This window comes from Budorcas taxicolor, chromosome 2 (assembly GCF_023091745.1).
Source record: "Budorcas taxicolor isolate Tak-1 chromosome 2, Takin1.1, whole genome shotgun sequence".
NCBI lineage: Eukaryota > Metazoa > Chordata > Mammalia > Artiodactyla > Bovidae > Budorcas > Budorcas taxicolor.
The window spans coordinates 11,630,915-11,775,093 of record NC_068911.1 but is presented as its reverse complement, the minus strand read 5'-3'; the positions used below and the strand labels follow the sequence as shown (position 1 = coordinate 11,775,093).

The following is a 144,179-nucleotide window of genomic DNA, read 5'->3' as shown; positions in this document are numbered from 1 at the left end:
AACTGGGGATTAGGAAACCTGGTTGCAACCCATCTCTGCCGTGGACTTGCTGTGGCTTATGCAAGTTACTTACACCCTTCACCTCGCCTGCCCTTTTAATGACATCAAAGACTCTGAATCTTACACAGGACATTGGAGAGATCAAAGTGCCGAAGTCAGTGTCTATCACTTTGTGAGTCTCAGGCCATACCAACTCCCAAGCTCCCCCTCCTCCCAAACGCTGTGATCTTGGCAAGTCTCCCTAACCTCTCTGAGCCTTGATTGACATTTTTTTTTTCCTTCCCCCAGAGCTAGAGGAGATCTAGTGGTAGGGCATGTGATTCAATGACTTGCCAGGAAGTCCCCCTCCTCCCTCCATCCCATGTGAGAAGCAGAAACTAAATAAATCAAATCTCCAGCCTGGAAGGCCATTTCATATTGGTCAGATCAATAGGAACTCCATTTTCCTCGAGACATCGCCAGCAAGCATCACTGGTGGCTACTGACAGCCGAGTGTGCTGGCAGCTGTGGCCCGCTCACCTCGCCTGCCTGTCACCCGTAATGATGGCAGACCCCCAAAGGGGGCAGGGTGTGCCATCAAACGCCTGACAGCTTTAGGGGAGGGGGCCTCCCGCTCATGGGCAACCACAATCTAATCGGCTCCTGCTTCAACAAATTATCTCTTAAGTGGTGGCGTGAAGAGAGCTGTGTTAATCTACAAAATCATAAACCTTCCTCGCAGTGTGATGCTAAGATCCAGACAGATACTAATCTCCAGCTGTACTGTCAGTTATGGTTTTGACACCAACACTTTGAATTGCCAACAGAAAATCGTATTTGACATTCAATTCCAATCATGCAGAGTCTTTCATTGAAAGTGCTGTCAGTTTACCTTTATTTGGGAGAAGGGGAGACAATATACTTATGTCTTCTGGTAATTTTTTTTCCTAGTAGGAGGTGGTGGGGGAGTGGAGAGGAGAAAGGAAGAAAAAAAAATCAGATTTCAAATAATGTACCAATTGAAGAAGTACTTTAATCCTTGTGTCAGCCTGATGCTGAATCTACTCCCACATGCCTTTGGTTTTTACAGTCTCAAATTTGCTGCCTTCCAACAAATCTCAATCATTTTACACAGATTAGGCATTAATTCAGGTCAGATCAGGATTAATTAGTCAGTAGAAGCCAGCCAGTGGCATCAATGTGCCAACAAGCGTTTTAAAATAATCTGTTCTGATTTTGAATCGTTATTTTCCGAAGGGGGAGGGGAGCCCTGGAGCATTATTGCAATCAGTAGATTGCAGAATTCCGACAGAACTAGAAAGGAGGGAAAATGTCAGTTTAAATCTCACCTGCCACTGAAATGCCACCTTTCTTAAATTGAGTCCTGGGTGGTGGAGAGATGCAAAAGGGCTGGACAAAGACGCTGTATTTAGAGGTCAAGAGAACATGCCTTGAAGGCTGAGGTTCTGAAACTCAAGAGTGCTTGGGAATCACCTGGAGGGCTTGTTACAGGACAAATGGTGGGACTTCCCTGGAGGTCCAGTGGTTAAGACTCGGCACTTTCAGTGCAGGGGGCATAGGTTCAATCCCTGGTTGGGGAATTAAGATCCTGCATGCCACTAGGAGTGGCCAAAAAAAAAAAAAAAAAAAAAAAACCAAACCAGGACAGATGGCTCTTAGGTACCACCCCCAGAGTTTCTGATTCAGTGAGTTGGAGTGAGGCCTGAAAATGTGCAGTTTTAATAAACTGTCTGGTGATACTGATATTGCTGGCTCTGGATCACACTTTGAGAATCACTGCTTCAAAATTCATATAGCCTTCAGACAGGGCCGGATGGAGGCTGGGGAGACACTGACCCCCAAAAAGGACAGAAAGGACATCAAAATTTTCAGGTATAACAGGTAGATCGAAAGTGTGACTCCACACCAGCCAATACTGGAGGACCAAGGGACCAATGATGTGATGTGGTTAAGCTTTTTCCCTTCTCTTGTTGCCTTCCTAACCCTTTGACTATTTTGGCAGAGAATAGAGACGAGGGAGTGGAACCAAAGGTCAAACTAAAGGTAACCTATTTGAAGCACTGAAGAGGAAATGCAAGGGGAATCTATTGTTTAGGATGACGTTTTCTCATTAGTGGGAGGTGCTCAGGTATAGGGGGCTTCCCCGGTGGTGGCTGTAGTGGTAAAGAACCCGGCCTGCCAATGTAGGGGATGCTAGAGATGTGGGTTCAATTCCTGGGTCAGTGCATGGCAACCCTCTCCAGTATTCTTGCCTGGGAAATCCCATGGACAGAGGAGCCTGGCAGGCTACAGTCTGTAGGATCACACAGAGTCAGGATCACGCAGTCAGACTTGAAGGAAGTGATGTAGCACGCACGCACCCGTCCCTTTTAGTATAAAAGGAGCCTGAATTCTAACTCAGGTAAGATGGTTCTTTGGGGATACAAGCCCACCATCTTCTCAGTTTGCTGGCTTTCTGAATAAAGTCATTATTTCTTGCCCCAACAACTTTTCTCTTATCATTAGCCTGTCGTGCAGCAAGAAGTAGCAGTTTGGACTCGGTAACATTAGTGTTGACTCCATTGTTGTTATTGAGCAGATAGCTTGAAAGGTCTCCTTGACCCGCAGGTGATTTTATTACCCCCACTTTGCATAGATCAGACACTCATCTTTCTGAATAGACTCTGCAAGGCCAGTTCGCTCTCTGAGCATTTGGGCTGGAGAAGGGAGGGAGAGATGATTAAAGATGGAGCGGGATAAAGAGAAGTCCTAAGGGGGAGAGAGAGGTGGGTGCTACCTTTTTTGTAGACCCTAGGTCCCCTGGGATGGCATCTAGCGCTGCTCAGGAGAGGAAGACCTAATCCTTGCAGTGGGAATTCCACTCAGAGATGCTACTGGGAAGAAATTCTACTTATATGAATGTGCCACTTAGGAGGCATTCTATTCCCATAGCAACATTGATAGAAGCAGGCAAAACTTGGTCTCCTTCAACTGGGCTTTGTGAGAAGTGTGTCTCTTGGCTTCTTGTTAGTAACTCTCCTGAGCTGAGTGAAACTCTCTAGCCCTTTGCATGTCAGCCACACAAGGGGTATGCCAGATCTCCATGGCTGGGGGCAGGGTTTCGCTCAGCAGCTATTGGCTGAGTGCCTCTTTTGGGTACTAATTGTTAGGACACACAGAAGAATAAGATGCAGACCTGTATGGTCCTTGCTCCAGAGGACTGTAAAGTCCAGTGGGGGATGTTTAATCTCACAATTGTTTTGCACCATGGGATGTGTTACAGCCGGATCAAATAAGATGACAGATGACAACTACTGATTCAGCAATAAATAATCAGATGGATTTTTATGATGAAGAGCTTGGCCTTGAAAGGAGAGACTAGCAGAAGCCTGGCAGGTCTCTGTCCTAGAGGAACCAGTGTCATAGGCAGTTTATCAAAACAGGGTCTGGTTGGCAGAGGCCAGGACACAGGTGCTGTCATGGTTAATTTTATATGTCAACTGGATAGGGCCAGGTCCATATTAAATATTATTTTTGGGTATGCCTATGAGATGGTTTCTGAATGAGATTAGCATTTGAATTGGTGGACTCAGTAAGATGGGTTGTTTCTTAACGTGGGTGAGCATCATCAATTCTTTGAGGGTCTGAACAGAACAACAAAAGTGGAGGAAGGAGGAGCTTGCTGCTTTGCTTCCTGCCTGCCTGCAAGTTGGGACTTCAGTCTCCTCCTGCTCTTGGACTGGGACTTACAATCGTCAGTGTTCCTGGTTCTCAGGACTTTGGACTCAGATTACAACTGCACCCCTGGCTTTCCTGGTTCTTCAGCTTATGGATGGCCAGCTGTGTGACTTAGCTTCCATAGCTACGGGAGCCAATTCCCATAATAAAACTTTTTACATGTTTATTTCCTATTGGTCCTGTTTCTCTGAAGAATTCCAATACAGGTGCCAATGGAGAAGAAGCTCACTTTTAAGAATGAGGCCATGGGACTTCCCTGATGGTCCAGTGGTTAAGACTTCGCCTTCTAGTGCAGAGGATGTGGGTTTGATCCCTGGTCGGGGAGCTAAGATCCTATATACCTTGAGGCCAAAAAACCAAAGCATAAAGCAGAAGCAATATTATAACAAATTCATTAAAACTTTTAAAATGCTTCACCTCGAAAAATCTTAAAACAAGGAAAAAGAATTAAGCCAATGATCAGAGCTGAGCTGCCTGCCATCTGAATGCTCATGGTATGGAAGTCAGGCTCTAAAGCCTCCCTAATTAAAGACAAAAGTGGCCCAGAGGTTTGGGAGGGGCTGAGCCTTTACCCGGGTCCAGGAGTCTCCAGTAGGCCTGGTTGGGCAAGGATCAGGACAGGCCCTTATTCTCATTGGCTGCATCCTGTTTGCAGGTGGCAGATGTACCAGACAAGATCTTGAAGACCCTGAACCAGTCTTTCCCAGAAGTGGTCTGTGTGGTACTGAAGGGAGAGTCTGGAGAAGAGAGATTCCACTGGGGCTGTGACCTTGAGCTGCAGGAGGACTCCACTGCTCTTCTGAAAAATCCAGCAATGAAAGAGGGGCCCTTCCTTGAATGCCTGCTGCCTCTTTTTCTTTTTTTCCATATTCCCTGCCATTTCTTGGGAGTGGAGAATGTGTAGGAAGTGTGTGTGTGTGTGTGTGTGCACACATGTGTACATACCTTTTGCCCATGCTTCCTGCTGGCCCACATCTAATACACTTCTTGTGGTGAGATGACCTCGAGGCAGTGGCAGCCACGGCGGCTGAGGCAACAGCAGGGACCGACATCCTCGAGAAACTCAGAAGATGTGTGAATTGTCCATTTCACACTGCTCTTTTAATGCCGACGCCCTCCCTGGTGATAATGAAACAGGAGGACAGGAATACTGTGTTTTCTCTTCCTGCAACTTTCTGGGGCAGCAGGGTGCTATACAGCTTGTGAAAACTCTAGTCACCACGTGAGAGCCACCTGACCACGGTGCCAGATGCTTCCTGGTCCTCAGGGGTGTTTGTTCACTGCATCTTTCACCATTTGAGAGTGAGCCTATGTCTGTCTCCAGCCTTAATTGGGGCGAGGGAGCCCAGCACAATGCCTTTCCTGAGATAGGCGTCCAGCAAATATTTATTAATGATCGTGATGGTGATAAGCGCAAAGATAATTGGAAATAGAGTGGTAGTAAGATTCCGTTGAGGCCTCCCCCTACCCCCAACCTCCGGATTTGAATGGGAAAAGTTATAGTAGTCTTTGGAGATTTTTTTCTTTATAGAGCATAACTGCCATCAAGGTCGATGTGTAATCTTGGGTCATTTTGCATCTTTGAAGTCTCTGGTTCCTCTACTTCCTGGAGTTATCATAAGAATCAAATAAGATCAAATGTGCTTAATAAAATTAATTCAATAAATATCAATGGTTATTATAATTTCATGACATAGTGGTTGTGGATTTAGACGTGGATCATATGATTAAGGGTGTGGATTCTGGGGCCAGACTGCCTGGGTTTGAACACTGACTCTGCGGCTTACATGACTTGTGATCTTGACCTATCTCTGTCTGTTTCCTTGTTTGTGAAATGCGGATACAGAATCTTATGACAATTGAGTAAATTAATTTTTGTAAAATGCTTGGAGTAGTTCTTGGCATGTGATAACTGCTGCCTAAGTGTTCATGTCATAAACACATGAAATTAGGTATTGTGCTATAAATATGTGGAGAAAATCTCCCGACAATGAGACAAACAGTAAAGTCCAACCTTTCCTAAAATTGCCCCTTTTGGATGAGTTCTGTTATTGGCCAACTTTACGCACACAACAAAAACCTCACGTCTCAGAGGCTTACAGAAACAAAAGTAATTTCTTGCTCACGTTTTAGGTGAGCTGCTGTGGGTCCATGGGTCTCTTCTCATAGCTCTGGGACCCAGATTTTGGAAGAGTAGTCCCAGTGTGGGACGTGCCCACACTTCACAGAAGGGAATAGCAAATAGCCTGAACAAAACTCTGCAATTACATTGGTAACCTCTGTTAGGGTGTGACGTGGTCAAGCCTGGGCAAGTCATGTGGCGGTGGACTTGAAGGCCACAGTTTCCTCTCTGGGAAGGATCTGGTGTGTAATTGTAAACAGTGTAGCTACCTATTGTGAGAGCCAAAGCCGTGAGGAGATATGGTACCAGCTTATGTGAGGAACACTTGAATGCATTTCCATGAGTTCATAGAGATACTTGTCCTTTTATTCTTCTTGTCTTGATACAGCTGATTGAATTGTTATCCTATAATTTATTTAACTTGTCCTCTGTTGGTGAACAGAATAGTCATGCTTTTACAAACAATGCTGAAATAAATAACCTGGGCCCAGGTCATTTTGCATGCGGCGCTCAACGCTGGATGTGAAGGACCAAAGATTTATGTTATGTTTTGTCAACTTGTTCTATCAGGGATTGGGAAGAACAGAATTAAAGCCTTCAGCCGCTGGCAGGTTTTTGTTTATTTTTTCTGTATGTCAAGATAATTTCTGCTTTAGGAATATTGCTGCTATATAATCAGGTATATAAATATTCATAACTGATATCTTAATTGTGAATTGTACCCTTCAGCATTATAAAATGCCCTTCTTTGTATCATTTAATGCTTTTTGGCCTCAATTCTGCTTTGCCTAATATTAATACCATAAACTCTGCTTTCTTTTTGTTTGCATTTGTGCCTGCTAAGCCTTGTCCAGTCTTTTATTTTCTAAAATCATTCCGTTTCACTCTGTCTCTTTACAACATAGAGTTTGGATTTTCTTAGGGCTCTGATCTGAAAAACTTTTAATAATGATGAAGGCTCATTTACATACTGATGTGTATGCTTGGGTTTAGTTTTTCATATGATTTTATGACTCTTTTTATAATTGCTTCTGTGATCATTTATAGAACCGTCTACTCTGTGATCTTTGCTGTGTGTGTGTGTGTGTGTGTGTGTGTGTGTGTGTGTGTGTGTGGTGTAGTTCTCCTGATATTTAGGAAAGCTGATAATTTTGTTCTAGTTGCTATCTTCATAAAATTAATTATAGCTTTATAAAATTCTCATAGTCCCTATTTATTCACATAGTATCAGATGGTTTCCTAATACGAACAGTTATAAACTTAATGTGTTTCCTGTTGTTTTGCCTTCCTCCCTTCTCCCTAGTTTCCCAAATTTCTTCAGTAACATTATTTTGCTTGCAGTTTACATTTGAACTGTCAGTGAAGCTTTAGTACTTCTCGTACACCTCAGTTACTTGATCTGTCTGCTTTTCTAAAAAAAAAATTATTTGTCTGCACTGGGTCTTAACTGCAGCATGCAGGATCTTTAATTGCAGCAGGCAGGATCTAGTTCCCTGACCAGGGACCGAACCCAAGTCCCCTGCATTGAGAATGTGGAGTCTTAGTCAGTGGACCACCAGAGAAGTCCCTGTCTGTCTAAATCTTTAAATAATATTCTCTGACTCTTACTGGTTACCAATGAGGTAAATGGCAGAATTACTGAGTCTCTTTCCTTTTTCTCTTCCCTTATCCATTAAAAAAAGTTTTTGTTGGTGTTTATTTCTAGGTGGTCAGGTTATATAACACATTCTCCTCCATCATCCAAACCTATATTTGTATTTCATCTTTTGCTCTAAGGTGCATATATTTAAGACTCACAGCTAATTCCTTTGCACTAGAACCCAAGGCATTTCTCACACTGCTGTGGTTTATCTTCTGGAAGTTGCCTCAAGAAGGGCTGTGGAATAATGTTCCTTGAGTTTTTGCAGATTTAGAACTGTTTGTTCACAGTCATTATTCTTGGAGGATCATTTGGATACATATAAAATTCTTGGCTCAGATGTTGAATCCTTGAGGACTTAGGCATCTCTCCAGTGTCTTGAAGTGTTGAATGTGGAGAAATCTGAAGTCAGCCTGATCTCTCTTGTAATTGAACTTTGAAATGCCGGATCAAAAGATTCTTTAGAGTTCAGCAACTTCGCCAGGCGATGTCTCAGTGTTGATTATTCTGGGTCCGTTTTCCTGAACACGATAGGCCCTTTCAACACGTAGAATCAAGCCTTTCATTTCAGGTTTGTTGAACTGTATTGTCAAGAATTTGTTTGCTTTCATTGTTCTGGTTCATTCGATTGCTTATATCTTAAGGGAGTCTAGTGCTGTCTTTGGCGTCTTGAATTTTCTCTCTCCAGTTCTGAAGCTCCTTGTCTCATTTTGTGTCCTTTTATTCACCTCTGTTTCCTTTGTTCTGTTTTCTTCGATGTCTGTTCTGCCTTTTGCAACTTCATGTTTTGCTTTCATTTCTGTGATGTTTATTTTATTTATTTCCACTTCTTTCCAAAGTTTGCCAGCTACATTTCATTGTGAAATTTTGAAATGAATAATTTTCTGCTTTTTGTCCCTAGTTTCCCTTTCTTTTTCTTTCTTTTTTTTGGCCGTGTTGTGCAGCTTGTGGGATCTTAGCTCCCCAGCCAGGAAATGAACCTGTACACTTGGCAATGAAAGCATGGGATCACCAGGGGATTCCCTCATATTTTTTTCTTATAGACTCCCTGCATTGGAGCTGAACTAGTTATCTATACTATTACTGTTGTTGTTATCTACCTATAACCTATACGATATATATGTTTTTAAACCTCATATCCAAATTCTTTTTTTTTAATTTTAAAAATTGAAGTATAGTTGATTGACAATCACAAGTTGATTTACAAGGGGATGACAGAGGATGAGATGGTTGGATGGCATAACCGACTCAATGGACATGAGTTTGAGTAAACTCTGGGAGTTGGTGATGGACAGGGAGGCCTGGCCTGCTGCAGTCCACGGGGTCGCAAAGAGTTGTGCACGACTGAGCAAATGAACTGAACTGAACTGATTTACAATGTTCTATTTGTTTCTGAGAGTGATTGAGATATAAATATATGTATAGATATACATTTTTTTTATTAGGGTTTATTATAGGATATTGAGCATAATTTTCTGTGCTATACAGTAGGAAAGAACCTTGTTTATCATTTTATATAGTGTGTATCTTCTACTTTTTGAGTTATAGTTTTCTAAGGACATATTCCCAGAAGTAGGATGGCTGGGTCATATGGAAACCCTATTTTCAGGTTTTTAATGAAACTCCATACTGTTTTCCATAGTGGTTTCACCAATTTACATTCCTACCAAGAATGTAGGAGAGTTCCCTTTTCTCCACACCCTTTCTAGCCTTTGTTATTTGTAGATGTTTTAAATGATGACCATTCTCATTGCATTATAGTTTTGATTTGCATTTTTATAATAACTAAAAATGTTGAAATCTTTTTATGTGCCTCTTGGCCATCTGTGTGTCTTCTTTAGAGAAATGTCTAGCTAGGCCTTCTGCCCATTTTTTTTTTTTTTTGGATTGAGTTGTTTGTTGTTTTGTTATTGAGTTTAGGAGCTGTTTGTATGTTTTGGAAATCAAGCCTTTGTCGGTTGCATGGTTTGTGAATATTCTCTCAGCCAGGTATATGATATTATATATATGATTACTTTTAATACTACTATTATTCTTATTCCAGCAATGAATAATGATAATAATACCACTGTTGCTGTTGTTCATAACAGAATGAGTTGGGTCTTCTGAACCAGCTCATTGCTGGGAGATCCTGTGTGGGGAAGGGCCCAGGAAGCCTCGGATCTTTCCTTTTCTGCTCCATGGAGATAAACAGCTGCTGTGATGTGGCTCAGCCTGTGATTCTCTGTGCACCCTGCCTCCTCCCTGCTACTGGGAACCAACAGGGCCCCACAGGTTGCAAGTCACCTGTTCTGTCTACTTAGTGCCTGTAACCATGAGATGAACCTTCACCTTCAGGCCATGTCATGTAAGGTGGCACTTTCTGAAATTTATCCCGCTGGACTTTCCTGCCTCCTTTATTGCTTCTACTCTTCACTTCCCCCAATTGAATCTCAGTCCAATCCCTCAGGGACCCCTTACATGTACTTTGGAATCCAGATTATATTTGTCTCCAAATACTGTGGACACCACAGTTTGTGTAGTTTATTCTTCTCTTTTTGCAAAAGCATGATTTCTAGGGGAAAAGGAGTAAAATGAGGAGAAGCCTACTCATTTATGTGGCTATATTCAGACCAGAAGTCTTGCTTCTGAAACCAACCTGAAATCCATGTACTATTGATATCCTTTTGTAGCCCCTTCCTGTGACCTAATTTAAAGCCTGGAGTGCTTGGTTGTAAGTAGAGAAAGTTGCTTTATGAAATAGTGTTTTCTCTCAGCAAGGGACAAAGAATACTGGGAACAGTGTTATTCTTCATGATGATGGTACTTTTAGTATCAACCGATTCTGGATTCCTCTCTCAGGATCGAGAAAAAATGTTTTCACAAAGTAACGATCATTTTTTCCTGCCAGCTCTCAGAGGGGTTGTCCTGTATATTGATTTCTGATCCAAAGTTAGAGAATGAGTTCTGGCACCTGCTGGTGACGTCAGAAGAGCTCTGGGTTCAGTACAAAGGGTGCACACATAAACAGCTGGTGGAAGTGTAAATTGGTACAAGATTTCTGAAGGGACTCTGGCAGTCTATATCAAGAGACTGAAAAAAAAAAATCATACCCTTTCACCCAGTAAGTCTATTTTTAGGAATTCAGCTTGATATAATCAGAGACTTAGAAATCAATGTCCCAAAATAATTACAAAAAGTTGGAAACTGCTTAAGTGTTCAAGGGTACTAGTTAAACTGTGGTGCATTCATATGGATGGAGTAGAAATCTTTCATTAAAATAATCTTTCTGTTAACGTTTCAGGGATGTGGGAAAATGTTTATGGCGCTATGTTAAGATAGGATGTAAAAATCTATAAACCATGAGATCTTAGTTATGTAAAATATGCAAAGAAAACAGCTAGAAAGAAATAAGCATTAATAATGATGATTTCTAGTTATGAGACTTAGTTTCAGGTGTAGGCTTAGAATTCTTTCAGTCCTTTCTGCAAACTTTCCCTCCTTTGCCCCTTGTGGTTGCCCTGTGGAATAGATTAGAGCAGTCAATATTCCATCTCATGGGAGAGATCAGTTAGCAAGCACTGTGTCCCCTGTTTGGTGGCTCTTCTGGTGCAGACAGAGCCAGCGTTCTCTAGTTCCACGCTTCGGTCTCTTCTTGCTGACTGGAGTGCATGACAACTTTAGCCTTCTCAGTGTTTCTCTTCTGACAACCATTTATTGCAAGACAACTCATTTATTTACTAGGGGTGATATTTCACCACCTGCTTCTCTTGGAGATTTTACCAGTATGTCACATTGCTTAAAACTAGACCTTCTATGTTTGACTTCTTCATTGAGATTTTATGGCTCTGGTGGGCTAGTCCCACCTAAAAAATATTGCAGCTCTTCTTATTGGCATTGAACTTTAGGGTCTCTGTCTCCAATTTATCTCAGGGTTGGAGCAGACCCAGAGCTGTTTTCTGAGAAAAATCTTGGCCCTATATGGGGCTACTCACTCAATTCACCTCAAGCTTGTATCCTGGTTGGGCTCCTTAATTTATAGGCAAAGATGTCAAACACGATCTTTGCTCCACTGGCTGTTAAAGGACAAAGATCAGCTCTTAATCAGCAGTACAGAGTGTCTGTCCTCCAGGTCCTTGTTGGAGGGCAAACCCCTGAATTCTTTGCTACCTAATTCATAACCAATACTCAGCAAAACTCTGTCTATCCTTTATTGCTACTTATCTATAATATCTTATTCTCCTTTTAGAATTAAACTTAAAATTTTAGTATATTCATTAATTCAGTCAACAGACAGGCGTAGAGCCTGACTAGGTATTAGGACTAGGTACCAGTCTGGGCATTGGGAATATAGCAGTGAACAAGACAAAGCTCCTACTCTCAAGGAATATATATCTTATTTGATAGAGACAGATAGACATTGAACAAATAAACAAGAAAGATATGGTATATCAGATGATGATAAATGATATAGAGAAAATTAAAGCAATTTAAAAGAAATAAAGTGAAAAGGGCTGTGTGTGTGTATATATGTGTGTGTGTGTGACAGAGAGTGTGTGTGTGTGTGTGTGTATCACACAATTTCATGTAAGTAAGTTTGGGAAATCTTCATAGTCATATAACATTTGGATAGAGACCTGAAAGAAGTAAAAGGGTGAGGCATTTACTTAGAAGAGCATTCTAGGAGGAGGGTATGGTGGACACTGAGGTCTTTAAACTTAAGTGGGCTTATCGTGTTTGGGCAACAATAAGTAGACCAATATGGCTGGAACAGAGAGAGGGGGAGGTGGAAAGAGTTGAAATCAAAGTAGTGCAGGAAAGGGTGCTGGGGTTAGGATAGGTGGCCTGTAGGTGTATTAGGCAGGGTTCTCCTGCCTGGTGACTATATATGTATGTGTGTGTGCTAAGTCACTTCAGTCGTGTCCGACTCTTTACAACCCCATAGACTGTAGCCTTCCAGGCTCCTCTCTCCATGGGATTCTCCAGGCAAGAATCCTGGAGTGGATTGCCATTCTGTTCTCCAGGGACTCTTCCCAACCCAGGGATTAAACGTGCATCTCCTGCGGTTCCTGAATTGCAGGTGGATTCTTTACTGCTGAGCCATTGGGGAAGCACCCATATATGTATAGTATGCTATTATATATAACATTATAAAATTAAGAGAAATATGAGGAATTGGCTCACACAATTATGGAGGCTGAGAAGTCCTATCACCTGGCCTCTGCAATCTGGAAACCCAGGAAAGCCCATGGTGCAGGCTTCCAGTCTGAAAGCCGGCAAGTTTGAGAGCCCCAAGAAGAGCTAGTGTTTCAGTTTGAGCCTGAAAGAGAAGACCAGTGACCCAGTTTACATCAGCCAAGCAGGAGGCATGCTCTCTTCCTCAGTGTTTTTCTTCCATTTGAGTCTTCAATTAACTGCATGAGTCCTATCCACATTAAGGAGGGCAGTCTGCTTTACTCAGTCTACAGATTTCAAAGTTAATCTCATCCAGAAACACACTCACAGACACAGCCAGAGTAGTGTTTGATCAAATGCCTGGGCACCCTGTGGCCCAGTTAACTTGACACATAAAATTAACCATCACTATTGGTGATAGAGGAGAAGGCAATGGCACCCCATTCCAGTATTCTTGCTGTGAAAATCCCATGGACAGAGGAGCCTGGTGGGCTGCAGTCCATGGGGTCCATGGGGTCACTGAGGGTTGGACACGACTGAGCGACTTCACTTTCACTTTTCACTTTCATGCATTGGAGAAGAAAATGGCAACCCACTCCAGTATTCTTGCCTAGAGAATCCCGGGGATGGGGGAGCCTGATGGGCTGCCGTCTACTGGGTCGCACAGAGTCGGACACAACTGAAGCGACTTAGCGGCAGCAGCATTGGTGATAGATGGTCTTCCCTGGTAACTCAGACGGTGAATCATCTGCCTACAATGCAGGAGACCAGGGTTCGATCCCTGGGTCAGGAAGATCCCCTGGAGAAGGAAATGGCAACCCACTCTAATATTCATGCCTGGAAAATCCCATGGACCGAGGAGCCTGGTGGACTACAATCCACAAAGAGTTGGACACGACTGAGCGACTTCACTTCACTTCATTGGTGATAGTGGGGGCAGTCCTGGCGGCTCAGCAGTAAAGAATCTGCCTGCAATGCAGGAGTCACAGGGGACGTGGGTTCGATCCCTGAGTCAGGAAGATCCCTTGGAGGAGGACATGGCTACCCACTCCAGTATTCTTGTCTGGAAAATCCCTATGGACAGAGGAGCCTGGTGGGCTACAGTCCATAAGTTTGCAAAGAGTCAGACACTGCTGAAGTGACTTAGCATGCATGCACACACATAGTGGTAGCAATTCTGGCTTTTGCTTGTAGAGAGATGGGGAGTCACTAGAGATGTTTGAACAGGAAACTGGCATGAGCTGACTTAAATTCTAGCAGGACCCCTGGCTGCTTTGTTAAGAACAGCCTGGGGCAGGCAGGAAAGGGAAGGGTAAGAGTGAAGGCAGAGAGAAGAGCTAGGAGGCAACTGAAACAGTCTAAAGGAGAAATGAGAGTGGATTGGACTAAAATGGTATTATGGACTAAATGGTGGAAATGTGAAAGGGCTGTTTCTAGATATATTTTTAAGATAGAGCTTCTGGGGACACACAGGACTTGTACTGCTGTGACAGCACCTTTCATTTTTGACTGAAATTATTTACTAGTGTGTCTCCTGAATTGGTTGCTATTTTATTAATCTTTGTGAAAATAGCAACATAGTAATCATGTCTAACATCTATTGAGCTGTACTCTGTGTTGGGGGCTGAACACATTTCATCTTTGATTCTCACATCAACCCTATGAACTTATTATTTTTTAAATTATTGTATTTATGTATTTATTTTCCACTGTGCTGGGTCTTGATTGCTGTGCATGGGCTTTCTCTAGTCGTGGTGAGTGGGGGCCACTCTCTAGTAGAGGTGCATGGGTTTCTCTTGCGGGTGGCTTCTCCTTTGTGGAGCATGGGATCTAGGGTGCATGGGCTTTAGTAGTTGTGGTGCACTGGCTTAGTTGCCCTGAGACATGTGGGATCTTTGCAGACCAGGGATCAAACTCTCGTCTCCTGTATTGGCAGGCGGACTCTTCACCACTGAACCACCCAGGGAAGCCCTGAACTTATTCACCCAATTTTATAGAGGGTTATCATCAAGTCTGAAAATATGGATACTATCATTTATCTCTGAACAAGTTCAACATGTCCTTGATGACATTTTGTATATGGATACACTATTATTTGTGTTCTAACAGGTTGAGGAGATCCTTGCTGCCATTATTTGTATTTGCCTTGGTCTCCTGACTTATGGACACCCAGTAAATGAGGTTTATAAACTTAGACAAGATCCCATGCCATTCTGTGCCTAGCACTGTGTGTAGTGCCTCTCAGGTATTAATAAGCAGTATTCGTCATCACAGATTTCTGAGGGCTTCCCAGGTGGCACTAGTGGTAAAAAACCCACCTCCCAATGCAGGAGACATAAGAGACGTAGGTTCCATCCCTGGGTTGGGAAGATCCCCTGGAGGAGGGCATGGCAACCCACTCCAGTGTTCGTGCCTGGAGAATTGCATGGATAGAGGAGCCTGATGGGCTACAGTCCAGAGGGTCACAAAGAGTTGGACATGACTGACGTGACTTAGCAGGCACACACGGAATGTGTGCCAAGCACATGAAGGTCTGGAGACACAGCATTTAAAAGACAGTCTGCGTTGCTTCACCCATGAACCTTGTGTTCTAGTGAAATGGCATACTTAGGAGTCAACGAGTAACCCATTTTGGTGTGAGTGGAGAAATAGAAAAAGGCCTCGGAGTGGTGAGTAGGCACAAGATAGATGAGAACCTCATAAACTCAGATGATGAGCTTTATTCAAACAGGAGGCAATGCCTCTAGTTAGGACAGACAATGAGACGGCTGGGTGTGACAAAGGGCTGTGTTTTCCCAGCTCATCTGCTATTTCTTCCCTTCATTCCCATTTTCCTATAGTGCAGTTACAGAAAAGTACTTCCCTGGTGGCACAGACGGTAAAGCATCTGTCTACAATGCAGGAGTTCAGTTCAGTTCAGTTGCTCAGTCGTGTCCGACTCTTTGCGACCCCATGAGTTGCAGCACGCCAGGCCTCCCTGTCCATCACCAACTCCCGGAGTTCACTCAGACTCACGTCCATCGAGTCCATGATGCCATCCAGCCATCTCATCCTCTGTCATCCCCTTCTCCTCCTGCCCCCAATCCCTCCCAGCATCAAAGTCCTTTCCAATGAGTCAATTCTTCGCATGAGGTGGCCAAAGTACTGGAGTTTCAGCTTTAGTATCATTCCTTCCAAAGAAATCCCAGGGCTGATCTCCTTCAGAATGGAGACCTGGGTTCAGTCCCTGAGTTGGGAAGATCCCGTGGAGAAGGAAATGGCAATCCACTTCAGTACTATTGCCTGGAAAATCCTATGGACAGAGGAGCCTGGTAGGCTACAGTCCATGGGGTCACAAAGAGTCGGACACAACTGAGCGACTTCACTTCACTTTACTGGCTGAACTAAGTCTTCCCTGGTGGCTCAGCAGTAAAGAATCTGCCAGTAATGCAGGAGACGCAGATTTAATCTCTGGGTTGGGAAGATCCCCTGAAGGAGGGTGTGGCAACCCCCTCTAGTACGCTTGCTTGGAGAATCCCATGAATGGAGGAGCCTGGCAGGCTACAGTCCATGGGGTCCAAAGAGTTGGACATGACTGAAGCAACTGAGCTTGCACTCACTCACCGGCTGGACTAAAATTCCTATCCCTTTTACTTGATGCTTGGCCAATAGGACATCTCCTCAGTGGGACCTCAAACCAAGTGACATCAGCAAGAGAAGTCGCCCCGAAGCTGGGAGAATACGTTGTCTCTGCCGCTGTCATTTAGAGGAGAGATTCACGGGCAAGCAGCTGTGGCTTGTGTCTGAGCATATGGCTAGGCCTGGTGTGGCCGAGATTTCACCCAGTGTCCTTAATGAGCCAGCAGCTGCTTCCGCCGCTGCCTCACTGGCCCTTCCCATCGATTGGCCTGCCCCGCTGCCTCCACGGCATTCTGTCCTACAGGCAGAGCAATGCTCTTTCTTCTCTCCGGCAGTTGGGGTGCAGGGTGTGGGGAGAACCAAGCACAGCTAGCCCCTTCTGATAGCCGATCAGCGGCCGGCACTGTGGTCCACCGTAGTAATGGGCCACACAGGAAGCACCCAGAGTGGTCAGCTCTCCTGGGAATCGCAGACAAACCACATGAGATCAAAACAGCCCTTATGCAGCAAGTTTGATTTCAGTATAAGTCTTGGTCAGCTGGCAGCATTTCCTATTTAGGGGAAGATCCAGGGTGTGGGTTGTGGTCAATGCCAGCATTATAAAGACCTGGGTTCTAAAGTTGGTTCTGCTATTGACAGCTAGATGCATTGGGCAAGTCCCTGAATGGCACTGAACTGTGGTTTGTCCTTGGCAACAGCAAGGACTCAGGGCAGATAATACCATCACCCCCACCACAGCTGCATTTTATTATGTTCACTATGTGCCAGGCACTGGCCCACGTGTTTTCCATGTACCAGCTGAGCCACCAGGGAAGCCCAAGAATACTGGAGTGGATAGCCTCTCCCTTCTCCGGGGGAACTTCCTGACCCAGGAATCAAACCCGGGTCTCCGGCATTCCAGGCAGATTCTTTATCATCTGAGTCACCAAGGAAGCCCAAGAATAATTGAGTGGGTAGCCTATCCCTTCTCCAGGGGATCTTCCTGACCCAGGAATTGAACGGGGTCTCCTGCATTGCAGGTGGATTCTTTACCAGCTGAGCTATCTGCTGTTGCTGCTAGGTCACTTCAGTCATGTCCGACTCTGTGTGACCACATAGATGGCAGCCCACCAGGCTCCCCCGTTCCTAGGATTCTCCAGGCAAGAACGCTGGAGTGGGTTGCCATTTCCTTCTCCAATGCATGAAAGTGAAAAGTGAAAGTGAAGTCGCTCAGTCGTGTCTGACTCTTGACCCCATGGACTGCAGCCTACCAGGCTCTCTGTCCATGGGATTTTCCAGGCAAGAGTACTGGAGTGGGGTGCCATTGCCTTCTCTGAGCCGAGCTACTGGGGCAGTCCTTTTCTGTGTATGAGATCCACAAATATTAATTCTATTTCAGTTTGCTCCCTCCCCCCATTTCAGAAGAATCCTTTCTTTCCTCCATGAAATTGTACATGGAACCCACGTTTAAAACAGAATGGCTTTGTTTGAAGCAGGAACAGGGGATAGGATTGCTACTCTTATTTTAATTGCCAAACTGTTTCCTTAAAAATTTTTTTTTAAATTTATTTTTGGCTGTGCTGGGTCTTCATTGCTTCATGCGGGCTCTCTCTAGGTGGGGTGAGCAGGGGTGAGCAGTTACTCCCTAACTGTGGTGCTCAGGCCTCTCATTGCAGTGGCTTTTCCTGCTGCTAGAGCACATGGGCTTCCGTACTTGTGGCGCTCAGGCTTAGTTGCCCTGTGGCACGTGAAATCTCCCCAGACCGGGGATTGAACCCGTGTCCCCTGCATTCGCAGGCGGATTCTTCAGCACTGCACTATCAGGTAAGTGCCAGGACTGCCACTCTTTACAGCCTTTTAATGTCATGTTTCTGCCAAGAATTACACCTGTAAGATGGCTGATGCCTGCGTGTTAGCGTCTGTGGCTGCCATAACATACATGTTATGGAAACCAGAAGTCCAGTCAGCTTCCCCACGGTGCTGGCAGGGCGAGTTCCTTCTGGGAGCTGTAGGGGAGAACCTGTTTTCTTGCCTTTTCTACTTCTCGAGTCCGCCTGCCTTTCTGGGCTCGTGGCCCTTGCTCACATCACTGTATCCTCTTGCTTCCATCCTCACATGTCTTATTCCTGTTCTCTCCTGGTCTCCGCCTTATGAGGACATTGGCGATTACATCCGACCCAGCTGCAGAAACCAGCTTAACCTCCCTAGTGCAGGTTCCTTAATTTAATCACATCTCGAAAGTCCCTTGTGCCTTGTAAAGTAGCATTCACAGCGTTTAGGGATTAATATCTTCGGGGGACTACTGTTTACTGTACCCCTTCCAAGTCTCTTCAGACCTGATAGCTCTTCCATACTCTCAGAACTGGGCACATGAGTCCTTCCAATAGTGTTCATTTATGTCGTTCAAATTTTTTTTTACAATTAAAAAAATTTTATTGGCGTATAGTTGCTTTACATTCACTTAGGTATTGATGGATCCTTTTCAGAGCTCCCCTCTACTTCCGGCCACCCTTTGCCTTCTATTTTGAGTGCCTCTCTAATGCGTGCAGTAAATTGGGTGGTGTTTGTTCTGAGGCTTAGCTGGGTGGAGCGTGAGGATGGTGGACGTGTGAGGGTCCTTGTGCTCCCCCTCAACCATGCCAGGGGTGTCTTTGATCACCACAGCAATGTCAATAACAATTATTTCCCCCTTCATGATTAGCTCCACTCAAGCTGAGTCTAAATGATATCAAAACAGCCAGTCAATTTGGTCAATTTACTCAGTCTGTCAATTTAGTAGAAAATAAAAAATCTATTAAATTAGTGGTTTGAGTGAATTGACAGTTTGTCTTACTGATTCAGTGGAGTCAGGAAGCCCTGTATGAGGCTCCGGAGATGAGAGACCCACCAGATGAATACTGTTAATTCTCCCAACCGGACATTCTATAATCATGGTGATGAAAATAATACCCTTGCTCCACATTTTCAGAGAAATAATAGCTTTTCCAAGAAAGCTCACAGTGATGATCTAATTTTGTTGTGCCAACATCTAAGATAGGATGGCTGAGGAAACTGAGGCAGGGAAGCTAACTAACAAATTTAAAGGGAAAGACAAATATTACATGATATCACTTATATGTGGACTCTAATACAAGTGAATTTATTTGCAAAACAGAAGCAGACTCCCAGACATAGAAAACAAATATATAGTTATCAGAGAGAAAGTCAGGGAGGAGGGATAAATTAGGCATATGGGATTAACAGATATACACCACTATATACAAAACAGATAAGCAACAAGATTTATTATGTAGCACAGGGAATTATGTTTAATATCTTGTAACAACCTATAATGGAAAGGAATATGTAAAAAGTATAATTGAATCCCTTTGCTTTACATCTGAAACTAGCAGAATGTTATAAACCAACTACAATTCCAGGCTTTGTCAATATATTACAACCAAATTCTTAATGCTAAGTTTAGCACCTTTTTATTTATTGGGTTTTTTTTTCAACCATAAAAAGTAAAGCCTTTTAATTGAAAAAAAATAAAAACTTTAAAGATTCACAGCAACAATGACAATAAACACACTCCTCTTAAGATATGCTGAGAACTGATTTAAGCACCTTCCATGTTTTAGCTTATATAATCCTCTCTACAAATCCATGAGGTAGATTATTATCCAGATTTTATAAGGAGTAAGTTAAATGTAGAGCTGGGATTTAAACTTGGGTTTCTTAATAACCTGCTTTTTTCTGTAGGTCAAGAGTTCTCAACCTTGGTTGTATATTACATTCTCAAGAGTCCATGAAAATATGAAAAGTTGTACGTATAAGGTTCTACACTGCAGCTCTAACTGTAAGAGCAAAAAAAAAAAAAAAAAAAAAGCTAGAAACAACCCAGAAAGCACTATGTCACATCCCATGCTAGAATATTATGTCCCCGTGAAAAGGAGCAAGGAAGAGCTCTATGCAGCATGAGGGACCAGTTTCCAGGATTCCATGATGAGAGCTAAGTGTGTGGTTTGCTACATTTATTTAAGAAAGGGAAGGACTATGTGTTTTCTGGTGAGAAATTCTACAGGTCGTTGTCCTGATTTCTTGATTAATAAGTTTTTGCACTGTGACAGAGAAAGAAAGAGCAGGCACTTGTAGATTAGAAGAAGTTTAGGAGATTGTCCATGGATTGTAACATAGAAACAACTGGGAAAAATGTAAACTGATTTGAGTAATCATATTGTTGATAGTAGTTATTTGAAGACTGTTGTGTGTGTTAAGGGATAAAACTAATAATTATTAACTGGGATACTGTTTTGTTTTTATTTTAATGGAAGAGGTTACACATGTAAAAGTCACTGAGGTCAATAAAAACCCTGTAATTCAGAATTTGAATTGAAATAGGGTATGTGGCTGAACCATACTGACTTGGTTTTCATCCCAGGCCCCCAGTCCCGCCTCTTGCCATTTCTGTATGACTGAGCATTAGTCTTCTTACAAGGTATGCAGCAAAGTCAGATAAGCTCCCTATCAGCCTTTACTCTGTCCTTCATCTGCTATGAAAACTGGAAAAATGACTTTGCTGATGCAGATGAGTTAATGGACATGAGACCCCAAGTAGGAAAAAAACTCTGGGTTCCCACTGGTCCAGACTTGCCTCTCAGTCAGATCTATTTTTAGATCTTTAAAATCCTCTGTACTTCCTTTTAAAAATGTTTATTGTAATTAATTAATTAATTTGGCTGCACTGAGTCTTAGTTGCCGCATGCAGGATCTTTAGTTGCGGCATGGGAACTCTTGGTTGCAGCATATGGGATCTAGTTCCCTGACCAGGGATCGAACCCGGACCCCCTGCATTGGGAGTGCTGAGTCTTAGCCACTAGACCACCAGGGAAGTCCCTCCCCTGTACCCCTAATGGATGCATGGAGTGTAGCCATCAGTACCTCTGCCTGATTCTTCCTGTATGTAAGTTACCCACAGTAAACTTCATAATCACATTTTGAGTCGCCTGCTTTGTTTTCCAGTCTCAAAGTTCTTTCTCCATTTAGAAGATATTATTCAATATCTCCTCCTCCCAAAAGCATGATATAAACTCTTCCCCCCCTCTTTAAACATATAATGTTTTCCAGTTTTGTCCATTGCAAAGGCCCAGAAACAAATCACCAACTCAGCAGCAATAAGCACCCTTAGCACCTTAGACTGTGGCCTCTAAATACTATTTTGCATAAAACCAAGCCAGGTCCTCTTAGAAAGATGGGTGATTCTAGCTGGGGACAAGAATGTACATATGGGCCTGAAGCATTTTGTCACAGGAGCTCAAGGAAGCTGTCAGTGATGACAAGGACCATCTCAGGAGGACACAGGAGAGAGATTAAATAGGTTTCCACTGACCAAAGGTTAATTTGAACAGAATTAGAATAACAAATTGAAGCACATTAAACAGGTTTATACTGTTGCTGTTGTTCAGTTGTTAAATCATATCCGATTCTTTGCGACCCCATGGACTGCAGTAGTCAGGCCCCCCTGTCCCTCAGCATCTTCCAGAGTTTGCCCAAGTTCACGTCTATTGAATCGGTGATGCCACCCAACCATCTCTTCCTCTGTTGCCCTCTTTTTCTTCTGCCTTCAATCTTTAATGTTTATATTATTGAGTTCTTAATGATACTCTAAAAATAACAATTATGAACCTCTCTCATGTTTGCTTGGTTAAGAGGAAGTATCAAGCATTTCTGCTGCTTTTCTTATATGACCTGTATCTCAGGTCTCATAGCTGACAAAAGGAAGTTTCTATTTATGGAAACATTCCAGCTGCTGAAAGAAGGAATCATAGATTTGGAAACCTAGGTTTAAGAAACCCTAATAAGTTAATGAATCGAGGTAATGATTAGTAGCAACTAACATCATGAAAAAGAGGCAACTAGATTTCATCTTTGATTGGAGTATTAAATTGTCGTTGTTCCGTTCCTCAGTTGTGTCTGACTCTTTATGACCCCATAGACTGCGGCATTCCAGGCTTCCCTGTCCTTCCTCATCTCCTGGAGTTTGCTCAAACTCATGTCCATTGAGTCAGTGATGCCATCCAACCATTTCATCCTGTGTCACCCCCTTCTCCTTCTGCCCTCAATCTTTCCTAGCATCTAGGTCTTTTCCAGTGTGTTGGCTCTTTGTATCAGGTAGCCAAAGTGTTGGAGCTTCAGCTTCAGAGTCAGTATTTCCAATGAATATTCAGGACTGACTGGTTTGATCTCCTCGCAGCCCAAGGGACTCTCAAGAGTCCTTGTCAGGTCCAGACTTCAAAATCTTCAATTTTTCGGTGCTCAGCTTTCTTTATGGTCCAAATCTCACATCCATACATGACTACTTGTGGAGTATACAATACCACCTATAAAATAGTGTTATCAAATAATTCAAACTGAATTTTATTAGGCCTCCATAATTTAACATAAATACAGGGACAGGAGAACATGTTAAACCCTGACATGGGGATTCAAAAGGCAAAATATGGACAGTGGGAAAGTCTACAGAACACTTGTCCTCATTTCTTCATTAAAAAGATAAATAATTTTCATAATAAAAAAGAATGAGATAGAGTAAGAACCTATAAATTAAAATAATTTTAGGAGCTACATCAACAAATTATAGCACCTAGACCTTATTTGCATTCTACCTGAAACAAATGCCTAAAAGTATATCAAACAGTGGGAGAAGTTAGATTTTGATGGAAGTTAGATTTGAGGAATTACTGTTATAAAGAGACCTTATTCTTATTTGGTATAATATAGTATCGTAGTTTTTCTTTTTGGCATGACTGAGTCTTTATTACTTGACAAAATAAGGTTATTTTAATCAAACTCTTCAAATTAATGGGACAAACACCATATGATAGTATTGAAGGAGGAGCAAGATTATTTTGTTTTTATTTTTTATTGAAGCATAGTTACTTTACAATGTTGTACAGCAAAGTGAATAAGTCATACGTATACTTACATCACCTCTGATGGCTCAGCAGGTAGAGAAGGCACCTGTAATGCAGGAGACAGGAGACTCGGGTTTGATCCCTGGGTCAGGAAGGTCGTCTGGAGAAAGAAATGGTAACCCACTTCTGTACTCTTGTCAGTATTCTTTAAATAATACAGTATTCTCCAGTATTCTTGGGCTTCCCAGGTGGCTTAGACAGTAAAGAATCTGCCTGCAATGCAGGAGACCCAGGTTTGATCCCTGGGTTAGGAAGATGCCCTGGAGAAGGGAATGGCTACCCACTCCAGTATTCTTGCCTGGAAAATCCCATGGACAGAGGAGCCTGGCGGGCTATAGTCCATGGAGTCAGAAAGAGTCAGACACGATTGAATGACTAACACTACGTCATCACAGATCATTAAGTAGAGTCTATAGCTATTTTTTTAAAAGGAGTCATTATCTTTCAGTTACATTCTAAAGTTGACGTCTGGGATTTGTTTCAAAATAATTGTATTTTGTGGGTGGGTGGGTGGCGGGGGTTGGGGCAGAGGTGAAACAGGACTGATCCCAAACTATTAATTACTGAAACTAGATGTGGCTCATGGGTGGTCAGCATAATGTCCATCCATGTTGTGTGTTCTTAAAGTTGTTTATGTAACAGTTACATAATTTATAGAGAAAGAATTCTTACTGAATTGCCTATGGTAGGGCTGGGGCTCAGTTTTGCTTTTGTTCCTATTTGAAAGCTCCCTATGTGGATTTAATGTGCAGCCCAAATTCCGGAACCTTCTTTAATTTTCTTGACCTCTCCCCAGTAGAGTTTTGAATGCAGTCCCCCTAGAGAGATGCTGTTCTTGGGGAATGACCCTTCCCATATGATTGATCTTATCTTTACAATTTTTTTTTCCAGCTTCCTCAGTGGCAGGATGTTAAGATCTATTTTTCTATTAGTTTTTCTAATTTCCCCAGCTGGTTTGAAACTTCAGGAAGTTAATAGGCATTTTCTGTTTGACTTATTTTGCCCTTGAGGCCTCTGAGAATGCCTGACAATAATGAGCTGACCCATTTTTAGGAACAGTGTGTAGTTCCTAAGATGTCCCTGTTTCTTTCAATCAAACAGGAGATGCCCATCTACTTTTTAAAATTATTTTTGGCCACTCGGCCTGTGGGATCTTAGTTCCCCAACCAAGGATGAAATCCATGCCCCTGCAGTGGAAGTGTGAAGTCTTAATCACTTGACCACTTGGGAATTCCCATAGAAATGCCCATTTTCATGGACACCTGCAGCAACTCAATTCATGTCAGTTTCAAAATGCTCACAGTTTCAACAAGTTAGCAATTTACGGAGGTGGCGGAGGGACATGTGAGCCATTCCCTAAAGGGGCTTCTACCCACGTATTTGAGTGTTTTGTTGGGTCGGGGAGAGCCACTGGGCAGATACTTCAAAGGAACCCATGGGGCTCGAGGGCAAGGACCTTCTGCACTGGAGCTGATGAACTTCCAGGAAGAGCATGGACTCACAGACCACCCATTAATCCCACGGACAGTGTCAAATGAGGACAGAACTTCCCTGGAGCTTCAGGAAGAACTTTGGGTCTATTCTCTGTGTCCAGAAACATGGGGTCAGTACAACCTGTGCAGCTGTCCTGGGTGGTTTAATGGCCTCTGTCACTTTATTGAAATTCCTAATAATTTTTTTTAACAGAGTCCCTTTGTTTTCATTTAGCTCTGGGCCCTGCAAATGATGGGGTGGTTGAGAGGAATGATTTTGGAAGTGACACTGTGAGCAGGGTCAAACCAGCTCTTGATCCAGGCCCCAAATGATCTTGTGCCTGATTTGGAGGGCTGTGTAGAATGAAAACTGCAAGAACTAGGAATGGAGACAGAGGCATGCCACGGTGAGCAGGAGATCAATACGAGTATTTTTAGTACTGGTGAAAGGACTTTTCCCCTTCACTGGGTCTCTTTTGAACTGATGCCAGCAGTGAGAACAGGGTTTCGAAGATTAGATGTCTTCAGTTTAGGAGATAAGTGTTCTTAGAGAAGCTAAGCCAGCCACCCAGGACTGCCTGGGGGAGGGCGACTTGTTAGGGAAGGAGCAGTGATAGTTCAGAGATTTTCTGCTCAGGACTCTGAGCCCTGAAGCTAGACCTCAAAACCAAATGGGCCAGCTTTGAGCCCACTCCCTCTTCCATTTCATCTCTCTCTCTCTCTCTTTTTCTGGTTGCACTATGTAGCTTGCAGGATACTAGTTTCCTGACCAGGGATCAAACCTGGGCCCATGGCAGTGAAAGTGCTCAGTGCTAACCACTGGACTGCTGTGGAATTCCGTTTTATTTATTTTTTCTCCTGTCCATTTCAGAATCCTGCTGTATAGGTAATCTGTCCACTAACTGGCTTGTTCACCAGACACAAACACATGTTTTTGTTGTTCAGTCACTCAGTTGTGTCCGACTCTTTGTGACCCCATGGACTGCAGCAGCACCAGGCTTCCCTGTCGTCCACCATCTCCTGGAGTTTGCTCAAACTCATGTCCATTGAGTCATCTCCTTCTCCACCTGCCCTCAGTCTTTCCCAGCATCAGGGTCTTTTCCAGCGAGTTGGCTCTTTGCATCAGGTGGCCAAAGTATGGAGCTTCAGCTTCAGCATCAGTCCTTCCAATGTATAGTCAGTGTTGATTTCCTGAATACATTTTTTTTGTGTATATATGTATACATATACATTGTTGTTGGTTGTTTACCACTGTTTACCACTTACCACAGTTGTTGGTAAGTCATGTCCATCTCATTTGTGACCCCATGGACTGTAGTCTGCTGGGCTCTTCTGTCCTTGGGATTTCCCAGGCAAGAATACTGGAGTGGGTTGCCATTGCCTTCTCCAGGGGCTCTTCCCAACCCAAGGATCAAACCTGGGTCTCCTGCATTGGCAGGTGGGTTCGTAATCACTGAGCCACCAGGGAACCTCATGCATATACATACAGGAACACATGTACACACACACACACACACACACATCCACAATTCCAGATTGAGTTTTAGGCCTTGGAGTCCTATGGCAAACAGGACAGACAGACTCTTTGTTCTCATCATGCAGGAGGAGGAGACAAATGGACAGGAATATGGTAGGCAGAGACGGAGAAGTCTAGATAATGTCAGGAAATATGGGGCAGGGCAGTGGATCACAGTTCAGTCATCCTCTAAAATCTTGACCCAAGCTGGAAAATGATCCACTGTTGTTTCTTACATTTTCAAAAGTGCCAGGGAATATGATTTGATTAAAAAAGACATGTTTGGACATCATTGTAACAGCCAAATTAACCTCAGAACGTTACTTTCTACTAGTAGTCCTCCATGTGAGGTCCCTGGACCAGCAGCATCAACATCATCTGGGAGCTTGTTGAGAATGTAAATTCTCAGGCCCTACTCAGACTTAATCAATCAGATACTCTTGGGGTAGAGTGTAATAATCTGTGCTTTAAGAAGTCCTCTTGGTGATTCAAATGCATGGTGAGGCGAAGAACCACCGTCATGAGCCACCTCCCTTGGGACCTTGAACTCTGTTCAATTAGGGATGATTCTGATGCCCTCTCACCTTTGAGAACATCACTGTTTATCCAGAGCCTTCACACCCACTATCTCATGTATCCTGATTTACACCTGGCAACTAATAGCCTCTTAGTCACTTTCTCGTTTCCAGCCTTTAAAATCTACCTCATGGAGTTTTCATTGAGCTATGATTCCACCTAGCAGAAGAACTGGAAGAGCTCCTTGAGAAAAGAGATAGAAAGGTGGAATGTGGTTTTTGGTTCATTTTTGCCAGCTGGGGCAATTCTACCTCCTCTACTGTCTGTCTGTCTGTCTACCATCCTACCTACCTATCAACCTGTGTTTCTTCTACTATCTATTGAGTATTTCCCCTCTTGTCAGTCTGTCTGTCCTTCTGTATACCTGTCTATGTGTCTATGTATCTGTGTGTGTATATAGTTATGTATGTATTTATCTATTTTCTGATAAGTTCAGTTCAGTCGCTCAGTCATGTCTGACTCTTTGTGACCCCATGAATTGCAGCACGCCAGGCCTCCCTGTCCATCACCATCTCACGGAGTTCACTCAGACTCACGTCCATCGAGTCAGTGATGCCATCCATCCATCTCATCCTCGGTCCTCCCTTTCTCCTCCTGCCCCCAATCCCTCAGAGTCTTTTCCAATGAGTCAACTCTTCACATGAGGTGGCCAAAGTACTGGAGCTTCAGCTTTAGCATCATTCCTCCCAAAGAAATCCCAGGGTTGATCTCCTTCAGAATGGACTGGTTGGATCTCCTTGCAGTCCAAGGGACTCTCAAGAGTCTTCTCCAACACCACAGTTCAAAAGCATTAATTCTTCGGCGCTCAGCCTTCTTCACAGTCCAACTCTCACATCCATACATGACCACAGGAAAAACCATAGCCTTGACTAGGCGGACCTTTGTCGGCAAAGTAATGTCTCTGCTTTTGAATATACTATCTAGGTTGGTCATAACTTTTCTTCCAAGGAGTAAGTGCCTTTTAATTTTATGGCTGCAATCACCATCTGCAGTGATTTTGGGGCCCCTAAAAATAAAGTCTGACACTGTTTCCACTGTTTCCCCATCTATTTGCCATGAAGTGATGGGACCAGATGCCATGATCTTCGTTTTCTGAATGTTGAGCTTTAAGCCAACTTTTTCGCTCTCCTCTTTCACTTTCATCAAGAGGCTTTTTAGTTCCTCTTCACTTTCTGCCATAAGGGTGGTGTCATCTGCATATCTGAGGTTATTGATATTTCTCCCGGCAATCTTGATTCCAGCTTGTGTTTCTTCCAGTCCAGCGTTTCTCATGATGTACTCTGCATAGAAGTTAAATAAGCAGGGTGACAATATACAGCCTTGACGTACTCCTTTTCCTATTTGGAACCAGTCTGTTGTTCCATGGACATCTACACATGGACATCACCAGATGATCAACACCGAAATCAGATTGATTATATTCTATGCAGCCAAAGATGGAGAAGCTCCATACAGTCAGCAAAAACAAGACCAGGAGCTGACTGTGGCTCAGATCATGAACTCCTTATTATCAAATTCAGACTTAAATTGAAGAAAGTAGGGAAAACTGCTAGACCATTCAGGTATAACCTAAATCAAATCCCTTATGATTATACAGTGGAAGTGAGAAATAGATTTAAGGGACTAGATCTGATAGATAGAGTGCCTGATGAACTATGGAATGAGGTTCGTGACATTGTACAGGAGACAGGAATCAAGACCATCCCCATGGAAAAGAAATGCAAAAAAGCAAAATGGCTCTCTGGGGAGGCCTTACAAATAGCTATGAAAAGAAGAGAGGCAAAAAGCAAAGGAGAAAAGGAAAGATATAAACATCTGAATGCAGAGTTCCAAAGAATAGCAAAAAGAGATAAGAAAGCTTTCTTCAGCCATCAATGCAGAGAAATAGAGGAAAAGAACAGAATGGGAAAGACTAGAGATCTCTTCAAGAAAATTAGAGATACCAAGGGAACATTTCATGCAAGGATGGGCTTGATAAAGGACAGAAATGGTATGGACCTAACAGAAGCAGAAGATATTAAGAAGAGGTGGCAAGAATACAAGGAAGAACTGTACAAAAAAGATCTTCACGACCCAGATAATCATGATGATGTGATCACTAATCTAGAGCCAGACATCTTGGAATGTGAAGTCAAGTGGGCCTTAGAAAGCATCACTATGAACAAAGCTAGTGGAGGTGATGGAATTCCAGTTGAGCTATTTCAAATCCTGAAAGATGATGCTGTGAAAGTGCTGCACTCAATATGCCAGCGAATTTGGAAAACTCAGCAGTGGCCACAGGGCTGGAAGAAGTCAGCTTTCATTCCAATCCCAAAGAAAGGCAATGCCAAAGAATGCTCAAACTACCGCACAATTGCACTCATCTCACATACTAGTAAAGTAATGCTCAAAATTCTCCAAGCCAGGCTTCAGCAATATGTGAACCGTGAACTCCCTGATGTTCAAGCTGGTTTTCGAGAAGGCAGAGGAACCAGAGATCAAATTGCCAACATCTGCTGGATCATGGAAAAAGCAAGAGAGTTCCAGAAAACCATCTATTTCTGCTTTCTTGACTATGCCAAAGCCTTTGACTGCGTGGATCACAACAAACTGTGGAAGGTTCTTTTTTTTTTTTTTTTTTTTTTAGTGGAAGATTTCTTTATTTTTTATTTTTTTTTTCATATTATTTTATTTTTTTTTATTTTTATTTTTAATTATTTTTTTTTTTAATTTTAAAATCTTTAATTCTTACATGTGTTCCCAAACATGAACCCCCCTCCCACCTCCCTCCCCACAACATCTCTGTGGGTCATCCCCATGCACCAGCCCCAGGCATGCTGTATCCTGCGTCAGACATAGACTACCGATTCAATTCTTACATGATAGTATACATGATAGAATGCCATTCTCCCATATCATCCCACCCTCTCCCTCTCCCTCTGAGTCCAAAAGTCCGTTATAGACAGCTGCGTCTTTTTCCTGTCTTGCATACAGGGTCGTCATTGCCATCTTTCTAAATTCCGTATATATGTGTTAGTATACTGTATTGGTGTTTTTCTTTCTGGCTTACTTCACTCTGTATAATCGGCTCCAGTTTCGTCCATCTCATCAGAACTGATTCAAATGAATTCTTTTTAACGGCTGAGTAATACTCCATTGTGTAAATGTACCACAGCTTTCTTATCCATTCATCTGCTGATGGACATCTAGGTTGTTTCCATGTCCTGGCTATTATAAACAGTGCTGCGATGAACATTGGGGTACATGTGTCTCTTTCAATTCTGGTTTCCTCGGTGTATATGCCCAGCAGTGGGATTGCTGGGTCATAAGGGAGTTCTATTTGCAATTTTTTAAGGAATCTCCACACTGTTCTCCATAGTGGCTGTACTAGTTTGCATTCCCACCAACAGTGTAGGAGGGTTCCCTTTTCTCCACACCCTCTCCAGCATTTATTGCTTGCAGATTTTTGGATCGTAGCCATTCTGACTGGTGTGAAGTGGTACCTCATTGTGGTTTTGATTTGCATTTCTCTGATAATGAGTGATGTTGAGCATCTTTTCATGTGTTTGTTAGCCATCCGTATGTCTTCTTTGGAGATGTGTCTATTTAGTTCTTTGGCCCATTTTTTGATTGGGTCATTTATTTTTCTGGAATTGAGCTGCATAAGTTGCTTGTATATTTTTGAGATTAGTTGTTTGTCAGTTGCTTCATTTGCTATTATTTTCTCCCATTCAGAAGGCTGTCTTTTCACCTTGCTGATATTTTCCTTTGTTGTGCAGAAGCTTTTAATTTTAATTAGATCCCATTTGTTTATTTTTGCTTTTATTTCCAGAATTCTGGGGGGTGGATCATAGAGGATCCTGCTGTGATTTATGTCTGAGAGTGTTTTGCCTATGTTCTCCTCTAGGAGTTTTATAGTTTCTGGTCTTACATTTAGATCTTTAATCCATTTTGAGTTTATTTTTGTGTGTGGTGTTAGAAAGTGATCTAGTTTCATTCTTTTACAAGTGGTTGACCAGTTTTCCCAGCACCACTTGTTAAAGAGATTGTCTTTTGGAAGGTTCTGAAAGAGATGGGAATACCAGACCACCTGACCTGCCTCTTGAGAAATGTGTATGCAGGTCAGGAAGCAACAGTTAGAACTGGACATGGAACAACAGACTGGTTCCAAATTTTCTGACAAAGGGGGAGTGGAAATGAAGAGAAAATAAAGGCGAAAAGAGGGGGGTGGTTCTGAGTACATTTTTTGACCTCATGAAGCCTCAGATTCTTCCGATGTTAAAGAAATGTGTGTGTGTGTGTGTGTGTGTGTGTGTGTCTGTGTGTGTATAACACTACTATTTCACACGGTTACCATGAGGCTTAATGGTGAGAGCATATAACAGTTTCTGACTCATTCAGAAGGTGGTCAGTTGATGGTCACAGCAGCTGAGTCTGAAAGGAAAAGAGGGGAGGGAGGGCAGTGTGAGTACGGTGGAGCAGGGGGAAGGGGACCAGAGGGCAGGAGAGGAGGCAGGAAAGACCTGTCCATCCGCAGGGACTGACCTGGAATATAAGGAGAGTGGGTGGGAGGGAGCAGGGTGAGTGCAGTGACAGTGGATCTGAGGATCTGGAAGGGGAGGCTGAAGGTGGGAGAGCCAAGCGCTGTAGGGTGCCTGAGAAATCAGAGGGGAAAGCACTTTTTATGGCAGCTATTAAAGAACCTAAATGAATGCGCCTTTAAATGAATTGTGTGTTTATGTTTCTGCAATGGACATGTGCCAGGACTGCCGGGGGATGCTTCTCCCACAACTCACCCACCTGCTCCCAACCAAGTTTGTGAAAATATATACCTGCTTCTTTCGCCAAGTTGTTCTACCAGCTAATTATCTGTGAAGATTCAAATCGTGAACGGAAACTCCGAAGCTTTTTATGGGCATTAGGGGAGTATTAAACAGGAAGATTGGAAGCAAAATTACAGTTCCCCCAATAGATTTTTTGGGGGATTGATAAAAATCTGCTTTTAATTAAAAATATAAAGCAATGAAGCCCCCATACACAAACTGGAAAGTCTTTGGGGTTTAGTCCCCTGTGCAAATGTCTTCGAATGTCTGGTGGGCTCCCAGCCTGTGCTGCCTGGTCTGTGGGCCTCCAGGAGGAATGATTGATGGGCTGGCTGGATTTTCAGCTGAGAGGCCTTGCTAATAGATACACGAAAACAGAGGCCATAATGCAGCTCACAAGATGAAGTAATGGGCTTGTCTCTGTCTAGGTAGGGAATTCTGCCAAGCTCTGTGTTTTAAATAAAACGAGGCTTTTGTGGTTCTTGGCATGGGCCCACCAGTGCAGGCTAACCTTGGCATCTGTGTGCTGGGCTTTCTCTAGAATGTGGCTAAGAGTGAACAAGAGCTCATGGGTGACCCAAGGGAAGGGATACTGGACTTGGAGACCCTCCCCATCAAACCTATTCCTCTTTCAGCAAAGGCATCTGCTCATTTTCTCAAGCTGCAAACCTAGGAATCAGCCTTGATTCTACCCTGATCTCAGATCTGCTTTTGCCGTTGTTATTCAGGCACTCACTTTTGTTGTTGTTATTCATGTCCCACACTTTTGTGGCTCCATGGACTGTAGCCCTCCGGGCTCCTCTGTTCATGGGGTTTTCCAAGCAAGAATATTGAAGTGGGTTGCCATTTCCTTCTCTAGGGGATCTTCCCGACCCAGGGTTGAACCCATGTCTGCTGCATTGGCAGGCAAGTTCTTTACCACTGAGTAACCAGGGAAGCCCCAGGTATATCTTAAGTCTCTTCATTTTTCTTTTTTCACTGCTTCCAACCCAGGCCTGGCACCAACATCTCTAAACTAGATGCTACAAGACTTTTTCTTAATTAGTCTGTGCGGTTCTCTTGCTCACCCTCCACAATCCACCCTCTTGCTACAGTCAGAATGATTTTTTTTTTTTTAAGATTGTGCACACTTTTTTTTTTTTACTGTGTATATCAATCCATTTCTTTTTATTATTGAGTATTATTCCATTATATGAATATAACCACAATTTATTGATTTTTTTTCCCATAAGACAATCTGGGTTGTTTCCAGTATTTGGTTACAATGAACAAATAAGGACATTTATGTTTAAATTGCTGCATTGTGAAGAACACTCATATACAATTATTTCTGTAGACATGTATTTTCATTTTTTTTTTTTTTGAGTAAATACCTAGGAATCAAAGGGCAGCATTGTGTATAACAAACTTTCCCTGGTCGCTCAGTGGTAAAGAATCCACCTGCCAGTGCAGGATATGCAAGAGACACAGTTCCATCTCTGGGTCAGGAAGATCCCTTGGAGTAGAAAATGGCAACTCACTCTAGTATTCTTGTATGGGAAATCCCATGGATGCAGGAGATGATGGGCTGCAGTCCGTGGGGTCAAAAAAGAGTCAGACATGACTGAGTGACTGCACCCACACTAACACCCGTGCCTCCACACATGCGCAGCCTCCTACATTATCAATATCTTCCTCCAGAGTGGTGCATTTGTTACAATTGATGAACCTACATTGATACATCATTATCACTTAGAGGGCTCACTCTTGGTGTTGTGCATTGTTTGAGTTTGGACAAATGTACAGCTGACCCTGCACAATGTGAGTTTGAAGTGTGTGGGTCCACGTATGTGCAGATATTTTTCAGCAATGGAAACTGCTGCTGCTGCTAAATTGCTTCAGTCGTGGCCAGCTCTTTGCCACCTCATGGAGTGTAGCCTGCCAGCCTCCTCTGTCCATGGCATTCTCCAGGCAAGAATACTGGAGGGGATTACCATTTCCTCCTCCAGGAATAAGTACTATAATACTACGCAATACATGGTTGGTTGAATCCATGGATGGAAGAGCAGATACCGAGAGCCAACTATAAGCTATGTGCCAATTAACCCCCATGTTGTTCAAGGGTCACGTTTCCATTGTGATATCCTACAGTGTATTTTCACTCCCCAAAAATCCATCCCCCTCCTCCCATCACACACAGGATTGTTTTTCTGTGTGAGGTGCCCAGCAGGAAAGGCAGCGCGGTGTTGTGCTTAAAACATGCACTGAGAAGCCAGGTCACCTGGGTTTGAATTCTGGCTTCTACCTTATACCTGACTGTGTGGACTTGGCAAGTTGCTTAACCTTTCTGTGCCTCGGTTTCCTCAGCTGTAATATGGGGATAATGGCATCTACTCATGCAAAGTTTTGAGAATTAAACTGATACAAATGAAGTACTTAAAGCAGTACCTGATACTATACATGTAGTCTTGGTATACATAAGCTTGTTACTATGCATGTAATGGTTAGGTATTGTGGTGGTTCCTGGAGAAGGGAATGGCTACCCACTCCAGTATTCTGGCCTGGAGAATTCCATGGACAGAGGAGCCTGGCCAGCTACAGTCCACGGAGCTGCAGAGTCAGACACGACTGAGCAACTTTCACTGATTGTGGTGGTTGGGCTTCCCAGGTGGTTCTAGTGGTAAAGAACCCGCCTGCCAGCACAGGAGACATAAGAGAAATGGGTCCGATCACAGGGTCGAGAAGATCCTCTGGAGGAGGATATGGCAACCCACTCCAATATTCTTGACTGGAAAATCCCATGGACAGAGGAGCCTGGCGGGCTATAGTCCATAGGGTCACAGAGTTGGACATGACTGAAGTGACTTTGCATGCACGCATTGTGGTGGTTATTATTTGTATCAATTTACCCTTGCTCTTAGAAAATACCAGATTTCTCCCCCTGGTGCTCAAGGTCATGCATAATCTAGCTTTTCCTTGCATCTCCAATCTTAAATTCTCTCACTCATGACCTTCAGCCATGCTAGCCTCCTCCTCTTCCTCATATTTGTCAAGTTTTCTCTTTCTTTATTTTTCACTTTTTTGGCTGCAGCACGCTACATATGGGATCGTGGTTCCCCAACCAGGGATTGAACCTGCACTCCCTGCATTGGAAGGTGGAATCTTAACCACTGGACCATGAGGGAATTCATATGTTCTCTCTTTCTTAAGCCTTTGTGCTCTCATTTCCTCAGTCTGGAGTCCTTCTGATGGCTAATTCACTCTCTTTTTTTGGGTGTCTCTTCAAACATCACCTCTGCAGAGAGGCCTTCCACTTGCAGTGTGAAGCAAAGTGACTGGTCAGCCATCGAGATCACATGGCGGCCAGTGCAGAGCATGGACCGAAAGTCCTTCCAGAGAAGGTTTTCTGAAGCAGGAAGGCAAAGTGAACATGTCAGGTTTTCCTGAACCTGAGCAGGAGATCTTAGACCAGCAGCCTGTCCCTCTCACTGTCCACTTAGTGGAGAGATTCTCTGGGGCTCTTACTTCCTCCCCAATGGACAAGTTCACTTAGATGTGAATTTCCTACAGGAACTTGAATACCAAAAGAGTAGAGAGAGATTGATTCCAGCTGGGGAACAGAAGGTGGACTCTTAGCAGATAGCTCAAGAGAAGAGCCACTGAAATGGGTCTTGAAGAATAAGTAAGGTTGGACAAGGAGATCTAGTGGTGGTGTGGTTGGCATTGTAGAGTCCAGTGTTTGGAACAGAGTGAACCCCGGGGTTCAGAGGCTGTCACCTCGGCAGATGGGTATCTGACTGTGGGGAGCATGCCAATCAACAACCATCTGGTTTCAGAGGCAGACTCCTGGATCCCACCTTCGGAGACCTGATTTGGAAGGTTGGAGGAAGGTGTGTTTTAATGGCGCATGAATGAATCCGAGGCAAGTGGGGTCTTGCTGAAGATGCTGTCTTGGGCTAAACAAGTGAATGTAGTGGGAAGTATGTTTGGTCCAGTTGGAACTAACAGCCTGAGTCCAGAGTTCCAGACTGGGGATTTGACATGTTATCTTGTTGGGACTATTCGATGACTTGCAGCTCTGAGTCTGAGCTCCAGGCAAAGGCCTCCAGCTCTGAGGCCGGCTCATATGTAAAATGTATTCATCAGCCACATGCAGAGTGAGGCAAAATGCAGCATACAGGGGAAGCCACAATTGCAACGGTGAGTGTGAAAGTCAGCCTGGATGAGGACCAGGGCAGGGGGAGGGGAGGTGTGAGAGATGAGAGGTGGCAGAAATGGACTGAAAGTGCCACAGGCAGAGGGACTCCATCCCCCTGTTCACCTACCGTGTGCTTGGCACCTGGGAGATGCTCAGTAAATATTTCTGAAATGAAAGAATCCAGGAGACTTGCTTAAATATCCTGATGCTCTACGGTTGCTTAGAAAACACTCAAGAGCTGTGATTTCAACCAATAGTCCAAGCAGATGGGTTCAATAAACCAATGGTTATTTACATCAATGCAAAGATTGTGTGAGTTTATTTCTGGCTCCTGGGGTCTGGAAAGGAAAAGGAATGATTGAAATGAGGAACGTGCTGAAAGGAAAAAATGGACAATCTAACAAGGAAAAAATGCTCATGCTTAGCCTAGTCCCTTTCCTCCCCGGGATTTCTGAGGGCTCAGTGAGGGGATCTGTGAGCCCTCCAAAGACCTCAGACCCTCCCAGCTGGCATATAACGCGAGGGCTCTGGGAGTCCCTCTCCTGAGGTCAGGGGACAGAGGGCTGGTGTGGGAATGCAGGAGGAGCAGGGGGCTGTGCTCTGGGGCTGGAATCCCTGCTCCCCCTTTCCTAGTGCTGACATTGGGCGAGACCAGAACCAAGCTGGGCTTCAGTTTCCACATCTGTAAAAGGAGCAGAGTCATCGAACATCCCTTGTTGGGGTGGTGGGAGTTAGGAGAGGGGTTGGGAGGATTAAGTGAGTATGTGTTCGAGTGCTTGGAACAGCCTGGCATTGTAAGCCCACTTGCTGTTCCAGTTAGGGAAGTGCTATTGGTTCTTCGGTGGAAGGTCTTCTCTACATCCTTGATGATGCCACAGTAAACATCTTTGAGAGAGGACAGGACTCACAGAACAACATTTCACTGATTTTTGTGAGGCTCTTTCCCTTCTTTCTTTTTTTCTTTTTTAAAAATTTCTTTATTTATTTGGTCTTAGTTGTGGCACACAGGATCTTCTTTAGCTGTGGCATGTGAAGTTTTAGTTGTGGCATGAAGGATCTAGTTCCTTGACTAGGGATCAAACTTCGGCCCCCTGCACTGGGAGCCCAAAACCTTAGCCACTGGACCATCAGGGAAGTCCCTGTTGAGCTCTTTTCTTGGGCATAGTCAAATGCGGCATGATTTCTTTCTTTCTTGGGGTGGGAAGAGGGGAAATCTAGTAACTCAAGGAACATGCCAAGCCAAACCAAGCCCCCAGAAGAGGGGACTGAGCTATGCTGGTTTCATGGAGGAGACGGAGGATGGTGTGGTGTGCTTGTCTGAGACATGTACGGTGCTATAGTTATTGCTTGTGGCTTTTGAAACTCTTGTCTGGGCAACACCTGCCTGCCTGTTCAGATCTGTATTCAGCTTGTGCTGGCTTGCTCAGTGGGGTCTGACTTTTTGCAACCCTTTGGACTGTAGCCTGCCAGGTTCCTCTGCCCATGGATTTTTCAGGCAAGAATACTGGAGTGGGTTGCCATTTCTTCCTCCAAGGGATCTTCCTGCTCCAGGGATCGAACCTGCATTTCCTACATCTCCCATATTGGAGGTGCACTCTTGCGGCTGAGCCATCAGGGAAGCTCCACATGCTCAGGGAAAATCCCTCTTTCTCTCAGGCAAGAGCACCTGGCCCCTGGCTGCCTTCTCTCCCATGGAGTCTTGCACTTGGGCTGCCTGGCTGTGGCTGGGGCAGGGCTACATCAGAACCAGTAGGATTGCCAGGGAGAGTGACCCTCAGGGAGGAGGCCTGGTTGAAGCTCCATCGATCTCTTAACTCCTGCTCTGCTCAGGGGAGAAGAAAAAAATTTAAAAAGAGTATGTAGGCTTATCTAGGTCTGTAAATGTCCTTGTCCAGCACTCTTGGATAAATGCCATTGTCCAGAGCTCTTCCTTATGAATCAGGCCCCACTAGACCTATGGCTTCCCAGGTGGGGCTAGCGATGAAGAACTGGCCTCCCAAAGCAGTAAACATAAGAAATGTGGGTTTGCTCCCTGGCTCAGGAAGATCCCCTGGAGAAGGAGATGGCAACCCACTCCAGTATCCTTGGCTGGAGAATCCCATGGACAGAGGAGCCTGGTGGGCTACAATCCATGGGGTCACAGTTCAGTTCAGTTCAGTCACTCAGTCATGTCCGACTCTTTGCGACCCCATGAATCGCAGCACGCCAGGCCTCCCTGTCCATCACCAACTCCTGGAGTTCACTCAGACTCACGTCCATCGAGTCAGTGATGCCATCCAGCCATCTCACCCTCTATCATCCCCTTCTCCTCCTGCCCCCAATCCCTCTCAGCATCAGAGTCTTTTCCAATGAGTCAACTCTTCACATGAGGTGGCCAAAGTACTGGAGTTTCAGCTTTAGCATCATTCCTTCCAAAGCAATCCGAGTTGATCTCCTTCAGAATGGACTGGCTGGATCTCCTTGCAGTCCAAGGGACTCTCAAGAGTCTTCAGAGTTGGACATAACTGAGGCAATTTAGCATGCACACTCAGACTTAGCATACCAGCCAAGCATGTGGCTCTTTAGATAAGACCTAGCACCACCTCAAACTGAGCATCTCAAAGGCATCTCTGATGCTGCAAACACTTCATCAGAGCCTCGCTAAAAGGAAGCTGCCTCCTAATGGTGTGCTTCTCCCAAGGTCTGGGGTGCTAGAAAGCTGAACCTGCGGACAGAACCAGGAACAATCTGGTCTTTTCACTCATCTCATCCCATACATTCCTGGGCTGTAGAAAGCCTTTTACTTTTCCTTTTTATGCTGGATGAGGAAACCAGCTCAGGGGTGGAACGAGCAGGCAAGTGCTCTTCCATTATGAAAGCTCTGTCGCATGCATTCTCACCCCTTTTCCAGACAACAGCGGTGTCTGATTTGGGAGCGCCTACAGGAAGTGCTCTTTTACTTACTCTTGAATGCCAAGCAATGGCTGACACAGGGTGGGTGCTCATGACTGTTGGCTGAGAGGATAAAAGAACAAAAAGTGGCTCCTCTGCAAATGGAGTGGAAAGCAGTAGAGACCGTGGAAGAGCAAGAAGTGGGATGCATGGAATCCAGCTGCAGGACTGGCCCCATCAGGGTATGAGGATGGTGGGGGGGGGGGGGGGGGGGGCGGGGTGAGCAGAAGGAGAGCCGCCTATTCAAATGACAGAGCTCAAGGAGGCATGGGTTAACTCCAGCTCCAACCAGCTGCCTTTAGTTTCCAAACCATCCCCCATTGTAGGGGCTATGGGGCTGCAGGAGGAATCTCTGGAGAGGGACATTTCTTGAAGTTGGGTGAGTGGCAGGGTTTTGGTTGTAAATGACTTTATCCCACCTGGCAGGAGTCTAGGCAGCATCAAAGCTTTGGGGGCAGGGTCCTGACTTCAAATTTCTCAGTCTGACAAGAGTAGGCAAGGAAGGCAGGACCCAGCCAAAGTGGTTGGAGTTCTAGGATATGTCTTACTATGGACTGAATGCCTGTGTCCTCTCCCAGTTCATACGCAGAAATCCTATTCTCCAATGGAATGGCATTTAGAGGTGGGACCTTTGGGAGGTAAATTAGGATGAGGTGAGGTCATGAGGGTGGGGCTCCCGTGATGGAAATAATGCCTTTTAGAAGAGACAAGAAGGTCTGATGCTTTCGAATTGTGGAGCTGGAGAAGACTCTTGAGAGTCCCTTGGACTGCAAAGAGATCAAACCAGTCAATCCTAAAGGAAATCAGTCCCAAATATTCACTGGAAGGACCAATGCTGAAGCTGAAGCTCCAATACTTGGCCACCTGATTCGAAGAGCCAATTCATTGGAAAAGCCCCTGATGCTGGGAAAGATTTAGAGCAGGAGGAAAAGGGGGTGACAGATGATGAGATGGTTAGATAGCACCATCAACTCAATGGACATGAATCTGAACAGACTTTGAGAGATAGTGGAGGACAGAGGAGCCTGACATGCTGCAGTTCATGAAGTTGCAAAGAGTTAGACACAACTTCGGAGAAGGCAATGGCAACCAACTCCAGTACTCTTGCCTGGAAAATCCCATGGACAGAAGAGCCTGGTAGGCTGCAGTCCATGGGGTCGCTAAGAGTCGGGCACAACTGAGCAACTTCACTTTCAATTTTCACTTTCATGCATTGGAGAAGGAAATGGCAACCCACTCCAGTGTTCTTGCCTGGAGAATCCCAGGGATGGGGGCTGCCGTCTATGGGGTCGCACAGAGTCAGACATGACTGAAGCGACTTAGCAGCAGCAGCAGCAGACACAACTTAGTGACTGAACAACAATGCCAAGAAGAGGAGACAAGAGATCTGTGTCTTTGGCATGTGAGGATGTAACATGCAGACAGCTGCTTGTAAATGAGAAAGGGTGACTTCACCAGATACTGGATCTGCTGGTGCCTTGATCTCCAACTCCTCAACCTCTAGAACTATGAGAAACATGTATCTGTTGTCAAAGCACATGGTCCGTGGTATTCTATTATAGCAGCATCCTCTCCCTCCACTCAGCCTGACTGTTTCACAGGATAGAGAAATAGAGGCCACCTCTTGATGATGGTGGGAGCTGTTACATTGCAAAGGGTATGCATATAGGGTGGGGTGGGGATGTAGTTCTTTCTGCAAATGACTCTGGAGCCATCCTCAGATCCCACCTCTCATACCTGATTGGTTGCCCCATGCTGTTGAATGTACCTCTGCAGTGTCTCTCTTAAACTATGTACCGATTTTTCATTCCATCACTTATCTCTCTCTTTTTAAAAAATAGCAAAAACATTTATTTGGCTGACTGGGTCTTAGTTGCAGCATGCAAGATCTTTGATCTTCATTGCAGCATGTGAGATCTAGTTCCCTGACCAGGGATTGAACCCAGGCCTCCTGCATTGGGAGCCTGAAGTCTTAGCCACTGGACCACCAGAGAAGTGTCTGCAATCCCTTATCTCTTACTTGAACTTATGCAGTAAGAGCATTTACAGCTTTCTAACTGGCCTCTGTGTCTCCATCTTCCCCTTTCACCCCAATCCATCTCCCAGGAGCTTCTGGAGTTATTTTCCTAAAGCACATCTGACCAAGATCCCATTGTCCACAGGAAATCATTAAAATTTCTCGGCATGATATTCAGGCTGTGATTTACTTTTTCAGCCTCACTTCCTGGCATTTTCCACCCACATATTCCATAAATACCAGGCTTTTCTCTACTCCCTGAAGGTTCTCATCACTTTCCCTTTGGCTAACGTTCTCCCCTCCACTGTATTACAGACTGTCAGAGCCCTGAGCATCCTCCACAGCTGAGGGCAAACATCTTCCTGTGCCATGTTTTGTGACTGCCTGCATCTCTCTGCCTATACGGCCCTTTGTCTACAGGTCATTGAGCAAACACTCGTTCAATTAACTTGTGCATGTGTTGGGTGCTGGGGTTATAAGGTGTGTCTTGTCTGCTTTACTTATTTGTTTGTCTGCTTCCTTGTTTGATTTTCCTTAACCATGGAACTGTGAGTCCCACAAATAAATGGAATATGCCTTCCAGTGTGTACCAGGGTAGTGGGTGTTTAGCAGACCTTTGTAACTCAAACTGAAGTAAAACACATTGGCTTGTGGGTGAGAAGAGAGTCACCTTGTGCTTCATATGAATGATTGGATTCCATCGATGTGGAATACAGTATAAAATGCACTTAACGCTAAAGTGCTACTGAACATAATTTAATCTTTCTTGGATGATTCAAAAGCTCTCCAGACTCTTGTAATACTGCAGAATCATCAGTGCAAGCACCTGTTCTCATTGTGTGACGCTGCCAGTCAGGAGTTCAGGTTGATAAGAGTTCTGGGGAAATTGGAATTCTTTTTTTTTTTTAAACCAACAAGTTGCTTAAGTGTTTTAAAAGTACATATTATAATCAAATGCTTGATTTTAAAAAACTTTTTTTTCTGGACAGAGCAGGTTAATTCTGGTGAGCTGTGGGGTGGATGAGAGTATAATTAATAGTGGTTATCTGGGAGATGAGGTCGCATGTGCCAGTGCTTGAAGTTGAGGCTTCTGAACTGAGAGCACAGCAATCACATCCTGGAGCAATGACACCAGTGCCACTAAGGTTGTAGGGTAGCCCAGGTCATGTGCCATGTGCCCAGATGTGTCTGACTCTTTGCGACCCCATGGACTATAGCCCACGAGGCTCCTCATCCATGGGACTTCCCAGACAAGAATACAGGAGTGGATTGCCCTTTCCTCCTTCAGAGGATCTTCCCCACCCAGGTTTCGAACCTGCGTCTCCTCTGTCTCCTGCATTGTAGGCGGATTCTTTATTTGCTGAGACATTGGGAGGAAGACCTACCAGAATGTAACTGTTCTTGTTTTGTGCAAGTAACTCTAGGCAGGAGGGGTCCTCACATCAGATTGGAAGATGGATATCTTGCATCTGAATTAGGAACTGCTTTCTCTCTTTAGCCCAGGCCTGGCCAGGGGGATAGAGCAGATCTGAGTTGAGGGACTGGACACTTTGGGAAATCAGCAAACACAACAGTAACTTCCATGATATAAAACGATCTGCTGGACTTCTTTCAGCTTCAGCTCCAGCATGGGATGAACTTGGAAGTTGTGGAACTTCCTTGTGGTCCAGTGCTTAAGAATCCACCTTCCAGCACAGGGGATGTGGGTTCAACTTGTGGCCAGGGAACTGCATCCCACATGCCATGGGGCAACTGAACCCTCACAGCACAACTACTGGGCCCACTCACCCTGGAACTTGTGCTCTGCAACTAGAGAGAAGCCCAAGTGCCACAGTGAAAGACCCCACATGCTGCAACTAAGACGTGGTGCAGCCGAAAATAAACAAAGTACAACTGATACACCAAGAGAGGAGACAAGATGTAATCATATAAAATCTCAATTAAAACCAAAGGAGTAGAAGGAAATGGCACTCCAGAATTCTTGCCTGTGAAATCCTGCATGGACAGAGGAGCCTGGTGGGCTACAGCCCATGGGGTCATTCTATTTGTACACAATTCAGTGACTAAACAACAACTCTGACTATAGGCATCCAGCCTAAAGAAATCTTCATGCAAGTGTCCTAGGAATCAGGTGTAAGACTGTACCTTCAGTCAGTCAGTCAGTACCTTCAGTCAGTCACTCAGTCATGTCCAACTTTTGCAACCCTATGGACTGCAGCACTCCAGGCCTCCCTGTCCATCACCAACTCCCAGGGTTTACTCAAATTCATGTCCATTGAGTCAGTGATGCCTTCCAACCATCTCATCCTCTGTCATCCCCTTCTCCTCCCACCTTCAATCTTTCCCAGCATCAGGGTCTTTTCCAGTAAGTCAGTTCTTCTCATCAGGTGGCCAAAGTACTGGAGCTTCAGCTTTAGCATCAGTCCTTCCAATGCATAGTCAGGACTGATTTCCTTTAGGATGGACTGGTTGGATCTCCTTGTAGTCTAGGGGACTCTCAAGAGTCTTCTCTAGCACAACAGTTCAAAAGCATTAATTCTTTGGTGCTCAGCTTTCTTTATAGTCCAACTCTCACATCCATATATGACTACTGGAAAAAGCATAGCGTTGACTAGCTGGACCTTTGTTGGCAAAATAATGTCTCTGCTTTCTAATATGCTGTCTAGCTTGGTCATAGATTTTCTTCTAAGGAGCAAGTGTCTTTTATTTCATGGCTGCAGTCACCATCTGCTATGATTTTGGACCCCCCAAAATAAAGTCTCTCACTGTTTCCATTGTTTCCCCATCTATTCGCCATGAAGTGATGGGACCAGATGCCATGATCTTAGTTTTCTGAATATTGAGCTTTAAGCCAACTTTTTCACTCTCCTCTTTTACTTTCATCAAGAGGCTCTTTAGTTCTTCTCCACTTTCTGCCATAATGGTGGTGTCATCTGCATATCTGAGGTTATTGATATTTCTCCCAGCAATCTTGATTCCAGCTTGTGCTTCCTCTAGCCCAGCGTTTCTCATGATGTACTCTGCATAGAAGTTAAATAAGCAGGGTGACAATATACAGCCTTGGTGTACTCTTTTTCCTATTTGGAACCAGTCTGTTGTTCCATATTCAGTTCTAACTGTTGCTTCCTGACCTGCATACAGGTTTCTCAAGAGGCAGGTCAGGTGGTCTGGTATTCTCATCTCTTTCAGAATTTTCCACAGTTTACTGTGATCCACATAGTCAAAGGTTTTGGCATAGTCAATAAAGGAGAAATAAACGTTTTTCTGAAACTCTCTTGCTTTTTCGATGATCCAACAGATTTTGGCAATTTGATTGCTGGTTCCTCTGCCTTTTCTAAATCCAGCTTGAACATCTGGAAGTTCATGGTTCTCGTACTGTTGAAGTCTGGCTCGGGAAATTTTGAGCATTACTTTACTACTGTGTGAGATGAGTGCACTTGTGTGGTAGTTTGAGCATTCTTTGGCATTGCCTTTCTTTGGGATTGGAATGAAACTGATCTTTTCCAGTCCTGTGGCCACTGCTGAGTTTTCCAAATTTGCTGGCATATTGAGTACAGCACTTTTGTTACAGCATCATCTTTTAGGATTAGGAATAGCTCAATTGGAATTCCATCACCTCCACTAACTTTGTTTGTAGTGATGCTTCCTAAGGCCCACTTGACTTCACATTCCAAGATGTCTGGCTCTAGGTGGGTGAGCATACCATCATGATTATCTGGGTTGTGAAGATCTTTTCTGTACAGCTCTTCTGTGTATTCTTGCCACCTCTTCTTAAAATCTTCTGCTTCTGTTAGCTCCATACCATTTCTGTCCTTTATTGTGCCCATCTTTGCATGAAATGTTCCCTTGGTATCTCTAATTTTCTTGAAGAGATCTCTAGTCTTTCTCATTCTATTGTTTTCCTCTGTTTCTTTGCATTGATCACTGAGGAAGGCTTGCTTATGTCTCCTCACTACTCTTTGGAGCTCTGCATTCAAATGGGTCTATCTTTCCTTTTCTCCTTTGCCTTTCACTTCTCTTCTTTTCACAGCTAATTGTTAGGCCCTCTCAGATGGACATTTTGCCTTTTCGCATTTCTTTTCTTGGGGATGGTCTTGATCCCTGTCTCCTGTCCAGTGTCACGAACCTCTGTCCATAGTTCTTCAGGCACTCTGTCTATCAGATCTAATCCCTTGAATCTATTTCTCACTTCCACTGTATAATTGTAAGGGGTTTAATTTAGGTCATAGTTGAGTGGTCTAGTGGTTTTCCCTACTTTCTTCAATTTAAGTCTAAATTTGGCAATAAGGAGTTCATGATCTGAGCCACAGTCAACTCCCAGTCTTGTTTTTGTTGACTGTATAGAGCTTCTTCATCTTTGGCTGCAAAGAATATAATCAATCCGGTTTCAGTACTGACCATCTGGTGATGTCCATGTATGAAATCTTCTCTTTGTGTTTTTGGAAGAGGGTGTTCCATAAGCTTCCATATGGGTGTTCCATAAGCTTCCATAAGCCTCTTATCCTTCTCCATCAGAGGGCAGAAAGACTGAAAACCACAGTCTCAGAGAACTAACCAATCTGATCACATGGACCACAGCCTCATCTAACTCAATAAAACTATGAGCCATGCCATGTAGGAGCACCCAAGACAGACAGGTCATAGTGGAGAGTTCTGACAAAATGTGGTCCACTGGAGAAGGGAATGGCTAACCACTTGAGTATTCTTGCCTTGAGAACACCATGAACAGTATGAAAAGGCAAAAATATAAGACACTGAAAGATGAACTTCCCAGGTTGGTAGGTGTTCAATATGCTACTGGAGATCAGTGGAGAAATAACTCAAGAAAGAATGAAGAGAGAGAGCCAAAGCAAAACTACACCCGGTTGTGGATATAACTTGTGATAGAAGCAAAGTCTTATGCTGTAAAGAGCAATATTGCATAGGAACCTGGAATGTTAGGTCTATGAATCAAGGCAAATTGGAAGTGGTCAAACAGGAGATGGCAAGAGTGAATGTCAACATTTTAGGAATCTGTGAACTAAAATGGACTGGAATGGGTGAATTTAACTCAGATGATCATTATATCTACTACTGTTGGCAAGAATCCCTTAGAAGAAATGGAGTAGCCATCATAGTCAGCAAAAGAGTCCAAAATGCAGTACTTGGATGCAATCTCAAAAATGACAGAATGATCTCTGTTCATGTCCAAGGCAGACCATTCAATACCACAGTAATCCAAGTCTATGCCCCAACCAGTAATGCTGAAGCAACTGAAGTTGAAAGTTCTATGAAGACCTACAAGACCTTCTAGAATTAACACCCAAAAAAGATGTCCATTTCATTATGGGGGACTGGAATGCAAAAGTAGGAAGTCAAGAAACAGCTGAAGTAACAGGCAAATTTGGCCTTGGAATACAGAATGAAGCAGGGCGAAGGGTAATAGAGTGTTGCCAAGAGAATGTGCCTTACAAAGCATTTTTTTTGAAATAATAAAAAATTGGAAACAACATAATTGTACATAAACAAAGAAATTGTTGTATTAGTACATGCCAATTCCTACCATGCAAAACTCTGCAGCAGATAAAAATGGCTTCATAGTGTGGACATGAAAATATTTCTAAGACATAATGATATGAAAACAAGTTGTACAATAATACTTAATTGCACTCTCCTGTTTACATTCATGTGGTTACAAACCTGTTTACATATTTATGGCATATGTGTGTCTGTGTGTGCCTAGAAAAAAGTCTGTAATAATGGATATCAAGTTGTTGATAGTTTCCTTTGCCCAAGGCACTAGGATTGGAAGAAGAGGAATGAAAAAGGGCTTTATGTAATTTACTCCATCTGCTTCTAGGTTATTTGATCTGTTTATAATCATGTTTTTATTAATGACAAGTAATTTTCTTGAATAATGCAAATATATAAGCTTTGATACAATAAAAAATATCAAAGAAGACAGAAATCGGAAGAAAAAAACCCCAAAGAACAAATATTAACAAACAGAAAACAGAAAAAAGGTCATATATGTGAGACACAGTGATCCAACTTGATCAATTATCATTTTAAATGGGAATGGTCTACCTTAACTAAATTGAATCTACGAAGATTCTTTTCCTACATAAAGTCAAATTTACACTGTTGGAGGGCATAGGTCATGGAAGTATTTTTTTGTGGGGGGGTTACCATTGTTCTACACCTGAAACTAGTATAAGGCTAAATGCTAGTGGTAAAGAATATGCTTGCTAATGTAGGAGACGCAAGAGATGTGGGTTCAATCCCTGGACTGTGAAGATCCCCTGGAGTAGGAAATGGCAACCAACTCCAGTACTCTTCCCTGAGAATTGCTATGGATGGCCTGGCAGGCTACAATCCATGGGGTTGCAAAGAGCTGGACTACAACAGACTGCACACACACACTTGTCAATTACACCTCCAAAAAAAAAAGTACTTTTGTGTGTCTTGAATTCCTAAGAACTTCGCAACCAGTATCTGTGAAATAGGTATGAAAGTATGTCCTAGACAGATCATTTCACTTCTTCTTTATAGATTATATAATCCAGGATTCAAACAGATGAAATCACTTGGCTGTGATTACCTATCTAAGAAGTGACAGAGCTGGATAGAATACCCAGTTCTTACCCCACTATTCCTTCCACTCCACTAGGTTTTCTCTCAAAATAACTAGGTTTGAGAGAGATTTTGTTGCCTACTGCAATTTTGGACTTTGTAGACACAGCATTAAGGGAAACACCCCCCACCAACACACTCCAACATCTGTACAAAATACCCTTCCAGAGATGGTTTTTTGAAAACAGCAACTAGTGTTTATGAAGTCATTCTGGATTTGAGAGGACACAGTCGAGTAGCCAATGCCTGCCCCCCACCCCCATCTCGTTTCCACTAGAGCACTCCCTTCACCTCTCCCTCCTACAGACATTGCATCTGAGGCTTCCAGTGCCTCAAGAACAGAGTTGGAGAAAAAGGGCTTCCCATATTTTGCTTTTAAGATGAAATCCTTGTGTAAGTCAGAGAGATTTTGGAGAATACAAATTGTATCAGTATCTTTTTTTTCCTATTTAAGATGAGATTTTGAAAGCAGGGACTCTCGCTGGGTTGGGGTTGGGTTGATTTATAACAGGGGTCCCCAACCCCCAGGCCCTGGACTGGTACGGATCTGTGGTCTGTTAGGAACAGGGCTGCAGAGCAGGAGCTGAGCCGCAGGTAAGCGAGTGAAGCTTTGTCTGTATTTACAGCAGCTCCCCGTCACTTGCATCAGCACCTGAGCTCTGCCTATGAGCGGATCATTGGTGGCACTAGATTTTTATAGGAGCACAAACCCTGCTGAGAACTGTGCATGAGAGAGATCTAGGTTGCATGAGAGAGATCTAGGTTGCATGCTCCTTACCGGACTCTAATGCCTGATGATCTGATTTTGTATTATGGTGAGTTGTATAATTATTTCATTATATATTACAATATAATAATAGTAGAAATAGAGGGCACAATACATGTAATGTGCTCGAATCACTGGAAGCTGGTCTGTGATGCCAAAAAGGTTAGGGATCACTGATTTATGAAGCGACTAGGGCCCTGCCAGTGTTCTGCCTCTCCACATCCCTTTCTTATGCCCCACTGTCAAAGGCAGGTGGGCAACAGAGCTTCTGAAGCCTATGAGCTCCTGAGCCTAGAGGGCTGCTTTGCAGGAGCTGTGCTTGATATGATCTGGAAGGAATAACTGCAGGAGGAATCTACTGCAGTCAGAGGATGAGAAACCAAGCTCCTGATGACCTTGAACCAGCAAGGTGAAACCGGCAGAAGCCTCAGGGCTCCCAGGCCAGGGTGGCAGGTAGCTGAGCGAGGCTGGTGGGCCCCGTGGCTCGTCATTACACAAAGAGGACCCTGCTGTGCAGCACCCGTGACTCTCGGGCAGAAACTGATGCACTGTCCACCTCCTTTCCTTCTGCCGCTACTGGGACCCCAAGTGTTACCCGTGTTTTCTCAGCTTCCACTGCAGCTGGGAGTGGCCATGCTCTCACCAAACAACAGCCACTAACTTGCAGACTTTGTGTTTTGTGAAGAAAGTAAATTATTGGTTCCCAAGCTTGAGCATGCATCAGAATCACCTGGAAGGCTTACTTAGTGCAGGGATTATTAGTTCTGATTCAGTCTGCTGGAGTGGGGCCTAAGAATCTGTGTTTCTAATAAGGACCCAGATGAGACTGATGCAACTTCCAGAGACCAGACTGTAAGAAGCATTTATTTAACTCACCATAAGTCAGGACAACAAGTATTTTCAGTGGAGCACAGTCCTAAATGATGCCAGGTCCTGCCTGAAGCCAGATAGTGACAGAGACAACCCAACAGATGTCAACTTGGAGAGGTGACCCTGGGATTTGAAAGACTGCAACATCCACCTGCATCCCAGGTGGCAGAGTGGTAAAGACCCCGCCTGCCAATGCAGGAGTCTCAAGACATGTGGGTTTGATCCTTGGATCGGGAAGATCCCCTGGAGAGGAAGTGGTAAACCATTCCAGTGTTCATGCCTGGGAAACCCCATGGACAGAGGATCCTGGCTGGCTACAGTCCCTGGGGTTGCAAAGAGTCAGACATGATTGAGCATGCATGCACACCCAGCAGCCCAAAATGCGGCTTTATAAATCTACTGTGAGTGGAGAGCCAGAACGTAAATGCCAGGATGAGGAACCAGGCTGCAAGCAGAAAAAGAGATCCCAAATTTAACTGAGTTCACCATGTATTGGCAAGATTTCAGTTTTCAGCTGGGGGTGTGGGATAGAAATTAAGTTCAGCTTAGAAAAACAAAGTTGAATTTTCGCATCCTCTTCTGAGTCAATGGCTTGTGAATTCATACTTACATATTTAATAGGGCCTCCTTAAATTTGGGGAGGGAAAAATAGAAAGCCCACAGGGAAGTATTAAATGAGTAATGTTCAACTTAATTTACTGTTTATGATTTTTAGATGAGTGAAAATTGACTGTAATTGGCAGCCTGAAGGAAGATAGTTTAAAAATTCATTACAGCACACACAGGTCACATTCAAGAAAAGGGTTGCAACAGAAACCTTTCATAACTAGGATCTCAGTGCTCCATGCCTACTTGTCTCCCTATTCCCAACTGATTCAACAGAATGCTGCTGTATTCCAAATTCTAAATTCTAGCGCTAGAGAAGACTATTGAGTGTCCCTTGGACTGCAAGGAGATCAAACCAGTCAGTCCTAAAGGAAATCAATCCTGAATATTCATTGGAAAGACTGATTGATGCTGAAGCTGAAGCTCTATACTTTGGCTACCTGATGCGAAGAGCTGACTCCTTGTAAAAGATCCTGATGCTGGGAAAGATTGAGGGCAGGAAGAGAAGGGGGCGATCGAGGATGAAATGGTTGGATGGCATCACCAACTCAATGGACATGAACTTGAGCAAACTCTAGGAGAGAGAGTGAAGGACAGAGGAGCCTGGCATGCTGCAGCCCATGGGGTTGCAAAGAGTCGGACACGACTTGGCAACTCAACAACAGCAACGAGGCTGGTATAATCAGAAGGATTTCTGTATCTTCTTATGATGGGATATGACCTGTAGCATAGGCCACTTAGTCTATGCAAACACACTTGCATATTTGAAAAACAAGACAGTGAAATACAGCATGGTGAGATATCAAGTAAATGTTATCCATTACCCGGATGTTCCGCAAGTGTATGGTGACCACTGGTTGCAGGTTGGGGTGTGCTGGGAGGGGTACACACAGATGAATGTGTTCAGTTCAGTTCAGTTGCTTGGTCGTGTCCGACTCTTTGCAACACCATGGACTGCAGCATGCCAGGCCTCTCTGTCCATGATCAGCTCCTGGCGTTTACTCTAATTCATGTCCGTTGAGTCGGTGATGCCATCCAGCTATCTCCCCAAATGGATTTTAAGTTCTTCAGGAGGAGGCATTAAGGCAAATCACAAATGTCTTTAGGATTAGGTGTGATACGGCAAGGGCCCTAAAAGAGTTATCTTAAAAGGGGTGGGGGATTCATGAGAGGTCCTTGGTAAATTCGAAAGGCAAATGTTTTGAGATTCCCTTGAATTATGGATGGGGATTTTAAAATAATTATATGCATTTACTTGTTTTATTTTTAGCTGTGCTGGGACTTCATTGCTCATCAGGCTCTTCTTTGGTTGCGGCAAGCGGGGGTCACTCTTGAGTTGTGGCGCGTGGGCTTCTCACTGCAGTGGCGTCTCTTGCTCTTTGGAGCGTGGGCTCTGGGGCAGGCAGCCTCAGCAGCTGCAGCTCCCGGGCTCTAGAGCACAGGCTCAGTAGTTGTGGCTCATGGGTCTAGTTGCTCTGCGGAATGTGGGATCTTCCTGGGCCAGGGACAGAGCCTGTGTCTTCTGCACTGGCAGCTGGATGCTTTACCCCTGAGCCACCAGGGAGGCCTTATGGATGGGATTTTTTGATAGTGAAGAGCAGACTTATTTTCTTTTTTTTTCGTTTTGCAAAGGACAGATGAGAACACAGTCATGGACTAGCATGAGTTCAAGAACTGCCAGTTGGTCATTTGTGTAAGAACGGCAACTAGTATGTGGCAGAGTCAGAGGATATTCAGGTCTGTCGGACTCCAAAGCAAGTGACACTTCTGTATCCATCTACCTTTGACCCATGCATCCCTTCTGTCATTCAATAAATATTCAATGAGAATCTATTATGTGCAGGGTACCATGCTCATGTCAAGGACGTGATGAACCATTTTTCTCCCTGTCTTTCTCACCATTTCTGTTTCCCTTGGCAGGTTTTTTTTTGGGGGGGAGGTGGCACTGTGCAGCATGTGGGTTCTTAGTTCCCCACTCAGGGATCAAACCTGCATCCCCTGCATTGGAAGCGTGGAGTCTTAACCACTGGACCGCCAGGGAAGTCCTAAAGAGCAGTTATTTGGGCATTAAAAACAGACCTTAATTCACATCTATTCTGGCCACTCACTTAGAGGCTTTTAATTCCCTCCCAGACTATGTCCAAATAGTCATTGCCTCCAGTCATCTCGACTATTCATTCCTTGGCTTGTTCAGCACGTATTTGCTGAAGCTTTTGTGTGCTGACAAGGCAAAGAGATGGTGAGCAAACCCAGATTTAGCCCCTGCCCACCTGGTGCTTACAATCTCATAGGTGAGACAGCAAACAAAGAAACAAGGAGTCATCTGCGGTGAGGAGAGCCTGGAATAAAGGCAATGAGCTGCTCTCTTAAGGGTTAGAGCCTGACTCTGTCAAGATCTCAAGGATGCAAAGCATGCATTAGGCTTAGGAAGGGAGAGAGGAGGGGCTTCCCTGGTGGTTTGGTGGTTAAGACTCCAAGCTCGTAATGCAAGAGGTCTAGATCTGATCCCTGGTTAGGAAACTAGATCCTGCATGCTGCAACTAAGACCCGGTGTAGCCAAGTAACTTTTTTTTTAAAAAAGCTTACTTAAAAAAATGAAGGTAGAGAAGAGCTTTCCAGGTGAATGGAACTGCCCCAGCAAAAGTCTTGAGCAGGAGAGTTTGGCAAGAGGTTACTAAGTGGGGGCAGAAGGAATAAGGAGGAGAGAGAAGAAGATGAGACCAGAATGAGCAGAGCCTCACTGGCTGCATGAAGAGCTATGCTTCTGAACTCTGAGGACACTGGAAAGCCCTAGAAGGATTTAAATCAGGGGTTTGGGTAGGGGTTGAATGGTAGGGGAGATATGTGTGTGGGATGAAGAGATTCTGACTGCGTGTTTGTGTGCGACATAATCAGATCTGTACTTTTTTTAATTTTCAATTTTATATTGGATGGCTCAGATGGTAAAGAATCTGCCTGCAAGGCAGGAGACCTAAGTTCAATCTCTGAGTCGGGAAGACACCCTGGAGCAGGGAATGGCAAACCACTCCAGTATTCTTGCCTGGAGAATCCCATGGACAGAGGAGCCTGACAGGCTACAGTCCACGGGGTCCCAAAGAGTCAAACCCAACTGAAGTGACTTAGCAAGCACGCACGCACAGTTTCTGAAGGCGAAGCAGACCCCGATCCTCCACCTGTTTCTCATCTGACTTTACCTGAAGTCCCCTCACCACCCTGGTCTTTTCCCTCAGAGTCTGCTAGAGCCTGGCCCGTGAAGTGTGATGCTCAGAATGAACCCAGAATCAAGGTATAGTCTGGCTGGCACGTGCGTTATCTCATTCTAGAAGCTGCACTTTTAGTGCAAGCTAAGGTTGTGTTCATTTTTTTGGCAGTCAGATCACACTATTGACCCGCGCTGCGCTCCCTGACAACTCTGACTCCCCAGGCTTTCCACACAAACTGCAGCTGCACACCATTCCCTCTCTCCGCATATATGCCTTTTGGACCCAAGGGCAGAACCTTACATTTGTTCCAATTAAATTTTATCTTGTTAAACCCAGCTCATCACTCTAGCCTGTCAAAAATGCCTGGAGCCCTTATTAGGTTTTCCCAAATATATGCTGTACTCCCACAAGTTCCCACCCATCAATCTACACATATTTGAATGCCTTTTCTGTGTCAGCTCTGTTCTCCTTATTGAGGATTTAGAGATGTTTAAGGCTCTGTCACTGCCTTTAGAGAACTCACAGATATGTGAGAAGGCAAGTATAATGCAGCGCCTGGGGTGCAATAAAAGAGGCACTGGGTTCTATGATAACAGGTGGGGAGAAGTCCCTGATGGAGACCTGGAAGATGCCATGGAGCAGGAGGAAAGGCTCCTTTACGAGGGTGGCACCCTCAATAAATACTGCATAGAAAGTAGAAGCAGAAGATACAGGATAAACGGCACTTCAGACAGAGGAGAAGGCTCAGAGGCATGCATACTGAAGAACCTGCAGGCGCTTTGAATAGCATAAGGATAATGTATGGTGGAGAATAGTGAGGTCAGATTGTGAAAGGCTGAGGGTTTTAGACTTCAGTTTTCATCATGATGGGAAACAGAAGAACTGAGCTAAAGAAACACCACTTAGGCTGCAAGTGGAGGGGACTGAACACATCTGGAAGTGGAGAGGGCCCTAGGGCTGTCTCAGTGCCCCGGGGGAGGGCTGATGGAGGTGGTGTGGATGGAGAGAAGGATACAGATCCGAGACTGGAGCAACAGGGCTTGGTAACATTTGGGAGGAGTGAAGCTTGATGCTCAGAATCCCAGCCTTGGCACCTGAGTATGTAATGGCAGTCTTCATTTGGATAAGAAATTAAGAAGAGGAATAGGTTTCAGTTTGAGCATTTGAGGTTGAGGCACTGTGAGACATCTGGCTAGAGATGTCTAAAAGGCAGCTGAATACATCCATCCATGGGGTCTGCAGAGAGCTGGGTTAGAGATAAAGATTGGGGGATCACTTGCCCGGAGACAACAGCTGAATACGGAGTGGATGAAAATGTTTTGCAAGAGTATGTGGAGTAAAGAGAGGCTGAGATGTGATCTTATGAGATTAGTATCTATCCATCCATCTAGTCATCTATTTATTCATCCATTCTTTCATCCATCCAGCAAACTGAGTACCTCTGATGGGCCAAGGATAGTCATAGATGTCCTTATGTTCTGGTAGCGATGGGAGGAGACAGCTAACAAACACACAAAAATTACTTCCGTCCTTCACAAGCGGCACAAAGAAGATAATATAGGGTAACGTGGAAGAGAGTGGCTAGGCGAGACTGTTCTAGCTAGGATGCTAAGGCAAACAGGAAGGGCATTTTGGTTGAGACCTGAATGAGAAGGAGGCATCCATGTGACAGTCTATAGGAAAATCCCAAGATGGCTAAGGAGCAGCAGTATAGAGCTCCAGGAATCTTAGCCTTTGTGAGCAAGAGCAGCCAGAACAGCTGGACTGTCCTGAGCAAGAAGAAGGAGGGTGGAGGAGGGACGACGTGAGAGAGGTGAAGGAGGCACATCCTCGTTCATGTCGGCTCTTTCAGACCTTGCTAGAGAGTTCAGATTTCATTCTGGTTGTGATGGGAAGATTTGGGAGAATTTTCATTCGTGATACAATCTGATTTGATTTATGATTTGAAAAGATCACCATTGCTGCCATGTGGAGGATGTATTCTAGGCAGGCAAAGTGAAGTCGGGAGACCAATTAAGTCACCGTGAGTGGTCCAGGCTAGAGATAATGGTAGTTTCACCAGGGAAGTCATAGGGAGGTGGGAGAAAGGGTCCTATTGGATAGGAGTTTGGGAGGTTTAGCTGAAAGAACACACTTATGGTAATCAAGGATATGCCTAGGTCCTGTGCACGCACTTTTGGATGATGTTGATGCTATTTGCTGAGAGAGGCAAGGCATGAGAAGGGAGCTTTTTTTTTCTTTTTGTGGGAGGTGGGAGTAAATGGTTTGCCTTGTATCAAGGTAGGTTTGAGTTTTCTCTCGGTCATTCAAATGAAGATGCTGGACAAGCAGTTGGAGATAGGCATCTGGGCCAAAATTGCTTATTTAAATGTGGTGAGATCACAAGGAGGGATTCAAAGCCCTGGGACTGGATGCAAACTTTCAGAGTTGAGAAAGGAGAAGAGAATCAGCAGGGGAAGGAGGGCTGGCAGGAAGACTGAAAGGAGGGTTGGGCACAGTGACAACAGGCTTTAAAGAAGAGAGGTCACGAATTCCCGGGGGTCTAGTGGCTAAAACTGCGCTCCCAATGGAGGGGGCCATGGTTCCATCCCTGGAGGGGGAACTAGATCTTGTATATTCATCAGAAGGACTGATGCTGAAGGCCATCTGATGCAAAGAACTGACTCATTAGAAAAGACCTCGATGCTGGGAAATATTGAAGGCAGGAGGAGGGGACAACAGAAGATGAGATGGTTGGATGGCATCACTGACTCAATGGACATGAGTTGGAGCAAACTCCAGGAGACAGTGAAGGACAGGGAAGCCTGGCATGCTGCAGTCCATGGGGTCATGAAGAGTTGGACACGACTGAGCAACTGAACTGAACTGACTGATCCCGCAACTAAGAGTTTGCATGCCGTAACTAAGAGTCCTGCATGCCACAACTAAAGATTCCACATGCCACAACTTAAAAAAAAATCCTGCAGGTGGCCCGAAGATTCTGTGTGCCACAGCTAAGACCCAGTGAGAGAGAAAGAGAGGTCAAGTTAAACAAGGGCTGACGACTGTTCATTGGCTTTAGCAAAAGACAGGACAATGGTGATGTCTTTGTCAGAACATTTCAGTGGTGTTGTGGCTTGAAGAGTAAGTGGAAAATGAAGATACGGAGAAGTTACTGCACATCTTTTCCAATAGCTTTTACTCTGAAAGGAAGCAGAGAGACAGGGTAGAAGCCAAAAGCTGATGGAGAGTTTTAGAAATAATACTCGTGGTTTAAAAGATGGGAAGGACTTGAACTTATTTAAGGGCAATAGAAATGGACCATGAGGAGGGAGGACCATACAGAGGGAGGACCATGAGGAGGGAAGACCATGAGTTTTGGGAGATTGAGAAGACAATTGATGAAGTGAAGGCTCTGAGGAAGAGAGAGAGGAAGGCTCAGGTATTACATAGTAGGATTAGTCTCCTATCAGGGAGGGAGAGCTCAGCCACTGAGAATATGGAAAGGAAGAAGCAAAGAGCGGATATTGAGGTGACTGTTTCGTTTGATGGATTCTGTTTTGTACCAGGACCTTGAAGCAGCAGCGTCTCTTATCAGGGAAGGGGAAGGTGGGTTTTGGGTAGGGAGAGGAGGAAGACTGTAGTGTAAGATAGAAGGACTGTTACATAGAGTCATGGGCTCAGTTCTAGATAGAGACTGCAGTCTAACGGGGGTGTAATTTTTCTTCAGTTGTATTTGGCAAGTGGTGAGAGTACTCCTGAAAAGCAAAACCATTATAAAACCTCAAACAGTCCTGTACCCAGTGGGGAAAAAGGGTGTGAAGCTAACCTGTCACAGCTATGTTTCAAATGAATCCTTGCTGCTTCCTGTTTTAAATGCTCAGAAACCATCTCTTCTACAAACTTTCTTGGATCAACATAAAGCACATTTGTTTGGACTCCTCTTGGGTTGTGAGGCAGGATTCCAATCTTTTTTTCCTGTCTCAGAAAATTGGCAGAAGCAAGACATATTGTCACTTTTAGGGGTGAAGGTGAGGGGAGCTTTCAAAAAGAGGAACTAGGTGTAGGGGCTGATGCTGGAGGCTGAGAGAACTAGTCTCCACGTTTTTTCCTACACAAAGTATGGTTTGGGGACCAGGAAGGTCAGCACTGCCCTGAGTTTGTAGAAATGCAGAATCTCAGCCCCTACCATAGACCTCGAAGAATCAAAATCTGTGTTTGAACTGAGTCCCCATATGAATCCTCAGCCATTAAAGTTTGAGAAGCAGCCTAGATGCATCCCACACTCATCAGAAAAGAACTTCTGGGAGTGGGACCTGAGCATTTTTAACAAGCTTCCAGGTGATGCTGATGCTCCAGGCCCATGGACCACACCTTCAGTAGCATGATTCTAGAGCTGGGACTGGTCTCTGATCACTGGTGGGAGCTGCAGAGCACCTGACACTCCTGGCCAGGCTGAGGAATGGCAGAGTCAGGAACGTCCCTTGGAACCTGTTAGCATCCCAGCAGGGACTGTTGACCTCACAGCCCTTGAATAGCATTACAATGTACTCTGCTTTGGGGGCTGTCAGAAATAATGGGAGGACCCTTTGACAAGGGCAGATTTTCTTCTTGAGTAACTTGGGGAGGCGTGGATTCACCATAAGGCAACCCTACTCTATCCTTCCCAGATTGTAAAGCCTGATGTTTTGTTTGTCATCTAGCTGTCTATTATCTATATTTCTACTTTCTACTATCCATTTATCTATCTTCTATTATCTATCAATTATTATCTGTATCTATATATTTTCTTATCAATTATCTGTATTTATATATCTTCTACTATTTATCTTCTTTTAATACTTATTATCTATATATCTATCCTCCAGTATTTGTCTACCTTCTACTTCTATCTTCTTTTTCTATCTTCTACTTATTATCTATTAATTATCTATTGCTGTTTAGCTGCTTAGTTGTGTCTGACCCTTTTGTGATTCCATAGTTAGTAGTCCGCCAGTTTTCTCTGACCATGGGATTTCCCAAGCAAGAATACTGGAGTGGGTTGCCATTTTCTTCTCCAAGGGATCCTCCTGACCTAGGTCTTGAACCCACCTCCTGCATTGGCAGGCAGATTCTTTACCACCGAGCCCCCTGGGAAGCCCTAATTACCGATATCTATATGTTTATCTTCCACTGTCTGTGTGTGCGTGTGTGCCCGTCGCTCATTTGTGTCCACCTCTTTCCAACCCCATTGACTGTAGCTTGCCAGGCTCCTCTGTCCATGAAATTCTCCAGGCAAGAATACTGGAGTAGGTTGCCATTCCCTTCTCCAGGGGATCTTCCCAACCAGGGATCCAACCCAGGTCTCCCACATTGTGTGCAGATTGTTTACTGTCTGAGCCACCAGGGAAGCCCCTTTTACTCTCTATTTATCTATTAAGACCTTCTGGCCATTATCTGTCTCTCTGTTGATCTGTCATTCACCTACCCACACTCCTATATGCATATACAGACTACTGCTTTGCTCCTTGTTGGTGAACTTTAGCTTTAATTGCTGCCATGTAGACTAGTCTGGATTGGCCATACTTTGTTAAAATTTCCCATGAGGATGGAAGGCAGGGCTCTGAAGAAGGAATGAAGGAGTGCTCTTTCTTCATGTGGGACAGCAATTTGCAAAGGTCAAAACCCTAGTACCATTAAGGAACACCCAGAACATGCTCCTGGGAGGCCACAAAGCCATGTCCTTTACTGCCATTTCCTGGATTCTTTAAGAATTCACCATGTGGGAGAGGGTGTGGAGAAAAGGGAACACTCTTGCACTGTTGGTGGGAGATTCCTTTAAAAACTAGAAATAAAACCACCATATGACCCAGCAATCATGCTCCAAAATTGAAAGAGAAACATCTATCCCATTGTTCATTGCAGCACTATTTACAGTAGCTAGAACATGGAAGCAACCTAGATGTCCATTGGCAGATGAATGGATAAAGAAGTTGTGATATATATACATGATGGAATATTACTCAGCATAAAAAGGAACACATTTGAGTCAGTTCTAATGAGGGGGATGAACCTAGAACCTATTATACTGAGTGAAGTGAGTCAGAAAGAGAAAGATAAATACCATATTCTAACGCACATATACGGAATCCAGAAAAATGGTACTGAAGAATTTATTTACAGGGCAGCAGTGGAGAAACAGACATAGAGAATAGACTTATGGACGTGAGGAGAGGGGAGGAGAGGGTGAGATGGATGGAGAGAGTAACATGGAAACTTACACTACCATGTGTAAAATAGATAGCCAACAGGAATTTGCTGTATGGCTCAGGAAACTCAGACAGGGGCTCTGTATCAATCTGGAGGGGAGGGATGGGACTGGAGATGGGAGGGAGGCTCAAAAGGGAGGGTATATATGTATACCTTTGGATGATTCATGTTGAGGTTTGACAGAAAACAGCAAAATTCTGTAAAGCAATTATCCTTCAATAAAAAATAAATAAATTTTTAAAAATTAAAAAAGATTTCAAGATGTGTTTGGAAGCTGATGTCTTGAAATGAAGATATCTGTGTCTTCAGACTTTGTGGAAATTCACTGAGAGTCGCGTGCAGCCGTAGTGTTCAGCAGTGAAAATCATGGGTGCCCTCAGTGACAACTGGTCCTTGTTAGCAAGCACAAATGGCCCACAAACGGCCACAGATTGGCAGCTTGTCGGCTTTGCACAGTGGAAAATTGGCCCCACTGGAAGGAGCAGAGCTGTGCAGCGGCCCTGGAGTCATCTGAAGCATCATGTCCCCACCTCCAGGCAGATGTGTGTCCTGGTGAGTTGGGTGGCATTCCACAATGCAGATGGTTTGATGCGCACAGCTGCATGCATAGCGTGGGTGGGTGGCAGGGCCAGAGATCTCACCCACCCAGAACAGAGGGCACAGAACTTCTTCACGGCCTTTCAGCGACTCTCCTTCCGCCGCTGTTATACTCCTCCTCCCAGGCTAGAAAGCTTGCTGCCACCTCTGACACTGCTGTCACTTTCCCCCTTCCCATGGCTCTGGTTCTGCATGGCTTTATCTGGAGGCCGGATGTCCTTTACCAATACTGGGTCAGCCGAGACGGGGCAGCCACCTATGGTAGGGCAGGCGTGGGCGAGAGCTGACCTTGCTCCAGCACCACATCTGGGAGCACCCGTCACTCTCATTAATCCTGGAAGCATGAACTCCCAAGAACCCGTCAGTCAGGGTTGCCCAGCAGCAGGGGGCCTAAGCGGTAGCTGGTATGTGGCAGTTGGGTTAGGTAGGACTGCCTGAGAGCCTGTGGGCCTGGCTGTGGCCGGAAGCAGACCCTGGAGAATTTGGAGGACATATATGCTGGTTCTGAGGAAAAGGGGTCACTGGAAGCCAGGGGGAAGGCAAGGATGCCCCTTGGGGCTTCCATGCAGGTTGGTATCATTGGGGAGACAGCGGCAGGGCAAACCCAGGATAGGGGCTCGGGCCCAGGGTCCTAGGACTGGGAGAGTGACCTCGGGCTGAGTTCCCAGGACAGTAGCACTGAGATCACTGATGGCTGCCCTGACTTCTCAAGACTGACTCCAGGTGCAACAAAGGCTTCAGCTTTTAGAAACGATCTAATTAATTAATGCATTTGGCTGCACCAGGTCTCAGTTGCGGCAGGCGGGGTCTTTAGATGCGGTACTCAAACTTTTGGTAGTGGCCCGTGGGATCCAGTTCCCTGAACCCGGGCCCCCTGCTTTGAGAGGGTGGAATCTTAGCCACTGAGCCATCAGGGAAGTCCAGAGAGCTTCAGCTTCGGTTTCACGGGGCCGTTAGCCCTGAAAGCTGGGAAGCTGAGGTTGCACAATGAAGCAGAGTCCTTCAGACTGAACCTGTTATCCAGCTCTGCTTCCTTCTTGAAAGGACATTTGAGGTCCCCTCTCCTCCTTTCTGTTGACCTTACTCTGGTGAAGCCCTTAAAATAATGCCTGGCACATAGTAGGTGCCACGTGTATGCTGTGGCTGCTGCTGCCACTACTGCTATTATTAAGCTCCTGCTCCTTACGCTCCAATCTCCTGACACCTCCCCTTTGTTGTGGTTTCTCGTCCACAAGCATTTTCTCTCTATTCCAATTATCACCATGCCATTTTTAGCCCTCCATCATCTCTTGTCTAGAAATAGCCTTCAGTTGGCCTCCTTTGATTGGCAATTAAGTCCCCCTTTGAGCCCTTTTCCACTCTGCCTAAAGAGTGTTATTTTTAGAAAATGCAAATCAGACCATGTCATTTTGGTCTTACTTGCAGTGGCTCCGGGTTGCCCATGGAGTGAAATTCATGCTTCATCTGACCCCACACCCTCTGCTGAACTCTCCACCTATATCCCTTTGGCTCCAGATACATTAGAATTCTCATTCTTTGTCAAACTGGCCTCCACCTACATTTGCCCTTCTGCCTGAAATTAGTTAATTTTTCTCCCTCCCTCCTCCCCTCTTTGTCCTTTTCTTCCTCTCCTTCTCTCTCTGCCAAGAAATCTCTTACTCAAACTTTAAAACCCAAATCGAATCCTCTCCTATTTTCTCAGTGTATAAACCCAGTAGTCTTCAGTCCTTGCAGGCCGGGACAGAATCTCATTCACTGTGTGCCTCTCACGCCCGGTGTCACCCCTGCATGGGCAGGAAGGAGATGGCAAGTCTGGAAGCCCTGTCCTGCCCCTACAAGAGTGTACGTCTGAGAGTGAGCCAGGAAGCTGAGGTGGAGCCAGTCATTGTGACAATGAAGCAGACCTTTCAGGGAGCACCAAACACAGATGTTTTCCAGTTCTGTTTAAAACGTCAAATGCTAGGAAACCCCTGGAACAAGACATTCAAATTGGGGGTACAGAAGAGCCGAAGTTCCTAGTTTTCAGCTTTGTAGACAGTGCGTGTGTGCGTGCGCTAAGTTGCTTTAGTCGTGTCAGACTCTTTGTGACCCTGTGGACTGTAGCCCTCCAGGCTCCTCTGTCCATGGGCTTCTCCAGGCGAGAATCCTGGAGTGGGTTGCCATGCCCTCCTCCAGGGGACATTCCCGACCCAGGGATCGAACCTGAGTCTCCTGTAGCCCCTGCATTACAGGCAGATTCTTTACCACTGTACCACTGAGGAAGCCCTTGTAGGCAGCATCCACTTTGAAATTTGGAACATTCAGATCAGAGCGAGAGTTTCAGGAAAACAGATGCAGAGCAGCTCCAAGCTGCCTTGAGATGAAAAAGGAGCCGCTAGGGACAGAGATATTAAGAAGAGGTGGCAAGAGTACACAAAAGAACTATGAAAGAGAACTATACTAGAGCCAGACATCCTGGTGTACAAAGTCAAGTGGGCCTTGGAAGCATCACTCTGAACAAAGCTAGTGGAGGTGATGGAATTCCAGTGGAGCTGTTTCAAATCCTAAAAGATGATGCTGTGAAAGTGCTACACTCAGTATGCCGGCAAATTTGGAAAACTCAGCGGTGGCCACAGGACTGGAAAGGGTCAGTTTTCATTCCAATCCCAGAGAAAGGCAATGCCAAAGAATGCTCAAGGTACCACACAATTGCAGTCATCTCACACACTAGTAAAGCTCAAAATTCTCCCAGCCAGGCTTCAACAGTATGTGAACCGTTGAACTTCCAGATGTTCAAGCTGGATTTAGAAAAGGCAGAGGAACCAGACATCAGATTGCCATCATCGAAAAAGCAGGAGATTTCCACGAAAACACCTACTTCTGCTTTATTGACTATGCCAAAGCCTTTGACTGTGTGGATCACAATAAACTGTGGAAAATTCTGAAAGAGATGGGAATACCAGACCACCTGACCTGCCTCTTGAGAAATCTGTATGCAGGTAAAGAAGCAACAGCTAGAATTGGACATGAAACAACAGACTGGTTCCAAAATGGGAAAGGAGTACGTCAAGGCTGTATATTGTCACCATGCTTATTTAACTTATATGCGTAGTACATCACGAGAAATGCTGGGCTGAATGAAGCACAGGTTGGAATCAGGATTGCCAGGAGAAATATCAATAACCTCAGATATGCAGATGACACCACCCTTATGGCAGAAAGTGAAGATCTAAAGAGCCTCTTGATGAAAGTGAAAGAGGAGAGTGAAAAAGTTGGCTTAAAGCTCAACATTCAGAAAACTAAGATCATGGCATCTGGTCCCATCACTTCATGGCAAATAGATGGGGAAGCAATGGAAACAGTGAGAAACATTATTTTTTGGGCTCCACAGTTAGTGCAGATGGTGACTGCAGCCATGAAATTAAAAGACAGTTGCTCCTTGGAAGAAAAGTTATGACCAACCTAGACAGCTTATTTAAAAGCAGAGACATTACTTTGGCAACTAAGGTCTGTCTAGTCAAAGCTATGGTTTTTCCAGTAGTCATGTATGGATATGAGAGTTGGACTATAAAGAAAGTTGAGTGCTGAAGAATTGATGCTTTTGAACTGTGGTGTTGGAGAAGACTCTTGAGAGTCCCTTGGACTGCAAGGAGATCCAACCAGTCCATCCTAAAGGAAATCAGTCCTGAATATTCACTGGAAGGACTGGTGCTGAAGCTAAAGCTCCAATACTTTGGCCACCTGATGCGAAGAACTGACTCATTGGAAAAGACCCTGATGCTGGGAAAGATTGAGGGCAGGAGGAGAAGGGGATGACAGAGGATGAGATGGTTGGAAGGCATCACCGACTCAATGGACATGAGTTTGGGTAAACTCCAGGAGTTGGTGATGGACAGGGAGGTCGGGAGTGCTGCAGTCTGTGGGGTTGCAAAGAGTCGGACATGACTGAGTGACTGAACTAAACTAAACTAAGGGACAGAGTTTCTGGAGTTCTCTGAGGGGAGGTTGTGAGCCCTGAAACAAAGAAAGGGCCAAGTCTGCCTGAATCAGTGTACAATGGGACACAGTGGGAACCAGCAAGTAAGAATGATGTTGGTGACCTGTTGGTAAAAGGGCTCATGCAGGACAGAGCCTGGCTACTCCAGGCCACCAGGAACTGGGTTCTCATAGCTGTTACTGCTGCACATCCCCAGCCTTTTCAGGTGCTCATGAATTGTCTGTAATTAGACACAGTTCTGTGGAAAAGGATTGACTTTGTTCTTTGTGGTGTCAGCTGGGGTGACGGAATTGGGGGCTGGAGGATCCACTCTCAGAAGGCTCTCTCACATGGTTGGAAAATCAGTGGTGGCTATCAGCTGGGAGGGCTTCCCTGGTGGCTCAAACAGTAAAGAATCTGCCTGCAGTGCAGGAGACCTGGGTTCGATCCCTGGGTTGGGAAGATCCCCTGGAGAAGGGCATGGCAGCCCACTCCAGTATTCTTGCCTGGAGAAGCCCATGAGCAGAGGAGCCTGGCGGGCTATAGAATTCAGGGTTGAAGAGTCGGACATGACGAAAGCGACTCAGCGTGGAGCTCAGTGAGTGATGAGCCTGAGGCCTTGGTTTCCTGCCACGTGGCCCTCTCCTTGGGACAGAATTCCGGGAGTGAGCATCATGAGAGAACCAGGTGAGGCAGTGTGTGGGAAAATGAAAAACAACTGGCTTCCTTGATGGAAAAGCCCTGTCTGTCATGTTTGCTGATTTTCATGATATGAATACTCCCACCATGGCCCATTTCAAGCCACTGAACATAGAGTTTGGAGGAGGGGTACCCAGTTGGTGTGAGCCACCTCCAACAGGGGTCACTTAGGATCACTTCTGCAGAAGTCCACATACATGCGAATGTTTAGAAGAAGAAACTTAGACCCCACGTCTTCATGGGAAATTTTTTTTTTTTTAATTTAACTGCACCGGGTCTGAGTTGTGGCGTGTGGGATCTTTGATCTTCACTGTGACATGCAGGATCTTTAGTTGCAGCATGTGGGACCTAGTTCCCTGACCAGGGATTGAACCCAGCTCCCTGCATTGGGAATGTGGAGTTTTAGCCACTGGACCACCAGGGAAGTCTCCATGGGAAGGATTTTGAAGTCACATTGTAAGAAGAGCTTGTGGGAAGGAAGGTATTTTTGCTGCAGTTTAGAAATACAATAGGCCTGAGACTATAGATGCAAATACCTGGAGAAGCCAGGTGGATGATGTAAGTTAGTGAAGGAGTCAGGTGACAAAAGTGGTTGTCATGTGCCCTCAGTGTTAGGGAGAAAGGGGCTGGAGGAGGCCCTGGAGAGAACCCACAATGGGAGAGACAAACACTTTTGAGCCCAGATCCAGCCCTCAGGCCTTTTGTTGGCCAGGTTAGGTTGAACAGTTTTCAACTCAGGAAAGACCAGAGGAAATAAATTAATTCTTTTATTTTTTTTAAACAAAGCATATTAACTTTTAAGTCTTGGTTACAAAAAAATAACAAACTGCCTTTAGGCTATCATTAGAAATCCTCTGAAATTAGTAGACCCAAGTGACATGTGCATTCAAGATTCTGATTAGCAGTGGCTGCATGAAATGGTTTTCAGATCAGGTCTGTTTCTTCCTGAGTTTGCCTTGTATTCCAAAGGCACAGTAATTGTGCATAACACACACACACTAATTGTGCATAACACACACACACACGAATGTGTAATTGGCAGATGTCATAGTTGTTGTCATCATTGTTCAGTCACTAAGTGATGTCTGACTCTTTGTAACCCCATGGACTGCTGTATGCCAAGTTCCTCTGTCCTCCACTATCTTCTGGACTTTGCTTTTAAATTCATGTCCATTGAATTGGTGATGCCATCCAACCATCTCATCCTCTGCTGCCCTCTTCTCCTTTTGCCTTCAATCTTTCCTAGCATCAGGGTCTTTTCCAATGAGTCAGCTTTTCCCATCAGGTGACCAAAATATTGGAGCTTCAGCTTCAGCATCAGTCCTTCCAATGAATATTCAGGGTTGATTTCCTTTAGGACTCGATATCATAGTAGGTGTTCAGTAACATTTGCTAATTGAATTAAGTAGATCTGGCCTGTGTGGTGTGATTCACATTTTATTTTCCATGTGAGTCTCTGTTCCAAGGTCTCATGAGATGTCAGCCCCATGAGATTTAGCCAATGGACATGCTTGGCTGGTGACCACGGGGGTCAGGGTGTCATTAGGATTGGAATTTAGTGTGTGATCCTATAAATCCTCTTTGTCCTTTGACACAGCACCAGGCAAGGCCTCCTGAGAAGCAGAGCCAGGCTTTGTTATCTGAAGGCTGATTAGCAAGCAGGAGGATTGTCTGGACTCTGGGCTTCCCTTCTCCCTGACGAGGATGCCTTTTGGCAAGATCTGCCCCAGCCAGAGAGAAAGGAGGGGTGGGGAGAACAGTAACATTCACAGTGGGACATTTTCATACTGGCTGGAAGCAGCTACTAAAATTAAATGTATGGATTATTTGTGGGTTTCATTATTCAGACTATTCCTGTTCCCCACTGACACAGATAATTGGAAATTGACTATATTCGCTCTTTGAAAAGATTACAGAAACACAGTGAATGATTTATGTAGTTGGATGAAAAGGAACATGGGTCTTCTGATGTTGTGTGTGTGAGTGTGCTAATAAAAGTGTTCAGTATACAGCTTTCAATTAATTGGTTACTATTTACTGAGAATGTTCTATATACCAATATTATGTTTAGGGATTGACGAAATAGGTTGTGGTCTCTGACCTCCAGGGAAACAGGATCTGCCTATGAAAAATCATACAGTGTTACAATGAACCAGTCAGTGGTCGAAGCCAAGAGTGAATTGCTGTTCATTTTAGGCCTGCAGACCGCAGAGTGCCCAATTCTTCCACAGATGTCATCTTCTTTACTCTTCTCAATGGTCTTGTGGGGATCAGGGATCAGTTCCTCTATTTTATTGATGCAGATACTGAGGCTCAGAAGGTTAAGTAAACTTGGCCATGATCCTCCAGTCAGTGGAGTCAGGATTCAGGTTCATACCTTTTGGATTTTACCCTGGCTGTCTTATTCGGTGTCTGTGAATCTTCAGTCTTGCCTGGCAAATCCCATGGACAGAGGAGCCTGGTGGGCTGCAGTCCATGGGGTTGTGAAGAGTCGGGCATGACTGAGCGACTTCCTTTCACTTTTCACTTTCATGCATTGGAGAAGGAAATGGCAACTCACTCCAGTGTTCTTGCCTGGAGAATCCCAGGGACGGGGGAGCCTGGTGGGCTGCCATCTATGGGGTCACACAGAGTCGGACACGACTGAAGTGACTTAGCAGCAGCAGCAGCAGTGGATCTTCAGATTCCAAGCATGTCTTTTGAACATTAGGTGCTGTCACAGCTGTGCTTCGTTTCCTTCCCATGGCGGCTTGAGAAGGCTTAGGTAGGAGGCATGTTGCATGAGGGGTAAGAAGGGGTGCAGGCTGGGGCTTCCAGGCGTAGGGCTGGGGATGTAGAAGAGCTGACAAGTGGTCTGTGCGAACTATAGCCACGGTGGGAAAAGTGGGCTGGATTAATTCTGCTTCAGAAAGAAAAAGCTGACCCTTGCACTGGGGCTGAAGAGCAGGTGGGTTGTGCAGTGGAGGAGGGGAATGGGTCAGTGGAGGGGGTATGAGGGGGTAGGCAGAGGAGCTAAAGCAAAACCTCAGAACGGAGAAAGTAGAAGACAATCTTTTTTTTTTTGCTTTCGTGTTTGATTTGGGTTTTCCAGGTTTTTTTTTTCAATATTTATTTATTGACCCCAAACTGATTTATTATATTGATGAATCTGTGAAAGACTATCATTATTTTCAAAAATAAAGTTAGGGGCTTCCCCAGTGGTCCACTGGTTAAGAATCTGCCTACCAGTGCAGGGAACATGGGTTTGATTCCTGGCCCAGGAAGATCCCACATGCTTAAGGCAAATAAGCCCGTGAGACACAGCTGCTGAGCCTGCATGCCATAGGGCCCGTGCTCTGCAACAAGAGAAGCCATCGCAATGAGAAGCTTGAGCACCGAAACCAGAAAGTAGCCCCCCATTGCCACAACTAGAGAAAGCCCAAGTGCAGCAGCGAAGACCCCACAGCCAAAAATAAATAAAAACGTTTGTAAAAAGTTTGAAATAAAGTTAAATGTATGAATGGATAAAGAAAATGTGATGTATATGTAAATATAATGGAATGTTATTTAGCCATCAAGAAGAATGGAGTCCTTCTGCTTGGGACAACATGAATGGAACTTGAGCACATTATTATGCTAAGTGAAATGTCAGACAACGCCAAACACTGTATTGTCTCACTTAATATTTGAAATCTAAAACAAACCAAAGATGAGATTTTTTTCAGGCCTTTGAGTTTCAAGGTACAGAACTTTGTCGAACCAGCTCAAACACCTTTGGTGGTTCTTGTAAAGAAAGCTCACAGAATCCAAGAAAAAAAATTTCAAATAGAACCAGCCTCTCAGTCACTCTGGCTGGGAAACAGATGACAATGGAGGTTTTGTTCTCTATCTCTGTCTCTCCCTGGGGTCCTGTGCTGCTGGTTTGTCTGATTCTATTCCTTCTGCAGATTGACTTTTCTGGAAAAATGTCTGCCCCGGTCTCTAAATCTATGTGACCTGTCAACTCCAGAGCTTATCACTCCTACTGGCAAGTTTCTATGCCTTTTACTGAAAATTCTGGTGAGAATTAGATTGAACCCATTTATCTGTCTGAGCAGAGCCTTAGGTCACACTGGCTGCCTTTGGGTCACATGTCCACCCCGGGTCCTGTGAGCTGTTTCTCGAGAGAGTGGGAGGCCTGGTTCTTGCCCAGCTGTGCAGACTTACCCTTAGGGTGGCTTGGTATTATCTGCGCTGCTGTGCTGCTGCTGCTGCTGCTAAGTCACTTCAGTCGTGTCCGACTCTGTGTGACCACATAGACGGCAGCCACCAGGCTCCCCCGTCCCTGGGATTCTCCAGGCAAGAACACTGGAGTTTGTTGCCATTTCCTTCTCCAATGCACGAAAGTGAAAATGAAAGTGAAGTCACTCAGTCATGTCTGACTCTTAGCGACCCCATGGACTGCAGCCCACCAGGCTCCTCCATCCATGGGATTTTCCAGGCAGAGTACTGGAGTGGGGTGCCATTGCCTTCTCCGGCGCTGCTGTGCTAGGAGCCACTTAAGGGTGGAGACCCTGAGAACACCAGGTCTAGTGTTCACCTTGACACACAGTTTGATGCTTTGCAAATATTCTTTTTTCCCCCCTTTGCTCTCTTCTTGGAAGATACTATCCTTCAGAAAGGACTGAGAAGCCTGCATCTTAGCTATTTATTCAACTGCCATTAAGGAGTGTGGTGAAGCAGAGAGGACTCAAAAATTAGTTACTGCCAGGAGGTAATGGTTTGGAGCTGTGTGCTCCTCTTATGAACAGGATCAATAGATTATTTTCATTAGAAAAACAAGATGAAAAAAATCCCAGAGAAGCAGAACAGCTGCAGCCTGGGATATGTCCTCTAGATAGAATTTAACTGTATGTCAACTCAGGCCTCTGTAAGTGTGACAGAGTAATAAACTCTTAATTGCAATATCTTGGAGGGTGGCCAGTCTGAGTGAGTGAAAATTGTGAAATTATGACAAGCGCTTAGACAAATACAAGGCCCACTTTAATGACTAGATAAGAATCATTGATAAGCACAGTGTTTACACGAAAATGATGCTGATAAAGTGATTGCCAAATATCCAGAATTAATTTTCTTAAGTAGATTAAACATCCATCCCCCTTCCAATTTTTGTGAGCATTGATGTCGACTCGCAAAACATATTTATAAAATCACTACAAATCCCAAATGAACTGATTCTGAAGGTAGATTTGACTGGTTTAAAAAACGTATATTTACTACCAACTTGTGAATTTATAATTGCTAAAAATGGCACTACATTTTAACTGTTTTCTTGGGGAAAACTATTATACAGAGGCTGCATGTAATTGTGTGTAAATCACTTATGTTCTGCTAAGGTGGGTATTTGTCTGAGGAGGCCTTGCAAATAGTTGTGAAAAGAAGAGAAGCAAAAGGCAAAGGAGAAAAGGAAAGATATACCCATTTGAATGCAGAGTTCCAAAAAATAGCAAGGAGAGATAAGAAAGCCTTCCTCAGTGATCAATGCAGAGAACTAGAGGAAAACAATAGAGTGGGAAAGACTATATCTCTTCAAGAAAATTAGAGATATCAAGGAAACATTTCATGCAAAGATGAATAAAAGATGCACGCAAAGATGAAATAAAGGACAGAGATGGTCTGGACCTAACAGAAGCAGAAGATATTAAGAAGAGGTGGCAAGAATACACAGAAGAACTATACAAAAAAGATCTTCACAACCCAGATAATCATGATGGTGTGATCACTCACCTAGAGCCAGGCATCCTGGAATGTGAAGTCAAGTGGGCCTTAGGAAGCATCACTATGAACAAAGCTAGTGGAGGTGATGGAATTACAGTTGAGCTGTTTCAAATCCTAAAAGATGATGCTGTGAAAGTGCTACACTCAATATGCCAGCAAATTTGGAAAACTCAGCAGTGGCCACAGGACTGGAAAAAGTCAGTTTTCATTCCAATCCCAGAGAAAGGCAATGCCAAAGAATGCTCAAACTACCACACAACTGCACTCATCTCACATGCTAGTAAAGTAATGCTTAAAATTCTCCCAGCCAGGCTTCAACAGTACGTGAACTGTGAACTTCCAGATGTTCAAGCTGGATTAGAAGGGGGTTCAGGATGGGGAACACGTGTATACCTGCGGCAGATTCATGTTGATATATGGCAAAATCAATACAATATTGTAAAGTAATTAACCTCCAGTTAAGATAAATAAATTTATATTAAAAAAAAAAGGCAGAGGAACCAGAGATCAAAATGCCAACATCCACTGGATCATTAAAAAAGCAAGAAAGTTCCAGAAAAACATCTACTTCTGCTTTATTAAATATGTCAAAGCCTTTGACTGTGTCAGTTCAGTTCAGTTTAGTTCAGTTCAGTCGCTCAGTTGTGTCTGACTCTTTGCGACCCCATGAATCGCAGTGGATCACAACAAACTGTAGAAAATGCTTCAAGAGATGGGAATACCAGACCACCTGACTTGCCTCTTGAAAAATCTGTATGCAGGTCAGGAAGCAACAGTTAGAACTGGACATGGTACAACAGACTGGTTCCAAATTGGGAAAGGAGTACATTAAGGCTGTATATTGTCACCCTGCTCATTTAACTTCTATGCAGAGTACATCATGAGAAACGCTGGGCTGGAAGAAGCACAAGCTGGATTCAAGATTGCCGGGAGAAATATCAATAACCTCAGATGTGCAGATGACTCCACCCTTATAGCAGAAAGCAAAGAAGAACTAAAAACCTCTTGATGAAAGTTGTCTTAAAAAAGTTGTCTTAAAACTCAACATTCAGAAAACTAAGATCATGGCATCTGGTCCCATCACTTCATGGCAAATAGATGGGGAAACAATGGAAACAGTGAGAGACTTTATATTTTGGGGGTCCAAAATCATAGCAGATAGTGACTGCAGCCATGAAATTAAAAAACACTTGCTCCTTGGAAGAAAAGCTATGACCAACCTAGACAGTATATTAAAAAACAGAGACATTACTTTGCTGACAGAGGTCCATCTAGTCAAAGCTATGGTTTTTCCAGTAGTCATATATGGATGTGAGAGTTGGACTATAAAGAAAGCTGAGCGCTGAAGAATTGATACTTTTGAACTGTGGTGTTGGGGAAGACTCTTGAGCGTCCCTTGGACTGATCCAACCAGTCCATCCTAAAGGAAATCAGTCCTGAATATTCATTGGAAGGACTGGTGCTGAAGCTAAAGCTTCAATACTTTGGCCACCTGATGCGAAGAACAGACTCATTGGAAAAGATCCTGATGCTGGGGAAGATTGAAAGCAGGTGGAAAAGGGGACGACAGAAGCTGAGATGGTTGGATGGCATCACCGACTCAATGGACATGAGTTTCAGTAAACTCTGGGAGTTAGTGATGGACAGGAAGCCTGGCGTGCTGTGGTCCATGGGGTCACAAAGAGTCGGACAAGACTGAGCGACTGAACTGACTGAACTGAACTGAAGGTGGGATTTATGCACTGTTTGTATTTGTTCCAGATTAAGAGGTATTGTTTGATGGGAAATAGAAGGGAATAGGGTTCTGGAAATCAAAGTTCTGATCTGTGGGAAAGCTAGCTAGAAAAATCTTTCATCCTGCATACTCTTCTGGAATGTGTCTGTCCTACTCCATCAAGAAGTGGAGAGTCTGCACCCCTTCGACTCGTAGTGGCCCTGTGACAGTGGTGACAAATGGGGTACCGTGGCACTGACTCTGTGCTCCTTCTAGGCTTTGCTCTTTGCTGGCTCAGCAGCTTCGGTTACTCCCTCTTGGGAGCCAGCTCCCATAGAATTGTGTCTTAAGGACTTCTCTGGTAATCCAGTGGCTAAGACTCCATACTCCCAATGCAGGGGGCACAGGTTTGTTCCCTGGTCAGGGAACTAGATCCCACATGCTGTAATCCAGCACAAGCAAAGAAAGCAAATTCACTCTTCCTCTGCCTTTTTGTTCTATTCCGGCTCCTTGACAGACTGGATGATGCCCACCTGCATTGGTGAGGGCTATCTTCTTTACTCAGCCCACCAACTCAAATGCTAACCTCTTCCAGAAACATTTGCACAGACACAGCCAGAAATAATGTTTTCCTAGCTCCCAGAGCATCCCTTAGCTCAGTCACATAAAATTAACCATCACAGCACCTTCAATTGCTCAGTTACAGCCTGGAGGACACCTGGTTTAGTGAGTGTGAAAAGTGAAAAGATTTTAGTCGACTAAAAGCTGAGTGTGCATCAATGTCTTGAGAAAGTCACCAAAGAGAAAGAAAAGAAAAACACAATATAGTGACTTTTATTAGGATCAATAAGAGGCAAATAGGCTGGCTTGAACCAAGTGAGGGGTCTACTCTGCCTGCCTGCATGGGTCGGATCATCCCTGAAACGTTGCACTCAGTTCTGGGCATGGCTCGGAGCCAGACCTGACACCTTGGGGCATGAATGAAAAAGGATGTTCCTGCAGGTTTCTCCCACTTGTTGGAGGGTTCTAGGAACCCAGATCCCAGCCTAGCATAAAAGGCATTCATTCATTCAGTACTTATTCTCTGAAAAGCACAGGAATATGTCCAGAGGCAAATCGATAGACACTTTGAAGCTGTTGAAGGAGGAAACATATAGAGCAGGCTCCATCTTGAAAGCAGGACTCCATCTGGGGCTGCACTGTGGACTTTGAGTTATATGCCCAGTATCTATGGAAATGACGCACCAACTGGAAAACCAGACCCCCAGATGGAAGAGCCCCAGGGCTCTCCATCGCCTAAAAGAATACTGTAATTATCTGTGTAACCAAACAGAATCATAAATTCTATTGCGCTTATTGGGTTATGAACACAGGCCTATTGATAATTGTCCACTGTTAACTACCTAGGCTTAAGGCATACGAATCATGGGTTAACTTTGACTGTATCTTTCTTTTCCTTTGTTCAGACTAGTTTCAGAGAATTTGGGGAGGTGGGTTTGAGCATGTACACTTAGGGTATATAAGGTTTTCACAGAAACTGGTCGGGGTCCTTGGCTGAGAGGAGACTCCGCCATGGGCCCGCCGGCGTAATAAACTGCCCTCCGCTATCTGCATTGTCCTTCTGAGTGAGTTTGTTTCCCGGGACGCGTGGCTACAACACTGTTGAAACTGAAACTTCTGACTCTTCTCTCACCTGATTCTCTTCTAAGGCCTTGATGTGGCCTGGATTGTAATGCATCCCCATGGTTGTCTGTTTTTGCTAAATTTGTAAACCTGAGCTATTATAACGGGAATGATTAAGAGTCCTGCCTCTTTCATCTCTGACCTCCCTTTCATGATATTATGCTTCCTTCCACTTGAGTTGGGTATCACTGGAGGGGTGGTCGTCATTTTTTTTTAACCATCTGAAGGGGAAATGGAGGTGGTATGCATTTTCAACTGAGTTTAGAGGTATGGATAGATGTAGTTTGCTCATTTATAAGCATAGTCAGGTGCTTGCCTTCCTTTCGTAGGTATGGCTTCCAGGAATACTCTTAACCTCCATGGTATTGATTTACCTGGTATCATGACACAATGGTACTGTGGACTGAAAAAAATAGTCACAACCTAGGAATTGAGAGTTATGTTTTATTTGGTGGGAATGTTAACCTCTTCAAACCTATGAGACAGCATCTCAAGTAACCCTGAGAAACTGCTCTCAGGAGGCAGTGGAAGGAGTCAGGTTATATAGAAGTTTGCAACAAAGGGGGCAGGTAGTCTGAACATTAAAGATTGTTATTAATCAAGGAAAACCAGATATGTCAAGTTAAGGAATTTAGCACTCTTCTGTGCGCAGGAAGATGCAAGTGTCTTGGCTTACTGAAATCATTCCTTCCATATGCATCTCAGCTCTCTGGGGCCAGCATCCTTCTTGGTTTTTCAGGTGGGCAGCCGGCAGCCAACAGCTGCTGGATCGCAGACATTGTCCTCTCTTTGGGACACCCTTGGGGCTCAGAAATGCACATTTGGAGGCCTGAAATTGCTGATGGCTGCGACATCCTTCTTTACTGACATGGCAGGAAATACTCCATTTCACAGTACAAGACCAGAAGTCATATAGTAATACGATCATATCCCACAGAACCCAGAACCAGAAACAAGTAAGAAATGGGGAAGAAAAAAGATTTGAAATGTACAAAGTCATAACCTAGTCTGGGGAAAATTCAAGTATCAGACAGGTAAAATTGTTAGCAAAGTGTTGATTGCTCTCCATGTTTAGACAAAATGGAGCTTCTTCCTGTAAAATAAAACTTACCACACTCCTGCAATGAGGACAGTTATGACACATTGGTAAATTTTGTTGTTGTTCAGTCGCTCAGTCGTGTCTGACTCTTTGCAACCCCAGGGACTGCAGCACGCCAGGCTTCCCTGTCCTTCACCATCTCCTGGAGCTTGCTCAAACTCACATCCATTGAGTCAGTGATGCCATCCAACCATCTCATCCTCTGCTGTCTCCTTCTCCTCCTGCCTTTGGTCTTTTCCAGCATCTGGGTCTTTTCTAATGAGTCAGCTCTTCAAGTTAGGTGGCCAAAGTATTGGAACCTCAGCTTCAGCATCAGTCCTTCCAATGAATAGTCAGGACTGATTTCCTTTAGGATTGATTTATTTACATTGGTAAATAAGGGTCATCAAATCAAAGGTATTTAAGATATGTCTATGAACAAGAACACTTGTGATGTCCCCAAATCTTGCAGCTATTTTAGGAAATAACTTGATAAATGTAACATTGCCATTGACAAGTTGTGATGCTCAAATAAACCTTTCAAAACTCTTGATAACACAAAACAAGTCTTGGTCAACCATGCTTGCTATTGAAAAAGGTATAACAAAATTTTTATCATATGAAAAGGCATTCAAAGATTATGCAGTTAAAAAATTGGTGGTTAAAAAAATTTTACAGAGAGGCATTAGGAGGGCTGGAAGAAGCACAAGCTGGAATCAAGATTGCTGGGAGAAATACCAGTAACCTCAGATATGCAGATGACACCACTCTTATGGCACAAAGTGAAGAGGAACTAAAAAGCCTCTTGATGAAAGTGAAAGAGGAGATGAAAAAGTTGGCTTAAAACTCAACATTCAGAAAACGAAGATCATGGCATCCGGTCCCATCACTTCACAGCAAATAGATGGGGGAACAGTGGAAACAGTGTCAGACTTTATTTTTGGGGGCTCCAAAATCACTGCATATGGTGACTGCAGCCATGAAGTTAAAAGATGCTTACTCCTTGGAAGGAAGTTATGACCAACCTAGATAGCATATTCAAAAGCAGAGATATTACTTTGTCAACAAAGGTCCGTCTAGTCAAGGCTGTGGTTTTTCCAGTGGTCATGTATGTATGTGAAGAAAGCTGAGCACTAAAGAATTGATTCTTTTGAACTGTGGTGTTGGAGAAGACTCTTGAGAGTCCCTTGGACTGCAAGGAGATCCAACCAATCCATCCTAAAGGAGATCAGTCCTGGGTGTTCTTTGGGAGGGTACTGATGCTGAAACTCCAATACTTTGGCCACCTCATGTGAAGAGTTGACTCATTGGAAAAGACTCTGATGCTGGGAGGGATTGGGGGCAGGAGGAGCAGGGGACGACCGAGGATGAGATGGCTGGATGGCATCACTGACTCAATGGACGTGAGTCTGAGTGAACTCCGGGAGTTGGTGATGGACAGGGAGGCCTGGCGTGCTGCAATTCATGGGGTCGCAAAGAGTCAGACACGACTAAGTGACCGAACTGAACTGAACTGATTAAGCAGTTAGGGCTTCTCTGGTGGCACAGGTGGTAAAGAATCTGCCTGCAATGCAGCAGATTTGGGTTCAATCCCTGGGTCGGAAAGATTCCCTGTAGAAGGGAATGGCTACCCACTCTAGTGTTCTTGCCTGGAGAATTCCATGGAAAGAGGAGCCTGGTGGGCTACAATACTTTTGCCCTTTTTCCTATCAGGCAAAATACTTTTGCACTTTTTCACTATGAGGAAAAAAATATGTTATTTTTGGGGTTTTGTTATATTTATCAGTTTTTAAAATTTGCATTTTGTTGTGAGTTTCTTCTTCATTCTAAAAAAATATTCACTTTTTATTCAATCTAGTGTTTATAATTTTATTGGTTTCCTTCAAGAAGTTCCCCCTGAGTTGTATAAACTACAGGATTCAGAAAACTTATATTCATCCTGGCTGGGTTTCAGAGAAATTAAAATATGAGTGTGGCCAGTGTCTGGCCAAAGAACTTGTTGTAAAAGAGGAGAGATGAGACAAGTTCATTCAAGAAGAACGTCCTGGGGGACGTGACAGGGGCCTCAAGAGAAATGTTCATCAGTTTCTCTGAGGGCTTGGGGCTCTCTAGGGACACCTTCACCGAAATCTCAGCTTTCCAGTCTGCCCTTCTCCTTGCATTCACAATTCTCTTCCTAAAAGGGAGATTCCTTTTATAAAGCAGTCAGCCTTCCCCATGCAAGTCACATGCCCAGAACTGGAGCACTTGTATCTCTCTTATACTGTTGTCTTGGCCTAGAATGTCCTTCCCCTTAAGTGACTTAGGAGGTGAGTCATCAACAGTGTCATTGTCAGTGGCTCCCTTGCTCACCGGCTACTTGACCTTGACCAGGTCATTTGACATTCCCTCCTGTCTACAGTCCAAAGGTTAAAATGCCAACTTCAAGGGCAATTGAAAACCACTAAATGAGTTAATGTATGTAAAACACTGATCAACTTTAAGCTCTGAACAAATGTTTAATGTTATTACTCCCCATCCTTCAAAGCTCAATTCAAACATTACCTTTGTATTGAAACGGTACCTTTACAAAGACTCCCCCCACCCCTGCCACCCAACTGACCATTCCTCACTCTGCACACTTGTGTTTTTTCATGTATTTCCTTTATTCTTTTACTAGTGCTAAGCCATTCACTTACTGAGTCATTCACTCTTTTATTTCATACATATTTATCGAGCTCCCCTCCATTCCAGACGTCAGTTTGCTCCCTCACTGCATTTGTAAACTGGGCAGAGGCTGTCTTATTCTGCATTGTGTTCCTGTCAGCACTTAACTCATTACCTTGGCACTCAGTAAAGACTCAGTGATGGCTGCTTTTCTGGGGTGACCGGTGGGGACAAATATTCTCAGCCCTATTTCCTCTAAGGTAGGAGGAATGGCTCCAGCCTGGCTAGACATTAGAATCACTGGGAAAGAGCTTCAAAAGAAGTGGGGATGCCTGCACCCCACCCGCAGGCATTCTGCTTTAATTAGCCTGGAGTGAGGCCTGGACCCTGAGTTGTTTTTAAAGCCCCACTGGTGATTCCAGTGGGCAGTAGTGTTTGCTAACCACTGCTCCAAGATAGGGGCTTCCCAGGTGATACAGGGGTAAAGAATCTGCCTGCCAGTGCAGGAGATGCAGGAGACTCTGGTTCAATCTCTAGGTTGGGAAGAGCCTCTGGAGTAGAGAATGGCAACCCACTCCAGTATTCTTGCCTGGAAAATCCCATGGACTGAGGAGCCTGGCAAATCCCATGGACAGAGGAGCCTGGTGGGCTACAGCCCATGGGGTTGTGAAAGAGGTGGACACGACTGAGCATGCACCCTCCAAGATAATCTTCTTTGGTGACTGAGAATTGCCTTTAGTTCCCCGGTCCATCCTGAGGAAGACTCTGGGGTCACAAACCCTACGTGATAACCTAGTGCCTGGATCTTTTGAGGTTACGTGCAGTTTTGATGCACCTGCCAAAGGCCAGGTCAGATACACTGCCGACAGCTTTCTAGTCTTTTTGATCCTTTCCTGTTACTTCATTGAAGTGAATTAGCAGGTAGGTCAGGGCCATGTGGCTTTGCCAGGACCACATTCTCCCCCATGTCTCACCTTTCTACAATCTTCTGCTTTCCCCCACCAAGGACTGAAAAACAAAAGGACTCTCAACCACCCACGCAAGGACTAAAAAGAGATCCGGAGTCCCCTTGCACACTGACACTCCCATTTCTTCATTTTCTTTCACCTTCCCACGTCCCTAATCGAATTTTTACATTTCATTTATATGTTGTTAGTCAGCTCATCCTTGTGTTTTCTTTCTCTTCTCTCCTTGAACAGCTTCCCCTCGGGGTCTACCACCTGTGATTATGCCTCCCAAGCAGCCGAGCCGAGCAGTATTTAATAACAGGGGTGCTCCCCTGACAGCGGTTTTGATAAAGGTGGTGGGGAAGCATCTTTCTTTCAGGGCTGCACTTGGAGAGAAAGCCTCGCCAGGTATCACAATCTAAGATGCTCCAGGCTCCACCTGTAATTACACCTTCTCCACCTCACCTATCCACCTCCCTTTCAGAGAAAAACTATAGCAGGTGACACTCACCTCCCCAGTGGGGGAGGCGCTGACGCCTCAAAGTGGAGCCGGCAGGAGTTCAGTAGGGAAATAAAATGCACATTCCATTTTTTATCTGCGCTGCGGGTGCTGTCAATACCAGAAGAGGACTCCTGGCTGCCCTCGGAAAGATCATTCACTTGGGCGGTAAAAACAACAACCTTTACGTTTTTAGGGAAGCTTGTTTCCAAAAGAAATTCTGCCTCCATTACAGGCCGTTTTAGACCCTAAGCGATATGTTTGCACTTCCACAAGAATGTTTACCGTTCCCTGCGGGGAACCGAGGCCAGCCGGGGCTGTTCGGAGTTAGTGACTGTGATCAAAGCTCACGACTTCGGCTCAGGGAACCAACAGGTTTTGGAGTGGAATTTTAAGTCACTAATTGGCTCTGCAGGTCCCTTTGTTTTTGCGTTCCACTCCCTAAGTGCCCGTGTCTGTCTTGGGCTGCCCTCCCTGGGTGCTAGAGAATTCTAAACAAGCAGAGGCCCGCAGAGTGTCCCAGGAAGGTGCTGTCTGTCCGTCAACTGAAGGTGAGTGTGAAGATTCTTTCCGAGAGTCTTTCGTCGCTTTAATTTGTCACTTTAATTCGGTGTGCCTGTGTTTTGGTATAATTATGGTATTTACCTACTAGGTTCACGCGAAGATTAGGCGGGATAAGGCAGATAAACTCAGCAAGTGCACAGCGGCGTGTTCCTGCTCGCTAAATGGGGGTTGTTTTCCTTTGGTGTTCTTTCCTCCCGATACACAAGTGGGGAGCAAAGTCCTACATGGAGGATGGCGCTCCTTGCTTCTCCCCAGGAAGGAACCACCGAGGAAACACAAAGAAACCTTCTGAAATCCTCAGCACCATGGCAAAGTAATAGTTGGAGGGCTCCCTTGTTGCTTTTCTCCGTTTTGGCTGTGCCGGGTCTTCTCTAGTTGGGGTGAACGGGGGGCTACCCTCTCGCTGTGGTGCACATGCCTCCCCCTGTGGTGGCCTCTCCTGTTGTGGAGCATGGGTTCTAGGTGGACAGGGCTCAGTAGTTGCAGCTCCTGGGCTGAGTAGTTGTGGCACATGGGCTTAGTTGCCCCTTGGCATGTGGGATTCTAGTTCCCAGACCAGGGATGGACCCCTCATCCCCTGCACTGGCAGGCGGATTCTTAACTGCTGGGCCACCAGCAAATGACCCCTCTTGTTGCTTTTCAATCCATGGTTCCCTCTTCTGCTTGATACTCACAGGGCCAGAGATGCACACTCTTTCCAAGGATGCCTATTTCGTTTCAGACTTCAAAAAGTTTTTATTCACACTGGGCTCAAACTATCTTAATGTGTTGTGATGGATGGGATTGCAATTAAGTCAAACCTTAGGATGGAGAATTGAATGCTTGGGTCCCTTCCAGCTTTGAGCGTCTTATGAATCCTGTCTTTTTCTCATTCATAACACAGGAGGAGTTATTACTTCCCCTGACACCACTCCTAGGAGGATTGACTGTAACCACGTTGGTTTCAAAAATGCTGAACAATTTAAGGGATATTCATTAATGTCCCATAGACGGAGGAGCCTGGTAGGCTGCAGTCCATGGTGTCGCTAAGAGTCAGACACGACTGAGCGACTTCACTTTCACTTTCATGCATTGGAGAAGGAAATGGCAACCCGCTCCAGTGTTCTTGCCTGGAGAATCCCAGGGACGGTGGAGCCTGATGGGCTGCCATCTATGGGGTCTCACAGAGTTGGACATGACTGAAGCGACTTAGCAGCAGCAGCATTAATGTCTTGGGCAACACATGACATGTTTAGTTCATTTTTAGTAAGACTGATAGAAGTTTTTCAACCCCAAAATACAAAGAATAGTAGGAAATTACCCCATGTGCTTATTATCCAGCTTCAAAAATCACAGTTTTTCTTTTTCAATAATATAACGGTATTATATTAGTTTCAGGGGTACAGCATAGTTGATTCAATATTTTTATAGATTGTACTCTAAAGTTACGACAAAATAATGGCTAAGTTTCTCTGTGCTGTATAATATATCCTTGTTGCTCATTTATCTTATTTTTTAAAAAAATGTATATTTATTTATCTGGCTCTGCCGGTTGTTAGTTGTGGCACGCAGGATCTTATCCTTCTGTGGAATGTGGGGTCTTTAGTTTGTCGCATGCAGACTCTTAGTTGTACATGTGGAATCTAGTTCCCTGACCAGGGATCGAGCTCAAGCTCTCTGCATTGGGAACGTGGAGTCTAAGCCACTGGACCACCAGGGAAGTCCCAATCATTTATTTCATGAATAGGAGTTTTTGGCTCTTAATCCCACACCCCTATCTTGCCCCTCCCACTTCTCTCTCCCCACTGGTAACCACTAGTATATTCAAAAATTACCACTGATTTTTAAAAAATCTTGTTATGTGATTTCTTAACCTTGTTCCCACCTGTTTTCCTCTCCAGCACTTTCTAGGTTGGCAGTGCCTCTATTGAAATAACTGCTGGACTGTAAACTGAAGGCGGAGAGCATGTCTGTGTTGTCCACCATTATTTTACGAGTGCCTGGTACTGCCCTGGTCATGATAGTCTCTTAATAATAATAAAAGGCTGCTGAACTAAAAAACAAAACAGCCTTTGGGGCTGTCGCACTCTTTCAAATATTGTGTCCTCTGGAGGGGTAGGAAGTTGGTTTTTCTTGCATACCAAGGAGTATGAATCATGATAATAAAAATTAACTGACTACCGTTGGCTGCTGAGGGAATTATGGAAATCCTTTGGGCCCCTGCTGGGTGGAGTGTTGGTGCCAAGTGGGCCTTATTGTGTCATTGGTTTGGATGAGAAAACACCCCCGAATCCTCTTCGGGGTGTGCTCTCAGGGTTTCCTGAGAGTAGAGACAGGCACCACGTTGATGCTTCTCTCTCAGGATTTGGCTTTGTGATTCTTCAGTGTGCCGGGCTCTCCCCAAAGTCAAGTGGAGCATCATTGCTGCTTCCGAGGGGAGCATGAGAGCATCAGAGATCGTGATGAGTCCCTTCACCTCCTGTGCCTGTTCGCTCATCAGTAAAATGAGTTTCTTCCAGGGGCCGTTGGGAGTTATAAGGAAATAATGAGTGCCTGGCATAGGATCATTGTTCTCACAATGTTCGTTTTTGTTTTCCAAGTGTTCTGGAAGTAATTGAGTATGAGCATGTGACTGTTGAACCCACTGAGTAGCCTTCCAGGCCTGACCTCCACAGTCTTCCATGCTTTAGTGACACCTCTTGTGTCCCAGGCATCATTCTGGGTACAATGGCCTGGTTGGGAAGTTACTGGAGGGAACTTAAAACACTGAAGGTAGTGTTTGTGGTAAGTTGTTCTTCTTCAAGTGTTCCTTGCTGCCCTTTCAGAGCCAGAACATGGGCCTGAAAGGACAAGTGGTCTGTTATGGGGTGGAAATTGTTGGTTATTCTTGATATTAAAAGGTTAACAGTGTGCCATTCATTCTTAACTAGTTAACTAGTCTCCAGTCTTACTTGCCTTGCATACTGTGGGAACTCAATCAATTCTTCACCAATGTAATTCATGTATTCATGAATGGATGTGTAGGGAGGTTAGCCCTTGCTTTGTCAAGGTATTCTGGAAGAATCTCTTTTGACACAAGCAGCCAGGAGTAGTAATTATTTTTACTGAATGAAAAGAAAAACCATGCATAAGAACCACAAAAGTATTGCCTCACCTAAGGAAAGAGAGAAAAAGAAAAAAAATATTCCTTTTCCTCTTGCCTGCATTTTTCTGGCACTCCATGCTTAAAGAACCGCTAGGGCTTCTCTGGTAGCTCAGCTGGTAAAGAAGCTGCCTGCAGTGCAGGAGGCCCTGGTTCAATTCCTGGGCTGGGAAGTTCCCCTGGAGAAGGGATAGGCTACCCACTCCAGTGTTCTTGGGCTTCCCTGGTGGCTCGGACAGTAAACAATCCGCCTGCAATGTGGGAGATCTGGGTTCCATCCCTGGGTCGGGAAAATCCCCTGGAGGAGGGGATGGCAACCCATTCCAGTATTCTTGCCTGTTGAATCTCCAGGGACAGAGGAGCCTGGCGGGCTACAGTCCATGGGGTCACAGAGTCAGATACGACTGAGTGACTAAGCACAGCACAGTGTCTTCTGTACAGCACATTCAGTTACCAAAAAATGAATCCGGGTATGGCCTGTGGGGAGATACTGCTCAATACTTACAATGGATGAGATCTAATTTCCATCAAAATTTGGCAGTTGACCAGTGGGATGTCTCGGCTTCTTCCTGTTGATACCCACTTCACCTCCACACCTTTCCTAGGCAGGCAGAAAGACTTCCTGAGCCTCACAGCTACGTTCTTACCTTAGTCTTTATAAAAATGTTATTAATTAATTTTTTATTGTAGTTGTGTTAGTTTTTGCTCTCCAGCAACGTGAACCAGCAGTGCATATACATACATCCTCTCTTTGTCCCCACAGAGCATTGAGTCCCCTGTGTTTCACAGTAGGTTCTCACTCTTACCCTAATCTCAATTGCTGTTTCTTCACAACCAAAGCTTCTCCATTAGTGGCAGACACAGCTTGAGATCTGGCAATTTCCTTTTTTTTTTTGGTCCTTTCTCTGACTACTCATTGCCAGAGGCAAGGTACTCAGAGACTTCACTGAGGGGGTGGGATAATGAAAACAGGCCCCCCAAAGAAGAAGGAGATGCTCTGTCTCTCCTCCTAATTCCCACCCCCCGCCCCCGTTCCCTCCCTCCCAATGTCTGTCTCTCTTGTTCTTTTCTTAACACTAATGTGGCGGAATGAATCATCTAATTTAATACTGGTGAGAAGAAAGTCATAAACAGGAAGAGGGGGTGTGGAGAAGGGGAGAAAGGTGAGTAGGATGGGAGATTAGAAAGCCTACATCTGCTCCCAGTGGAGGATTGTCTGTGTTCGTGCAAGCATGCTAAGTCACTTCAGGCGTGTCCAACTGTTTGTGACCCTGTGGACTGCAGCCCACCAGGCTCCTCTGTCCATGGGATACTCCAGGCAAGAAGACTGGAGTGGGTTGCCAGGCCCTCCTCCAGGGCAGTGGAGGAATCCAGGCTGGAACTACTTCCCTTTGGTGCACTTCTTGGGAATCCACCTCCCAACACTGTACAAAGGCCAGTCTGCATCCATTAGGATAAGTGCAGAAGTAAGTGGGCACCTGGGAGCCATGAGCTCCCAGGCCACGCCCATGCTCTTGGGAGCTGGGAATGATGCGTTTCAAAAAAGAGCCTATTGACCGCGGAGGAATTAAATGAACCCTGTAGTCTCTCTTCCCGGCTTTCCCTCACACAGCGTTATTTCTGGGCTGTATTTGTTCCCTTTGCCTCATCTTCACCTAGAATCAATAGCCAGCAATGATTTCCCCTGACCCGTGTAAATTACACACAGACGTGATGAGGCGGTTCTGTGGCAACTGGGCCGGGCAGTTCCCAGGCTGTCCGTCCTGAGACACGTTCATCACGCCAACCCTCTTGGGGCCTATGGACTGGGTAATGTGACCCCAGGGCCTGGGAAATGGTGGTGTGTGTGCTAGTTAGCAGGGAGTCAGCGCTCTGTCTCTCCAGGCCTGTGGAATTCTGGAGTGACCATGGGAAGAAAATCACACCAGAAACAGATGCTCGTGTTGCCTTACGACAGAAGAGAAGCAATTTCTTCTTTGCTTTCACATGCTCTTCCTTTTTATAAAATATTTATTTTTATTTATTTATTTGGCTGCACCAGATCTTAGTTGCAGCATGTGGAATCTTCTCGTTGGGACCTGTGGGATCTAGTACCCTGACCAGGGATTGAGACTGTGCCCCCTGCATTGGGATCACAGAATCTTAACCACTGGACCATCAGGGAAGTCCCTGAATTTGAGTATTTGAATGTGGTACTAGTGGTAAAGGACCACCTGCTAATGCAAGAGATATAAGAGATGTGGGTTCAGTCCCTGGGTCGGGAAGATTCCCTGGAGGAGTGTAGGAAGACCCACTCCAGTATTCTTGCCTTAGAATCCCATGGACAGAGGAGTCTGGCAGGGTATATATAGTCCATGGGGTTGCAAAGAGTTGGACACGACTGAAGTGACTTAGCACACACGCACCTGGCAATGTTAAGAGCCTATCATGTAAGTCCTTCCAAGTCCTTTCCTTGTTTAAAAGCCCCAGAACAAGTTGCTGGCTCTTAGAATTTGAGATTTAAATTAGCCTGCGGGCTTCCTATAATGGGGCCACTCTGAGTGTGCAAACCTAGCCTTCTCTCTTTCTTATTTTACCTACTTGGCCTAGGAGGGAAGAGACAGGGAGCAGATTTTGGTCTATGGTGCTCGTGGAGTATTTCCAGATGCTAAGTGTATAATCCCTTTGGTTCTGCTGTACCTGCCAAAGGAGCAGAACAACCATGTGCTACAGCATAGAACAGAGAGTCAAACAAAAGTGTGACACGGTGCTGCGCTTGTGGGGGGACACAGGGTCATTGGCATGCGTACAGACCGACATTTTTTCCCCCTTTGTGTGTAATTTTAAAGAATTTTGAATGGAAAGATAGTTGAGGGGAAAAGGGAAAGGTGATGTGATGGATCAAAAAATATCTATTAATGGTGTATTTCACTGGTTCTAATGAAAGGAGATTTTATGAAAATTGGTGATCAGTGACTACAGTCATGTTGACCCGGGAGACAAAGGTGAGCTCTCACTCAGGAGGGGTGGTTGGGAAATTGAACTCAGTGATCCATTGTCTTCTCTCTCACCACAAAGTGGTGTCAGCTTTTTGGGGGCTGCTTTCTCAATAGTGGGAGGTGATGGGCCACATGCGAAGATAAACAGGAGAAGGAATTCCTGGTGGTCCAGTGGTTAAGACTCTGCCTTTCAATGCAGGGAGTACAGGTTTGATCCCTGGTTGGGGAACTAAGATCCCCAAATCAAAAACTTAAGTTGTTGTGGGAGCCTGAAAGGCTGTAGTCCATGGGCTTGTAAAGAGTTGGACACCACTTAGCGATTGAACAGTGACAACAGCAACAAAGGGGCAGTGGACCTTACACGTTTGCAACTCTGTAGACCACAGAGCTGCACGGGTATCTTGGTGTCTTTACTGGGCTGTGTTTGCTGTTTTTTTGTTTTTGTTTTTCCCACTGTGTTTCTCACAGTCCTCAGTGTGGAACTTGAGTTTGTGGTTCAGTTTAGAGAGCAACTAGAATGTTTCAAAAGTGTTATAGAAAGTCATCAAGCATTTTGTTTTTCCTGGAAAACAATTTTATTTAAACTCATCACTTCCATTTGCAATATCATCATCTTTTACATCATACATTTATATTTTATTTAACATAAGTTTTCAGAGTCCTTTATCATTTTTGTCCTGATCTTCAGAACTGCTAATTGATTGTGAGTGTGGCTTGAGGGCAGGGATGTAACAAGTGTTTCCAGGAAGTGAAAACTGAGCCAAATTCAATGTGAAATACATTGATATTAATAAGTTCTCAAGAAAGTAGTGAACATAGTACATGTGGAGTTAAAGTACCAACTGTACCATGTAAATAATATCTGTTTGTTCTTTGGTGGGAGTGAGGATGAAATCACCTGTGCAAAATTCTTTGGAAGACTTAGGTTGTGTTTTAAAAATTCTGTTCAGGGACGTCTCAGGTGATTCAGCAGTTAGGATTCTGTGCTTACCGAGGCAGGCTTGAGTTCAATCCCTGATCAGGGAACTAAGATCCCACATGCCCGGTGACGCAGCCAAAAATTAGAAATAAGTAAAAAAATAAAAAATAAAAATAAAAATTCTGTTTGTATTTTAAACTTAGAGAAATTCCCCTCTCATACTTTAGCCTACACCTTAGTGAATATAAAACTGACAACTTACAGCGTTGATCCAATTAGTATTCAATTATATTTCCCAGATAAACAGCTGGAGGCCATCACTTCAGTGACAAATGTGTTTGATTTGACTTAATCACCACCACAAGGCACATCATTTTCCAACATTTTGCTGTAGTATCATTTTAATAAGTAAAGTGATTCACCCTAGAAGAGGAGAGAAAAATAATGTAAAACACTGAGACACAAAGGGAGGATTAAGCTAGGATGGAGTGAGAAAGATATCTGAGCCTTTAAAAATTCCTACTTTCATTGAACACGTAACCTTGATACCGAAAAGTGTACCAATTTTAAGGGTATACCGTACAATGAACTATCATGATTTGATCATATCCAGGCCACGAACTAGAATATATAGCAATGCAGAACCACACTCACATACCCTCAGTAAGCCTTCCTCGCCCAAAGTAACCAATATCACTTATCTCTCTCATTGTTTTTAAGGATGTTGGCCACTGTCATTCTGGAAGTTTCTCAACCAGACTCTTCTGAGGAAGTCCTTGGTATGCTTGTTGACTAACGTTTCCATGAGTCAGGCCTAGATTTGAGTGTGTTCCAAAGTTTAATAGTGGCTGGGAGGAGAGCAGAAGTTGGGGGTGGATGGTGAACTAAGGGTTCTGATGAAGCTGAAATCGCGCAACTCAGGATGCGACTTGAACCCCCGTGCTAGGACTTGAATCCAGCCAAAACGCATGATCTTCCACCTGAGATCATACACCTAGTTTTAGCACTTAATGAAGCTCAGGTTCTTGATGTCTCATTGCAGAAAGAATTCAGTGAGACAAGGCGGTAGGTGAGAAATGGATTCATTTAGAGAGAAACACACTCCACAGACAGCATGTGGGCCATCTCAGAAGGCAAGCGTGACTTCAAAATAAAGCATGGTTAGTTTTTATGGACTGAGTAATTTCCTAGGCTAATGAGTAGAAAGATTATTCCAGCTATTTTGGGGAAGGGGTGGATATTTCCAGGAATTGGGCCACCACCCACTTTTTGGCCTTTGATAGTCAGCCTTGAAACTGTCATGGTGTTGATGGAGGTGTCATTTAGCTTGCTGATGTATTACGATGAACACATACTGAGGTTCAAGGTCTAGTGGAAGTTGACTTTTCAGCCATCTTGAACCTATTTGGTTCTAATCAGTTTATGTCATGTCCTCAGGCTATGTCATTCTTTCAGAGTTTATTCCTTGTTCTCTTCCTTCCTCTTCCCAAACAACCGTCCTTCCCCCTTCATGTCGGGAGAAGCCAAAATGCTCTCTTCTGCTACTTACCTCTTCAGCACGAACACAGGCAGACACCTGATCTACTTCTTCTCTGGGTTACTGTGAAGCTCTAATGATGTAATGGATATGAAAACACATTGAGTGGGATAAAGTACTATGCAATTATTACATCCCTTGACCAGTGTGATGGAGAGACATCGATTGCAGAGGGACTTATTTTGAACAAGAGGAAGACAAGTACACATATTTCTAAACCAAAAAAGGTACTGATCATAATGGTTTTAAATGGCCCTAAATGTTTCTCTTAATTTGGAGATGCGCCATTAGCTTAACTCTGTAGCCATAGCTGCAGGAAAGCCAGAGTCATGTACTGACATCCATATCTTAGAACCATAAACTTGGCCACTTATAAACAACAGGAATTTATTTCTCACAGCTGGAGCCTGGGAAGCCCATGATCAAGGCACTGGCAGATTAGGTGTCTGGTGTGAATCTGCTTCCTCATTCTTGGTCATCTTCTTACAACCTCCTCATGTGGTGGGCAGCCTCTGGGGTTTCTTTCATAAGGACATTGATCCCATTTATGGTGGCTTTGCCCTCATGATCTAATCACCTGCCAGAGGCCTCACATCCCCAAATCATCACATTGGGGATGTGTTTTAAGATATGAATTTGGGGGAGATACAGTCAGTCTATAACACTCTATATGATCCCACTGACTTTATTTTTATTATTATTTTGTACAATCCTATGTTGATCTAACTGACTTTAACCTGTTGTGTATATGCTCTTATTTCCCTAATTACATTCAATTTATCAGAAATCTGAACTGTTGATTATTAATGACTATTGGTCTGATTATGAACACATTATCAGAGTACTGGGAAAAAGTCAAGATATATAACCTACTGATAGAGAACTATTTTCACATGAAAAGGAAGCATATTCTAATATTTATGATGTGAAATAATGGCACAATGGTGCTTTGGTTAGGTTTCAGGCAACTTTTGGAACATAGACAGGTAGTGAATAGGCACCGTGTTAGCCCTTGGTGTTATGATGGTGAACAAAACAGTCATGCTCCTTTCCTGGTGATATTTCAAACTTCTCAGCATGTTTTTCTATCTTTCTTTTTTAAAAATAAGCTTATTTATTTATTAGACTGCACCAGGTCTTCGTTGCAGCATGTGGGATCTTTGATCTTAGTGGTGGCATGTGGAATCTAATTCCCTGATCAGGGATCAAACCTGGGCCCCCTGCAGTGGGAACACAGAGTTTTAGCCACTGGACCATCTGGAAAGTCCCTCTTTACTTATCCTTGACAGAAGAAGACATAATTTATCATGGTTCCTACTAATGGCTGGGTTTGTGCCTTGCATATTAGGTTCACTTATGTACTGGGTCCAACGTGCTTCTCAGATTCACTGAATAAAGCTCCAAAGACTATTCCACAGTGTGGAGCAAGTTGACTCTAAGAAGGTTCTGGTGGTGGAGATGGGACCTTTCATTCCCACAGCCCAAGGTTCTAACAGGTGTAGGAAGTGAAACCTTACATTCAGCTCCCAGGACGCACGGCTCCAATAGCTCTTCCTGGGTGCCTCCCTCCCTAGGAATTTATCTTCCAGAGGATATCTTTCTCCTGTTCTTCCACTGGCCCCACCCATTTCCTGGGACCACTTATTTTCTGGGGGTGACTGGTTCTGACTGGATGTTTTATTTATTTATTTATAAGGTTAAAGATTTTTTAAAAGTTTTCAAATTTAGAGTTTCAGTTAACATCATAGTGTTATTTTATGAATTGTATAGGATTTAGAGTTTGCGAAGTCCTTTCACAGTCATTACTACCTTAGCCTCAAAACAATACTGTGGGATGAATGATCTATATTATGGAGGAGAAGACCAAGGATCCTGGAGGTGAAACTACTTGGATCATTAGCAACAGAGCTGAAACTTTTTCTACTTGGATCATTAGCAACAGAGGTGAAACTTTTAACTCTTCTGCTTGATTTAAATGGTTATGGGCACATACTAGATTTCGACCAAAAGAATAGGATAAAAAGTCCAGAGATAAACCCACCCACCTATTGCCACCTGATCTATGACAAAGGAGGCAAGAATATACAATGAAGAAAAGATAGTCTCTTCAGTAAGTGGTGCTGGGAAGACGGGACAGCTACATGTAACATCATACAAAAAATAAAATACGTAGACAAAAATAAACCCCAAATGGATTAAAGACCTAAATGTAAAGCTGGATATTGACTGAATGAGTGTTTTAATGAGCCCTTGATCTGGGCGAGAAGAGATAGAGCTTGGAGGAAGAGGAATTTCACTCGGATGGCCTCAAAAGCCAGCATTCTTGCAGGAGAGGGTATCTCTCTCAGGTTTCTGATGATACATACCTGGAACCAGAGAGCAAATATGAGCAAACGAAGGAATGCTGTGTGTCTGCTTTCAGCTCATGAGGCATCAAATTGTCTTTTTTTTCTTCCAGTTCCATTGCTTCATAAAGGACAATCTTCCCAATTATATCCAGAAGTAGGTTGACCACTGGTCCTATTTTCCTATGGAGTTGTGAATTTTAATTTTTTTCTGTGTTTTAAGCGGCATTTTAATTAAAAGCTGTGAAAGGCTGTTTCAGGGCTGCTCAATAGATGTTATTTAAAACTAGAAGCTGAATACAGCCAACTTCTGCTTCATATTATAATCATATTTATCCTTTTCTCCTTCAACCTTAACCTGTCTTCTTTTCTACTTAATGAAGTTCTTTGTTTTCTCTCATTTCAAATATTATTTCTGTTAAATACTTTGAGCTTTTCTATTTCTATTTAAGTACAATTGGAAGGCAGCTTTATTCTACCAGTCTAATACTGTCTCACAATTAACCCTATTTATCTAAATCAAATTGTGTTCTTTTTCTATTCTTGATATAGATGAACATACAACTCCCCTTTTGAACTCTATTTTTGTTATTTATTTATTTTTAATTTTTGGCCTTGTGAGGAGACGTGTGGGGTCTTGGTTCCCTGACCAGGGATTGAACCCACATCCCCTGCAGTGGAAGCATGGGGTCTTAACCACTGGACCACTAGGGAAATCCTTTTATGTTTGTTCAAACATCACTTTGTGAGCAGATTCTTTCCTAACCACCCTGCTAAAGCAACAATCAATCACCCTATTCTTTGACCTCACTTTGTGTTTCTTTGGAGCACTTGACGCACTTCATATTTATTAGTTTATACATTCACTGTCTGCCCTCCCCATTATTGTGTTCACTGCTGTATCTTTTGTGCTTAGAACAGCTCCAGGCCCAACCCAGTTTTGATGAATGTCTAAATGAATGGTTCTTAATTTATTAGGTTTGCACTTTTCCATTTCATCAAGTATCTTCACTCTGGTTAGGAGTTTCAAGCTGTTTTTCTGCTATAGAACATTCTCTGTAAACAAAGTCTTACGAGGAACATTAATGTACAAAATTGATACGATTGGAGTCACTTGATTGAAAGAAGGGCGGGAGCAGAGATAGGGAAAGCTCCCCTCTCTGAGCTCCTCATGGCAGCACCTGAGTGTTTTAAAAAACCATCAATATAGGTTATCTCCCTCAATCCCCATAACTACTAAAGGAGGAAGATATAATTATCCTATATCTTAGATGAAGTAAATAATGAGATGGAATAAGTGAGCCAAGATGGCACCATGAAATGAATAAGCTATATGGTATAGACTTAAAAAATATTCACAACCTAAAAGTAGAATGTTACTTTTAAAATTTATTTTTAATTGGAGGATTATTGCTTTACAATGTTGTGCTAGTTTCTGCCATGCAGCAACATGAATCAGCCATAAGTATACATATACCCTCCCTCTTAAACCTCCCTCCCACTCCCCACTCCATTCCACCCTTCTAGGTTGTCACAGAGCACTGGCTGAGCTCCCTGTGTTGGAGAGTTATGTTTAACTCAGCGGGAATTTTTAGGACTTCAAGCCCAGGAGACAGCATCTCAAGCAGCCCCAAGAGAACTGCTCCCTGCGCTGAGAAGCCAAGGGCAGGGGAGCCAGGTTATAGAAACATTTTGCAATAAACAGTAGGTAGCTGGAACATCAAAAGATGATTTTTAATTAAAGAAAAGCAGAAATCTCAAGTTAAGGAATTTAGGGCTTTTCTTCGTGTGGGAAAATGCAAGACTCTGGGATCACTGAAATCACTTCTCTGATATGCACCTCAGCTATCTGGGGCCAGTATCCTGTGTTCTCACATCCTGAGCTTCCTCAGGGCTCACCGTAGGGAGTGGTTGCAGTCTGATGGCTGCCAGATGGCAGGTATTCTTTCCTTCCCAAGTTTCCTCAGGGCTCACTGCTCACCTTGGAGGGCTGCAATTGCTGATGACTCTGAGAGCCTTGTTTACTGATACGGCAGGAAATATTCCATTTATGAATGGACACAAAGTGACAAAGTCAGCCAGACACCAACTCAAGTCAGCTAGGTGACACAGCCACTTCTGAAAAACTCATTCTCAGAGATGATACACATCACTTCCACACACACTCCACTGGCAAAAACAAGCCCCATGAAAGACCCTGGATGCAAGGAAGCTGGTAAAGATCAGATCCTGATGTAGGACCTGCCAGCTATGAAAAGGAGACCAAACTTCTGTATATAGATAGAAATCTGTAACATCCCCTCTCCCATGCCCCCTAAAAGGTCTTCATCACAATCTATAATGCTTGTTGAACTTCTGAGAGGTTGCATTCTTTGGAGACAACTTGAAATTCTGTGACTGGAGTCCAGTGGGAAAATCATACTGTCCAAGAGGCCAAGGAACAAGACAATAGCTGACATCTGGCTCATACATCTGTGCAGGACATACCCCCTCAGGCACATTTGTGTGTGCATGTTCATAGCGGCTTCTCTAAATGTGCCCAAACTAGACTTTAGAGTCTGGCAATTTCTCAGAATGGTTCACTGGACCACCCATCCTGGTTTCCGTATATATGAGTTGCTGTGTGCTTGTGCAGGAGGTTTGGGTTGTAATTTTGACAAACGGAGGGAAAAACTGTAATTTTCTCCTCTGGAGAAATGGGTGCACAGGAGAATAAAGATGAAGGTGATTTGAGAACTGGCCCTACCAGGCTATGTGGACACATTTTTAACCCTTTGAAAGAGAGGAGATGGGACAAGAAGCTGAAGAGTTTGTTCCCATAAAAGTTATGTTTCACAAATATATGGTAGGATTGTGCTTCTTGGATCTGGTTTATTTTTATTTATTTATTTTAAAGAAGACAGATGTTTTTTAAGTGTTTATTTTTATTTATTTTTATTTTTGGTTGCACCTTGAGGCATGCAGGATCTTAGTTCCCCAACCAGGGATAGAACCCATGTCCCTAGCCCTGGGAATGCAGAGTCTTACCCACTGGACTGCCAGGAAAGATTACAAGTCCTTTTTATTTGAGTGGAGCCAAGTGACGAGTTTTGGCTAATGAACTGGAGGTTGAAGCTATGTGTATCTATTTTAGGCTGAGCATTTAATTCCTGGTGAAGTCTCACCCAGGCCCTCTTTCCTTCTGCCACGGTAACATGCAAATATTCAGATGGTGGCTCTTCCATTTGCTTGGACTCTTACCTGGTGATAATGAGCAGGGCACCACTGTTGATCTGCAATGGATGTGCTGGAAGGGAGCAATCAAGCTTTATTGTTTGGGCCTCTGGGATTTTGGGTTGTCATTGCAGCATAAACTAACCTCACTTGACTGATAGATACAAAGGTCCTTGTGAGACTGTAGGAGAAAAATGTGTTTTCACAGAAAGAAGCAAAGTATAACACACAGTAGACAAGTGAGCATTCCTCTTTTTCACACCAGAGCATAGCAACAGCACCAACTCTGTAGCTGCAGAGAAACGGCATCAGGGTCCACCATATCTAGCAGAATGGAAAGAAAATCATATCCTTGGGGATCAAGAAATCAGTAAAACAACTATCTTTGAGGTTTGTTTCACCAGCCAACATTGCCCTAAGGTAGGACTTTATACCTCATGCAACTCAGCTAATGATCTAAGAATCCTACTTAGATACTTTTCCTCCCCAAAGTCTATTTCTGGCAAAGTTGCTCATGTCCTCATACCTATTCTTTCCCAAATAGTGCAGTTTTAGGTTTCTCTTCCTTTCCTCAGGATTATAACTCTCTAATCTGCATCTTACTTCTCTGACCACTCTGTTAAGCAGAGCTATTCTATCACAGATTCTGACCCTGAACTATATTCCCATCCTCAAGAAGGAAGTGGAAAAACCCTCCATTTAACAGAACCCATTCTGCAAATATGGATCTCCTTTAGAAGGCAAAAGGAGAAGAGAGAGGGGGGCAGATGATGAGATGGTTGGATGGCATCACTGACTCAGTGGACATGAATCTGAACAAGCTCTGGGAGACAGTGGAGGAGAGAGGAGCCTGGTGTGCTGCAGTCCATGGGGTAACACAACTTAGCAACTGAACAACACCAACATTCTGCAAAGAGTGTTGGGAAACTATTTCTAATTCCTTAAACTTTTCTTTTGGGTTTTAAACTCTGTCCTAAATGGATCACCAACTATTTCTCCCTAACACATGGCCAGCTGATTCCCAAGAGGATTCCTGGTGAACATGTTCCTCATGTTTCACAGATGCATTGTGGGGCAATGGACACAGCACCAACCAGGGGACTGGAGACCTGGTACTAGTCCTGGCTTAGCCTCTTAGCAGCTGCATGCCTCTGGATAGATTATTTCACTTCTCTGGATGGCAGTTTACAACACTTGAACCAAGAAGGCATCTGAAAGAAGCAACAGAACTGTTTCCATTCCTGCCATTCTAATTCTTCACCAGTTCTATGCCTGGTGGTGTGGGCAACAGTAGATTTTCTAACATCCTGCTTTCCAACAAAGCAAATGGATTTCAAACCAGACTGAAACTCAAGATGCTGACTCATGGAATAGTTTTATTTTGATGCATATCAGTTTCTATAAGAGACATTTATAAGAACCCTTTTATTTAAGTCCCAAGTGGTTTTCTTCAGGTGTGTTGGAAAAATAAAACTCTTGTAGGAAGGGTTGGACCCCTTCCAGGGCCTGAGAGTGGGCTCTTGTCTAACACTTGGAAATGAGTTATCTGAGGGGACCTGTGCTGACAAAGCAGGAGACTTTATTGGGAAGGGGCACCCGGGGAAGAGCAGGAGGGCAAGAGAACCCAGGAGGAGTGCTCTGCCACGTGGATTGCAGTCTCTGGATTTACAGTGCTGGGATTAGTTTCTGGATTGTCTCTGTCCAGTCATTCTAACTCAGGGTCCTTCCTGGGGGTGCTTGCATCACTGAGCCAAGATGGATTCCAGTGAGGAGGATTCTGGGATGTTGGTAGGACACATGGACTGGCTCCTTCTGTCTCCTTTTGACCTTCCCCAAATTCTTCTGGTTGGCGGTGGCTTGTTAATTCTGTGTTTCTTACCAGGATCTCCTGCTCTAAAATAACTCATGTAAATGGTTACTATGGTGCCTCACCAGGGTGGGCAGTTTCAATCAGTGTTTCCTCTAACAAGACTTATAAACCCTGTCTTTATTCTCTCTCTCTCTCACACACACAGCATAAGCCCATCAGCCCTTAGTATCAAAAAAGCAGCTTGGCTGCCTCGAAGCTTTTATTGATTTCGAGATGCTTTTGGTGACTGACAGATAAACTGATACTGAATGAGGCTTTCTGAGATAATAGAATGCATGAAGTTTGAAAAGAAATCTCAAAGGATGAAAACCTTTTCAGGAAATTTTTAAGGAAAAGTTGCCATCTCATCTGGGCTGTGTGCTCCTGCCTGTGGGGGACATTGCAAGGGAAGGATCTCAAAGACACTGGAGAGACAGAGCCTCCTGAGCACGGCTGGCATCAATGAGACACCCATGGCTAAAGCCTCATTTCACAGCTAGATGAAAATTAAACATAAAAGACTCTTCCTGCTCCATAGAAATGGAAGTTATTTGCTGTTTTGAGTTGAGAAGTGCTACCTCTAGTCAATGAGTCACTAGCTTCCAGCCCCACTTTGCTTCTGAATAAGGGTCCATGAATTTAGAGGCATTTGCTCATCATTGAAAGTAATTGCTCATTACGTCTCAGAGAGTTTGCAAAACTCTCTGTAGTCTCAAAGCAACATGACCTCAGGAAGACCGTTCCCCACTGGAATTCTGACCCTTTGCATGGAATCGTTGACTCCAGTAGTCTGCTCTGTGATCCTGGAGAAGCATCTCTGAAAACCACATCTGGCTTTGTTGTTGTCAGTTGCTAAATTGTGTCTTACTCTTCTGAGAACCCATGGACTGTAGTCTGCCAGGGTTCTTGTCTGTTAGAATCTGCCAAACTGGGGCTAGAGGGAGACTGCAAAGGGGAGGAGGAAGTTAAGGACTGCCCCTTCCTGCCCGCTTCTGGTGGACTTCCTATTCTTGTCAGTGTCACCCAGGCAGAAGTGGTTCCTTCTGATAGTAACTAAAGGTCTGCGGTCAAACCTTCAGATAAATACAGGCTCACGACTTGGCTGCAGTCTCATGAGAGGACCATAAACCAGAGTCACTCATCTGAGCTGCAATGAAATTCCTGCCACAGGGTAACTGTGTGAGATAATTCATGTTTCTTATTACTTTATGCCACTTGGCTTTGGGGAGTTTGTTACACAGAAATAGATAACTGTTCCCTTTAGTATGTGTTAGATACAGTCCTGAGTTTGAGGGTGTAGACGTAGGTAATGCAGACAAGTTTCCCTTGTATATTATTTGTTGCTTTTACCTTGCTGCTTTTAATATTCTCTTTTTATCTTTAATTTCTGTCATGTTGATTACAGTGTGTCTTGGTGTGTTCCTCTTTGAGTTAATCCTGTGTGCAACTCTGCACTTTCCAAACTTGGATGACTGTTTCCTTTCCCAGGTCAGAGAGGTCTTCAACTATTGTGTCTTCAAACATGCTTTCAGCCCCTTTCTCTCTCTCTCCTTCTGGGATCCTTGTAATGCAAATCGTAGTGTGCTTAATATTGTTCCAGAGGTCTCTTAAACTGTCCTAGTGTCTTTTCATTCTTTTTTCCATTCGATGGCAGTGATTGTTGTACGTTGCTTATGTTTTTAGTTGTGTAAGATCTCTTCTGGCAGGTTTTGGTCTTATTCATTGATGGCTGTTCTGCAGATAGTTGTGATTTTGGTGCGTTTGTGGAGAGGAGGTGAGCTCAGGGTCTTTCGATTCTGCCATCTTAGCCAATCTAAACAAAATATTTTGAAAGGGAAAAAATGGTCACTGATAGTTATAACAGTTTTTAGCTTTAAATTAAATTCTGTTCCAGCAGTCTCTATGCATGTATTTTAAATACTTGTAACTGGAGTATGCACATACATGTAAATTCTTCATTTTTAAATTAATGCTTTCCTGGAAAATTTGTATAATGTGACATGTTCTTCAAAGTTATTTTTATGGCTATACAATGTCAATGAACAATTAATCAGTTGATCTTAGAAAGAAATAGAAAGTTTTATTGGAGGAACATTGAAGATTATAATCTGGGAACAGCATCTCAGAAAGTTCTGAGAACTGTTCTGCATACTAGAAATCAAAACACAGTTACATAAGTTGTTTTTGGAGACAGAGGGCTGTACATTAAATGATATACAACGTGGTGGGTCATTGTGACTCTTTACAAGATCAAGAAGGAACGTTATATTTTAAGGATTTGTCTTGTCGATGCTAGGAGAATGTTGCTCGTTATGGCTGAGCATATATTTCCATAAGTGGGAAGGTCTGGCCCATGCCTAAAGCATATACACCATGCACAGTAGAGGGGAGACAGGATGCCAAAAGGCAGAGAAACATTTTTATGTTTAAAGTTTTCTTTTCTGGCCTAAAATATGTTTTATTTCATAATAATACATCATGAAGCTAATTTCTTGTACCTTACTTAGCTATTCCCACATTACTGGATAAATTGCTTGCAGTTTCTCAGTATTGGGCATAATTCTGAGATCTTTATTCTATTGCATGTAGCTTTTTGTTTCTTTTAAATGGTTTCTCTTTTTAAAGTTTTATTTGTTCATTTTTGGCTGCCTTGGATCTTCTTTGCTGCATGCGGGCTTCCTCGAGTTGTGACAACCAGGGGCTACTCTCTAGGTGCACTGCCTGGGCTTCTCATTGCGGTGTTTTCTCCTGTTGCAGAGCACAGGCTCTAGGGCATGTCTGCCATGTAGTTGTGGCTCACAGGCTCAGTAGCTGAGGTTCGTGGGCTGAGTTGCTCGAGGTATGTGGAATCTTCCTGGACCAGGGATTGAACTTGTATCCCCAGTATTGGCAGGTGAATTCTTAACCACCGGACCATCAGGGCAGTCCTAAATTATTTCCTTATAACAAATCCCTCAAGTGGAATTACTGGATTAAAAGGTATATTTGTTTGTATTACACTTAATGCATATTGTCTTGTTTTCCAGTGTAATTGTCAATGTAAAATGCTATCAGCTTGAATGTTTTTGTTTCACACAATTGCATCAAAATTTTTTTTCTTTCCTTCCTTCCTTCCCTCTCTGCTCCTCCTTCACCTCCCCCTTCTTCTCCCCCTGCTGTGAAACTGAGCCACCAGGGAAGCCCTCTTCCCCTGCTACTTCCTTTCAATTCCATGGGGGTAAAACACCTCCTCCTTGTTTTGATGACCACGTCCCCTATCTCACCCCTGCTTCAGAAATGTTCTTGACTTTGAGTCTAGTGCAGAGGAGGACATCATGAGGAAGCAATGGACAAGTGGCAGTTGGGAAGATTAGCGGGGTTTAAGCAAACTGTGTGGGGTCCCAGAGGCTTTGAGGACCAGTTATCAACTGAGAGGCTGGCCAGTCGCAGCCCTTATTGGAGACTGGCCCATCCTGGGTTCCCCTCCAGAGCCAGGTCTCTCGAGCCACCCTGCACCCTCCCTGCAAGAAAAGGAAACAGAAAAGAGAGACAGGGCTTCTTTCTTTCAATACCTGATTTTCATTAGGTTTGAAGCAATTCTTTGTTGTGGTTTAAACTGGTTCTTTTGTTCTGCCTGAAACCTGCCTCGCTCACCGCTGTGCAGGACAAGAGGGGCCTGGGGCCACAGAAAGTTAGACCTGTGGGATCCTTGCTCCAGGACTGGTGTGAAAGAAGGATTGGGTGACAGGTGATTAACCAGCTGCAGGGCTTGCCCCTCCCACTGGATGATGGGGGATGGGTGCAGAGCTCTGCCCCGTGTAAATCTACTCAGGAGGGCTGAGAGGACGGGGGTGGGCATGGAGCTCCAAGCTCAGCCTTGCTGTCAGGAGGACCCCCTTGCTCCTGTGAGAGGCAAAATAAAATATTATCTAACCTCCACCTTCTCTTTCCTTTCCTGTATGAAATACACATAACAAAATTTAGCATCTTCACCTTAAAAACTAAAAAACAAACCTCTTGGCTATACCTCGAGGCATGAGGGACCTTAGTTTCTAGACCTGCAGGCAGAATCTTAGTTCTCCGACCAGGGATCAAAATGGCACCCCCTGCAGTGGAAGTGTGGACCACCAGGGAGTCCCTCATCTTAACCAGTTTTATAAGTGAAAATGTTAGTCGGTCAGTCATGTCCGATTCTTTGCAGCCCCATGGACTGTAGCTCACCAGGCTCCTCTGTCCATTCAATTCTCCAGGCAAGAATACTGGAGTGGATAGCCATTCCCTTCTCCAGGGGATTTTCCCAACCCAGGGATTGAAACCGGGTCTCCTGCATTTCAGGCAGATTCTTTACCATCTGAGCCACCAGGGAAACCCTTTGTAATTTTGTAAGTACCACACCTTAATCCATTATGGCTACTGGGGCCATATTCCATCTTGACCATGTTTAAATGCATTGGTAGTATTATATACATTCACATCACTGTGTAACCATCACTACCACCCATCTCCAGAACTCTTCCCATTTTCCCAAAACTGAAACTCAGTTTGTATGAAACAATAACGCCTTTCTTCCTCTTCCATCAGCCCCTAGCAACCACCATTCTGTTTTCTGTCTCCATGAATTGGACTGCTTTCTGTAAGTCACGTAAGTGGAATTATACAGTAGTTGTCTTTTTGACTTATTTCCCTGAGCGTGTCTTCAAGGTTCATCCATATTGCAGGATGTGTCAGAATCTCCTTCCTTTTTAAGACTGAATAGTATTGTATATATGTACATAGCACATTCTGTTCATCCATTTCATCTGTTAATGGACATGTGGGTGACTTCTACCTTTTGGCTACTGAGAATAATGCTGCTGTGAAAAATGGGTGTCCAAATATCACCTAGAGTCTTTGCTCTTAATTCTGTTGGGTGTATACCCAGAAGTGGAATTGCTGGATCATATGGTGGGAATTCTATTTTTAAATTTGGATGAACTCCCATCCTGTTTTCCGTAGCAGCTGCACCATTTTCCATTTCCACCAGCAATGCAAAATTAACTGCCACCTCAATTCTCAGTTACTGGGATTATGTAAACATGGCAGGATAGAAAGATGCTGATTTTTCCAGGTACCCCCCGCAGATTAGAGACCAGAGAAATGAACCCATAGCCAGCTATGACAGGCCTGGCCAGTTGAGTCAAATTTGTCCTAAGTTGCTGCAAAATCCTGGAGCCGATACAATATTGTGCCTCTAATTCTGACACCCACAGCCACTTTAGGGAGACCATGGGGATCTATTCTTTAATAACATGATTATGGCTTTCTCTGTTTTAATTTAGCATGGCAGCAAAGTTTTTAAACTTACTTTAGACTGTGAAGAGTAAGATCTCTTTTTGTGTACATTAAAAGTGCTTCAACCTTCATGGGGGTACTCCAAATTCCAGTGGCTGCCAAAAATGTGTTCTCAATGGTCACATAATTAATGAGATTATTAAAATAGTGGTCTCTCACTGCTTCATCCTCCTAGACAGAATGTTCCCAAAATATTGTTCCTTAGAACTCCAGTTCTTCAGAATATTGGTGGACAGCCGTGAGAAAAAAGGATTTGGATTTCAGAGAGATTTCTGTTTAAATATAAAATGCTCATGTGACTTTCACAGGGGGCTCTAGCATGATCAGCTCTCATGCTTACTTACCTTGGGATCATTTTTTTGGAGGACTGTTTTCAAGATACTAGTATTGCATAGGACATATGTTGAGGTACTTTGCTAGGCAGATAAAGCCTCATATTTTTACGTTTTCCATATATAGTCTTCTGTATTCTATCATAGGGAAGCAACATGACTGTTTTAGATTTCAAGCAGAATTAGATCCAAATCATGCTTCTTCTGCATGTTAGCTATATGAACGTGGGGGAGTTCTTTCATCTATGTAAGCTTCAGCTTCCTCTTTTGTGAAACGGGGGACGTTTTAACATCTTCACAGGGTTGCGTGCAATCATGAACACGATTCTTGTCTCCTCCTAGTCATTTTACCTGCTGAGTTGCTGATTCTGCTAGTTACAACCTATGTATACCATTGGAAGGTAATTTTTTTTTTTTTCCTGTTGTTGAAGCTGCCACGTTCCTTTCTTGGGTTGTCACAAGTTCTCCTATGCCTGTTCTCCTTTGGATCATTAGTTTATCTGATGCTGTCAGGACACATCCACCGAGCCTGAGGAGTTGGCTTCACTGAGGTCAGCCGTCTGGTCTGCCACAAGACCAGCACAAGAGAAGGCTGTCCGGTACGTTCTTCCAGATGCTGCAGATACAAAAGCCTGCTGCTCTGCCCCCTCTTCAGTCACTGCTAGCTTTTGTCTGGCATCAATGGATCGAGTCTGACTCTAGTATTTGTTCTGAGGAGATCTGGTGTTTCCTGCTGTGTAGACCTGGTATCTGACCCCACCCCTGGAGCCTCCCATCCCAGTGGCTTCACTGACTGTTCCTGACTGCTCTCCCTTTCTTTCTGTGCTCACCTGGGATCTTTCTTCACCTCCACTGGCGCCCTTAGGGCAGGCAGCTCAGGGAGACCTTGCTTCCCAATGTGGATAACCTAAGACATGTCCTGTTACTGAAGAACCTAAGCTACTCCATTCTGTTAACAGAAAAACTCCATTTTGTAAGGTTCCGGGAAAAGAGCCTTTGGAAATCCCCTGGCCTCTCCCTACCACCCACGAGCCAATCGGACCCCAGACCAGAATCTCCTGACTTAACGTTCAGGAAATTGTGGTCTACCTAGGTGACAGGGACCAATCAGAAACCAACACACAACCCTTCGAAAGAAAGTGACCAATCAGACGTCCCCCTACCTAGAAATTCTTTGTTTCATGAACACTCCCTATATAAGCAATGTAATCCAAAACCAGGGGCTCCTCCCCATAGCCGCTGCGTTGGTAACGGTTGGAGCCCCAGCTCGAGCTTGGTAATAAAAACTCTCTTGCTTTTGCATTGGATATCAGCTCCTTGGTTGTCATTGGGAGATTTCGTGACTTGGGCATAACATTACTTTGATCCTTTTTCCTTCTTTTTAAAAATCAATTTTATTGAAGTATAGTTGCTTTACAATGTTGTATTAGCTTCTACTGCGCAGCAAAGTGAGCCAGCTATATGTATACATAGATCCCCTCTTATTTTGGATTTCCTTCCCATTTAGGTCACCACAGAGCACTGAGTAGAGTTCCCCAAGCTACACAGTAGGTTCTTTTTAGTTGCCTATAGTATCGTTAGTGTATATATGTCAATCCCACACTCCTAGGTCATCCCTCCCTTTTCTCCCCTTGGTGTTCATATGTCTGTTCTCTTCGTCTGTGTCTCTATTCTGTTTTGCTAAGATCTATATCATTTTTCTAAGTTCCACATTTATGCGTTAATATGTGATATTTTTTCTTTCTGACTCATTTCACTCTGTGTGACAGTCTGTAGGTCCATCCACAGCTCTACAAATGGTCCAATTTTGTTCCTTTTTGTGCCTTTTTATGGCTTCTTCTTTATCCATCCCTCTGTTGATGGATAGCATGTTCCTTCCATACCCTGGCTGTTTTAAAAAGTGCTGCAATAAACATTAGGGTGCATGTATCTTTTTTGAATATGGTTTTCTCTGGGTGCGGTGCTTCCTTTCCCTTCTCTGTTTATGCCTATTTAAAGCTCTCCTGCCTTCATTCAGGAAATACTTACTATGTGCTTTATATGATAGGTAGACTCCAGAGAAACCCACCACCAATTTCTGCTCTCTCTGTACATCCACGTTGCTCCTCCTCACCAGGAGTGGAGAGCTCTCTGTCCTTCTATCTTGACTGACTTGTGACTTGCCCTGACCAATAGAAGGCAAAGGAAGGAATGTTGTGTAGGTTCTGGGCCTGGGTCTTAAGAGGCTTGGTAGCTTCTGCTTTTGCTCTCGCTTCTGAAGTTTCAATTAAGAAACATGGGATGGACAAATGAATAGTCAGAGACCAGAAAGGGAGACTGCCTGGAAGAGAATCAAGATGCTCCAGCCAACAGGACTAAGGCCCCAGACATGAGTAGACCATCTTGGATGTTCTAGCATGAGTCAAGTTCTCAGATGAATGCAGCCTCATCAGGACAACGTAGAGGGAGAAAACCTGCTCAGCTGAGCCCAGCCAGCCATAGAACTGGGAGAAATAATAAATCATTGTTGTATTAAGCCAGGTGCTGGTAGACTTTCTGTAAAGGATCAGATGGCAAATATTTTAGGTTTCTCAGGAGGATAGTCTCTGCTGCAACCACTTACCTGTGGCTACAGAGTGAAAGCAGCTGTGCTCAGCTGCTCAGTCGTGTGGGACTCTTTTCAACCCCATGGACTGAAGCCCGCCAGGCTCCTCTGTCCATGGGATTCTCCAGGCAAGAATACTGGAGTGGATTGGCATTTCCTCCTCCAGGGGATCTTCCTTACCCAGGGATCAAACCCGAGTCTCTTGGCAGACGGATTCTTTATTTCTGAGCCACCTGGGAAAATGAAAGTGAAAGTGTTAGTTGCCCAGTTGTGTCTGACTGTTGGTGACTCTATGGACTTTAGTTTGCCAGGCTCCTCTGTCCATGGAATTTTCCAGGCAAGAATACCAGAGTGGGTTGCCATGCCCTTCTCCAGGGGATCTTCCTGACCCAGGGATCGAACCCAGGTATCTTGCATTGTGGGCAGATTCTTTATCATTTGAGCCACCTAGGAAGCCCTATGTAAATGGAATAATATTCAGATAATATTCATGGTGTCTTACAACCTTTTTAAAAAATATAAATCATTCAATCTATTTAAACTAAAAGACAGAAGCTGCTGCTGCTGCTAAGTCACTTCAGTCTTGTCTGACTCTGTGCAACCCCATAGACGGCAGCCCACCAGGCTCCTCCATCCCTGGGATTTTCCAGGCAAGAGTACTGGAGTGGGTTGCTATTGCCTTCTCCCAAAGACAGAAGAGTTCACCTGTTTTTTCAACCCTCCCAACCCCTGCCTCTGGCAACCACCAATCTATTCTCTGTATCAGGAACTATTTTGTTTGTTTGTTTCTTCTAATCTTTTAAAATCATGAATATTTTGCCTCACATGCCTATTTAGAACTTGTAAGGACTTCCCTGCTAGTCCAGTGGTTAAGGTAAAGAATCCATTGGCCAAGGCAGGAGACACTGGTTTGATCCCTGGTCTGGGAAGATTCCGCATGCCACTGGGCAACATTTGAAAAGCACAATGAAGTGAAATGTAATAATAATAATAATAACAAAAAACCCTGAAAGTCTCTGACTCAGTCAACCTTGTGCACCCCCATGAGTTTCGTTCTCTCAAGGGATGTTGAATGCTGGGGTGGGACTGAGGCCGGGGCTAGTGGACGGCAGTGTTCTGACTACCATCATCTCCAATTGTATTCTTGTTGTCTACTTTTTTGTTGTTGTTTTGCTCTAGTTTTTCAGGACAAAGAGTGATGGAAGGGTCTATTGGCCTCCCACATTCTTTCATGATGCGTGAGTTTCTCTCCTTGTGAAATAGATGAAAAGAAACTACATATTACCTTTTTCTACTCAGGCCTATTGACCCTATAGGCAGTGGAAATTTCACTCAGATTTCTATGACATCACATACCTTTTGGGAAGAAAACACAAAAAGAAGATATTGGAGGCTACTGCCTGATGCTTTTTCGTTACATTTCTTAATATCAATAACAATGTTCTGAAGTGTTCTGTAATTCTAAGGCAATGCTGTTCATTCATTTTTTATTTGCATTTGGACAGGGCTTAGAGAACAAATTTGCACATACATTTGGAATTCAAGTGATCTGACTCGATTCCATATTCATATAATGTAACCACATTACACTCTATATTTTTCAGAGAGTTTCACAAACGTGATCTCATGAAAAAGACAGCTGGACCACGAATCTGGATTCTCACGTTTGTTCTGGTCTGGCTCTCCCACCAACCAGAGGTGGCACTTTGGGACAACACGTACTCTTCCTGGACCTCAGTTTTCCAATTTATAAAATGGGTGAGTGGACTTGATGATCTCTGAGATCCCTTCTGTATCAGAGATTTTGTGATTCTGTGTTCATCACTGATCATCATTTTGATATAGCACACAGAGAATGTATCAAAAGTTTAAATATCATCACTCTATATTTTTAGTTTTTCAAGATCAGAATTTCAAATATTCCTCTTAGGTGGTTTGTTTACCACTAAAATGAAGTGCTACCAGTAGACACAGGGTACTTTTCTATGGCTCAGGTCAAAGTCAAGTTCAAGTCAGAGTGGTGGTTGTTACACCTGTGACAGAATCACCTGGAGGGCTTGTTAATACAGGTTACCAGGCCTCATTCCCAGAGTTTCTGGAGTTGCTGATGCTGCTGGTCCAAGGACCACACTTTGAGAACTACTGAGCCAGAGGTCTGTCAGCCCAGTGAGATTGCTTTGTTTTGCTTCTCTTAAATATATTTTTAATTTGGATCATAAAAATCATTGGTTTCTGATGTGTTGGAGTGAGGGAGATTAAGAAGTTTAGACAAAGCTTTCTTTAGATAATACCTGGAATTGCAAGGTATTATCTAGCAAAATCCTATTTTTGAATTCCAGAAGCTGAATTTTACTTTAGTTTCTGTGGTTTCTTTCTCTAATAAACCCCTCCAGGTAGATGGGCCTTAGAGGCTGATGATGGTTGACTAGGATGAAGGTTATGCATAGAAAAAGGCAAAATATTATTATGTTTCTTTTATATCAGATGATGCCATTTTGTATATTTTTATATAATATGTACATTATGTATAAATACATGAAATTCAACAAGTTATGAGTCATTATTATTTCTGAGTAGTAGTATAATAGGTGATTTTTTCTTTATATTAGCCTGAAATTTTATTTTTCTAAGCTCACTATAATTCTCATACATTGCTTCTGTGATTAAAAAAAAACACACCATTGTTGCTGTTGTTTGCTTGCTAAATCATGTCCAACTCTTCTGTGACTCCATGGACTATAGCCCACCAGCCCCTCTGTCCATGGCATTTCCTAGGCAAGAATACTGGAGTGAGTTGCCATCTCCTGCTCCAGGTGATCTTCTCACCCAGGGATCAAACTTGCATCTCCTGCATTGGTGGGCGGATTCTTTACCACTGAGCCACCTGGAAAGCCAGATTCCTTGGTGGTTCAGATGGCAAAGAGTCTGCCTGCAGTGTGGGAGACCTGGGTTCGATCCCTGGGTTGGGAAGATCCCCTGGCGAAGGAAATGGCAATGCACTCCAGTATTCTATTCTGGAAAATCCCATGGATGGAGGAGCCTGGCAGGCTGCAGTCCATGGGGTCGCAGAGTCAGACATGACTGAGCGGCTTCACTTCACTTAAAAATATTGTAAAAGTAAGAAATATAGGGACTTACAATAGCCAAAACAGACAATATGTGGCAAAATTCAAAATGGTGATAATAAATTTTAAGACAGAAATGTAAGATTCAATCTAGTAACAAGTCTGTATACTTGTATCAAAATACAATTTTCCTTTAAAAGATAAAATGTGCTTAGTTTTTAAATACCCATAGTGTTCAGTTAGAAAAACTCACTTGCTTGTTCATATGTTGCCATGGCTATTTATAGCATTACTAATTACCATACCAATATGTGAAATAATACGTGTGACATATTTGATGTAAATGGGCATTGTTTTGTCAATATGCATAGTCTTCTCTGAAATTAATCTGATAGTCTCCTTGCTTCTCATTCTTACTGAGGGCTAATTCTGGCAAGGAAAAGCCAGGATTCTGTTCCAAAACCTGGCTTTCATCACCTTTTTCTCTCTCTCATCAGAGAAGAGAAATGGAAAGGGCGTTATAGAACAGGAACCATAGCTTGTTGGGAAAGATGAATCACCAAGTGATGAATCAAACCAGGGCCACCGATGGCGCCCTAAATCATAAGAGCAGCCTGTCAAGGGGGAACCCCATAGGAGATTTAGAACTTGGCACCACTCATCCATCTCATCCAGAGTGCCTTCGTGGGCCCATGTGCTCATGTGACAAGTGATATTTTGGGATAAGGAACTCCTGGGGTTCTTATCAAAAGCTTCTCTGACTAATTAGAACAGAGGCTGTCCCCTGCCTTTCCTTGGCTCTGTGTTACTAGTGCGAGGTGCTAGAAATGGATGTCTACATTTATGTCATTCCAGCTCCAGCCCAGCTGTTTAGAATAAGCAGCCAGCTCTTGGCGGACTTCTCCGCCCTTCTCCCGGAACTCACAAAAGGTCAGTTGAGCAGTACATCAAGAGGGCTCTTCCTGAAAACTTCTCGATTACTAAAATAGAAATGACATTCCATGTAGAGGAGCGTGCTGACATGTCACTGAGTGATAATCCCACCTCGCCAAATCCCCACATGGAGCCCTCAGGCTGCCTCCGGGTTTCTTCTTCCTATTTTCTAGGCTTGCATCCTGACCCCTGGTGCCAGGGAAAAACTAGGCTCCTGTGATATGTGTTAGGATGGAATTTTCTAGAATCACCTGGTCTTCTCTCTGGCAGTTACACTGTCTCAGTCTTTAAATTGGACGAAGCTATTGTGTACTAAGTACACTCCTCACTGCTGGACTGTCTGTTGACACTCTCCTTTCTTAGCTCAGTTTCAACTTGAAGTTGTCACCCACTGCACCCAGCTGAGCAGTGAGCAGAGCACGCAGTGCCCTGGTGCAAAGGTGATGTTGTTCGGTAGAGTGTGAGTTATTTTCAGAACACACTGGCTCTGTGTTTAGCTCCTTGGGTTATATGCAACTTCTCACTAGCTATCTACTTTACACATGGTAAACCCTGTGCTCTGTGACAGTCTAGAGGGATGGGAATGAGGTTAGGGTGGAAGGAGGTCCAAGAGGAAGGGGATATATGTATACTTACGGCTGATTCATGTTGTGTATGCCAGAAACCAACGCAACACTGTAAAGCAATTACCCTCCAATTAAAAAGAAATTTAAAAAAAAAAGCACACTGGCTGAATTCAGTCAAGTAACCAGGCAGTTACTAACTGGTGCTTTATAATCAGCCCTCAGAAGGGCTGTTGTCTTTCAAAGCTGGCTGTTTGTACAGACACAGCAGGAATTCCTATCAGCTGACATTTCTATGATCACGCCTCTCAATTGGCCCAGCAGTACTGGGTACCCTTAGTACTCCTGCTTTGCCAGTCTGTTTCCTTAAGGAATTAATTTATTCTAATTAATTTTAGGGTACAATATTCCTCCATTGAACCTGATTCCACTTGGAAAAAGATATGTTCTTCCAACGTGATAGGATGGTATAGGAGCAAGCAATTTCAATGAACTTCAGGTCTGGGAACTGGAAATACAGTTTGCAGTGAACTCCTTTTTCTATTTCTCCTCTTCTTCCTTCTTTTTCACCTCATTCTCCTCTTTCTTCCATATCCTTCCAGGCCTTCAATATGAAACATGGTTAATTTAGATTCCAGAGGTGAAAGTCTGGCCTGGAATGGGGTAAAAACTCCCCTTTCCCCTTTTCTGCTCTAATTAGAAATATGTGAATCACAGTCCTAGGAAAACACACAGGGAAAGAAAAGAAATATATAGAGGAGGAAGAATGCCTGGCCACATGTCCACCCAGCCTCCCAAGGCATCCAGCAGATAAGCTAATAATTTAAGACAATGTCTGACAGGTTGATATTTCTGGCTCACATTCCTAAAAAAAATATTTTGGGACCCAAAATATGGCAGTGCCTACGTGCTATGTGAAACTCTAAAGGGAGTTTCCAAAAAGTAAAAATGCTTAGAAAAAGGACTATTTCTGATTTTGTCACTACATTTCAGAGGTCACGTGTGCATGCCTGCTCAGTCATGGCCAGCTTTGTGTGAGGCCGTGGACTATAGCCCACCCGGCTCCTCTGTCCACGGGATTCTCCAGGCAAGAATACTGGAGCGGATTGCCATGCCCTCCCCCGGGGCATAGAAGCTGTCAATTTAAAGAATCTATTATAGGGACTTCCCTGGGGGTCCAGTGGTTATTACTTCACTTTCCAATGCAGGCGGTACAGGTTTGATCCCTGGTCAGGAAGCTAAGACCCCACATGTCTTCTGGCCAAAAAAACCCCCCCAAAAACAAAAAACACCTTAGAACAGAAGCAGTATTGTAACAAATTCAATAAAGACTTTAAAAATGGTCTACGTGAAGAAAAAAAAAGAGAGAGAGAGAGAATCTATTATAAAACTTGTTCTCAGGGAGCAGTTTGCTAGCTGGACTTAGAACTGTCTTCAACTTTGGTGACTTCCTACAGTTGACAATTGCTCCTTAATTTTATTTCTCTTAAGACTCGCTTGGCCCTTTATGTTCTTGTGGCCCTTTGATAGGTTGAGTTATGTTAACTACTGTGGGTTTGCTTTCTAGACTCTAATCTAGCAGGAGGAGATGTCACACCTCTGACCTCTATCTCCCCCTTTGCTTGGACCCCTTACCTTCTATATCCCCATTCCCCCCTTGGCATATCCCAGGTGTTTCAAGCATATGGTCTTCTTTTTTATTTATTGAGGTAGAGTTGATTTCCAATGTCATGCCAATCTCTGCTGTACAGCAAAGTGACTCAGTTATACACATATCAGTTCAGTCTCTCATTCATGTCTGACTCTTTGTGACCCCATGGACTGCAGCATGCCAGGCCTGCCTGTCCATCACCAACTCCCAGAGTTTACTCAAACTCATGTCCATCGAGTTGATGATGCCATCCAACCATCTCATCCTGTGTCGTCGCCTTCTCCTCCTGCCTTCAATCTTTCCCAGCATCAGGGTCTTTTCCAATGAGTCAGTTCTTTGCATCAGATGGCCAGAGTACTGGAGTTTCAGCTTCAGCACCAGTCCTTCCAGTGAATATTCAGGACTGATTTCCTTTAGGATGGACTGGTTGGATCTCCTTGCAGTCCAAGGGACTCTCAAGAGTCTTCTCCAACACCACAGTTCAAAAGCATTAATTCTTCAGCACTCAGCTTTCTTTATAGTCCAACTCTCATATCCATACATGACTACTGGAAAAACCGTAACTTTGATTAGATGGACCTTTGTCGGCAAAGTAATGTCTCTGCTTTTTAATATGCTGTTTAGGTTGGTCATAGCTTTCCTTCCAAGGAGCAAGCGTCTTTTAATTTCATCGCTGCAGTCACCATCTGCAGTGATTTTGGAGCCCCCCAAAATAAAGTTTCTCAGTTTCCATTGTTTCCCCATCTATTTGCCATGAAGTGACGGGACCAGATGCCATGATCTTAGTTTCCTGAATGTTGAGTTTTAAGCCAACTTTTTCACTCTCTTCTTTCACATTCATCAAGAGGCTCTTTAATTCTTCTTCACTTTCTGCCATAAGAGTGGTGTCATCTGCATATGTGAGGCTACTGATATTTCTCCCGGCAATCTTGATTCTGGCTTGTGCTTCATCCAGCCCAGCATTTCTCATGATGTACTCTGCATATAAGTTAAATAAGCAGGATGACAATATGCAGCCTTGACATACTCCTTTCCCTCTTTGGAACCACTCTGTTGTTTCATATCCAATTCTAACTATTGCTTCCTGACCTGCATATAGATTTCTCAAGAGGCAGGTCAGGTGGTCTGGTATTCCTATCTCTTTAAGAATTTGAACAGGACAAAACGTGGTCCAGTACAGAACGGAATGGCAAACTACTTGAGTATTCTTGTCTTGAGAACACCACAAACAGTATGAAAAGGCAAATACAGGACCCTGAAAGATGAACTTCTCAGGTAGGTGCCCAGTAAGCTACTGGAAATCAGTGGAGAAATAACTCCAGAAAGACTGAAGAGACAAAGCCAAAGCAAAAACAACACCCAGGTGTGGATGTGACTGGTGATGGAAGTAAAGTCAGATGCTGTAAAGAGCAATATTGCATAGGAACCTGGAATGTTAGGTCCATGAGTCATGGCAAATTGGAAATGGTCAAACAGGAGATGGCAAGAGTGAACATCAACATTTTCGGAATCAGTGAACAAAGATGGACTGGAATGGGTGAATTTAACTCAGATGACCATTATATCTACTACTGTCAGCAAGAACCCCTTAGAAGAAATGGAGTAGCCATCATAGTCAACAAAAGAGTTCAAAATGCAGTACTTGGTTGCAGTCTCAAAAATGACAGAATGATCTTTGTTTCCAGTGCAAACCATTCAATATCATAGTAATCCAAGTCTATGCCCCAACCAGTAATGCTGGAGAAGTTGAATGGTTCTATGAAGACCTACAAGACCTTCTAGAACTAACACCCAAAAAAGATGTTCGTTTCATTATAGGAGACTGGAATGCAAAAGAAGGAAGTTAAGAAACACCTGGAGTAATAGGCAAATTTGGCCCTGGAGTACAGAATGAAGCAGGGCAAAGGCTAATAGAGTGTTGCCAAGAGAACACATTGGTCATAGCAAACACCCTCTTCCAACAACACAAGACTCTACACGTCAACATCACCAGATGGTCAACACCGAAATCAGATTGATTATATTCTTTGCAGCCAAAGATGCAGAAGCTCTATACAGTCAGCAAAAACAAGACCAGGAGCTGACTGTGGCTCGGATGATGAACTCCTTATTGCCAAATTCAGATTTAAATTGGAGAAAGTAGGGAAAACCACCAGACCATTCAGGGATGACTGAAATCAAATCCCTTATGATTATACAGTGGAAGTGAGAAATAGATTTAAGGGACTAGCTCTGATAGACAGAGTGCCTGACGAACTATGGATGGAGGTTCATGCCATTGTATAGGAGGCAGGGGTCAAGACCATTCCCAAGAAAAAGAAATGTAAAAAGGCAAAATGGTCGTCTGAGGAGGCCTTAGAAATAGCTGTGAAAATAAGAGAGGCAAAAGGCAAAGGACAATAGGAAAGATATACCTATTTGAATGCAGAACTCCAAAGAATAGCAAGAAGAGATAAGAAAGCCTTCCTCAGTGATCAATGCAAAGAAATAGAGGAAAGCAATAGAATGGGAAAGACTAGAGATCTCTTCAATAAAATTAGAGATACCAAGGGAATATTTCATGCAAAGTTGGGCACAATAAAGGACAGAAATGGTATGGACCTAACAGAAGCAGAAGATATTAAGAAGAGGTGGCAAGAATACACAGAAGAACTATACAAAAAAAGATCTTCATGACCCAGATAACCAGGATGGTATGATCACTCATCTAGAGCCAGACATCCTGGAATGCAAAGTCAAGTGGGCCTTAGGAAGCATCACCAGGAAGAAAGCTAGTGGAGGTGATGAAATTCCAGTTGAGCCATTTCAAATCCTAAAATATGATGCTGTAAAATTGCTGCACTCAATATACACATACAGACATTTTTTAAATGTATTTTTTTATTATGATTTATCTTTGGAGATTGGATATAGTTCCCTGTGTTATACAATAAGACCTTGTTTTTTATCCATTCTAAGTGTAATCATTTGCATCTACCCACCCTGACTCCCCATCCATTCTCTCCCTCCCCCCACTTTCCCTTGCTAACCATAGGTCTGATCTCTGTCTGTCCGTCTGTCTCTGCTTTGTAGAGAAGTTCATTTGTGCCATATTTTAGATTCCACATATAAGTAGTGTCATATGGTGTTTGTCTTTATGACTTCCTTCACTTAGTCTGATGATTTCCAGATGCATCTGTGTTGTGACAAATGGCATTGCTTTGTTCTTTTACAGCTGAATAGTACTCCATTGCTGAATAGTACTCCATTGCATATATGTACCACATTTTCTTTATCCATTCATTTGCTGATGGACATTTAGGTTGTCTCTATATTTTGGCTGTTGTGAATAGTGCTGCTCTGAACATAGGGGTGAGTGTATCTTTTTGCAATGTAATTTTTGCTGGGTGTGTGCACAGGAGTGGGATTACTGGGTTACATGGTAGTTTTATATTTAGTTTTTTAAGGAACCTCCTTACTGTTTTCCATAATGGTTGTACCAATTTACATTTCCGCCAACAGTATGGGGGGTGGTCCCTTTTCTCTATTGATAGATTTTTTAATGATGACCATTCTGACAGGTGTATGAGGTGGTATCTCATTGTAGTTGCAATCTTCATATGAGTATCAAATCTTCCTGATGGCCATTAACATGCTCCTGAGTCCCCAGAACAGGAGCTGCCACAGGCCCTCTGTACCACTGACCTTGATATCACCGTTTGTTCCACGAGTGCTATAACTCTTCTGTTTGGCTCTTCACATAGTGGCCCAAGTCCTTTTGTCTTCTTATGACCCTGCTCTCATGGAATAAACTCCACTAGAGCCATTTGTGGTTGTTCAGTCTTTAAGTCATGTCTGATTCTTTGTGACCCCATGGACTGCAGCATGCCAGTCTTCCCTGTCCTTCATCTATCTTCCAGAGTTTGCTCAAACTCATGTCTGTTGAGTCAGTGATGCCATCCAACCATCTCCTCCTCTGTCACCCCCTTCTCCTCTTGCTCTCAATCCTTCCCAGCATTGGGGTCTTTTCCAATGAGTTGGCTCTTCTTATCAGGTTGCCAAAGTATTGGAGCTTCAGCTTCAGCATCAGTCCTTCCAATGAATATTCAGGGTTGGTAGAATCACCCTCTGCCTCGTTGTAGCTCCAGGTCTTGCTGCTCCTGTTCTCCATCACAGGGAAGAAACTCTGAGGTGAGTAAGAACACCTCTGTCCTGGTTAAAGAGACAGGATAACGTCGATTTAAAGGAAAGTTGGCTACCACTCAGCAATGAGAAAGATGCAGAGACAGGGGACCTGGCAACCCAGAAGGGGCATTCCTTAGAGCAAGTTATGATGAGTATGCAGGTTTCAATGACTTACTGTGTTATTCGACTGCATCTGAGAAACTGTATTCTCCAGAGGCTGACGTGGTGCTCCCAGGGCAGTGCTTTATTTTCCTGCACAACGTCTGTTTTACATTCCTGCTGTCTGTAAATGTGCGTAGTTGGCTAGTTGCCTGTACTTGCCTCTCGCCCTCCTCCCTGTCCTCTCCTCCCCAGATAGCTTTTCTCTTCGGAAGAACGAGATCATTTCTCTCCATACACAGGTCTTTCCAGGGAGGAAAACACTGAGCAATACCAAATGTGGCCTTTGGTATGTGTATTTCCCCCCGGCCCTGGAGGGAAACTGGGCAGAGCACGGCCTCTGGAAGCTTTTCCCTCTTGTGGACACAGCCCTGAATTCCATTCTTCCCAGAAGGGCTTGTGACCGTGGTGAGTGTTATGGTGAACTCGAGTGGCTTCAGGTGTGACTCCTGCAACTGCGGGGTTTTTCCCTTCTTCCCTCCCCCAACCGCCCCACAATCCCTTTCGCCTTCATTTCTAATTGGGAAAATAGGGGAGGGAGATATGGTTAGAGCAGAGATCCTAAAATAGGTCAGGCCATCACACAGGTTCCAAAGTAAACGTCATTAATGCCAAATCACTGAACCATACAGCCCAAGCTGACAGTGCCTCATATGCCTGCTGCTCCTGACTTGGGATTTTAAAGAAACAGTGGATGTCAGTGGAAAGGGCTTAGAAAAGAGCCTCCCCAAAAGAGAGGGCAGTTTTGGGGTGAGTGGGGGAGAACATGAGATAAGAAAAATGAAGAACGGCCCTACTATACCAGGATTTTAGTGCAAACCAGAATTTGGCCTTATTATTCTGGTGGTGATTTTGGGTTATTAATGTGCAGTTGTAGGGAGGCAAACCAGAATGGGGAGGAGGCATAAACCTGTTCTCGCCCCAGTAGTTTGAACTTTATGGGGATGGAAGAGTAAGCACACAACCTCAGAATTTAGACATCAGCACAACTTCATGTTAAATTGTTCTCAGTGGGTATCTTGTAGGGGGATGTGAATATGAATAGCCCTGTTGTTCTAGAGGTTGAATTGCAATTACTGAGATGTGGTAGGAAGCAAGGTCTTAATGTTGCCCAGTAAAACAGTATTCCTCCACTTATGTATGGCACCTATGGTCCATTTAGTTTCATATACACAAAGTAATCTCTTTGGTAGTCAGACTCCCATGAGCCACCCAGAAAACAGGGAAGCAAGAACTCTGTTGCCTAGCAACCAATGGACCATTACAACACTAGATAAATTGAATCAATATTGCTCTAAATATTGAACCCTCAGATGATGAAAAAACACTCAGAGCCATGTCCATAACTCCTTGACTCTCTCCTTTCTTAGACTCAGCTGCTGAGTGGGATCAGCTTGCATTTTGATGATCTCCAGGGTCCCACTGGGAGGGAGAGGGCAGTGTGCTGAGACTCACAGGAGAATCCATCAGGAATGATTCCAGAGAGGGGATTCCTGAAGGCTGAATCCCTGGAGTTTGGAGGCTCCTGCCTACTTTGGCAGCACTGGCTGGCTTGGAGTGAGTTTATGGTCCTGGGTTCCTAGCCCGCTGGCATCTGGTCAGGGCTCTTTGAAGTTGATGAAATCAAAGTGACTCTGACAACAGTTTCTTATAAAGAGGTCCAGCAGTCAGGGTACTCCATGGTCAGTCCTCCCCTTGCTCCCTCATCACCAAGTCCCTGTATGGACGGTGTCTTCTCTGCCAGCATTCCTTGGCTTGCCACTCTGGGGTCTCTTTTCCCTTAAAGTCTCTTTTCATCTATTTTAAGCCAACTGTCACAGCAGATGTCTGCCTAGGTCCCCACTGCTTGATAGGAAACAACCCTGATTGGGGAAACCTTGAGTAACAGCCAACTGCCTTGGTTTTCTAACTAGTGTTATTTCTTCCTGGAAATAATACTATGCCCTACGGTAAAGAACCTGCTTGCCAATGCATGAGATGCAAATGTGGTGGGTTCAGTCCTTAGGTCGGAAAGGTCCCCTGGAGAAGGAAATGGTAACCCATTCTGGCATTCTTGCCTGGAGAATTCCATGGACAGAGGAGTCTGGTGGGCTACAGTCCACAGGCTGCAAAGAGTCGAACATGGCTGAGCATTCCTAGAAATGGTTTTCTGGCAGAATATTCTTTCTGAAGAGGCTGAATTATGTACTCTTGGGAAAGGGAGCCCCAACTTTAGGCTTCTGTCACAGTGCTGTTGGAAGCATTCATTTCTTCACATGTAAACTTGAGGGTTGACCTTGGTGAGTTACTAAGATGTAGAAGATGAAAATTAACATGAACTCTGCCACATACCACGTGCTGTCAGTTGCTTTAATTAAACTGGGGCTGTTCATTCAAGCTCTGTGATATCCACATGAGGTCAGAGTTTTTATTTCCATTTTACAGATAGGTGCTGTGCTGTGCTTTGTTGTGCCATCACGTGGGACTCTTTGTGAATCCATGGACTGTAGCCCACCAGGTTCCTCTGTCCATGGGGATTCTCCAGACAAGAATACTGGAGTGTGTTGCCATGCCCTCCTCCAGGGGATCTTCCCAACCCAGGGATGGAACTCAGGTCTCTCACACTCCAGGTGGATTCTTTACCTTCTGAGCCACCAGGGAAGCCTTTAAAGATGGGTAAAAGAGGCCTAACAAGGTTATAGGAACTTGCCTTTAAGAGAACGTTGCAGTGTCCTGGCAGATGGTAATTCTAGGTTTCTCTCTGGCCTTTGTGTGGTCATTGAGAGGTATATGACTGGACAATGGGCCCTTCCTCATTTACAATGGCCCTATGGTGTCATTTTTAAAAAATTGAAGTATCGTGGATGTATAATATTATATAAGTTACAGGTATACAACATAGTGATTCACAATTTTTAAAGGTTAGTTCCATTTCTAGCTATTATAAAATGGTGGCTATATTCCCTGTGTTGTAGAATATATCTTGTAGCTTATTTTTTAAAAATTTTTAAAATTGGCATATAGTTGCTTTACGATGTGTTCATTTCTGCTGTACAGTAAAGTGAGTCAGCTGAATGGATACCTTCCCTCTTGCACCGTCCCCCCCATCCCACCCCTGTAGGTCATTGCAGAGCCCTGAGCTGAGCTTCCTGTGTTATACAGCATCTTCCCACTAGCTAGCTATTTTGTACGTGGCAGTGTGCGTACGTCAATCCCAGTCTCCCAGTTCACCCTCCCTCTTTACCCCAGTGTCCACATGCCCGCCGTTCGCTATGTCTGCATCTCTATTTCAGCCCTGCAAATAGGCCTTACAGCTTATTTTTACCTAGAGTTTGTACCTGTTAATCGCCTACCTCTGTATTGCCCCTCCCGCTTCCCTCTCCTTTCTGGTAACCACCAGTTTGTTCTCTATATCTGTGAATCTGCTTCTTTTTTGGTTATATTCCTCATATGGTGACATTTGAAAAGAGGGGGTGAACACGGATAGGAACTAACAGGTTTCTGTATAATAATGTGGAGGGTGGTCTCCAGCGTACAAGACAACCTCTCAGATTATGCAGAGACAGGGTAGGACAGAACAGATTAGTTTCCCTCCTGGATTTCAGCTCTGATAATTCGTGTAGGTCCTTGGGAGGTGTATGTGCCTGCAGAACCCGACATTCACCTCCAGGACAATTCGGGCAGGTCCCGACCCCCACCCCATTTCATTATTCTCCTAATGCTTTGTTCTCTGTCATTTTATGACTTGAGCTTGGATTAAATTGTCCTCATGTATGTGTGGATAAGTCTGGAGACTTACAGCACTGGAGGAGGAAGCTTATAATTGTCCAATATGATTTTCCAGCAGACTCTCCTCAGGGATCCTTCTTCCCCGACTGCTCCCCTGCCTTCAGGTCCCCTGTTATCAAGCGCCCCATTCTTCCAGTCTACATGGGGGCACATCTCCATCTACCTTCTGGGAAATCTGTCTCTCTATCCTCAGGGAAATCTCTGAATCTCAAAATCCATTACCACTCTCCCCATCCCACCTCAAAAGCGCATTCATCCTCATCTGAGTCATTAAATTAATGCTAACACTTTGATGCTTTTGAACTGTGGTGTTGGAGAAGACTCTTGAGAGTCCCTTGGACTGCAAGGAGATCCAACCAGTCCATTCTAAAGGAGATCAGCCCTGGGATTTCTTTGGAAGGAATGATGCTAAAGCTGAAGCTCCCATACTTTGGACACCTCATGAGAAGAGTTGACTCATTGGAAAAGACTCTGATGCTGGGAGGGATTGGGGGCAGGAGGAGAAGGGGACAACAGAGGATGAGATGACTGGATGGCATCACTGACTCGATGGATGCGAGTCTGAGTGAACTCTGGGAGTTGGTGATGGACAGGGAGGCCTGGCGTGCTGTGATTCATGGGGTCGCAAAGAGTCGGACACGACTGAGCGACTGAACTGAACACCCCAGGTAGGGTGGGCAAGGGTGTGTAGCCTCGAACTGAGCTACTTTTCCCAAGTCCCCAGACAGGGTTCTTGGCAGGGCTGGAAGGCCTCCATATCTTCTCTCTCCAAGAAGACTGAGTTCTGCTGTCCTAGGGCAGAAAAAAGACAGAAGTCTCAGGGTCTCAGGGTCTGGGTCTCAGGCCAGGTCAAGCCCCACCAGCTGCTCTGTGCACAGCACCTGTGAGTCGTTTAATTGTCACCACCGTGACCGCTCTTTGTAGCTCTGCTCCTCCCTGTCAGACACTGTGCAGTGTGCCGCTCTATTTGCTCCTCCAGTAACTCTGGAAGTTAGATATCATTAGAGCCATTTTATGGAGGGGGGAGTGGAAGCAGAGAGTGATCATGCAATTTGCCCAAGAACACCCAGCAAATAAGTGGGAGCTGTGATTTGGAATGAGTTCAGTCTGAAGTCGAAGCTCTCATTCCCATTCTGGAGAGTTCACTTTGTGGAAGCCTATGGGAGGGGGTGGCTTACAGGAAATGCTCAGGGAGCACAAGAGGGGCCCAGGAGGTGCTGGTAGTCTTGCCTTCACCTGGGAAATCAGGTGATCTCGAGTTCCTTTCCATGTACGCGTGCCCAGTCACTTCAGTCGTGTTTGACTCTTTGCGACCTATGGACTGTAGCCCGCCATGGAATTCTCCAGGTGGAAATACTGGAGTGGGTTGCCTTGCCCTCCTCCAGGAGATCTTCTGGACCCAGAGATCAAACGTGTGTCTCCTCTGTCTCCTGCATTGGGAGGAGGGTTCTTACCGCTAGTGCCACCTGGGAAGCCCCAGTTTTTTTGCAGATTTATTTGAATAAACTCCTGGCTTGTTTTTTTTAGCATCTGTAACATGAAGGAAGGTTCAGTGACCTTTCAGCTCTCAGAATCCAATTCAATCCAATGGCAGAGTTCTGAATCCTGGAGGGAAAACTTAGGAACTGGATTCAAACCAGTGCCGCATTCAAATGTCTGTTCTTCCAGACTTCAGCTGAAATGAACAAAAGACATAATAAAATAATGTTTTCACGCATCCCCACTGCAAGGGAACCGTGGAACTGGGTGAATGAGGTCTCCTTCCACCTGGAATGGAGTCTTTCAGTCATTGTTCCCTTGGCTGTGATTTCTTCACATGTGAATAAAAGTCTCTGTAGGAAGGTATTTCTGATTTTAAAGAAACCTGAATCTATAAAATGAATTGATTGTTTAGGTACTGTAAATATTTGCATTATGAAAGCATTCTAAAAAATCCCTCCTTTTGTGCCATTCTACAAATATTATCATTAACAAATCAAGTAATGGAAAGATAGTTAAAAATTAGGGATAGAGAAACAGGGCCAACATATAACCAGCCTACTTACTGGTTCAACATGATCATTCATAGCTTACCTTATAAAAGTTAGGATGATGTATGTTTGAAACATGGAGAAGGGCATGGCAACCCACTCCAGTATTCTTGCCTGGAGAATCCCACAGATAGAGCAGCCTGGCAGGCTACAGTCCATAGGGTCGCACGGAGTCGAACAGGAGTGAAGCGACTTAGTTTGCATGCATGCATGTTTGAAATAATGCTCATTCCCATGTAGAAACTTTGTGTCCCTCAGATGTATTTCTTTTGAAAATGCCCTTGCTGGGACTTCCCTGGTGACCCAGTAGTTAAGAATCCACCTGCCAATGCAGGGAACGTGGGTTCAATCCCTGGTTTGGGAAGATCCCACATGCTGCAAGGCAACTAAGCCTGTGTGCCACAACTCCTGAGCTTGTGCTCTAGAACCCATAAGTCACAACTGCTGAAGCCCGCACGCCCAAGAGCCCATGCTCCTCAACAAGAGAAGCCACCACAATGAGAAGTCAGCACACCACAACTAGAGAAAGCCCGCTTGCAGCAATGAAGACCCAGCTCTGCCAAAAACAATACCTAAGAAAAGAAAATGCCCTTGCTTACATCTATCAAAATCCTACCTACTCATCCCCATTCTTGACTTTAATCATGTATGGCTTTGTATTATCAACCAGCTATGAGTATGGTTGTACAAATTGATTCCATTACTAAATTTTTCTTTAGAGCAGTAGGTACCCCTCATTATACCCCCAGGTGACTAGTAGGCTATTCATAGTCATTCAGTGTCTACCTGTTGAAAAAGGCTGTGCTCCAGGGAGCTGTGGTCCAGAGAGAGGTAGAGAGACACAGGGAGCTGACCTGAACCCCACTGGAAGTCTGCAGCCAGGCTAAGCTGACCCACATCCTGGACTGTCCTAGAAACTGCATACCTTGGAACTAGAAAAAGACACCTTTGCTGCTGTAAAGCAATGTGTTTGAGGGAATCAGATATGCAGCTTTGTTGCAGCAAGAGTTGGTTAATATCTGTATATCATTTTACATAAGTTATGGACTTTCACGGTGGCTCGGTAAAGAAACAGCCTGCGATGGGGGAGACACAGAAGACAAGAGTTCAGTCCCCGGGTTAGGAAGATCTCATGGAGGAAGGCATGGCAACCTACTCCAGTATCGTTGCCTGAAAAATTCCATGGATGGAGGAGCCTGGCAGGCTACAGTCCGTGATGTGGCAGAGTCGGACATAACTGAAGCGACATAGGATGCATGCGAATTACCTGGGGAAGAGAAGCAGGGTGGTGGGGGAAAAGAAAGATTTCTAGGTTACCTCTCCCTGGGGGAGGGGAGGATGCTGTTATTTGTCTATCACAGGTCCTGAAGGACTTTGTAGCAAGAATTTCTCTGAACCTTCCAGACCTATCACTGAGCCAGTCGGGCCATTATGCTAAATTTTTTAAGGCAAGAGTTCAGTGGTGACCCGTACAGAGCTAAAAGGGCAAAACTGAAAGGCAGTAAGAGAATAACCTTTTACATCAGGCAAAATTGATGGCCTGATTCCACAGCCCCAAAGGCTTGTATAGCTCAGCAACTTAGAGCAACTTCATTCTTGTTCAGTTAGGCGATATCCGTTCATGGTTAAGAGCAAGGGTCCATTCCTTCACTCTGCCCAGTTGGAGGAGAGAGCTCTGAACATTTAAAGAAATATGGGCATAATGTAATTCAACCTTGATGATGATAGAAATTTCCAGGGGAATGGCAATAATATTCAAATCAGTATTACGATCATCATTTGGAAATATTCACATGATGCTTTAAGCCGCTGTTGTGGTGTTCTTTCGTGTGTAGAGAGATAGAACTTTTGAAAAATGGAACACTTAAAAACCACTTGATACTGGTAATGTGATCCCAGAGGGCTTTGAAGAATATTGGACGAAGCTTAGAAAAATGATAATTATCTGTTACCTAGAAAGAGCGGGTAGGTCATTTCAGAGAGAGCAGTTTAATTTTAGTCTGCGTATTTCCACACAAATTTAAGCCTCCCATGTAATTAACTAAAATAACTGAAATTGGGGAGTGTACAAAGGCCATGCCCATGTATACTAATTAATGATTCAAATTAAGCAGAATTTATAAACCTGTCGAAGTCACTTGTTTGACCTGAATTCTCATTCTGTGATGATGAACTCTTCTGTTGAAATGGCCCACATGGTCATGAGTGATGCCTGCTTCTGTCAGGTCCAGAACCACATAGCTTCTGAACAAGTACTTGGCTCTCAGGGTGGAAATTACTGGCTATATTTCTCTATGCACTTGTCTTGTCTTCTAATAATCTTTGAGAGCGAGCACTGAGTCTTGAACCACTCTATTTTCATCCCTTTGTCATGGTGCTGACATGGTAGGGTGTCTTGAATGTTGGAGTTCCAAAGATAAATTTTATTTTTATGGCAGACCCATTTGATTGGCCAACCTAGCCTTCATTCATAATTCCTTTCTGCCTAGCCATCTTCAGTCTAGGCACATGTAGCACAAAACCAGCCAGAAACCTCCAAGTGGGGCTTTGGGCAAGTATTATGCTGCCTTAGCTATTTTACCCCTTTTTCTTCTCCCTGCCTGGCACGCACATGTGAGGTTTGGAAGAGCAGCAGCCATCTTGCAACCATGAGGCAACAAGCATGCTGATGAAAGTATACACTTTGAAGACAGATGAGCAAAATGATGTAAAGTACTTGCATTCAATGGTGTGTTGGAGACAGCTGTACCAGCTTGTGAGAACTGACTATTAAATTTCCAGGAATTTTGCAAGCCTGTTTTTCAGCACAGCCATTATTATTAATTATATAAACTTACAATTAAATATATTCTATTAAAATAAATATAATGCCCTAAACTTCTAATTTCCTAATTCTTCTATTACATTTTACTATTATCTAATCCTTCAGGATTAGATAAAGCTATGATTTTTTCAGTAGTCATGTATGGATGTGAGAGTTGGACTGTAAAGAAAGCTGAGCACCAAAGAATTGATGCTTTTGAACTGTGGTGTTGGAGAAGACTCTTGAGAGTCCCTTGGACTGCAAGGAGATCCAACCAGTCCATCGTAAAGGAAATCAGTCTTGAATATTCATTTGAAGGACTGATGCTGAAGCTGAAACTCCAGTACTCTGGGCATCAGATGCAAAGAACTGACTCATTGGAAAAGAACCCTGATGCTGGGAAAGATTGAAGGCAGGAGGAAAAGGGGACAACAGAGGATGAGATGGTTGGATGGCACCATCAACTCAAGGGACATGAGTTTGAGTAAACTCTGTGAGTTGGTGATGGACAGGGAGGCCAGGCGTGCTGCAGTCCATGGGGTCACAAACAGCTGGACACAAATGAGCGACTGAATTGAACTGAATCCTTCAGGATGCTTGTTAAGTATTTACCAGGTGAGCTTCTGATGGCATTATTGAGTTGCCATGTCAGTTTTAGATTGTCCTTTCCCAGAATTTTTTCTGGATGAGACAAACCCCAATGTGTTTAAGCCCATTTTAGTCAAGTTATTGGTATTTGCAGCGAAAATTTAACTTACATAATTATTAAGTCATTCATCCCGCTCTATCAATCACAGGTGGAAAATAGTCAAGGTACTGGGTTGACCAAAAAGTTCATTTCAGTTTTCTCATAGCATCTTATGGAAAAAATCTGAATGAACTTTTTGACCCAACCCAATAATACCATGGATGTGCAGGAGAAGAAAGAAATTCTACTTGGAACTTAAGTCAGGCAGTTGGAATTTGCAGAAGAAAATCTTGGCAGCCTGTAGTGTTTGAGACATTACATAAACATCTGATACTTGACTCAGTAACTATCAGCACTTGGTGTCAGCATACAAATGTTGGGTTGGAAAAGTAGATAAATTGATTTTCCATTCCTCTCACTCTAGCGTCTTCCTTTTCATTAATGCAGTAGTGATGGATCTTATTACTAGCGTAACAGTCCATAATGTAAACATGTTATTTTTCTGGTCAAAGAACAATTCCTTTCAAAGTTATATAATGTGATGAACTGTCTCTGAATTATGACCATAAAAATAATAATTCACTCTTCTCTCCAAAGCTATCAAAAAATCCACAAGCTCTGTAACCTATAAAATCGCTAACCTTAAGCCATTGTTAGATAGTTTCCACATTTTATGAGTTAAAATAGACCTCAGAGTTGGGAAGAGGCAGGTATTGATACACCTGCTTGACACCTGGGGATATTAAGGTTCAGAGAGTTTAAGTCATTTGTTCAAGGAGTAAGAATAGAAAGTAGGACTAAGACTGAAATAAGTTGTATCTTCTTGTTACTTTTTTTTCCTCTTAGAATCATGTTTCTATATCCCAGTATAAATATTGAGTTTGAGTGAATGAAAATCATCTTTCTGGTGATTTTTTTTTTTTTTTTTGGCATTCTTCCTGAGGCCATTAATAAGAGCTGGAGATCAAGTATTTGGGTCTTTGAATGCAAAATAAAATATTGCAAATATTGAAACTTGATTCTTTAATGGGGATTCTTGGTGGAGAAAAATATATTTTGGTAAAAAGTGAGCAGGCTGATTGCTTCCTTCTCCTTCTGTACAATTTCCTTTAGCTTCTTACCTTTTGTTGATTCATCTTTTATTGAATACATATTTATGGAGCACCTAATACATGCTAGGCAGTCTTTTAGATCCTTGAGAACACAGTGGTGGGGAAAAATATCCTTGCTCTCATGGGATGGGTATGGTGGAGAGATGGCAGGGCTAGGACAATTAGCAAGTTACCATCTAAGGGAGTGCCATGGAGGAGACAGAATCAGGGGATGTATCTCAGTGGGCTGTCCAAAGGACTGGGTAATTTGATAGGGTCCTTAGAGATGGTTAGGAGGAGAAATGTGAGTAACACCTGTCAGTCTTGCAAAGATTGGGATGGAGCCCAGCAGAAGTAGTAAGTACCGATATTCTAAGTTACTGCCATCAGCTCCCCTTCTTCCCTCTTGTTTTTCAGTCACTAAGTTGAGCCTGACTCTTTTCCCTCCTACAAGTTCTTTTATTCCTGGGTGACCTCATTCATTCCCATAGCTTCAGCTGACTATCCTGGTGACCTCCCAAGTCTGTGAGCCTGTCCTTGTCTCCCTCCCCACTCCCTTCCCACTCCTTCCCTCCTCCTTTTCTCTCCCCCAACAATAATTAAAGCAAACTCATTCCATTCACATCCATTTAAGTCAGGAAGCATTTGTTGGACAACTTCTACACAGCAGGCACTGTGCTGAGCAGGTTCGTTGGTCATCGGTGACTGTACAGGATGGATCCACTTTGGCGAATCTAAATCCTCAGCCTTGAGGGCATAGAAGGTTGGTTCTCTCGGCATATTAAGTGAGCCAGTTTCTCAGGGTGTAAATTAACCCAGCTCACAAGAAACTCATGTATATAAATCAAAATGTCAATTCACTAATTTACAACGGGAAATACGGGAGCAGACATTCACATGAACCTGATCTGCACATTTTCCCCATCTCAGAAGACTACAGATAGAGTCAAACTGTCAGAAGGTTGCACGGATTATAAGAGATCAGAGCGAGGGGCCTCAGTGGTGGATTTGAATGTTTGATATCATCAGGCTCTGATGGTCTGATGCTTCTATGTCCACAGAGAAATCAAACAAATCATGTGTTCCTGTGGGCTTCCTAGGCCACTTCCTGGGATTTGTTTGTTTATTTTTTTAAAATGTATTTTATTTGGCTGCACCAGGTCTGAGTTGGGGCACTCGGGTTCTTCCATCTTCATTGCAGCATGCAGAATCTTCTTGTTGTGGCAAGTGAAATCTTTATTTGCCACACAGGGATGGTGGAGCCTGGTGGGCTGCCATCTATGGGGTCGCACAGAGTTGGACGTGACTGAAGCGACTTAGCAGCAGCAGCAGCAGCAGGATCTTTAGTTGCAGCATGTGAACTCTTTGTCACGACATGTGGGATCTAGTTCCCCAACCAGGGATTGAACCTGGGCCCGCTGCATTCGGAGTCTTAGCCCCTGGACCACCGGGGAAGTCCCAGGGGGAGTGCTTTGATGAGCACTGCCAGAATGGATCGCTCTCATTTTCCCTCTTCACTGTTCTCTGATCACATCTCTCTTTATTCTGATATAGTCTATCTCTGGATAAGTTAATAAAATCAGTTAACTCACCATCGGGTCTTGGTTTCACCTAGGAACCATTCTATTTCAGTACAAGTAATGCACATATTTAGGACTTACTTCTTTATGTATGGAAGGTTTTGCTTAGCTATTAGAGAGATTTATTTTCTTCATTTCGAATTCTGTAGCCTCAAATTCCTAGAATAATGTTTTGCAAATAAACATCTCGGGAAATGTTTGTTGAGTGAATGAATGAATGATTAAGTTCACTTCTGTCTCTGTGTAGCTTGAATGGTTAACTAAGAGGAGTAGGTTTTATTTAACATATTTAGTTGATTTTAATTGGATGGCTGAAAAACCAGTTTTCTAGCCCACCTCCTAGGACCCAGGGGTCTATCAATATTGTACTGACCAGGGTGACCTTTGTGTCAAGATGGAGTGCAGGACAGTTTCATGGCTCCATTCCACATAGACTCCAAGGAAGACAACTTTTTGCTCCACTTTTAAATTTTGATTCAACTTTCCCTCTCCTGAGGCTCTCTTAAGAAATCACTTTCAGGCTGCCATCTGCTTTATCATTTCTTCTCAACCCCAATATTCTTTTTCTCATGTTAGCAGCATGGCCAGGGTCAGAGGAGACCCAGGTCACACCCAGTGGGTGGTCTTATAGCTGAGTACTTTCCTGGAAGTTCAATGTAAAAAGCCTGTGATCCAATCATTCCATTTCTAGAAATGTATCCTGAGGAAATAAAGAAGCAGTTAAAGATTTATATGCAAAGATATTCCTTATAGCATTGTATTATTAATAGAACGAGCTTCTCTGGTGGCCCAGATGGTAAAAGAATCTGTCTACAACACAGGAGACCTGGGTTCAATCCCTGAGTTGGGAAGGTCCTCAAGAGGAGGAAATGGCAACCTTATCCAATATTCTTGCCTGGAGAATCTCATGGACAGAGGAGCCTGGCAGGCTATAGTCCACTGGATTGCAAAGAATCAGACACAACTGAGTGACACACACACACACACATTAATAACACAGTGCAAAGCAAACACAAAACTAGAAAGCATCCAACAATGACTGGCTAATACTCTACATTCATACAATGGAGTTTTATGCAACCATTAAAATCGTATTTTCAAAGGATGTTTACAGGCATGGTAAAGTGCTTTCTGTGCACATGGTTATTTTTGTTCCCTATTATCCTTTTCTTTTCCTTTGATTGTTATGCTGAGAGCCCTCCCATGTTCTACATGGCAGTAGCACGCACATGCTAAAACCTATAAATTGAAAAACCTAATGTGCTCAGCCTCCCAAATCCCAAACTCTCAAGCATCTTTTTCTACAGACTTCTCTGTGCTCCCACTAAAAGGATACATAAAGGGAAACAATAAAGGAAGAATTATGTAATGACCAACTGGGGACTATCTTGGGCTAAGTCTCCTTTTAGGAGCCCATGGCTGTGGTGGGAGGTGGGTTTAGAGTATGGATCTCATAAATTCTCACAGAGCAGGTGGAATTAAGCAGAACATTTAGCCTGTCTTTGGGGATTTGGGGCTAGGAGTAAGAGGCTCAGTTACTACTCTGTAAGTCTTCTACCACAAATAGTCAGTTAAACAGATAAAAAATAAAAAATCAGATTTAGCTAAAGACAGAATGTCAGTTCAGTTCAGTTCAGTCGAGTCTGACTCTTTGCGACCCCATGGACTGCAGCACGCCAGGCCTCCCTGTCCATCACCAACTCCTGGAGTTTACCCAAACTCATTTCCATTGTCACATGATGTGTTTCTCTCCTACTTATGTCTGCATTGGCACCAATGGAGACATGAGTCAACCACATGTCTGCCACTTTAAAATACATGGCGGCAGCCACCGCAGCAGTGGACAGTGTCAATGACACTGATTCCACCAGAACATTGTGACATTGGCATTGATGCCAAATTCATCACGTGAAATCATCTCTGCCTTTCAGTCCATCAAGTTGGGAGGCAGAGACTATTCTTATTGGCTCCAGGAGTGGTCATGTGACACACTCCTGGCCAATCAGAGAATAGTATCATCCCGGACACAGAGAAGGGTTCAGAGCTAGGGGAACGCATCAGAGCTAATGATGTGATACTTCTGCTGAAATTTGCTATGACGCTCGAGGAGAATCCCAGAGTTGTGAACTGCCATTCTGCGAGCCTGAGGAAGAAGCCAGGCTGACGTGGAGACCACACAGGAAAGAGGAGCAGAGGTGACAAGAGGTCAGGCCTCAGGGACGTGGCTTAAAGCTCCAGATTCTACCGTGTCTGACACATGCTTCGCCCTGAACTCTCATGTAGGTGAGCCCATAAATTCCCTTCTCTGCCTCAGGCACTTTGAGTTATATTTTCTGTCACAACCAAAAGATGACTAACTGATGGGCTGCCTATGAAAACTAGCTGATAAAAATAACAGGCAAAAGTCATAAATTGTAAATTATGTATGTGTGGGAAAAGAAATGTACCATAATGTTAACAAGGATTATCTCTGAATTGTGGTATTATGAGGGTGTTTTTTAAAGATTTAACTTTCAATACTTTATGGAGTATTTCAAGTTTTCCCCCCAACCCCCACATATTCATTTTAATAATAACAGAAAGCAAACAAAACCCTCCAGGCTTCCCTTCTTTGTCAGTGACACAGGCAGAAGGCCATGTGGCCTTTCTTACAATATCAACACTTTTCACAGCCACCCCTGACACTGTTTAGATGAAGACCAGTGAGCTAAAGTTGTGTTTAGTTAGGTAATTGGAAAGGCACTGTAGCGACTGAGTAACTTAAAGACTAGCATTTATGTTTTTGATTCAGTGTCTTGGAACCCTATGGACTGTATCTCTCCAGGCTCTCTGTCCGTGGAATTTTTCCAGACAAGAATATTGGAGGGGGTAGCCATTCCCGTCTCCAGGGGATCTTCCTGATCCAGGGATCAAACCCGGGGCCCCTGCATTGCTGGCAGATTCTTTACCGTCTGAGCCACTAGGAAAGCCCAGTAAAAAGGCTTAAAAGCAGTCAAAAGTCTGCCCAAAAGGCCCAGTGATGAGACGGACAGATTGACTGCTAATCCCAAGAGGGGAACAAGATGGCAGCTGCTGGAGTCTTTCCAGGGAGGCTGATGGGATGTTGGTGGTATAAAACTTCCTTGGGACATGCTTCCCTGGTGGCTCAGTGGTAAAAAATTCACCTGCAGTGCAGGAGACACTGAGACTTAAGTTCAGTCCCTGGGTCGGGAAAATCCCTTGGAGAAGGAAATCCAACACACCCCAGTATTCTTACTTGGGAAATCCCGTAGACAGAGGAGCCCTGTGCGCCGCAGTCCATGGGGTCACATAATAGTTGGATATGACTTAGTGACTAAACAACAACTGATGGGAGAAAATCAGAAGGATTTCCACTAAACCATCCTATGCATTCCAAAGGTCAAACGTGTCTTCGATGACTAGCTTTGCCAGCTAGCCTTCAGGAGGAGAGAGGGGAGGGGAAGAAAGGGAGGGGGCTGTGAGGAAGCCCCTTGGGAAGCTTGGCTACAAACACTACCTCCTCCATCACCTGTATCAACTGTGGAGGGTTTCATGCTTCCTGGGAGGCCATGAAGTGAACGAACAGCCTGAGTTTTTAAAGGGACTGCAAAACTTGACAGCAGAGACTATGATAACATTTATAGGTCTCCACCAAAAAGAAGTTAAATAAATCTCCTGCCTGGGGACACAGAATAATCACTTGCCACCTTTCTGTGGTCGAGAGGGAATTGCCAGCTCTGGGGGCCCATCCGCTGCCAGCTACTCTCACGTCAGCTGAGGCCAAAGGGATGGGATGTGGTCCTCACCCTTAAGTGCCAGTTTCCCGGCACCTCTTTTGTCCTTTAGAACTAATTGCCCCTGGTGGACTCACCCATATTTTAAGCACATGTCTAGTGATAAGAATGCAGCAAGACTCTTAGGCTTACAGGAATTACATGTCTGTGAATCTACTGTCTCCCTATTTCCTCAAAGACATCCTGTCTTTCTATTCTTTGAAAATTTCTCCCTCTTTCCCCTGCTCCTACCCCGTTAGTATATGTGTGGGTCTGATTTTGAATTTTCATAGCTGGCTCTTTTCATCCTGTCCTCCCAACCAGAGAAATACGGGTTGGCCAATTGTCCCCCCTAGCTTTCCAGATGGTGCTGGTGGTAAAGAACCCACCTGCCAATGCAGGAGCTGTAAGAGATGCAGTTCCATCCCTGGGTTGGGACGATCCACTGGAGAAGGAAATGGCAGCCCACTCCAGTATTCTTGCCTGGAGAATCCCATGGACAGAAGAGCCTGGTGGACTATATTCCATGGGGTCACAAAGAGTCAGACACGACTGAAGCGACTTGGCACACGTACCTCACAGGGGACCAGGGGATGTGAACTTCCCTAGCTTAGCAGCTCAGGGGGGCCTTGGCCCTTGACCCCCACTACTGTCGACTCTCCTCGGAACCCTGGGGTCTTGTGCTGCCCAAACATTGGTAACATGTGCTCTGAGTACTGCCTCTTTCTTTACGGGTTTTTCCCAAATTAAAATGCATGGCACATAGACAAGACTCAAAACCTCTTACTTCAAGCCCTGCTAGAAGGTCCCACTTGGGAAAAGGATTGGAGAATGACGTCATTAAAGGCTTTAGAGTTAGGTAGCCATGGTTTTGACTCCCATACAAAATTAGACAAGTAACCCCATCCACATAAGCCTCAGTTTTCTCATCTGTAAATGAGCACAATAATACTTGTGTCATAAGGTGGTTGTGAGCATTAAATGGAATATTTAATCCCAGGCACATTGTAAGTCTGACTCTTTGCAACCCCAGGTGGCTCAAAAGTAAAGAATCTGCCTGCAAGAGACACAGGTTCGATCCCAGAGTCAGAACGATATCCTGGAGAAGTAAATAGCAACCCACTCCAGTCTTCGTGCCTGGGAAATCCCATGGACAGAAGAGCTTGGTGGGCTGCAGTCCATGGGTTTTCAAAAAGCTGGACATGACTGAAGTAATTGAGCTTACTTGTGCATAGTAAAGGTTCAATAAAGGTTCTTTTCTTTCTCTGTTTTTCTCATTTTCTGGGTTTGTCTAGATTTTTCTAGGTTTTCTTAGTATTTTATCAACTGGAGTATAATGATGACTTATCTGAGAGTGTTAGTTACTCAGTTGTGTCTGACTCTTTCGTGACCCCATGGACTATAGCCTGCCGGGCTCCTCTGTCCATGGGATTCCCCAGGCAAGAATACTACAGTGGGTTGCCTTCTCGAGGGGATCTGACTGACCCAGGGATCAAACCCAGGTCTCCTGCATTGCAGGTGGATTCTTTAGTCTGAGCCACCAAGAATCCAGTTCCTAAAAGCACAGCATGTTGACTATCCCCAGGAGGATAAAATGTCCATGTCAGGAGACCCTGCATTGAACCCGGGGTCAGCATTTCAAGACACAGCAAGTAGCCAAGAGGGGATGTCAGGAAGGCATCTAATTCTGTGTAACTCAAATCAACAATCCATGGAGGTCACCCCAGCCTTCCATGGTAGGGCCAGTCCTTTGCACAAAAGCACTGGCAGTTTCAGATGTGAACTTGGACACAACGAGAGACATTTCCCCTCCCTTCCAAGGTCCTGACAGGGGAAGGTTCGTAGTCAGTGGAGACTTTGATGGACCGAGGTGAAGGCCTGACCGACTAAGTCCTATGTCCCCAGTATGATCTATATCAGTGGTCCCCAAAGTTTTTGGCACCAGGGACCAGTTTTGTGGAAGATGATTTTTCCTTGGACTGGAGGAGGGGGGATGGTTTCAGAATGATTCAAGTACATTACATTTATTGTGCACTTTATTTCTAATCTAATGTTGTTGTTAATCTGATGGGAGGTACTTGTCTGTACCCCAGAGGTTGGGTACCCCTGATCTATATCATATACCAGTGGTTCAGAATGAACTTACATTCCAAGTAAAACCAAGAGGGGAAGTCAATTTGGGAGCCAAAGGCAATACCCCTGAGATGCTGGTCCTTCAGAAAGGAGATAGAAGCAATCCGAGGGGCTTGGCTTCAGCAACTGTAGAACAGAAGGTGACATTTATGACTCTGGTTCACAGCCTAGGGGCCAGTGGATCCTGAAGGCTCTCCCTGTGCCTGGGCAAGGGAAGAGAGGGCTGAATGTCCAGAGGCATCTTTGGACACCCTGTTGGAGCTCCCAGCACTGCATCAGTCTCCACAGGCATCACCTGCCCATCCTCTTTATCTTCTGTACCCAGAGCCAACAGGAAAGGGCAGGTGCCCAGCAGAGAGCACGCACTGTGCTTGGAGCATAGAAGCCAATGCAGTTACATTAAATACAAATTGGTGTTTTGTTCATTTCTTTTCTAACAGGCTCCCAGGGCTAGGATCCCTTTTAGATCAGTGTTGACCTGTAATGGAGAGGAAAGAGCAGTCTCTGCCCTGTTTCCTTTATCAACACCACCCTACTCTGTGATTCTGCCCCATAAGCATGCATTCCTCCACTTGTTACAAAATCATCACTAAAACCTTTCTCTGAGGCAGACCATATTGTAGGGTGGTACGTCCCCAACTCAAGGTCTGTGGACTTGGCAGCAAAAGAAACAACTCTGGAAACTGTTAAAAAAATACCAATGCTGTACTGCTCAGCTATAAAAAAAAATGCCATGGTGCCATTTGCAGCAAACATGAATCAACCTAGAGATTATCACACTAAGTGAAGTAAGACAGAGAAGGGCAAATACTATATGATATCACTTACATGTGAAATCTAAAATATGATACAAATGAACTTATTTACAAAACAGAAACAGACTCCCAGACATAGAAAACAAACTTATGGTTACCAGAGGGGAAAGGGGAGGGACGTATAAATTAGGAGTTTGGGATTAGCAAATACAAACTACTCTATATAGTCGCAAAGATCTTCCCTGGTGGTTCAGACAGTAAAGAATCTGCCTGCAATGTGGGAGACCCAGGTTCAATGCTTGGGTTGGAAAGATGCCCTGGAGAAGAAAATGGCAATCCACTCCAGTATTCTTGCCTGGGAAATCCCATGGACAGAGAAGTCTTGTAGGCTCTATCCCACAGAGTTGCAAAGAGCTGGACACAACTGAGCGACTAACACTTTCACTTTCGTATGGTTGCAAAGAGTTGAACACGACTTAGTGACTGAACAACCACCACAAAATATATGAAACAGATAAACAAAAAGATACTCCTGTACGGCACAGGGAACTGTATTCAGTATAGTGGAAAAAATAAAACCGTAATGGAAAAGAATATGGAAAAGAAAAAAAAAAAAAAATATATATATATATATATAACTGAATCACTTTGCTGTACACCAGAAACTAAAACAGCATTGTAAATCAACTATACTTCAGTAGAAAAAATTACCAATTCTGGGGATTTTCAATAGGTCAAGGTAAATTCCAAACAATCTGTCTTTTTCAAAAAGTTCTCATTTGGATGTCCATGTATTAGGGATACAAGAAAGAATGACCAGGACACTGAACTAACTAACTCATAGGAAAGCAGAGAGTTCAAATTTGATGTATGGGCTGTGATTAAAGCATTTACAATGTGCTATTGGGCTTCCCTGGTGGCTCAGAGGGTAAAGCATCTGCCTGCAATGCAGGAGGCCTGGGTTTGATCACTGGGTCAGGAAGATCCTCTGGAAAAGGAAATGGCAACCCACTCCAGTACTCTTGCCTGGAAAATCCCATGGACAAAGAAGCCTACAGTCCATGGGATCTCAAAGAGTCGGACACGACTGAGCGACTTCATTTTCACTACTGGACCTCAGAAAAAGATTGCTAGTTGCCTTGTGAGAGCCATAAAAACTTCCCCAGAGGAGTGACATTTGAGCTGGGTATTGAATAGTAGGTGCAGATTTGCCAGGTGCATAAGGGAGTTTTCACTTGTTGAACGTGAAAGAGGAGAGTGAAAAAGTTGGCTTAAAACTCAGCATTCAGAAAACTAAGATCATGGCATCTGGTCCCATCAGTTCAGTTCAGTCGCTCAGTCGTGTCCAACTCTTTGCAACCCCATGAATTGCAGCACGCCAGGCTTCCTCGTGCATCACCAACTCCCGGAGTTCACTCAAACTCACGTCCATTGAGTCCGTGATGCCATCCAGCCATCTCATCCTCTGTCGTCCCCTTCTCCTCCTGCCCCCAATCCCTCCCAGCATCAGAGTCTTTTCCAATGAGTCAACTCTTCACACGAGGTGGCCAAAGTATTGGAGTTTCAGCTTTAGCATCAAAGAACACCAGGTCTGATCTCCTTTACAATGGACTGGTTGGATCTCCTTGCAGTCCCAGGGACTCTCAAGAGTCCTCTCCAACACCACAGTTCAAAAGCATCAATTCTTCGGTGCTCAGCTTTCTTCACAGTCCAACTCTCACATCCATACATGACCACTGGAAAAACCATAGCCTTGACTAGACAGACCTTTGTTGGCAAAGTTTGAATATGCTATCTAGGTTGGTCATAACTTTCCTTCCAAAGAGTAAGCATCTTTTAATTTCATGGCTGCAGTCACCATCTGCAGTGATTTTGGAGCCCGTATGAAAAGGAAAAATGATAGGATACTGAAAGAGGAACTCCCCAGGTTAGTAGGTGCCCAATATGCTTCTGGAGATCAGTGGAGAAATAACTCCAGAAAGAATGAAGGGATGGAGCCAAAGCAAAAATAATACCTAGTTGTGGATGTGACTGGTGATAGAAGCAAGGTCCGATGCTGTAAAGAGCAATATTGCATAGGAACCTGGAATGTTAGGTCCATGAATCAAGGCAAATTGCAAGTGGTCAAACGAGATGGCAAGAGTGAATGTCGACATTCTAGGAATCAGTGAACTATAATGGACTGGAATGGGTGAATTTAACTCAGATGACCGTTATATTTACTACTGTCAGCAAGAATCCCTCAGAAGAAATGGAGTAGCCATCATGGTCAACGAAAGAGTCTGAAATGCAGTACTTGGATGCAATCTCAAAAACGACAGAATGGTCTCTGTTCATTTCCAAGGCAAACCATTCAGTATCACAGTAATCCAAGTCTATGCCCCAACCAGTAATGCTGAAGAAGCTGAAGTTGAACGGTTCTATGAAGACCTACAAGACCTTCTAGAACTAACACCCCAAAAGATGTCCTTTTCATTATAGGGGACTGGAATGCAAAAGTAGGAAGTCAAGAAACACCTGGAGTAACAGGCAAATTTGGCCTTGGAATGTGGAATGAAGCAGGGCAAAGGCTAATAGAGTTTTGCCATGAGAACGCACTGGTCGTAGCAAACACCCTCTTTCAACAACACAAGAGAAGACTCTACACATGGACATCACCAGATGGTCAAAACTGAAATCAGATTGATTATATTCTTTGCAGCCAAAGATGGAGAAGTTCTAAACAGTCAGCAAAAACAAGACCAGGAGCTGACTGTGGCTCAGATCATGAATTCCTTATTGCCAAATTCAGACTTAAATTGAAGAAAGTAGGGAAAACCACTAGACCATTCAGGTATGAACTAAATCAAATCCCTTATGATTATACAGTGGAAGTGAGAAATAGATTTAAGGGACTAGATCTGATAGATAGAGTGCCTGATGAACTATGAATGGAGGTTCGTGACATTGTACAGGAGATAGGGATCAAGACCATCCTCATGGAAAAGAAATGCAAAAAAGCAAAATGGCTGTCTGAGGAGGCCTTACAAATAGCTGTGAAGAGAAGAGAAGTGAAAAGCAAAGGAGAAACGGAAAGATATAAGCATCTTAATGCAGAGCCCCAAAGAATAGCAAGAAGAGATAAGAAAGCCTTCCTCAGTGATTAATGCAAAGAAATAGAGGAAAACAAAAGAATGGGAAAGACTAGAGATCTCTTCAAGAAAATTAGAGATACCAAGGGAATACTTCATGCAAAGATGGGCTCGATGAAGGATAGAAATGGTACGGACCTAACAGAAGCAGAAGATATTAAGAAGAGGTGGCAAGAATACACAGAAGAGCTGTACAAAAAGGATCTTCACGACTTGGATAATCATGATGGTGCGATCACTCATCTAGAGCCAGACATCCTGGAATGTGAAGTCAAGTGGGCCTTACAAAGCATCACTACGAACAAAGCTAGTGGAGGTGATGGCATTCCAGTTGAGCTATTTCAAATCCTGAAAGATGATGCTGTGAAAGTGCTGCACTCGATATGCCAGCAAATTTGGAAAACTCAGCAGTGGCCACAGGACTGGAAAAGATCAGTTTTCATTCCAATTCCAAAGAAAGGCAATGCCAAAGCATGCTCAAACTACCACACAATTGCACTCATCTCACACACTAGTAAGGTAATGCTCAAAATTCTCCAAGCCAGACTTCAGCAATACGTGAACCATGAACTTCCAGATGTTTAAGCTGGTTTTAGAAAAGGCAGAGGGCTCTCTCTCTCTCTTTTTCTCTCCCGCGTGCGTGCGCTCTTTCTCTCTCTCTCCCTCTCTCTCTCTCTCCCTCCCCCACGCGCTCCTCCACTCTCTTCTCTTCAAGTCTTTGGGTTGGCATGCCCTCACGCTTCAAGGATGGATTCTCCTGCTATCTTCTAAATAAAATAGAGCTGTAACACTGATTTGCCTAAGAGCTATAACACAGTTTGTCCAAGACCTGAGAGCTGTGACGCGCCAAGGGCTTTAATGTCCGTCGCTCCAAATCTTTGTTGTGACGAGACAAAGAACCGAGAAACATACACTCGTGTGACATCTATGGTGCCGTGACTCGGGTTTAACCTGGCTGAAACAACCTCCACGTGGAAGAGGCCAGGCACAGCAGGAGCCCAACTCAGCGAAGCTCTCGCGGTAGAGGCAGAACGTGAAGAAAATCCAGCACAGGGGAAGGCCCATCGTGCTGGAAACCGGGACAGTGAAAAACAAACTCAGCAGAAAGCTCACGTGGCCCAGTCTCAGATCGCAGAAGACCTCTGGTTAAGAAACCTTGGACCACTGGGCAAAACCCCGAGAGGGATTGTCAGAAGATCCTCTGACCAATCCTGAGGAAATCTGGTACGTTGATGGAAGCAGCTTTGTCTTGGATGGAAAAAGAAGAGCCGGGTATGCAGTAGTCTCCAATTTCGAGACCATAGAGGCTGAGCCTCTGCCACCAGGTACTTCAGCCCAATTAGCTGAGCTCATAGCCCTGACTCGAGCTTTGGAGCTGGGAAAAGGACAAAGAATAGCCATTTACACTGATTCCTAGTACGCCTTTCTGGTGCTACATGCACATGCGGCTATTTGGAAAGAAAGGGGCCACTTGACCACCTGAGGGTCCCCAATCAAATATGGTGATCAGATGCTTCGACTTTTGGAGGCAGTCCGTCTGCCCACTGAGGTTTCAGTCTCCCACTGTAAAGGACACCAAAAAGGGAGCACAGACGTGGCACGAGGGAACCAAGCAGCTGATCAGGCAGCTAGGAGAGCAGCGTTACAGAACCATGACCTAACAGGGGCTGCCACCTTAGTTCCACAGACCAATTTGCCAGAAACTCCTTCATATACTGAAGGTGAGACTCTTAAAGCTAAGAGTGAGGGCTTTCAAGAAGGTCATATAGGGTGGCTCCAAAAGGAGGGACTCCTTTTTCTGCCTAGGAACCTCCAATGGAAGTTGGTTAACTCCTTACATGCCACTACTCATTTAGGAGAAAAGGCCCTCCAAAGATTACTAGAAAGGTCCTTCAGAGGAACAGGCTTCCAAACAACTATAAGACAGGTGGTCTCCTCTTGTCCCACTTGCCAATTAAACAACCCCCAAGGAGCTCGAAGACCCCAGCCGGCCCAGCTCATCCACCGAAGTGGAGCCTACCCAGGAGAGGACTGGCAGATGGACTTCACCCAGATGCCAGTTTCTCAAGGGTATAAATACCTATTGGTCATGATAGATACATTCACAGGATGGATTGAAGGCTTTCCCACCCAGACTGAGAAGGCTGAGGAGGTGGTAAAAAAAACTGCTCCATGAAATCATTCCAAGATTTGGCCTGCCCAGGTCATTACAAAGTGCCAATGGGACATCATTTACTTCTAAGGTCACCCAAGGGGTCTCAAAAGCATTGGGCATTACTTATTATCTCCATTGTGCCTGGAGGCCTCAATCTTTGGGAAAAGTAGAAAGGGCCAACCAATTCTTAAAATCAGCGATAAAAGAGATAACCAGGAGACCTCCCTGGGGTGGAAGGAGGCTTTACCAATAGCTCTCGTCCGCACCTGCATTGCCCCTAAGGAACAGCTTGGTCTCAGTCCTTATGAGATGCTATATGGGAGCCCTTTTGTTTATGTCAATGACCTCTTCCTAGATCCAGAGGTTCAGACCCTCTAGTCTTATACCATGGCCATTGGGCAAGTGCAACAGGATATACGCTTGTGGGGTATAAACCAGGACCCAAAAGATTCTAAGGAGTCACCACTATATGCTCCAGGGACTCAAGTCCTAATTAAAGTCTGGAAAGATGGGGCCCCAAAGGCTCAACTCCAGCCCACATGGAAGGGCCCCTACCCTGTAATACTTTCTACCCCCACAGCAGTCAAGGTACCAGGACATGACTCCTGGATTCACTACTCACGAGTCAAGCTGTGGAAGAAAACAGAAGAGGACACTCAATACACCTGTGAGCCCCTGGGAGATCTCAGATACCTATTCAGGACTACCAATGAGTGCCATTCTAATGAACACCCCCAAAATCTAGTTTCTGGGGATAAGATTTCTCAGGATAGCTCTAAATAGCCAACACAGCTTGACAGACATTTTACTCCAAAACAGACAGGAGAAAGATCTTCTGATCCCTGAAAAAGGAGGGACTTGAGCCATCCTGGCGATGGGAATTTAAAAATGACTAATGCCCCTACTGGTCCTTGTTAGGCTATATTGATGATGCTTATGATTATTCCATGTACTGTCAATTGTCTAACCCGTTTTGTCTCTGCCCAGGTCAACAAGCTACAACATTCAGTGCCAGTTCAACAAAGATATAAAACTACAGCCAACCACGAAAAATATCACACACCCTTAGATGGACACCGCTTTAAGGACTCTGAGGCTTGAGACTAGCACGAGGGGGAGGCCCAGTACCCCTCGCCGCCCCAGTTCAGCAGGAAGTAGCCAGAAAGACCTCGAAGCCTCTATTCCCAAAGAATTGGGCCTCCCATCTCTTGAGGGAGGAATGTTAGGTAGGTAGAACAGGGAAAAGGAGTCCAAAATGGCGGTGGCTAAAAAAAACAAGGAAGGTCAAAGGAAGGTCCAAGAACCAGAGTGAAGACTTCAGGTAGAACAAACAGCACTCCTGGCTAAGCCCAATTTGCGTAGGGCAGGCCCAGGTGGAGGAAAAAACATACAAAAGGAGGAGCCAAAGCGCAAAAAAAAAAAAAAAAAAAAAAAAAAGAAAAAGAAAAAGAAAAGGCAGAGGAACCAGAGATCAAATTGCCAACATCCGCTGGATCATCGAAAAAGCAAGAGAGTTCCGGTCCCATCACTTCATGGCAAACAGATGGAGAAACAGTGAAAACAGTGTCAGACTTTATTTTAGGGGGCTCCAAAATCACTGCAGATGGTGACTCCAGCCATGAAATTAAAAGACACTTGCTCCTTGGAAGAAAAGCTATGACTGACTTAGCATATTAAAAAGCAGAGACATTACTTTGCCAACAAAGGTCCATCTAGTCAAAGCTATGGTTCTTCCAGTAGTCATGTATGGATGTGAGAGTTGGACTACAAAGAAAGCTGAGTGCTGAAGAATTGATTCTTTTGAACTGTGATGTTGGAGAAGACTCTTGAGAGTCTCTTGGACTTTAGGGAGATCCAACCAGTCCATCCTATAGGAGATCAATCCTGGGTGTTCATTGGAAGGACTTGTGCTGAAGCTGAAGCTCTAATACTTTGGTGGCCTGAAGCAAAGGACTGACTCATTGGAAAAGACCCCGTTGTTGGGGAAGATTGAAGGCAGGAGGAGAAGGGGACGACAGAGAATGAGATGGTTGGATGGCATCACCAATTCGATGGACATGAGTTTGAGCAAGCTTTGGGAGTTGGTGATGGACAGGGAAGCCTGGTGTGCTGCAGTCCATGGGGTTGCAAGGAGTTGGACATGACTGAGCAACTAAACTGAACTAAGGGAGTAAAAGGCATTTTGGGCAGAGGAAGTAGCCTGGGTGCCAGGGAGAGCTTGTTTGGCTGAGAAACTGTGAGTACTGTGGAGATATTTAAGTGGCTGGTGCATGGGTCCAGTCACTTAAATATCTTGGGGTGGGGGAGTAGGTAGCTAGAGTTGAAGCTGGCCCTGTGCAGGCAAAGGGTGCATGCAAAGTGAGATGGGAGTTTGTACCTTCTGCCATGGGCCACCAGGCACCACTGATGTGAGGGGCATCAAGATCAGATTTATACTTTAGGAAGGCCACTCTGGCAGCCCATATGGAGGGGTGGAAAGAGATGAGGAAGAACAACCAAGTGTCTTATTTCACCTGGGTTGCTGAGGCTGTTGGCCCTGAAGGCCACCCCAGTGGGAATGGCTATGGGGGAGAGCATGTGCAGGGATTTGTATCTCTGTGCTCATCCTAGGCACGTGTCAGGTACTCACGTGTTCCTGACCAGGTGCTGCCCCTCCACCACCTCCACTGTGCATATGGCTGGGCATGACCTCCAAATGGGCCATGATTGCTAAATTAAGTAGCACAAACCACTGTCATCATTAATGCAAACACACAGGGCAGTTTTAGAAATCCTGGCAATGCTTCCTGGCAAGTGTAATGAAAAAATTAATTGAATAATCATCCCATGTAAATAGATTTCATGTGAGCTCTCCTCTTGGTGGGAGGGAAGGGGGAGACTCCTGTGATTTATGGCTTTGAGTGGTGTAATGAATTAGGCCAGGCACCCTGTGGTGAGCCTGAGTTTGCCTGGCCGATGTTACGAGGTGGTTAGATCATTTTGAACAGTGTGGCTCAGGTGACCCAATGCAGGCATGAGAGATGGGGGTCATTAAAATCTGCCACACGGTAGGAACTCGCTTTAAAAAGAGACTCAAAGGCTGGCTTTGCAGAGGAGCAGCATTTCTCTTTGGGCTACAAGGTGTTCTGTCACTTAGAGACAGTGGGTGCAGATCCAAGCCAAAATGATAATGATGGAAAATAAATTGAATGGCTCAAAGGGAGGGGTAGGCAAGAGGGAGGGAGAAGAGAGATGGGGAGCTACCTACATCTGTGGCTGAGGCTCCTCCAAAGGAAATGATGAACGGGTTAATATCAGGTGGGAAATATTGACTTATGTGCGCGGAACTCAAAAGCAGAATTTCTGAAGCTGCCCAGCCAGTGTGGGCCGAAGGAAAGAACAACTGGGAGCTGGAAGCTGATTTATTAATCCTGGTTTAAGACACTCGAGCATGCCCTTTAACTTCTGCTAAGCCTTAGTTTCTGCAAATGCAAAATGGGGATATTAATGTCTATTCCAACAGGTAATTTTGAGTATCAAATGCGATTATGTATTTGGAGGCTGTGTGTGCATGTATTTTCATGCATTTGTTCACAGGAAATAGGGAACTAAACTCGCAACTTACAGGAAACACAGTCTCATCTTTCTCCTGGAAGGTAACACAAAGGGCCTGAATAGAATGGCTGGAACCCAACCTGGACTATTCATTGGAGACCCTGCACCTGATGAATTCAGTATTAAATGCCCGATGCTCTGGGAAATAAATGTCAAACCGAAGGGCAAGGTCATACATTTGAAGAGATGTTTCCATTATCAAGAAGCCTAGAGTGAGGAGGGCAGATTTTAGAGGATGACAGCAGGCTTTACCTGAGCCTTGGAGAACTGTGTTCTGAACCTTGGGTGGAGGAGACATATGCCTCAGCATTGATGCTGTAGGAAGAGAAGCTGAGTCTTACAGCCTGGCAGCAGTCCAGGAGCTTGGGACCAAAGGACCTGCTCTGCAGGGACCAGGTCTGAGCATCTGACAACAGCTACATTTAGTCCAGAGAACTAAGTTCTCTCTATTGTCATTCTCCTTGGTTAATTCCAAGCCTTTCTGAAAGTCCAGTAAGCATTGCAGTCTGGTATGGCCTCCACTGACTCTCACTGGCCACACGTGTGATTCTGTGAGCTCCAGCAGCCTGTGAGAAAGAGTGGTTAGCCATCTGCCATGTTATTGGGCATGTCTCCTGAAGCGCCTGTGGCTGATTATATTTTCCAAAGATGATCGCAATGATATCTCCCACCCCATACCTTCTGATCATGTGATCTTGACAACCTCCTTGTGGAGTGATGGCCTCCATGTCCCCCAGCTCTTGAATGTGGGCAGATCTTTGTGACTGCCTCAGCCATAGAGCATGCCAAAAATGATGCCACATAATTTCTCAGGTCCATCTTGAAAATGTTACATGTTTCTGTCTTGTTCTCTTGGGACATTTGCTCTTGGAACCCAGCTATGTAGGCCACATAGGGAGGGAAAAGGTAGATTTAGATACAGACGTCCCGGCCAACACTCATCCAAGGTCCTGGTCAGCGTCCGTCACGAGACACGTGAGTGAGGCACCTTCAGATGGTTCCAGTCTCCAGCCATTGTCTGCCCCCTGCCTGCCAGCTGTCTCTGTAAGGGTCCTTCTCAAATTTCAGGCCCACAGAGCTATGAGCTTAACAAAATGGCTGTTCTGTATCACTAAGTTTTAGGTAGGTTTGTTATATAGAGATAAATCACCCTTCTTACTTACTTTCCACTTGAGGCTCAATGAAAACTTGAACTCAGAAACAACATTTTAATTACCAGGACAGTCAATATAATAAAGCATAGAAGACAAACTAGAGATGAAATGGATTGGTGGTCAGAGTTAGAGGGAGGAACATGATGGGAAAATAAAAGGGATATTCATCTTCTCCAAGATTTATTGCTTCAAAGAAGGAGTTAATAACTCTATATGGAAAGTCTTTAAAAAAACATGTAACAAGCTAGTTTTATTTGAAATAAGACTCTGTTTTTACTAGGAACCAGAATTCAACTTAGCTATAAAACAGAACTTACCACATTAATTTACTGAGCCCAGGCAGAACTAGTTCTAGGTATCATTTTTATTTTTAGTGAACCGCAAACCAGAATTGTTTAAAGAAATTATAAATAAAAGCCTTCTATTCAAATTAAAACCAAAGCTGTATATCTTAGAAAACAATTTTTTGCTGTGTTAAAAATTATTGTGCTTTGAAAATACCATGCTATTCTCTAAAATGAACCTGAAAAAAAAAACCCTTCATAAATAAATAAATATATCATTGTTCAAAGTCCCTTAGGGTACATGCTAATTCATTTAACACTGATTGAATAAAATTGTGAGAAATACATTATTGATATGAATTGAGGAGGGGCATGCTGCTTCACACACCAGTTTCCAACAAGCCCCAAGTGCTTTGTGGATTGAAAGAGCTGTACAAAATACTTGTTATATGTCACATGATATATGGGAAAGATCCAGGGTTTTAGAGTCTTATAGACCTGGGTTATTATTACACCTTAGGAAATTTGCAAAACCTCTGTTAGCCTACTTCATCATTAGCCAAATGGAAAAGCTGCCTGCTTCATTGGATCTGTGTGCACGCCGTGTGTGTGTGTGTGTGTGTGTGTGTGTGTGTAGTGAGGACAGGAAAGAAACCCCTAAAAAGTGTGCTCCCTTTTGTGCAGTATAGATTATCTCTGAGAACCGGCTTTCCAGCCAGTTTCTACATTTGCTGACTGCCCCCTCCCCCCGCCACCACCACCTCCCAAGCAGCTTACCTCTAGGTGAGGACTTACTTCTGGTCTCACCATCTCACCAAGTGACAAGAAGTGAATCGGAACTTGGTGTGCCTTTCTCCTCTCTTCTATCCTTGCCTGCCAGCAAGATGAGACTCCAGAGAGCGTGATAAGAGATTCGGGGCCTTATTTGTTACAACAGCTACTGTTGCCCTAACTATCACATTATCAGATGAGATACTGTATGCAAAGTGGTAAGCTCAGTGCCTGACAGCAGTGCTCAGTAAATGTGTTATTTTGTCCCTTTGATGAAAGAAGCATCTGTATCTACCTGCTTATTCAGAATCAAATAAGAGGCAGCACCTTCCTTGAATTGTAATCCTTCAGGTTATCTTTGTGAATCCTGATATGCCAAATGAAATCTGGAAAGTCTGGAATTGCAGCCGAGACAGGTGTCTTCAGTGGGAAGATAGCCAATGAGTGAGTACATCTGCTTACGTAAAGTGTGTGGTTCTTTTGCTATTGATATTTGTGCTGTACATTTAGCCTCACTGGAAGATGGTAACAGAGAGATTTAGGAGAAGGCTGGAATGCTCAGATAGCAAAACTCACATCTCAAGATGTGGTTTATCAAAAGACTGCCAGGCATTTCAAGGTTTTCTGGCTTCTAGTCATGAAGGGGTAAAGTTTGATATAGCAGAGAGTA

The 144,179-nt window shown here is 44.1% G+C and overlaps 1 non-coding gene across 1 annotated transcript; it reads right to left on the bottom strand.

Annotated features, from left to right (window-relative positions):
- Positions 1-21,026: 21,026 nt before the first annotated feature.
- Positions 21,027-21,099, bottom strand: TRNAG-CCC (transfer RNA glycine (anticodon CCC)). The gene has a single exon. It is a non-coding gene; the product is annotated as a tRNA-Gly (tRNA).
- Positions 21,100-144,179: the final 123,080 nt, after the last annotated feature.